We start from the raw sequence: 144179 nt of genomic DNA on the forward strand, positions 1-144179 counted from the left end.
GAAATCGCGCTGACTGAGTTGGACTCATCCAAGTGGAATTGGACAGAAATGTTCACTGCGCAGTCTTCTGTACAACCAATGACTTTGCCTATTAAGGCGCGCGTCACAAACATCGCCGGTGTGCGGGCCATCTTGGACTCACTGTCCAGTCAAGAGGACGTGAGGGCGACCAAGATCTACTTGATGCTGGTACCGTTCGCCAAGTACTTCGGGCTAGAAGAGCGGGCCAGAGTACATCGTCGTCTGCCCAGGGACAACATCAGAAACGAGCTCTGCGTTACGGCGGTGGAGACTATGTTCGGCGATGACTACCAGCGCTGGATGACGGCCGAGTTGGCAGGCTCGGACTCTGGCGCCGAACTGAGGCGTATGCTCTCCGGCGTGCTGACGGCGGCCGACAAGGTGCTAGAGATAACCAGAGGTGTCATTCTAGACTACGACAAGATGGTCGCGGCCACCTACCCGACGCGAAGTGAGTACTTTGCGTTTTTACAAACATTGCCATGCAGACATTCCTCGATGCTATTGCACCGGAGAACGCGTAGAAGAAAATATAATGTAGCAATTGTGGCAGGAATAGCGGAAAGTTGAGCGCGAGTGGAATATCCTGCGTTATAAGAATAAATACTTTTATCGCGATAGCAATGATATGAACACTCCAGGCACATTTGTGCCATCGGGGTCGGCGTCGCGGTAATGTCCCGTACAATGTCCATGGGCGATAACATCGTTGCCGCGCGCCGTATGCTGTATGTGCGAGTGTAAGCGTGCGAGGGTGAGCCGTTCGTGGTAGGATGGTGGCTCAATCTCGCGCGCGCAAGGGAGGAAAGCGGGGAGGAAGCGCGCCGTCTTCTGTCGCGCGCAAGGCAGCGGGGAAAGACGAGGAAGGGAGGGGGGAGGGTTGTACTCTGCTGGCGGCTGCGTTTGGCGCGGCCGAGCGAGCCCTTTCTTGAAAGCGATCTGCGATGAGGACAGAGTGCGTCGAATGCCCATAGCTTCGTGTGCGCCGTGTTCTCGTCGCTGAGTTCACATTGAAGCGAAAGACAGCATGCAGATCAATGCACTCGCTGCTGCTGCCGCGCATTCTCACTCGGGCGTTTTGACAGCTAGTGTGTGCGGTCATCGAGTGAGATGTTTAATATTTCCTTGTGCGCGCGCGACGCCATGCCAGTTAATTTAGTAAGCGAATGTTTACGAGTTTATACGGCCGATAAAACTACTACCCTTACTTCTTATAGCTCTCTGAAAATTTGTTATCGCATCAATGATTCACATTTCGCACAATACTGCGACTTCTTATAGACAAAAGCCTATTTCTTTCTTTCTTTGCCTCCTTTAGCGCTGTGTTTGTTACGCCTACATGCTTTGGTATTCTGATCAGCAAAACCTAAAATACTCCGTTGAAAGCATACAAAATTTCGGTGCAAATTTTATAATCCCTAATTATCGTCGCCTTTCCAGCGTCAGAGTGATGAAGGCAAATTTGCATCTGCTTTTACTAAGCCACCGAACGGGCTGCTTTTGTCTGAAGTTTGTTGCGATAACAATTGTACGGACAGTCCAAGCCGATTTCTGCCATCGGCGTCATCTTCGCCGTCCCCGTGAGGTTTCGTATAAAGTCTAAAGGTGATGAAATCGTCGCCGCGCACCGTATTCTGTATGTGCGAATGTGAAAGCGGGCGAGGCACGCGCGCTTTCACAGAGAGCGAGCGCACGGTGGAGAGCAAACGCGATCGTCGCGCGAAAGGCCGTGGGGGGATGGAAGGAAGGGAGGGTGGGGGGGCTAAGTTGTGCCGTGGCATAAACGGCGCAAGGGGAACTGGCAGGTCAGTTTCGCACGCGAAAGGAGGTAAGCGGGAAGGTAGCGCGGGAGGGAGGGGATGCGGCTTCTACTCTGCTCGCAACTGTGTATTTCTACTCTGCGCCGCTGATGGCGGTCGCCCGCACCGCAACTTCAAAACGATCTGCAGACGGCTCATAGCTTTGTATGCCCTTTGCTTTCGCCGCTCAGTTTCCGTTGAAGCGATAGCCCGCACGAACCTTCGCTCGCTGGTGTTGCTGCGCTTGCTCACGCTAGCGTTTTGCCAGCAGTTGTCTGCGGTCGTCGATTTGGATCTATTCATGTTTGTTAATTCAGTTAGTAAGTGAGTGGGCCCAAGGTAATAGAGCCTATAAAGATACTATCCTTACTTCGTATAGCTCTCTACTAATTTGCTATCGCAATTCATGGTTCGCTTTTCAGACGAAACTGCGACTTCTTGAACTAAGTGTAGAAATAAATGAGAGAATTGAAAGTGGACAACAAAACAACTTGCCACCGGTGGGAGTCACACAAACAACAAAAAAAAAAAATAATAAAAGTTCGCACGTCTTAAGTAAACACGGCATCTTGCACAAGATCTTGCTTTTGTATAACAAATACTGTTGGGCAGATCAGATGCTGATGTAACCAGTGCATGTGTGAACATAACAATGCAAGGCGAACAGGGGCGTAGCCAGAAATTTTTTTCGGGGGGGGGGGGGGTTCGCCAGCCCGACCGGTGGGGGGGGGGGGGCAAGCTTCTGCTTTCCTCTAGGTCACGTGATCGATAATAAATGTCGGTAGTTTAAGCAGACTCTATACATGTATATCAAAGACATGAGACCCCCCCCCTCCCCCCCCCCCCCTCGCGTGTGCGTGTGCTTGTGAAGAAATTAAGTAAAAAGTAAAGTAAGCTCAGTAAATACAGTAAGTACGACAGGTACAGTGGGCGTTTGGAGCAACGGTCTCTCATCGCGCCACTGAATGGACCAGTCTTCAAAAACGCATCATTGAGACGACCCGTGCGATCGGAGAAGACATCATTAATTGTTCATTTCCGTTAAGCGTAGATGGCGTCGTCCTCGTCGGGGCGAAGTGCGTTTCACAAGTCAAGGACGGATATACGCGTGAAAATGCACGTGTGACCAGGCTATACCTACTCTCATAGCAATAGCTTGTTCGCTGCGTCTTTGCGCTAGAAAACTTAAATACGCGCAAAAACGCGTAAGGCTTTTTTTTTTTCGAAGCTTTCGTCGCCCTGCTCCTTCATACGAGAGGGTTACATTTCCTACGGCAAGTGCATGGGCCGCTGTGTCTTCCGCTGTGTGCGAGCGTGCAGCCGTCATTTGCCTTTACGTCAACAGATTCAGAATTGTACAGAATATTTCACCGCACAGCATAGATATGGCATGTGTACGCATTTTAAGTAGTGCGTGCAACTCACTTCTGCTTCACTTACGCCGGTGCAAACAGGAAGCGGCTTTGTACCTCACAGAATTTCGACTGATTGGTGTACTAGTGATGCAGGAATGAACTCCGGTATTGTTCAGTACATAGTGCACATAATCAATTTCTCAGGGCGCGTGAACTCCGACGAGAACTGTCAGCGCCTGCAACAAGAGTTTACTTACGCTGTACTGCGCACAGCAGTAATTCACGCTTGTCGGCTGTCTGTTTCGTGCATTCTATTGCGAGTCGGTGGAATTTCACTGCTGTCATCAACCCCTACGTGTGTACATTGCTGGTTTGGGATTCCACAACAAAACAGCAACTACCAGCCTTCCGTAATTGCTGGTTTGGGATTAAACAACACAACAGTAATTACCAGCCTTACGTAGGGGCGCAATCGCAAACAAGAGACGTTTCTCGCGCAGACTAAGGGCCCATTCACACTTGCGACTAGGAGAGGTCGCGCGACCAAGTTGGTCGCAAAGCGACCAGTCGCAAGTATAGTCGCAAATGGTCGCCTTTCTCGAAATGCGACCGTTTCGGGCCAGTCGCTCACTGCTCGATTTTTCAGTCGCGCGACCGCAGTCGCAGAACAGCTGAACCAATCAGATGCGAAGGAACAGGACGTCCGTATACGCTGACGCTTATTTTACGCGGCGATGACATTTCAAGCAGACGTGAACGGCATATCGTGATACATCGGTTTAGCGACTCGTCGGTCGCATTTGTAAGTGTGAACATCGTTCGTCTTGAGTAGTTTTCTGGTCGCCAGTCGCAATTGGTCGCGCGACCTCGCCTAGTCGCAAGTGTGAATGGGCCTTAAGCCTACGTTCACACTTGGGAAGCGGCAAGCGGGCGGAAAGGCCAAAGCGGCCTGAAAATTTTTTCCGCGCCTGTACAAGTTCACATTTGTTTTGCTACCGCCGCGGCCGCCGCTGCCGTTTTCGTCCAGATCCATCTCGTCTGCGTACGTTTGTCGGCGTGGTGGCGCTCATTATCGCATTATTTCGAGCGGTATTGTCACGAGCTCTCATAACAGAGGGCAGAAACAGCGCGAATGACCACGGGGACTGTCGGTGAAGAAGGAAGACGACGTTCGGCTGGTTGCTTTTGTGCCGGGCTTGCAACACGCCAACCGTTCCTTTTCATCTGCCCTGCAGATTTAAATAAACGCTTCTCGGCGTAACATTTGGTGGAGGTGCTGGGTACCTCCCACGACCGACAACGGAATCGTCCGTACAAGACCTTCGGAGAAGCCGCCGCCTTGCCGGACTTTTGCCATCGGCCACCATCATGCCTAGAGAAGAAGATGCTCCCAGTACTCCATCGACAGGACCAGCTCCGATTCAACACTACCGAGAGCCACGCACGTTCTCCGCAAAAGCAGGAGAAGATGTCGATGAGTGGCTCACCCATTATGAAAGGGTAAGCCAGTGCAACCATTGGAACGCCGTATCCCAACTGAAGAACGTTGTTTTCTTTTTGAGTGGCACAGCGATGGTGTGGTATGACAACCACGCGGACGCGCTAACTACCTGGGCCTGTTTCGTTGACGAGATTAAGAAGTGTTTTGGCGATTCGGATGCCAAGAAGAAGCGAGCGGAATCAACGTTAGCTCAGAGGGCTCAGGTCCCTGGAGAGACTTGCACCACATTCATCGAGGAAATTCTAAAACTGTGTAAGACCGTAAACCCCCGAATGTCAGAAGAGGATAAGGTGGGACACCTTTTGAAGGGAATCGCGGAAGATGTGTACAACTTCCTCATTGGGAAAGATAACTTGGAAACCGTATCAGATGTGATACGGCACTGCCGTACCTTCGAAACACTGAAGACTCGTCGAATTGCCCCGAAATTTGGACGGCTAGCTAATGTGACGACTGTAGCCAGTGTGGACACGAATCCTCCAACAGACTTATCGTCCACCATTCGGCAGATTGTCCGTGAGGAACTCCTTCGACACGAAGAACAAGCACGGTATGTGGCCCCACATTACAGCTCCTGCGCTTTCCGAGACGCCATGTGTGCAACCCCCTCGACTCTTTGGCAGCACTCAGTAAACGCAGCGGACTTTGGCAGCTATAGAGATGGTCCACATCATGACCTGAACCAGCCGTCCTATAACGATTCTTTTGAACTTAGCCTTGATCAGCGCCCACGCAACGGTCGCTCACGACGACCAGCCACTGCCTATGACTCGCAACGACAGTATATTGGTTACTCTCAACGCACGGCCACGGCTGAACAGTGTCTTCAACATCCCGATGTTCGCCCTATGCCTGTGTGCTACAGCTGTGGCACACCAGGTCACATAGCTAGATACTGCACCCAACGTCGACCATCAAACTATGGGCAATCGATGCCATCTGCGTGGCACAGTGGTCGTATCATGGACAACCAGCGGCCAGGGAACTCCGCTCTAGGAAGCCACTCCCGAGAAGAAAGGCCACGTACCTACACCTTAGGAAGCTACTTTGGACAGGGAAGACCTCGTAACCGTTCGCCTGCTTCCGACCGCACCCTGACACCACCACCAGCTTTCCGAGCGTATCGATCACCATCTCCACGGCGGCGCATCCCGTCATCATCTCCGCGGCGCCGCTTCCCGTCACCCCCGCCGGAAAACTAGCCAGCGCGACCGATGGGGGTGAGGTCGCTGGAAAATCTGAGCTGCCGACTGAGATACCTCCAACTGTTTTCATGCTGAAGAATAGGGTTCATGTGTGTATTGACGGTGTGTCTACCATGGCTTTAGTCGACACGGGTGCAACTGTTTCCGTCATGAGCGTGCTGTTTAAAAATCTTCTGGGACGCAAAGTCATGTTTTGTTGGGACCAGCGCACAAGTTTTCGTGGAGTGGGTGGTGACTCATTATATCCGGTCGGAATTTGCAATGTGGATGTGTCATTAGGTGGTCGAGTTTTTAACACTGAGTTTATTGTCCTTCCTCGTTCCACCCACGACGTGATTCTAGGGATCGACTTTTTACAGTTGTGTGGTGCAAATGTTGACTGCCGCACGGGAGAACTCAGTGTGGGCGAAAGTGCTTTATCTGTGATCTTGGAAAACTCACCCAACCAAGAGAGTGTATTTTGCGTCTCCGAGGATACCGTTGTGCCCGCTTTATCCGCGATGGGTGTTTCAGTTGTTTGTTCTACTCGCAACCCGTTCGATGCTGCAGTGGACCCTGTTACATGTGAACTGCCTAAAGAAAAACGTGTTGGTTCCTCATTGCATGGTATCGGTGCTGAATGGACGCACACGACTATGGGCGATAAATTGTTCTACTGAAGCGGCGGTGCTGCCTCAAGGCTGAAAGCTTGCCACATTTCAAGAAGACTCGCCGATACCCATGGCAGTGCTTACAGAACTTCCGGACACAGCAGAAGCCAGTAACATGCGCCCTGTGGACTCAAAATTCGTCTCCATGGTCGCTAAATCGCTCAGTGACCATAAGCGCGATGCGTTGGTGGCGCTCCTTGTGAAACACTCCTCAGTATTCGACTTCACGCGCACGACGGCCCGACATCGATCCCTGTGTCTAGAACTCGCCACCGCATCAACACAGGATCTGCTCAACCGATTCGACAAAAACCCTATTGCGTGTCGCCCGCAGAGCGCAAGATAATCAGTGAGCAAGTCGAAGAAATGCTAACCAAAGGAGTCATTCAAGAGTCATCTAGCCCTTGGGCAGCACCAGTGATATTGGTGAAAAAGAAAGATGGTACGTGGCGATTCTGTGTTGATTACCGACGCCTAAACAACGTTACCAAAAAAGACGTGTACCCGCTTCCGCGAATAGACGACGCGATCGATTGCCTTTATGCGGCCTCGTACTTCTCCTCTGTTGATCTGCGGTCAGGTTACTGGCAGATTCCTATGCACAGTGAGGATAAGGAAAAAACTGCATTTGTAACGCCCGACGGATTGTTTGAATTTAACGTCATGCCTTTCGGGCTGTGCAACGCGCCCGCAACGTTCGAACGGTTCATGGACACTGTACTGCGTGGCTTGAAATGGGAAGTTTGCATGTGTTACCTGGACGACGTTGTGATCTTCGGCCGAACATTTAGTGAGCATAACAAGCGTCTGGAGTTGGTGCTGAACTGCTTGGAGAAGGCTGGCCTGGTCCTCAATTCAAAGAAGTGTCATTTTGGGGAGCGACAAGCTATTGTGCTGGGACATCAGGTCGATAAAGAAGGCATCCAACCAGATCCACAAAAGACTGTGGCTGTAGAGGCATTTAGGGAACCTCACAGTGTCAAGCAATTGCGAAGTTTTTTAGGCTTATGCTCCTACTTTCGCCGATTCATTCCCAGATTTGCTGACGTGGCCCATCCTCTCACGCGCCTTCTCCAGAAAGGCGTTCCTTTTGAGTGGACCACAGAGTGCGACTCATCGTTTCGTCAATTAAAATTTCTCTTGACGTCACAGCCTATTCTTCGCCACTTCGATCCCTCAGCACCAACAGAGGTTCACACCGATGCGAGTGGTGTTGGCATCGGCGCTGTGCTTGTTCAGCGCATCGGTGAAAGCGAGCACGTGATATCGTACGCTAGCCGCTCTTTGAGTCGCTCCGAGCGCAATTATACAGTTACCGAGCAAGAGTGCTTGGCGGTCATCTTCGCGGTGCAACGCTTTCGTTCATACCTCTACGGGCGCCCCTTCACAGTGGTCACGGATCATCATTCACTGTGCTGGCTTGTGAATCTGAGGGACCCTTCTGGCCGACTTGCGCGTTGGGCGCTCCGCCTACAGGAGTACGATATTGTTGTTTCCTACAAGAGCGGTCGACGGCACGCTGATGCTGACTGTCTCTCTCGGATGCCACTGCCGACGACTGAATGCGACGCTGACAACTTCGACCAATACATCGCTTTTGTATCTCCGGAATTTCCTGATATGGGTACCTTCATATCCGAACAGCAGAAGGACAAGAGCTTGCAGCCACTCTTCGCGGCCGCACACGAGCCTTTAGAAGATAGCCGTTTTCGCCTACGTGACGGCGTCCTGTACAAGAAAAGCTACTCAACCACTGGCGCGCGCTACCATTTAGTTGTGCCCAAGAGTCTCCGCATTCAAGTGCTATGTGCCATGCACGACGATCCCACTTCAGGTCATCTGGGATCCACACGAACACTCTACCGTGCTCAAGAACGTTTTTACTGGCCCAAGATGCGTCACGATACCGAGCGGTACGTCGCCAGTTGCACCGAATGCCAGCGTTACAAACGACCTACAAACACACAGCATGGTCGACTTCAGCCAGTTCCGCCTTCCAGCGCCCCTTTTGAACAAGTCGGCATAGATCTCCTGGGCCCCTTCCCACGATCCTCCAATGGCAATCGTTGGGTTATTGTGTGCGTAAACCACCTCACCCGTTATTGTGAGACGGCAGCGCTGACATCGGCAACAGCAACAGAAGTTTCTATTTTCTTGTTATATTCCGTTATTCTCCGACATGGGCCTCCTCGCATTATAATCAGTGATCGTGGGAGACAATTTACTGCAGACGTTGTCGAAGAGACCCTTCGTCTGTGCTCATCTAACTTCCGCCACTCGACGCCATACCATCCACAAACCAATGGTCTGGTAGAACGTACCAACCGAACGCTTGCCAACATGCTGTCGATGTATGTCGATTCCGCACATAAGAACTGGGACAGCATCCTACCTTTTGTCACCTATGCCTTCAACACAACAACGACACTCGGCCAAAACCAAAGTCACTCACGTTGCCCGCCTGAAGCCTTGCAATTCACGAACGACTGACTGACTTGCCCGGCGGGCTTCGTCAGCCAACGGGGAAATGTCACGAGCTCTCATAACAGAGGGCAGAAACAGCGCGAATGACCACGGGGACTGTCGGTGAAGAAGGAAGACGACGTTCGGCTGGTTGCTTTTGTGCCGGGCTTGCAACACGCCAACCGTTCCTTTTCATCTGCCCTGCAGATTTAAATAAACGCTTATCGGCGTAACATTATGTTCATTCTTTGACCCACGTACCGTCATCAAAAGTGATCATATTACGCAACTTCGCGTTTCATCTGCGACCTTCGATAAATTCCTCGTTGGCGTTCCGTAATTCTCCGCACACGGGCGCGGTAGCGCTGAGTCACAGGTTGGTGCCTAGGCGTGAGAATATTTCTTTAGTAGCTTTTATTTACAAGTTGTAATAACATTTCATCATTTCGTATTGTCGGCGCCTCCAGGACACCAAAGGGGCAACGGGAACACCACAGCTAAAACCCGGGCTGGCCCTCCCAATCTATCGTCGCGACGAGAAAAGCACCCCGCGACTTCTGCAACATACCGTACACGTGCGAGGAGAATTATGGAGCGCCAACGAGGAATCTGCCTAACTATTGTCTGCCGTGGAAGTGGAAGAAGAAATGGCTTTTATACTTCTACCTACTTGTTTTCTAGAAATGGACAATGAATAAACGGAAGACACCTCGGAAACGGCGGTGGTGGGTTCGCCTGGCTTTGCAAAAGCGCGAGAAGTTGGGTCAGGCCAAGTCTTCGTTGCGGCACCTCCGGTCGCGCGACGTTGAATACACTATCGCGAGTATTGCTGACAGCACGTTTTAGTGCCACTCTTGTCGTAGAGCAAGGGCTGGTTCTTGATCGCGTCGATCAGCATTACAGCCTACACTTCTGGTGCCATGTTCAATTTTACGACCGGTTGTTTACATGCTACTGTAGCTTCCAGTGAAGCAGAACGACTTTCCGCCGCGTTTCCGCTTTGCCATGGCGAAAAAATCGGCCCGAGGCCAATTTGGCTCGCAGCCTGTTTTTCAGCCTGTTTTGCCGCCTAGGCGGGCGGATTTTTGCAAGATTTTGCCGCTTCCTCCAGCTTCGAGACCAAGTGTGAACGTAGCATAAGATCCTGCGCGAGCGCGGCCTAACCGGCACCTGAAGGGAAGCGGCGAAAATGTATACCGGAGATTTCGACCACCTGGGGTCTTTAACGTGTACCTAAATCTAAGTAAACGGGCCTCGAGCGTTTTCGCCATCATCTAAAATGCGGCTGCCGCATTTGTTGCTTCAGAATGCGGCCGCCACATTCTCGCCCAAAACTTCACAGAGTGTCAAAGCCTTGACAAACACCGTGACAGTTTTTTCCATATGCAGACATGATTCGCTGTAAATTACCAACCAAACGGAAGCGCCCAGGAATGAAATTGTGATAGTAGCACCGGTCTCATGAATTATGTCAGCGCGAAGCGACGAAAACAAAGGGCGGGTAAGGGGGGGGGGGTTGCGGAAAGAATTTCGGGGGGGGGGGGGGTTTGAACCCCCCAACCCCCCCCCCCCCCCTGGCTACGCCCCTGAAGGCGAATGATTGAAGAGTATTTGGCAATGCACTGCAGAGAGTGTGGCTGCAGACCAAACTATGATGGCCCTGTAATCTATGCAGTAATGGCTATTGGACAAGGAAAAATTCAGGTAGCCAGATGGCGCAATGTGGCAATGTGTAAGTATGCCACCAACTGCTCTCACTGATAAAGAGATTTGAATATGATATGCGCTTTTATTATGACAGAGAATCGCTGGATCTATGTGACCTGACTAGGGGACAACTTTGCTTCTGTAAATTCAGTTAGAAGTCAGCATTGTCAGTGCTGCTTCTTGGTTCAATTTGCGCTGTATGTACATTTCTTTTTGACACCTGTTTGTACTAAAGAAGTTTTGCAACAGCCGTCCCACTGACCCGAGTTTATGATTGTAAATGTGCAGAAGGTCCAATATGGTTGTACACACAAAGAAACAGCGCTTTCAGCGTACATTTTTAATGCCTCAAGACACTTTCCGCCAACCGCCATTTTGGCATGACTAAGTGACATCAGGGAATAAGGGGCCAGCACTGTGTTGTCTGCTTTCACATAGTTCAAGACCAGATCAGAAGTCTTGCTTCACACGCTCCGGTCGCCAAAAGGTGCAGCAAGGGTGTCACCATTACATCGTGCCCGCATTTCCTTCACTTGCGCTATAAAGAGCAGCCAGACACATATGTAAAAGCAGAACGATGCATGCTGGCTATGACGCATTTTCAGCTCCTGGAATCAGTACTAGTGTTTGCAGCTGACAAAAGCATGACCATCAAGATCGGATTCGATTTCCACAGGGAGCCGTTTCCGGGGGTGCCAATTCATTTGTCAACACGTGATGGTGCCAGAATGCTGTCGGCTCAATAGCGACATAAAAAAAAAAAAAAGTAACCACTTTAGTACCGCATTTTTCGATGTATAAGAGGCAACGTTGTATAAGACGCACCCCCGCTTTTTGCAAGATTTGAAAAAAATTGTATATAAGACGCACCTGCGTATAAGACGCACCTATATTTGCTCACTTGCTGCAAATAAACTTCATTACGTTTAGTTACGTAATCTTGCCGTGTTTACCAATTAACGACTCGGATAACATAGTCTCTAAGAACAGTTGCAAAGCGCCAAATTCGCAGCGGAACATTTCGACGACCACGCATTATGAAACATCCCGCATAAACGCCGCAGAAACATTTTATTTATTCAAAACCTTCAAAGTCTTCGTCTTGCGACGCGTCGTCGAAAAGTTCGGCAAGTTCTGCCGGTAGCATCGCTGGGCCATCCCCTTCGGCATCCGAATCGCTGTTGTCGCTGCTTCCGTCGTGCTCGGGCGCTGAATAATCTAGTAGGCTGGCTTTTCGAAAACCTGCAGTGACTGTAGCCACCGAAACCGCACTCCAGGCATCACAGACCCACTTCGCAACTTCGCTGAACTTCATTTTACTCCGCGCCGCCCGAGCGACCGCGCGCGCCCGTCGGGCCACTATAGGCTCCGTAAGGCTCCTGGGGTAGGCCATAACCCGTAAACACACCCAAACCACAAACACAACCACATTTTCCAAACCATACCAATAGGTATGGTTTGGAAAATTTTGGAAAGGACACAGCATGCCTGTTAGAGAACCTCATCAATCAAGGCCAAACCCGCCATGGTTGCTCAGTGGCTATGGTGTTGGGCTGCTGAGCACGAGGTCGCGGGATCGAATCCCTGCCACGGCGGCCGCATTTCGTTGGGGGCGAAATGCGGAAACACCCGTGTACTTAGATTTAGGTGCACGTTAAAGAACCCCAGCTGGTCCAAATTTCCGGAGTCCCCCACTACGGCGTGCCTCATAATCAGATCGTGGTTTTGGCACGTAAAACCCCATAATTTTAATCAAGGCCAAGTTGTTACGCCATCTTCCACCCGCCGTGGTGGTGTAGTGGCAATGGCGTTCCACTTCTAATCCCGAGGCTGCGTGATGGGCTCCCGGCCACGGCGGCCGCATTTCGATGGAGGTGAAATGCAAACCACCCGTATACCGTGAATAGGGTTCTCCTTAAAGAACCCTACGTGGTCAACATTATTTCGGAGGCCTCTCACTAAGGTGTTCCTCATAATCAAATCGTGGTTTCGGTACGTAAAACCTCTAAATTTAATTTAACGACGTCTTTAGGAATCTAATATCTCTACAGCAATCTGCCGCGGCACATTCAAACCTTAGCATCGTGATATGTTCGTCATTTGCTAAAGTTCGTGCGCAAAAACTAAATTGATGAGGCCCTGAAATAGTTGAGCGTTTAAAATGCCTGTGGGTGACACCTAGGAGGGACTTACAGCCTGTCTCATTTCTCTCCTTATAGTGTATCCTCTCGACAACGACACGATACCAACTGTGAAGGCCAAATATGGGTCGGACTTCGTGGCCAACGCTGTCCGCTTCGCGGCCGGTGGGGGCAGTACCGCAAGACCTTTGCTGGACTTTGACGCGCTGTCGGCGGACTGGAGTGACCAAGAAGTGGCTCAACGCTTGCTGATACCCGACTTCTACTACGTGCACACGGCACAGGTCGTGCTCAACTACGGCACTGTCGGGTACTACTTGGCCAGACAAGCCTTTTCGGCAGGATCGCCGTTGCACTGTGCTGGGAACGACAGGTAACGCGAACCTGGAAAGGATCAGGTGGAAGGTTATTCATCCAGTACACGTTGTGAGTAGGGTGCACTATTTTCGGTTTTTAGTTTCCCGAAATTCGGCGTACTTTCTTGTCAGCTTTATTGCCGTCTCGAAAATTCCTCTTTTTTCGGTGAATGCATTTTCCGTATGAACTTTCACCGGCTTTTTTCGGTGGATACTTTTTGTTATCAACCTTACCGTGTGTGTGCGTGTGTGTTTTTCTGTGGATATCTCGATGACTAGTTTCGTAGACTGAAACGTGCTGCAAGAAAGTAGTTTCCACTCTTCAACGCCGCACTTCTAGTTAATGCATTGGATGAGAAGGTTTTTCGGGAAATAGTTGATGGTTATGATGATTTATTTGCATTCCCCTTGAAACGACGCGGTGACAAATAGTCGCCTAGCCTGCTCGAGTTGGTTAGGTATGCTATCAATTCTTTTCCTTCTGTTCATTATCTTCCTTGTACCCCTACCTATGTCTGTAATGGACCCTGTCGTATCAGTAGTTTCTTCCCTGCTTTTTTTCCACCAATACTGTGAACGTCTCTTGCTTATCTCGTCTGCCGACCGGTTGGTACTTCGTCTACTTTAAATCCAAGCGCTTTGGGAAGTTGTACGTTACGTACTGGTCTCGCTGGGTGAATCCTTTCATACTTCATTAGGATTTGCTGAATGGTCTCCGCATGTTTGCTGCAGCATACACATGCCTGATCTACTGGCGAATATTTGCTCCAGTATGCTTTTGTCCTTTGGCAACCAGCTCGAGCCTCAAATAGCAAGGCACTTTCTTTCGTTTTATCGTACAGATTTTCCCTTCGAAGTTTTTTTTTGCTCATTCTTGCAAATCACCATGGTCTATTTCGTTTTCATTCTTTGCATCCAATTCGCTGTCTGTTTTTCTCTCTCTCTTTCTGATTATTACAGGTTGCCTACACTTTCAATTACCTTGTACTTGTTTGCCAACCTTCTGGACCTCTTCCTCCATTATGTGTCCGCGCTTTTTAAGTACAGATATTTGTGCACTTTACCCGCCCATTTATTTTGATCGATCTTCCTGTGTCTTTATTAAAAACTAATTTTGCAGTCTAGCAAGGGCACAGCGCCATCTGACGGTGTGACTATGCAGAAATAAGAGAGCACTTCATATTCGCGCTCATATGTAATGAGACTATATTCCGAACATTATGCGGGTCATCATCATCATCAGCCTATATTTTATGTCCACTGCAGGACGAAGGCCTCTCCCTGCGATCTCCAATTACTCCTGTCTTGCGCTAGCGTATTCTAACTTGCGCCTGCAAATTTTCTAACTTCATCATCCCACCTGGTTTTCTGCCATCCTCGACTGCGCTTCCCTTCTCTTGGTATCCATTCTGTAACCCTAATGGTCGAACGGTTATCCATCCTACGCATTACATGGCCTGCCCAGCTCCATTTCTTGCGCTTAATGTCAACTAGAATATCGGCTATCCCCGTTTGTTCTCTGATCCACACAGCTCTCTTCCTGTCTCTTAACGTTAGGCCTCACATTTTTCGTTCCATCGCTCTTTGTGCGGTCCTTAACTTGTTCTCGAGTTTCTTTGTTAACCTTCAAGTTTCTGCCCCATATGTTAGCACCGGTAGAATGCAATGATTGTACACTTTTATTTTCAGCGACAGTGGTAAGCGCCCAGTCAGGATTTGGCAATGCCTGCCGTATGCACTCCAACCGGGTACATACCTTCAATTATGCGGGTACATACCTTCAAAGAATTTTTTAAAAATGACCAACTAGACACGTTCCCGCGTTACCATGGTGAACTTGGTCGCCCTACACAGTGGCCGCTGTGCAAAGGCTGGAAGTGTCCTGACCAGGCATTCCTCGAACCCTGCTCCTACAACCCCTCCACCATCTTTCCGGCCCTTTTTTACAGCTTCTATTCGATGTCACAGGGGTTGAGAAAACGCATGCAAATAAGAAGAAAATAACGATGGATTGGGTATCACAGTGACACCTGACGATGAGCTTGCGAGTGTTCTGACATCAAAACGTATGTGGGTTCGCAGCTTCGTGTCAGTCACCGTCCTGGCTGTCCGGTAAATTTAGTTTCATTTACATTTTTACTGTAAAAGAGAATTCCGAAAATAAGAAAAATGAAATCGTCGTACTGCCTTCATTTTTTTTTGAAAACGAGGTCTTCCATCTCGCTTCAGATCGATTTGGGCCCATGGGGTCTATGGGTTATGGGTTTCTGGCCACTATTGTCTCATGAATTAGAAGATTAATTGTAGGCCATGTAGGGCACGTACGACAACAAAAGATTTTCCAGGTGGCCTTTGCTATTGCCTAAGAGACGGAAGGAGAAAGCCTTTAAAAGCCATCTGTAATTACCTTAATCCTCCTTCATCCATCTTAATCGACCCTAATTCACCTTACTTCACCCTAATCCTCCTTAATTCACCTTAATATACGTTAATAGACCTTAATACATCCTAATCCTCCTTAATGTGCCCTATTCGACCCTAATCCACCTTAATCCTCCTTCATCAACCTTAATCCACCCCAATCTGCCTTAATTAATGTTAATTCACCTTAATCCAATCACTAATCAATCATTAATAAATTTTGCTAATCATTTATCACCTCTTATACATGGCCGGACATGCTTTGATTCGCTTGTGGCCTTGCTTGGGTCACGCGACTTTCTGTACCTCTCAACGCGACCTCAAAAGGCGTCGAAAAGAAGCTTGAAACGCAAACGACGCACCATGTTAGCGTAAAGCTATGTACGGTGAAGAAATAATGAACACGTAAAAACGTAATTAGCACAAGCAGGCTGAAAGTTAACTCAGATGGCCTAGATGGGCCGATGCTGAAAATTGCACAGTCTATAATGTGGGCCGATCCCGAAGGTATTCCAGCCTGAACAAACCACATGGTTCAGGAAGTCCAGCGTGAACAAACCACACAGTGCACTAATGCACCCCAGAAGACCTTGTCTTCGATATCAACCGTTGTCAAGTCGCCTTTCTTTTCTATTTCTTTTTGCTTTAAAGCAAAAGCTCGAAATCTTAGCAATAAAAGCCAGCCACTTTACCACTCACAGTTTGTGTTTGCAGGTAGTGTACTATTATTACATGAGAAGTTTTACGGCCCTTCAATCAGCGCTTAGTCGATAGTTCTTCACTGTCGGCTCTACGGTGCCATCGAAGGAACTGCCGCCCTCATATCCGCTCTGATTCAATCCGCAGTGCCCAGACCATACAAGCCTTCGGAAATGCTTCAGACATCAGGATCGCACGTCAGGGCTGCCCGTTTTCTCTTTGATTTATTTTTCCCTACACGCTGGCTATACGCTACCGCGCGCAAGTCTTTCGCTCAGAGTGTGTGGGTCGGCATCTCAAACCTCGGCTAAAGCCATTAACGAAATAGCGCTTACCTGGTTGACATACGCCAGTAGGGCATGGAATGCGGCATCGTGCCGCCAATAGCGATGTGATTGGTAAGAGAACTAAAAAGGAAACAAAAATAAAACAACATGTAGCCTCCACAGAAAAAGCTTCGCTTCTTAGGCCGATTTCATCATGACTACATATAGCTAGCTGGTACTTTATAAAAGGCGATCCCCAGGTATTTGCGCAGTATAAACGTGCGAGCGAATCAGCGTCGATCATTGGACCTCTCCTATCATCGTAAGTGTTCTCTAAATCGACGCGTTCCAGAGGTGTGCTACCATACAATTAGTCGTGGCAGTTAAGAAATAAATTAATATCTGCGGTTTTACGTGCCAAAACAAGGATCAGAGTATGAGGATTAATTTTGACCACCTGGGGTTCTTTAACGTGCGCCCTGTGCACGGGCGTTTTTACATTCCTCCCCCATCGAATGCGACTCGTGCTTAGCAGCGCAAGGCTAAAGCCATGTGCACTAAGCAACCACGGCGGTTGCTCTTTGCAGTTTAAGATTGTTTATTTTCAACAGAAAACATAACGCTATACGTGGCACGTCCTTAGGCGATGTGAGCATCAGCGCACAGTCCATCATCACGCCATCGTCGCCCAAGCAATATGACCCCAATCATCCTCTCCTTTCTTTCCCGTTGCCACGCTGGCGCTTGACGAATGCGTCTCTGCGCGTCTGCTTATGCGCTGTGATCTCATCGACGGCTATCGGAGGTGAAACGAGGCGGCTCTCAAGCGAGCGACACGTATGACAAGCGGAACCCCGTGCACGCCGCTTTCGCGACACGAAACCCGCCACCGCGGGCCGTCACACGAGAGCGGTAAATGTTTCAGCCGCACACGGGCGTAAGTTCTTCACATGCCGCGACGATTACCAGCGTCCGTGCTAGTCGGCTCCGTTTCCCGTTGTCATCGTTCCCCGTGCCCGCGAGTCATCTACGTGCGCTTGCGCAGCATTTCCTTCCCAACGTCCGCGCCCTCTCCAAATGCGCGACTTAAGTACACGAGAACTTCCTCTTGATGCGCTTGCAATACCGTTTCTTTAAAGCAAGCTGTCACATCTATATAGGCCCCTACCGCTTTTGCAGGTAGGTTACGTTGCCAGGGGGACATTTGCAGCAAAAAACATTTCATCAGTAACCTGGTTAAATAAATAAAATGTGCAAAATATTTGTGCCATTACTAACTTTAGGGCCCCTGTTGCAATTGCAAAACTGAAGCCGAGGAGTAGTGCAGTCATGTCTGGTTATTAGGAATTATATAAGTAGCACCACGTACGACATACCCGTCCCCAGAGTATGCTAAAAAATGCCTCAGCATTTCAGTTAAGATCGTCCCGATCTGTTCGAGGCAAGCTTTTAGAAAGCCGCTAACTGGAATGCCGAATTATTTCGTAACACATTTTAAGGTTCTTATTCTTATTTCTTTGGTTTTACGTGCGAAATTCAGTTCTGATTATGAGGCATGCCGTAGTGGAGGGCTTCGGATTAATTTTGACCACCTGCGGTTCTTTAACATGCACTACAACGCAAGCACACGGGCGTTTTTTTATTTCGCACATTTTAAGGTGGTCTATATCTGAAGTGATGCCATTCTTAGGATTTCTCATAAGCAGACATGACTTCACCGCTGTTCTATTTCGCAATTTCATTAGCCCTCAATTCAATAATAAAAAGTAAATGAGCAAATTTAACCTAATTAGCAAAATTATCGTTGAATTCTTCCTGGCTGCTAATTTACGCCTAGCCACGTAGCATACCAGCCAAAACGGCAACAGCCTAGATATGACAGGAAAAAAGTTATGTCTGCCTTCCACTCCGTGAAGATGGTCGAACAGGGAAACGGTTTTAGTTACACTGAGTGTTACATGTGCCTGTATTGCACGTGATGCAATTGCGTAAACACAAGTAAACACAGATCTACAACACGAACTTATATTGAAACGCTGCGAGGCGAGAAGAAGCACCGACTTCCGACGCTACTCGGCGACTGTCCAGTTCTCTGGGCGAAACCTGCCGAGCCGCCGCAAGAGGCATCGGCTACAATTACGGGCACCGCGCGCAAAGGAGAACTTGCAATCCTTCCTCAGTGATCTTGCGCAAAAACTTGAGATACCTAACGTTGCAGCAACTCAAGTCTCTGCTATCCACCGTCTTCCCAGTAGGGACAATACTACACCAGCTATTCTTGTCCAGATATGCTCCGTTGAAGTGAAGGAACAATGATTTCGATCACGCAAAAACCTGCCAGGATTAGTTCAGAATAATTTTGCACGGTTGCTTTTTAATGAGAACCTCACACAGGTTAATCGTCAACGGTTCTGGCTAGCTCGTACTAAAGCAAAGGAAATGTCCTTCAAGCGAGTCTGGACAAGAAATGTCAAGGTGTTTGCAAGGAAAGCAGACGGCGCTCCACTCGTTCGAATTAATAGAGAATCGGACATTGAAAGGCTTATCTAGTTATGGGTAGTAGTTCTTTTAAAGTTTGCAATGACCTTTTGAGAAGTTTCTTGTTTTTTTTTTCATCCGGGTAACGACGCTTTCCATGTTACCCACGTAAACATCAGAAGCATTCTTAAGCACTGGGACCATATAGTAGCTATTCTATCTTCTGTTCCATTGCTTTTTGATGTCGTCGTACCCACCGAGATAAATATTTCTCCGGGTTTATTTTCTGGTTTCGCGCTACCTGGCTATCAGTCATTCTCCTTTTTTTCGTCCAGTCAGGAAAGGTGGAGGTGTCGCTGCCTTCGTAAAAAAAACACTTGGTCAGTCTCCGAACCATATTTGCCTTTCGACCGTGCCGAAACTGTTGTTCTCCGCTTATCTTATCCTCGATTTTCATTTGCCTTGCTTTCTGTATATCGTCGCCCATGAGATAACAGGCGCCTTTTTTTTGGCTGAGCTCGACTCTGCGTTATCTCGTCTAGGAGCCGCGGAATGTATTTGCCTCACAGGTGACATTAATACGCGCCGTGGTTGCTCAGTGGCTATGGTGTGGGGCTGCTGAGCACGCGGTCGCGGGATCAAATCCCGGCCACGGCGGCTGCATTTCGATGAGGGCGAAATGCGAAAACACCCGTCTACTTAGATTTAGGTGCACGTTAAAGAACCCCAGGTGGTCAAAATTTCCGGAGTCCCCCACTACGGCGTGCCTCATAATCAGAACTGGTTTCGGCACGTAAAACCCCATAATTTAATTTTAAGGTGACATTAACATAAGTACGTTACGTCCAACCATAGGAATAGTCGCTGATCATCTAGATACACTATCTAAATGGGGAATTGAAACGACAATCCATGCAGCAACTCGCGAGGAATTCCTATCTCAATGCCTTGTTTCATCCTGCATTGATCATGTAAATGTTCGAGCCCATAATCTGGAAGTAAAATCTACCATTGCACAGGTTAAGCTTTCTGACCACTACTTCGTCTGGTGTTCACTGAAACAGACTTTGAAGCCCTTGTTATCAGAGGATATCAACTCTGTCAAACAAATTTGTATAAATGATCCAAGGCTTTTCGATAAACTAGTCCCAAAAATGATTGGGATAACTTTTTATGTACTGTGTCACCGGAAAACATGTACCGAGAATTTGTAGCTGCGTTTGATTCTTTTAGGCAGGCGGCAACAGGCGTTATCAAAATCAGGCAACGTAACCTGTGTCAGAAATGGATGACCAGCGAAATCCTATCTGCTATAAAGGAAAAAGACTTGTTGTGGACTAAGCCCAAGTAGTCGTCAAACTGCAATTACACGCGCTTAACATATAACTGTGCCAGAAACAAGGTGAATGCAATGATCAGACTTGCGAAGCGCGCTTATTTTTGAAAGAAATTTCAAAAAGCTCGATTTGACATAAAGAAAACGTGGTCCCTAATCAATAATCTTAGAGGCGGCAACATTTCAATATCTAAACAGTGGATTTCATCTTATTTTTCTGCAGATGACGAAACTGTGGCAAACTTAATTAATCAGTGTTTTTTTTTCAAGTGTCTCGGGATTGAGGACACGGTGACCATCTGTGTGTACTTGAACAGATAGCTTGCTAGATTCAGCATATATTCCATTACTATCGCTTGATGAATTGAGGTCCATAGTCTTTTTCCTTAAGACGAAGAAATCTCCTGGCTATGACAAAATCTCTGTCAGTGAACTCCAGAGAAATTTTAACGCAATTAAACATCTATTGCTATATCTTTTAAACTCTATTTTGGATGGTGGTGTGATTCCAGTTGAAATGAAAACCGCAATTCTAATTCCGCTTCATAAGCAAGTTGCACGCAATGGTATTGAACCTATTACAGACCTATTTCGATAATTCCCTGTATAGCTAAAATATTATAAATACACGTGGCTCTTACGGTAACACAGTTTCTAGATAAGCATAGTGCATTCTCATCAAATCAGTATGGATTTGTACAGGGGAAGGGTACACAAACACTGTTAGAAGTTTTCTCTAATCTTTGAACTTGACGCTAGACCTTAACCGGGTAGCATGTGCTCGCTTTATGGATGCCTCTGAGGCATTTGACAGTGTTTGTCATGACATTTTGTTACAGAAATTGTCTCTGCTAGGCCTTCGTGAATTATTCTTGAAATTTTTAACTAACTTTCTGCAGGATAGACGACAGTGTGTAAAGGTGGAAAATAGTTGTGTTTGTACCTGCATTCATTCTAGAGTCCCTCAGGGCTCAAAATTAAGCCCTCATCTTTTTAAAAACATTTGTGTGAATGATTTGTCCAATGTAGTAGGTAAATATATATATATATATATATATATATATATATATATATATATATATCAATATGCCGATGATACGGTTCTTCTATCCTGTGCAACTAATTACTCTGATGTAATCATCTCCTTACAGAATGAAGCAACTAAAGAGTAGACTGGTTTGGGGCTAATTTAATAAGCATCAACCATTCTAAAACGCGTTTTGTCTGTTTCCATAACCCCATGAAAAAAACCTGCCTACGACATCGTTATTCTTACACACATCTGACTGTTATGAATGCACATGTCAACCTGTTAAAAATGCATCTTCTGTTAAGTATCTTGGGTTACTTTTTGACTGTGATATTTTTTAAACTCGCAATTATCCCACCTCTGTAAAAGGCTGTGCGCGGTCTCCTGGTATCGCATACGGTATCGCGGTCTCCTGGTATCGCGGTATCGGATACAATATGCGATGTCTTATGCTAATCTCCGTGCGAAAAATTATTGTCCATGCTTTAGTCTACAGTGTGCTACGTTATGGCTTGACTATGTATGGCCATTGTACTCTTTGGTGGAGCTCGATAATTAATTCAATTTTACGTTAAATGCTGTCAATCATGGCATACAATTTGTATCCAAAGAAAGATGCAGACATCTTTGAGTTGTTCAATTTGCCAAACTTCACTTCCCTGATTGTCGAAAGTGTTGCAATTAAACACTTCTGGAATAATTATTTTAAAATAGGATATCCACCGGTACGGTCCTTATGACCGAAGGAAATCTACGTCATCCCCAAAACTGCGACAAAGTACGGAAGGAGAACGCGGTAATATTATGTTCCAGCCATATTTATTAAATTGCCAACGCCTGTGTTAGAAGCAAGCACAAGACGTGGGATTAAGAAACTACTTAAAATTTCGAAGTTTAAAGTAACATTTTGTATAACTATTGAACATTGTGCTCCTGCCCGCTAATAGCTAACTCCGCTATTAACCCTGTGCAATTTTCTGTGACCTGACTGTCAGGCACTGCCAGTCAAGCCCTCTGAGGCTTTGGTAGGCCTGCTATCTGTAATTTGTTTTCCTTTACGCACAATAAAGATTGTATTGTATTGTTCGGCGCGAACGCGGGGAAACGCGGATGGCCTCGGCAGCAGCTCTGCGCGTTGCGCGTAATCCGAAAGGGCGCGCCACACAGAAGCACGTTCTCTTATACCCATCGCCTCTCTCCCTCGCACCCAGCGCGGCCTCTCATTGGTCGCCTCCTCCCCCCAGCGCGCGCCCTCTCATTGGTCGCGTCCTCCTCCAGTGGGCCTCTCCTCCTCTGTTGGACACGTGACCTGCCCTCCCCCGGCACGGCTCTCATCTTTTCCTTGCCACCTGACCTGCGTGAGTCCGGCGGACGGACGGACGGCGCAGCCTCGACCCACAACAGCTCCCCTGTTAAATGTGCTCCGCATTGAACGAAATCCCTGGATACATGTTACTCAATGAATACGATAGTCGTGCGAACATCCGCATTGAAACAGGGTGGTGAGACATACCATGGAGCTCGTTATTCTAACATTTCCGCGGTATCGAAGTCTTTAAATCATTCTTTCCACAAATTTACTCCATTACACAAAATAGAATGTTCGCCTCATTGCACTGTTTCCCTTCCTTTAAGCTACCAATTTACCAGCAGTATATTTTGTACACTCTTCGCGTATGCAAAATCCCACATTGCAAAATATAACGAATATATTATCGGAACGCTATAGCCGCGTTTGTATGATTGCGATAATGGTGCATTGCATCGCATTTCTAGCGCATGACATCAGTGAAAACCGTGGTAAACAATAAGCATGGCGAATCGCATTAGTGCGGCAGGCTATAGGTAGGGCAAGGGTAGAGACAGGTAAATCGCCTCAGTGGTGCATGTAGACGCTCATATGTCACATAGAGGGAGAGAGGTAAAGTGAGATGGCTGCTGGCGTACGCTCTCCTTCCCCCAACGCGCAAACCAACTCGCCGGAAAAAGTTTCTAGGTTGTTTCGTACGACCGATAATGTGCGATATGTAAATGCTGTGGTGCACCAAGGTGTAACTTTTATTTTTAGATTGCACACTATCAATAAAGTTTTGGGGACAAGATAAGCCGCAAAAGGGGCAAACGTTTCTTCAAAAGGGGCAAACAACGACGAATACCACGGCGCAGTGCGGAAGAACTGCTTGGAACTGCTCGATCGGACATGGCGCCTCGTGCAAAATGTTCAGACAATTTGCGTTTGTCAATTCGGAAACCACAAGCTGCCTTCATGCGGCATCATGCCGCCAGTCTTTCGCTTCCGTAACAACATCCTTTCGACGCAGCCACGGCAACTGCTCAGCGGTATGGGACCTGACTGCACACACGCGCTGCCTGGCGACCTACGTGAAGCACACCTCCGGCATCGAAATGTCTGGGGACGAGCCGTGGTGGCGGGACGCAGTCCAGGCTCGTTGGGCCGTCGAGGTCTCGTTCAGGGCGGCCGCGTTCCGAGACGCCAAGATCGCACAGGAGAGGTCGCTCAAGCAGCTCTTCTTCCTCCGCTTTGGTCACACGTTCTGCGCAATGCCCCGCCGCAGCCAGCGGGACACGGCAGCGACGGCGTGTCGCGTGGCCACCATGACACTGCCCGCGTTTGCCGGAGCGTTCGGGTGCCCCGCCATGGTGGGCATCGGGTGTTGACCACACGGCGACTGTATGGTACAACGAGTAAAACGAGAGTTACTTGCAGAGAGCAGCAGTGCGGTGCAACTTCGCACTGCGCAACTTCGCACTGCGCGTCAGTTTCTTTTAAAATGTTCAACATGCCGGAAGTGTTTGTAATCGATTTTACTCACTACGCAGTGATTGCTGACAGACATGTGCAAGAAGATGGCACGCAAGAGCGCACTTGCCAATAAATGACACAGACCATTAAAGGGAAAAAAAAAAGGACGCCGTTTTCTTTTCTTACACGTTTACAACGACCCTCAGCATTCGATGCGTTGCAATAGCGTTACACGAAGGGGAGAGAGAGAGAGAGAGAAAGGGAGAGAATTTTTATTGCGATACCAATTACATGGACTCCGCCGTCGTCGTCCCCATCGTGATGATGTTCCATAAGAGTCAAAGTGCGATATGATTAAACAAGCGCGCCGTATGCGGAAGGTGCGAGTGAAAGCGTGCAAAGGGGTACCGCGAAGGATAGTGGTTTGATCTCGCGTGCGCATGGGAGAAAAGCGGGGAGGAAGCTCTTCCATCGCGCGCAAGGCAGCAGGAGGGGGGCGTTCTATCTCGGCAGCGGCTGCGTATGGCGCTACCGCGCAGGCCCCATCTTGAAAGTAACTAATTACGGTGGGTACAAACGCCGAGGGCTGATGGCTTCGTCTGCGTTGTGTTCTCGCCGCTTAGTTCGCACTGAAGCGAGAGGCAGCACAAAGAGCAATTAGCTAGCTGCTGCTGCCGCTTTTCCTCACGCCAGCGTTTTTACAGCGAGTGTCCGCGGTCTTCGAGTGAGTTGTGTCCATGCATGTATGTGCGCGCGTGACACCATGCTTGTTAATTTAGTTAATAAGCGAATGTTTACAAGTTTATACGGACCATAGAACTGCTATCCTTACTTCGTATATCTGTCAAACAATTTGCTATCGGAATAGATGCTTCAACTTTAAGGAGAAAAAGAGAGAGAGAAAGACGTTTACTAAAAAAATAAACTTGTATTAAAAGGCAACCCCAGTGGTTAGTCGGGTGAGGTGCCTAGATTAGGTTATTTGTTTCGCTCCTTAAAAGGTAGATCAGCAAGCTGCCATATATAGCTTTGCGGTGTTCAAAGGTCCCTCTTAGAAGAATCCAGTCGTTTAGTGTGACGACTGAGCTCTGTAGCCCAGCAAGGTAGATTCTTCGCAACTGCGACATTTTTTATTGCTTTGCAGTGATCCTTGCGGCTTTAACGCTGCAACCCTCACCGAGATGCGGCCGCCGCGGATGCGATTTGATCCTCTAGCAGCCATCGTCATCTTTCTCGGCCGCCTTTTATATATGGAGCGCTCCGGCAAGTGTGTGTCTTCCCTTGTGCGGCGAGGTTAGGAGAATAAAAGTGTTTCTTGGGCTCCTGCCATCGTTCCGAAGGGTTCTCAGCTCTTTCGTTCGCTGACTCACGCATTGTTGTAGTGGACTTACCTCGATCCCCATAGCGTGGTAACCCGGACGTGATCGTACGGCGAGCAGGGCGTCATGGACGACGCACGAGACACACGCGCCGGAGCGCACCATGTGTAAAAGACGGCCGAGGAAGATGATGATGGCTGCTAGAATCCTATCACCTCGGACAATAAGAGAGTCCCCACTGAGTTAGTGATTGCGACTTTTGCAGGCACTTCTTGCCCATCGGAAATTAAAGCGTGACCTTTAGTATTCAGAGTCGATGCGCTGGCGTCACGTCCTCTACAATGCCGGAATTGCTGGCGATATGGCCATAGTGCTGGCGGATGTAAATCTGGTCTACGATGCTGCACATGTGGTGAGGATCACTCTAACAGTGATTGTACGTCCCAAGATCAGAAGTGTTGCCTTTGTGATGGATCACACCCTGCTGACTATTCAGACTGTCCAGCTCGAGTGGAAGAAACGCAGGTGTTGGAAATAATTGATAAAAGGAGGTGTTCTAGGAGAGAAGCTATTGCCACTATTAAGGAGAGGACTCACAGGTATGCTGGTGTTACTGCTCGTCATCCTTCTTTCACAGACGCGACTCTTACGCAGGCAATTAACGCCGCAGTTGAAAAAGCAATGGCCAACGCAATGGAGCGATTAGTAGTCAACATCTCTGAATGCATATCTCAAGTAGTCAATACCCAGATCGCCAGTATTCTGCAGTTAACAACAGCAATGACTCCTGACACCTCTAAACTTCCACCTATTAGAGAAAAGAGAGATATAAATATCGTTGGCGCTCTTCCCTCTGAAACACCTATGAAAACTCTGCATCTTCCTCGAATCCTGACCAACATACTCTAGACTTGCACGTCTCCACAGACGTTGACCTGGATGCACGAGCTCAAAAACGCAGCCGCTCCCCGTTGAACCGAGCTTCTTCTATGTCCCCTCAGAACAAGTCCAAAAAGTCTCCGCCCAGTACAGTTCTCAAGGAGAACATTTTGGAGAAGGTTGTTCCTTCTGCAATACTATCTTCAAAATAGGATCCTTGAGAGTATTACAGTGGAACTGTCGTTCGATATTTGCTGCTTATACAGATTTAGATTGTCTTACCGTTCAGTTAAACCCTGATATTATCTTGTTGCAAGAAACTTGGCTTACACCAGATAGAAATTTTCATAAAAAATTATCGTTCATTCCGATTAGATCGATCTTCGAGAGGAGGTGGTTTACTGACACTGATATCTTCAAAAATTTGCCATAAGGCGAAGATAGCTCTAAAGCTCCTGTCCTCCGAGTATGAGATACTAGTGTTAGACATAAGCCTTCCATCCTGTCGGCCATTTTTTATAGCCAATGTATATTTTCCCTCAGGTGTTCAGGACACGCGCTCTTTGGATACTATCATTACTACTTGCGGAAAAGATGTTTTACTAGCTGGGGACTTTAACTCCCACCATATTACATGGGGACTAAAAACAGATCAGAGTGGCAATCGCTTATGGAACTGGTCCCAGGACAATAATCTTACGTGCGCAAATTCCGGAAGACCTACTTTTGTCAGAGGTCAGGCTGCTTCTGCCTTAGACTTGACTTTTGCAAGCTGAAGCATTTCCCTGGCCGCCTGGTCGACTGTTGATCAGGCCACAAATAGCGACCACATACCGATCATTTTTGATATTTTACGTCCAGTTACCTCCTGCCTTTCTAATACGCGTACTTTCATAAACTACAGTAAATTTCAAAATTCCTTGCGATCCGCATTGGCTTCTCTGACTGATGTTAATCTCAAATCGAAAGCACTGAGCATTTGTTCTGTTTTAAAAGGTTCGCGGGAAAAATCTCAATTTGTTATACAATCAGTTAAAACGAATTCTTCCCCTTGGTGGAATGATGACTGTTCGCGTGACTACAGGCGAAGGAAGGCAGCTTGGAAAAAACTGTTACATAATCAATGCCCTCAAAACTGGCTGGATTACAAATTCTATGCAGGTACTTTTAGACTGACAGTGTTGAAGGCTAAAGATGAGTACGACACCCAGCATTTTGCATTTCTTTCTAAATCAAACAATAAACTCGCGCTGTTCAGCTTTCTAGGCGCCAAGAAAATGATTCCACGACCAATAAATGCAGAATCCGCAGTTTTGTCTCCAGAAGAAATAAAGAATTCGTTGGAGGTAATCGCTAGAGGGCTAGAACGTTGCTTTTCTTCCCAACAACCATTAGCTTCATTGCTATCCCCATCTGAGGAATATTTCACGGAAATTTCGAAGACTGAATTATCAGATGTCTTACAAAGCTTTCCATCAGCGGCTCCGGGCCCCGATGGAATCACTTCGACCATGTTAAAAATTTTATAAAAAGAATCACAAGAATGTTTATTAGACATAATCAATTATTCCGTCAGAAGGGCATGGGTTCCATTGGAGTGGAAAATTGCCAAGGTCATTCCCTTGCTTAAAAATCCGGGTGACGGCTATATATTAGACAATATCAGGCCAATCGCGTTAACTTCAAATTTAGTAAAATTGATTGAAAGAGCTATCAATATTCGTGTCGTAAATTTTCTTAATGAGCGATCGATTCTGAGTCCGAAACATATTGGTTTCAGATCATAGTGTTCTATATGAAAGCCGTATTCAGTTGGCACGGCGCCAAAGACAGTATGCGGCATTAGTCACTCTAGATATCTCAAAAGCATATGACAGTGTTGAACATATGATATTGATCAATCAGCTTCAGAAAATTAACCTTCCAAAATACCTTCAAGTATGGATTTCAGAATTTTTAAGGAACAGAGAATTTTATTGCTTCCAAAGCGGCATTTCTTCGGCTAGGTACGCGCAGTCAAGAGGCGTTCCACAAGGGGCAGTACTTTCTCCAGTCTTATTTAATATTCTTATGAGTTCCATCCCATGTCATGATGATGTACATACTTATGTGTACGCTGATGACATAGCGTTTTTTTCATCGGCAAATGACATCCACAAACTCTATCAAGTATTACAGACATACTTGTCTGCTATAGAAAGATGGCTTGATGCGATGCATCTCTGTCTCAACGTTAACAAATGCTCAGTGCTAGCGTTTCCATTAAAGGACCCCATATATATTTCTCTCTCTTATCATCTAAATATTATCCCACAAGTAGAGGCAGTCAAGTATCTTGGCGTGATATATGACGGCTCACTGTCTTGGAAGGCACACATTGACTATATTGCAACAAAAGGTGTTCGTGCGGTTGGCTTGCTGCGTAGGCTGAGCAATAGTCGATCAGGAATGCGAAGAGCAACGCTTTTAACAATATACCGCATGTATGTTCGACCGGTATTGGAATTTGGATGCGTACTGTACTCTGGAGTTCCTGCATATAAACTTCGCCCCCTTGTTCTTCTGGAGAGGCAGGCCTTGCGACAATGTTTAGGGCTACCTAAATTTGTAGCAAATGAAATTTTACATCTGGAAGCTAGGATGCCATCTCTTGTTACGAGGTTTCGATTATTAGCTGTGCAGTCATATTTAAGACTATATGAATCCCCTATAAGGCGTTCACAAACAGTTGTTATCTCCCAGCCGGACTTGTTTTTCGGCTTGTACTGGCCGCGATTCCACACACCACAAATTATTTTTATTCAAACTCTCCTGGATCAATTAAACATACAAATTCGTGAGGTGAGTCCTGTTGTTTACAACACCAATTCCATTAAAATTCAGTATGATGATATTTTTCCTAAAAATGCAAAGGCATTATCGTATACCGCCTGCTAAGCTCAATATTAAATGATTACTTTTTGCACGTTCCGATCGAGACAGTTATTGCCACTGACGCTTCTCAAAATGAAGAAAAGTGTGGAATTGGAATATTTTCTCCTATTCTTGATTGTTCGTTCTCTCTTCGCCTCCCAGACTTCGTACCGATCTTTCTAGCGGAATTTTTAGCTGTCGTTCTAGCCCTCCGTAAACTCAATACATCAACACGTTCCACAGTGATCGTGACGGATTCTTTATCTCTGTGCTCCTCCCTCACAGCTTCCGATATTACCCCGGTGTTGCGAGCTTTCACATCGTTAGTGCCCCCTCACTTAGCGTTGATTAGATTGGTGTGGGTAGCAGGGCATAAGGGCCTATTTCTAAACGAAATGGCAGATTCGTTGGCGAAAGCGTCCCTGAATGGCCCGGTAATTCATATCCTACCGATTTCAGCTTTCATCATAGCGGCTAGATTTCGGAGAAAAATGATGCTGCGTGAATTTCACGCCCCTTCTTTAACAAACTCCTCAGATTTTCAACACTTGTCTCATTATTGGATTAGCAAAATCTGTCAAACGCGATCACTTGAAGTCGCAATCACTAGACTACGCTGCAGAATTCCATTTCTAAATTTTTGCCTACACAGAGCTGGTCTGGTTCCCTCACCTAACTGTCCCTATTGTGGACAACATGAAACATTAGATCATTTTCTCATTGTCTGTGAAAGATATTCTGAATTGCGAAAAAGAACCTTAGAAACACCGTTCCGCCTTCTTAGATTAGAATTAAATGTTCAAAATTTACTATCATTGGGGGCCTCTACCCTTGGGCACAGCGACAGGAAGGTTGTCGATGCCATCCAGAATTACATTACAGGGTCAGAAAGATTTATATGACAAAATCAGGGCTTAGGGTTCCGAAATATTTTTACAAATTTGATGACTACTTCACTACTTCAAATTTGATGACTACTTCTTTTTTTAGTCATCATTTATTCCTTTATTCTATTCAAGTCGTTTGATATTTTCTAATTATTCATTCTCAGATGCCTATATATTCCCACATTTATGTTTGTATTGTTTTATACATCTCCTTTCTGATTGTTATTTCAAACTACCCGGTTCTTGGCCAATCCCCCAGAGCGGGTATGTGCCAGTAACTCCAAGGCTCTACCTCTACCTCGGACTTAACAGCGCAACGCGAAAGCCACCAAGCAACCACAGCGGGCTTGCACCCATCATGGTGACTCAAGGAAAGGAGAAGGTTTAATGAGAGCAAAAGTACATATATTGGTCGAATAGGGACATTCATGATAAGGCCTGGCTGATGCAGGTAATCTCCAGATGCGTGTTTCCCAAGATGAACAGCCACGTCAAGCCTTGTGAAATGTCCCAACGATTCAGGTTCGTGGTATACGCACAAAAGTTTGATAATAAGACTATAAACTGCTAAAGCCTTGAAAAAACGTAATCTTGGCTAAGAAGTAACACTAGTCCTGTTTTTTGACCTCAGTTATCATGGAACGATCATCAGATTAAAGATCTCTGGAAATTTGGGTTCAGTTATTCCGCTTCACCACCACGTGATTTACCGTGCCCTTCACTATCGCCCTATACGATTCAAAAATAAATTCCTGTGATGAAACAAGTAGCGACATCGTGTGACGATGTCACTTTTTGTCGCAGCGAAATGAATATGTCTACAAGCGCTGTAGTAGAGTTAGCTCAAAGCTATGCATCTGCGAGCACAAAACCACTCGACGACCACGGGGGCAGGAATGTCGGCGTATAGCGCAGGAATATGTCTATGATGTAATTGTGGATTTTTGAGGGTTTTAGCGTCCGAACGCAACCCAGATGTTACGACAATGTGGATCGATGCCTCCGGATTAACGTCGACCACCTGAGTCATGTGCACCCAAAGCTTGGTACAAGAGCATGGCTGCATTCCGCCCACATTCGAATGCCGCCACCACGCTGGGAATTGAATCCAAGTACTCGTACTCAGCAGGAAAGTATCTTAGCCATTGAGCCATTTCGGCGCGTTGAAAACTGGGGTTGAAAAAAAAAGTTGCAGTGGCTTAGCTCGGCTATGCCAGGATATACGTAGAGTTAGCAAAGGTTCAGCTGATTATTTTTAGCTTTCCTACGCTCAACCGCTAATTGCCAGGCAACTACTTCGGGATCCGATGAGTCAAGCTTCTCCGTTCTTCTGCGCTGTTGAGCAGCATTTGCGCTCTCCTTCTCCATGGCTATACCACACTGGCAAACGCCAGTCAGAAGCGCAGCGGCTCCAGCGCAGTGTCAGACGGCGACTGCACAGCGAGCGCGCGCCGGCGCCAGTGCGTCTACCACGGCTACGACGTCACTCCTCTGGAATGCGCAGACCGGCGGCGGTGAGTCGCGCGCGGCGGCGGCGGAGTGCGCGAGAGGTGCCGGCTCCGGTGGCTCCAGTGCGCAAGCCGTGTGACATCACTGATCCTTGCGCATGCGCAGCACGGCTCTTGATGTGCCGCGCGAAACGGGCTTGGCTAGGCCAGTGTAGCTAACGCTACAAAAACGAAAATAAAAGATGCAGCTTCTTTCGACCAAGAAGTTTTTGACGTTATATGCATAGCAGCTTCTAAGGACTGCATCCTGAAGTACATTCCTCTGAAACTAATACTTTTCTACATAAACTATTATCGTTTCCATAGGCTTCCGATGTGAACATTTGGAAAGTGTTAGGACAAAAGAAATTCTTTCACCACGTCTGAAAATCGGACCATACTAACCTGTACTTGCATTCAACCTGTCGTGCACTACCTGCACTCCTAGCGAAATACAGTTCGAGACGGAGAGACGGCGGAACCTGGCGACAACGTACTCCCGGCAAAGAGGCGGTTTCGATTCCTGCAGGAATAGTTTTTTTTCGGACTTGCGATTGCTTCTCTTCCCTCCTATTAAGGTTCGCGTCTGGTTTGAGACTCACGAAGAGGAGTTCACCAACTAGGACTAGTGCAAGCAAAGTCTTACTGATTTGTTTGGCAAGCCTGTTGGCCGCCGGCGTGCCGCGCAGAAAGACCTTGCTTGCCGAGTTCAGACTTCCGCGGAGTCTTATATGACTTATATTCAGGACGTGCTTGCGCTTTGTCGCAAGGTTAACGAGAAGATGCCGGAAGCGGAAAAAGTCGGACACATCCTCAAAGGCATCGCTGACGACGCGTTTAGTCTCCTTGTTTTCAAGGATTCTTCGACAGTGCAGGACATCATTGCTGAATGCCGGCGCTTCGAAGAAGCCAAAAGCCGTCGTATTGCTCACAACTTTTCTAGCCTTCCTAATACGGCTGCAACATCTACCTGCGAGGACCTCCGTCTCCGACCCGTGCCGGCTGCATCCGTCAGTATTGTGCCCATCGTTCGCCGGGAGATTGAAGCTGCATCTCCAGTTCCTTCTCAGATTTGCACCCCAGACGATTCGCACGCAACAATATCTTTCATTGAGACCGTTGTACGGCAAGAGTTGGCCAATGTCGTACTCCACTCACTTAGCCCAGTCCACAGACCCGACTACCGTTGACCCGGCGTACCCGATCTACCACGAAGTTCGTACGCTCGTCCTCTTTATCGAAACCCGGAGGAATGGCGCATCTCTGATGACAGGCCTATCTGCATCTGCTGTGGACGCGTCGGACATATTTCTCGCCACTGTCGCAGTTCTTGGAACTCGCAGCCTTGGCCGAGCTATCGAAATACCCGGCGCCCGCCTGACAGTCCCCGCCCGCCGACGCACATTGAAGAAGACAACGTGTCAACAGCTCTGCCCGCACGACCAAACCGTTCCCCTTCGCCACGCCCACGTCTTTCTCACTCGCCTCTGCCTCGTCGCTCTCCGTCTCGTTCTTACTCCCACCGCTCCTCGGAAAACTAAGGGGCGCAGTTCCGAGAGGTGAGGCTGCCATGACGACCAGACCCGAAATTCCTCTGCTTACACTGCCTGGCCATCACAACCTCATCAACGTGGCTGTGGACGGTATACCTGTAACAACACTTATTGACACAGGCGCACACATATCGGTTATGAACTCGAATCTCCGTACGCACCTGAAGAAAGTCCTAACGCCTGCCTCGCTCGCCATCGTTCACGTAGCCGACGGTGGAACTCCAGCTGTCACTGGGATGTGTGCCTCCCGTGTCATTGTAGCCGGATACGATACGCCTGTTTTGTGTTATTTCTTGGAGCAGTGCCCACACGAAACCATCTTAGGCCTTGATTTTCTGTCGGCACATTCGGCCATTACTGACTGCTCTGCGGGTGTTGTCCAACTCGCCCTACCATATGCCGTTGACCCTCCTGATCCTACGCCCAGTCGACTATGTTCCACCGATTACGTTCGCCTTCCTCGCCGAGCCGTGACCTACATGCTGTTTCACCCGATCCACCTGTCGCCAAGGGCAATTACATCGTGTCGCCCAAAGCCACCGTCCTCCTGTCGCAGAACGTCGCATTGCCCCACACGGTTGTCCGCATAAAAGACATTGCCACCTGTCTTCCTGTAGTGAAATTTGACCTCTGTCCTCAAGTACTTCCTCAGGCCATATCTCTTGAAACCTTGGCCCCGGCTTCAGACTACCATATTTCTTGCTTATCTGGTGATACTGCGTCGTCTGCCTCTGCTAGTTCGGGCCCTACAACCCGAGATTTAGAACCTTTCGCAACAATGATCACTCCTGACCTACCCGCCATGGTTGCGCAGTGGCTATGATGTTGGGCTGCTCAGCACGAGGTCGCGGGATCAAATCCCGGCCACGGCGGCCGCATTTCGATGGGGGCAAAATGCGAAAACACCCGTGTACTTAGATTTAGGTGCAGGTTAACGAACCTTAGGTGGTCCAAATTTCCAGAGTCCCCCACTGCGGCGTGCCTCATAATGAGATCGTGGTTTTGGCACGTAAAACCCCATAATTTAATTTTTTTAATCACTCCTGACCTTCCGACACACCATGCGGACGCACTTCGATGCCTTCTCCGCCTCGTACCGGAATATTTTCGATCTCGATGACCGGCCACTGGGTCAAACGTCCGCTGTGAAACATCAGATACACACCGGCGACGCCAGCCCGATCCACCGATGGCCCTACCGCGTCTCCCCTACTGAGCGCCAAGTCATCCAGAAGGAAGTCGACAAGGTGCTTGCCCGAGATATCATTGAGCCTGCTTGTAGCCCTTGGGCTTCCCGGGTCCTGCTCGTGAGAAAGAAGGATGACAGCTGGCGCTTCTGTGTCGACTATCGCTATCTCAACAAAGTAACAAAAAAGGACGTGTATTTGACGGTTTTAGCGTCCCAACGTAACGCAGATGGTACGACAATGTGGATCGATGCCTCCGGATTAACGTCGACCACCTGAGTAATGTGCGCCCAAAGCTTGGTACAAGAGCATGGCTGCATTCCGCCCCCATTCGAATACCGCCACCGCGCTGGGAATTGAATACAAGTACTCGTGCTCAGCAGGAAAGCAACTTAGCCATTAAGCCACCGCGGCGGGTGAGGCATGCGTTGAATACTGGGGCTCAAAAAAACCCTGCGTATTTGGACGAAGGAGTTTTTGACGTAACATGCATAGCAGATTCTAAAAACTGCTTCCTGAAGTACATTCCTCTGAAACTAATACTTTTCTACATAAACTATTATCGTTTCCATAGGCTTCCGATGTGAACATTTGGAAAGTGTTAGGACAAAAGAAATTCTTTCACCACGTCTGAAAATCGGACCATACTAACCTGTACTTGCATTCAACCTGTCGTGCACTACCTGCACTCCTAGCGAAATACAGTTCGAGACGGAGAGACGGCGGAACCTGGCGACAACGTACTCCCGGCAAAGAGGCGGTTTCGATTCCTGCAGAAATAGGTTTTTTTTTCTGACTTGCGATCGCTACTCTTCCCTCCTATTAATGTTCCTTGTATTGCTTATTATAGTAATCTAGGTTTAACTTTATCAATATCAAGCATATCATCATTCGGAATGCATGCGCACCATTTGTGTGCCAGCCCCAGGTTCGTCATAGCATGCATCTCTCCTCAAGTTCATTGAAAGAATCCGGGAGCTTACGCTGCTAGTGGGCCGTTCGTGGCGCAATTATTATTTCTCTGGTGCCCTTGTAGGTAGTTTTCATCGCTTTCAGTGTTGCCTATTCTTGCCGCGGGTGTATGAGCTATGTTTTGACGCGGCAATAACAGCTCTTTCGGCAGCACTCGCGCTCGTGGAGAGCCACAAGTGTTGCGGCAGCGCTAGCGACATTGAACACGCCGCCGCTTACAAGTCACTCCTAAATTACCACTTTTAAACTTAGATACTTTCAATGGTTTATGCATCCCTTTAGAGCCTCTCGCGCTGAGTTTAGGAAATGTTGCTTGCAGCAACAGTATTTGCTTGCAGCAACTATTATAAAAATTTATTCACTACTGAAGGGAAAGTTCTATAGTCTCTGACGGCATTTTAGAAAATTTGTACGGCATAACACTCAATTACAATTAAATTGCTCTAGCACTTTATACTAATGCTTACTTTATTGCTGCAAAGTTTCCTTTTGATAAGTTTAGTAGTTCGCATACAGCAAACGTTTTGGTCGCCCGGCAAGCATCGAGAAGCACTCCAGTTATTGAAATCTTTTAATATTCTCCAGCACCTACAAAGTATACCTACGAGTTTGAAATTTCACTGGCGTGTTTCTGCGTATACACTTTATTCCTACCAAGTATTATTTTGACACGCTGGATAGTTCCGAACAGAGTACCGTCGAAATGCCCATGACGGTGAGATGCATAATTGGCGTAACTTTGGTGATCTTGCACATCGGCGTCATCGGCGAACTTAAAGCACACTTTGTTCGTACATTACCCATGAGAGACTCAACATCGCCTCCAAATTTAGTTGCCCAAGATAAGAAAATTGTTTGAATTACTGTCGCCGGGAGCTGGATCTATCACTTTGGAGCAGAAATTGTGTGTGTGTGTGTGTGTGTGTGTGTGTGCGTGTGCGTGTGCGTGTGTGTGTGTGTGTGTGTGAGGGGGGGCGGGGCTTGAAAAAAAACTGCACTCTTTCATACATTACCAAAGCTTGAAAATGGCTTTCTGTGGCAATGCAGGCAACGCTGCTGAAGCAAACCGCGCGCAAGTAATAGCGCTCTCGCAAAAGGTCCCACATTATCAGGCCGGTTAGTTTAAGCTGGAGAAGAGAAAACACTAGCACCTTATGTACAACAGCAAATAAAAGAATGTACGCCAGTGAGTGTAAAATGTGACGTATTTATCTCCTTTTCTCTTCCGCGTTTGGGCAAATGCGGAGCGTCCTACGTGGAATCTAGCATCATGCCCTCCCCCCCCCCCCCCCCCCCTGCCCCCAGTATGGGTTGCAAGAAGCAAACTGGCGCTGTGAAACTCGGCCGGACTACTTGCGCAGTAACACTCGTGCAGACACTCCACCCCTGTAGCTTTGCCTTCATTGTCACAGAGAGTTATCCGCGAGTATAGCGCATTTAGAAGAACTGAGGCAGACGTCAGCTGATATGGGGGTCCGTGAATTCGGTTTTCCGTAATGGGACGGTTCGCAAGTGTGCCGAGCGTGGTGTGCGTGCTTTTTTTGTTCACTGAAACAGGACAACCACATAAATGGTTTGTAATCGTCGCTTTGCATGCACAAACTTCACATTCGAAAAATCTGGTCATTCCGATGAAGAAAGACTACGCACTTGTGATTGTGAATGCTATACTCCAAGCCATAGACCACATACCAGAGATATGTCGTCGCGGTAAGCCGAGCCGAAATCGGAGCTTTAGATGAGGATCCAGGGAACTAAGACGCTGGTTTCTAAAGTCCGCCGAATTCAATTGGGCCAATGTAAGTTTCGGTGCAACACACGGAGGTTTTCCGCTGCATCCGCCCTTGAAATCGGGATAGCAACGCCATCGCCACTTTCATAGGAAGATCGAGCGGCTGCATCCGCTTGGTCATTTCCTATGAAACGGCAGTCACTTGACACCCATTGAAAGACGCTGTCGTGTCCTTTGTTCTATGGTAAACTTCTCTTATGTCGGCGACAAGTTGGTCCTTGGATCCATGGTGTAACGCAGAGTGTAAGCTCTGGAGGGGATGCCTTGGTATAGCAGAATGTAAGCACCAGGCTACACGAACTGAACCCTTCGCTTCAACGCCGACCTCATTCAGGCATCGCTTCTATACGGGCTTTGGTTGGGCATTGCTTCCACTAAGGCGTACTCTGCTTTAATTGGAATGACTGAAAGTGCTGCGTTTGACGTCTGCGGCAACGAACAGAACATCGAACACTTACTGTGTCACTGCGATCGATTTCAGTCGGAAAGACAAACATTATCTAACGCATTGCGACGACTGGACGATCGGCCGTTGTCCGTGCAGGTGCTACTTGAAGACCGTCCCCATCGCTCGTCGGCCCACAAAGCTGTGAAGGCACTTTTGTCTTTCTTGAGAGCGACTGGCCTATGCGAACGCCTTTGACTTGCTCAGGCCCTCCGCGTGCGTGCGCGAGCTCTCCGTGTCGTTCTTCCCCCCGCTTCTGTCTCTATGTCATCTTTCTATTCACTCTTTCCCGCCCCCGAGAGTAGGGTAGCAAACCGGACACATTTCTCGTTAACATCTCTGCCTTCTCTCTTTCTATCCTCCTCCTGACTGATTGATGAATTGAAGTCTCGCTCGTAGGCCTGAATTTCGTCGGCCATCGTCGATGCAAAATGTGATGTTCTGATATAGATCTCTATAAATTGAGCCGGGACGAACACGGAAGCTGCTAGACTAGAGCTCATGACCGATACATCCATGTGAGCATGCAAGCGGTCAATGTTGACTTAATGCAGTAATAAATATGCTGCCTGTTTCAAAGCTACTGACGACACTAGCGCCTTCTTCTTGATGCCTGGAATGGTAAGGCATACTCGCACAGGACGTAGGGACCACAATGGCGACGACGGTCGCGCTGCAGGATCGTAGTTTAATGGCAGCAGCAATCAGGATGTGGTGAAATCTCGTATGTGGCCTAGCTGTTGGTAAACAAGCATGTTGGTAAAGATGTATTGTTGGGATTTGTCGAATGCGATGTCTTAAAGCGTCTATCGCATTGTATGTACAATACATACACGTTGCTATCCGGCGGTCACACGCTATTGTGATAGTGGCTGCTGTGGATGAGCATTTAGTAAGGCAGAGGCACGTCCTTAGAACTCAGGCTTGTATACCGTGGAGTGTGGGGATGGTCATTTTACTATATTTACCTAGTACGGGCAGGCTGCCAGGAAAAATTGGAGGACGCTTGGCCTTTAAGAGTGGAACGCGACACCGTTATCGGGCCCCGTTCGGGTCGCATTTTTCTTTATGAGTAGGCTTCACTGCAACACAGAACGTGGGAAATCCAGCTTACTAAGACCAAGCTTACACCCATCCCCTTAAAGTCGGCTTCACTTCGAAACAGAAATGCATTGCTGAGAAGACGTTTTTTCAGGCGTAATATAAGTCGTCTTATTTTAAAATGTGAAAATGCTGGGTCCCTTTTTTATTATTTTATTAATTGCTTGCTATTGCCCCGACGCGCGCATGTGTCCACACCGCATTTCGCAGGCTAAGTCCCAATTTGACCTGCCGTGAATGCGAGCGCCTTCACCGACGCCGGATTTCCTGCGACATGGTGCCCTTAACGCTATCGCGTTGATATGTCTCCGAAACGGGGCACTGCTGCTGCTGCCGCTGCGTTCTGCTGGTTACCACGAAGTCGCGGGTTCGTTCCCAACCGCGGCAGTCGCATACTCATGAAGGCGGACAGAAAAAAAAAAAAACGCTTAACCTTGCACTCGGCTGCGCAACGCTCGAAACAGCGAAGCTGGGCGATCGTAGCCCAGCATTTTCCGGGAGTGCGCGCGAACTTATCATCTTATTACTCATGATGATGATAATTTCTGTTCGCGCATCTCGGACTTACGGTCGTCACTGTGCGTTGCATGGCGCAGCTTGCAACACCGACACCACGTTGCAATGCCGACAACGCGTTCCAGCAGACTCGCTCCGTGAATGCGTCTCGCTCACTCTCATAGCGCACAAAACCTCTTCACCTCGCAGATCACGACCGTACGAACGCTCCGTCTGTAGAAGACGACGACGACGCTCGAATGCAATCATACGGTTCGCAAAAATGCATGCTTTGCTAGCTTGGCGGTATAGCCTAGTGGTTACGAAGCTCGCTTTGGGACCAGGGGTTACGCGGGCTCGAAACCCGCCTCGGCAACGAAGTTTGTTTTTTGATACGAACCACAAATTACGGCTGGCTTAAACAGGTTCGCCGTTAAAAAACCCTCTCGTAGTGAGATATAGGTGCCCGATGAAAAACATCACTTATTTGTCGAAATTAACCCAAAGCTCTGCACTACGGTCGAGGTGCTGCGTTAGTCAGTTACTTTCTTTTTTTTTTTCCAAGGCCGTAAAGTTTGCCCCAAGAGCAGGGAGCGCGCGTACCTGCGCGCGCTCCCTGAGTCTACCTGCTAGCAGACTAACCGGAAGTCGTAGGTTCTTGCTGGAACAATCGACATCGTTGCCCCCGTTGACATCACCAGATGCACTCTGGTGACGTCACTACGACCGTTGGGGATACCTGAAAGCTTCGGAGAGGAGCACGGCATTGTTTTTAAGCGAAGCTTTATAGGCTCACAAGTTTCGGCGGTGGTGGTGGTGGCGGCGGCGGCGGTGTCACGCTGAAAAGTGGGCCGATCCTGGCGATCGTGCAGAAAGGGTCCAAGCTCATTGGCACATACCAGGGAGAAAAAGGAAAGAGAGAAAGAAAGAGAGGAAGAGAGAGAGAAACGAAGGAATATAGAGAGAAAGGGAGAGAAAGAAGGAAATAAAGAGAGAGAAAGACAGAGAAAGAAAGATAAAGGAGAGGGAGAAAGAAAGAAAATCACCACGAAGGTCAGAGAAAGATAGAGAGAGAAAGGAAGAAAGATAGATATAAAGGGAGAAAGAGAGGGATAGCGAGAGAGAAAGAAAGAGAAAGAAGAGAGCGAAAGAAAGAGAGAGAGAAAGAAAATCACCACGAAGGTCAGATACACACACGACCAGCTTCGCTTACCCCCAGTTTCTCGACAGGGGAAGGGCTAGTGTTTTTTTTTTTTTATTTCGCGGTGTGCCCGCGGAACGTAGCGCTGCCGCATTTGGCATCGTTGATCGTGACAGCATTCTGAACGCGATGCTCGTGTTTACTTGAAATTTTTAAAAAATAACGGAAGTGGTTTGGGGCCCTTTGACACGGATGCGTCGGCGGGTAAGATGACAGACCTACGCGCAACTCTTCTTCCGTAGGCAGCGTATACAGTAACTTTAGCTGCCACTGTGCGCTGTGACGCTGTACCCGCCTGTGCTCTTGTGAGGCAGAAATCCTCACTAGAGTTCAGGCAGGCAAAAAAAGCTCAGTTGCCACAGGATGAAGTAGCCAGAAAATGGGAAATCTACCGGGAGAAAAACTCTGTAGTTCAAGTACTGGTTCAAGCAAAGAAAAAAGGTGAAAATGAACTGTGGCTGTCACAATTATACGTGAGAAAAGAAGGCCGCCCCTAGAATACTTTGGCACCACATAAACCTATAAGGAGGAAGTCTGGAACAATACAACATATCTTAGACGAAGATGGAAACGAACTGGAAGGGGCCATGGCATTAAATTACATGTGAAAAATAACAGCCGAATCTTACCAAGGAAATGACGAGGTTGTGCTTGAGGGAAAAAAAGAGGATGAAAGAGAATCAGATGGAAAAATAGCTGTTGCTGACAAATTTCAACTGGAAGAAAGCCGAAGAGAAATTTTCTTTGCGCACAGCCGAAGGGCTATAGACGAGGTTCCGGTTAGGCTGAATAATCAATTAGGACCAATAAGCAACGAGGCGCTCTTGAAAGCATTAGAAAAAACGTTAAAAGAAAGACGAATACCAGACAGTTGGCGACAAAGTAGAATGAATTTATAAAGGTAAGAGGGAGAAAGATAGAATTCACTCATTGGTCACCTTCTACTTGGGAGCCGGAGAGTTGCGTACATGCGCCACTCTCGATGGAGGAGACACACGACTGGCAGCACAGCAAACGAGGATTTAATATGTACAGGGACGGTAAAGGCACAAGGCACAGAAAACTCAATCCATAACTCAACCAAAAATGCTCACTCAATAGGAAATGCAAAACTCTGACTAAATACAAAACTATCAAAAACACTGTCTCGGTCTCGGAGCCTAACTCCGCCTTAATGTCTCTAAGTCAGTCCTAGCCCTGACTCGTCAAAGTCTGACCACCCTGGCCCCGGCCTAACTGCGTCGCAAAGCAGAAACGTGGGCTCTTACGGACCGTCGACTTGAAATTCCTCTCGTCGGGTCCAAGTCGTATTCATTCGGGGTGTCGTTGATGCCTGGGGAGTCGTTGATCTCACAAGTACCTTGCAGCACTGCCAAAAGTTCAAGTCGTACACAGGCAATATCCTACCGCAGCGGTATGTTTTCCGGGCATTATTTGCTGCACTAGAGAATATGGTTTTTGCTCCCTACATGATACGGCACAGCGATACGTGACATGTTATGGGCATTCGGCATGCGCGTCGTATACCGAGAATTACTGTGGCAGTTACTTCATGTAACCGTAATAGGCACCCTAACCGTGATCACTTATAGAAACATGACAGCTCCCATACAGCGCCGACCACCTGCCTCAATCCGAATTCGCATGTTTCATTGGCTGTCCACCCTGTCTGCAAGAAACAAGGGGCAATATCCGTCATTGCTAAGTCTCATCTCAAGCCGAGGTGAACGGGTTGGGTATGTTTTGTCGTAATTATTGATATCGGCTGTTTGGTTTCACTTACTAGGGCTACAGATACAGCGCTGAGCCGTAAAACATTTGATTTCTAGTTAGCAGATGGCGCCATAATATTATCACTGGTAATAAATATTAGCAAAGGCGTAATTGTTCACTACATCATTAATTTACAGTGGAATGTCGTCGATGCGATCTTCCCGGGAACCGGAAAATAAAATGTATAATCGAAAAATCGTATAATCCAAAGCAATGTCCAAAGAGTAAGAAAACAGGCTTACTTGGTGAAAAATTCGCTTGAAAAGCTTCCTGTGGCGTAGAGTGATACTGCTCCGCATAAAATGTGCGCTATGTGGAGCAGCATCACTCCTCACTTAAGTGGAGCTCTCATTGGTCTCCTTCGCTCGTGGCTTGTTTACCGTAGTGGCGCACCGCAATTTAAATCGTTCCTGGACCGATCCCTCCTGCGGCACGAATTATCTGCTTCGCGGCAGCTTCTGTGTCGCGCATTTTTCCATTAGTGTGGCGGGCCCGTAACATGTTTTTCGTGGGTCGTTTGAATGTGATTTAATCTAGTACACTTAAATACGAAGCTACGAGTTTCAGAAATACCAGTCTACAGTCTTATTATCTGATTTCAGGTGAAAACGCGATCGTTTCAACCGTATGTAAATGCATTGCTGCTATGGGGGTGTTGGCCGGGAAAAGAAAAAAAATCATATCCCGAAAAACGTATTATGCAGAATCGTATAAACGAGATTCCACGTGCTACCCCGCTCTAGCACGGTATGTGATGATGGTAGCGAGCAAATGCCAAGTAGACGACGAGCAGACATTGCCGCATGTTAACATTTATGAGAGTGTTCGCTCTTACTACTTGCTAAGGAGGGTTCAGGGTAACTCCAGAGAAAGCGTACAGGTGAAGCAAAGTCCCACTGTCGCATTCATGTAAATGAAACTTAGGGTTATGGCATCAAAACATTTTTTGCGTCAATCCGCCGACCATGAAGAATTTACCGACAGGATGCCAAGCAGACGCTGAGCAGACAACACAGCATGTACGAGCACATCTCAAGGGTATTGGTCAAGAATTCATGTTTCCACAGTGCTGCAAGTAACTACTGAGATAGAGTATAGTACTTTCTGACATTTCGACCATTGCAGCAGGAGGCGAATAAGACATTTCATATTCAGCTCCCATCAGTAACATCGTGACCATATTTGTCTTGAAAGAGCCTGTGAATTTAGTATTGTGCTTTGTGGCTGGTGTGAGAGGTTCGTTATTAAATACACTTTTGTTCCCTACTTTCTCTGCCTACGTGTTTATCACTAGTAGATGAATGCTATATTCGCAACCTCACTGTATAGGATTTGCAGGATGTATAATAGCTTTTGTTAGTGGGGGCATCTTTGCGAATATTCTTTCATGTGTGTGACTTGTACTTCCAGTTTACTTTCTTTGGTCATGAAAAGATGTGACCTGTTCTGTTAATCCCGCATTTTTATTGCCTTTTGTGTGTATAAGTCTTCGTTAATAATCTTCATTTTTTATTTCTCTGAGCCATGTCATTGTATTCATGCATGGAAGCATTCTTTTACTGCAGTTGAATGACCTGCCTTCACTAAGAATTGACACTTTCTTTTCTGGAGGATTGTATATATCAATCACTATGCTTGATTAGTGCATTGCTACTGTTGTTTGCATGTTTTGTTTTTGTTTGCACTTATAATGATAAATTCTGTTGCAATCATTTCTTAATAAACTTAATCTTTTTTTAACTTTCATAGTCTTCTGAGCATTTTATTCGCTTTGATGCGCCAATTTAACATCAGTGATGGCACTTGTAAGATTTATGTCTTATTGCCATTGAGTGCCTTTGCTATGACTTATTCGTAACCAATTTAATATGTGAGCCAGTTCTTACGTCTCATTTTTTTTCGTTCCTACATTGGTTTATGTAAGACACTGGCAATTTTGTCACCACTGCTGTTCCATATTTCTCTGATAGAGTTCATATGAATGTTTGAATGACTTGAAAAGCATTTAGTCTGAAAACCACATTTTCAAGGCCTTACATGTCTTAGAATATTTATGGGTCCCTAAGATACTTTAATATTAATTTTATGTAAACATTTGCTGAATGAATATTCAGACTTGGAGAAACTCACCGAAAATATGTGAGGACCTTAAAAAACTATTGGCATATCTTTATTCCGAAAGTGGCGTTAAAATCCATGTTGCTTAACTATGCGTATCTATCCTAGCGCACAACGGAAGAATGTATTTCACCCGATGTGATGATGAAATTATTTCCAGTGCCTAGCACCAAATCCTGTTTTGACGGCTGTGTAGTGAGTCGCATGTCATGCTCACAGTTAACATATGATGGCTCTCAAACACTTGAGGAATGGTCTTCTAGCCACAGAGAAGAAATTTATAACAGCATACGGCACCTGAAAATCATCAGTGACCATCTTGCTATTTATTGTGATAAATGTGACCATCAAAGGAACTCTTTGGATACCAAATATAGTGTTTAAGCTTTTTTGTCAATGCAGATTCAAGTTGGAGTTGTTTAAAAAGAGTTCGGTCAGCCTGGACTAGTTCTTGTTTGACCTCTTGGAGAACAACACAATATATATCGAGTTTTTTATCTTTAGGTGCTAGCAGCTGGGTAAACCAGGAAGAAGTGTTGAAGGTTAAACTTGCGATTAGTGTTAAAGACTTAAAGTCTGTTGTTCGTAAATTTAAATATTTTTGCATTGTACGTGCATTAAAACTTAGTTTCAATCTTTAAGGTAAAAATTTATCTAAACACTGAGTAGAACATGGTGCTTAAAATTCATTTGAAATGGGTACATCTGTCTCCTCCAAGCAGCATGAACATCGATGGAATATTTATCTGAAGTTTAATTTTGACTGAAGCATACAAATGTGTCAACTGTTCAAAAGATAATTGTACGAGAAGCTGGAGTAATCTGTCTGTCCGGTTTTTCTGTTTCCAGAAAGGCTTTCGAATTGCACTTGTGCCAGTCTGTGATGGCAAGCTTCCTGTGCAGCAATATTGGTTGATATGCTTTGTTTTAAGTTTGTAAACTCTAAATACTAGCTGGGCGTGGCCCACGGTTATTGCACCATGGCAGTAATAAATTTGTTGATATGAAATTGAGCTTGTGAACACTTGAACACTGTTCGCTCAGTGATCCACTTCACTATTGGAAAGAGAACGAACAGCTCACGCTGTCATGAATTTCACCACTATGGAGACAAGATACAACTTGTGCATGGTAGAAAAACATAATAGGAATTATGTAAGACCAAGCAACACATGCATACTTAAACAAGAGCACTATGTAGTTTAACCCAGATATATCAAAATCGAAGGGGATCGCAAGATAGTTCGATATATCTATAATTGGAAATATCTATGTGCATATGTGAAGCTTATCGAAAGCTTCGCACATCAAAGAAAATTTCCCCAGATTGTGAAAAACTAGAATTTATGAATTTGCTTCTACAAGGCTGTGTCACGTGCACAAAAGTTTATTTTTGCATGCGAATGTTGCTCCCGCTGCAGGGTGGTCTATCATTGACAACGCGTCGCTCGAATAAGAGATCGTGGTGCACCTCGTGCACGTTGATGTCAACATAAGGTTTAATTGTACCCAGTACGGAAGCAAACCAGCCTCTATAGATAAGCACCGTACCGGCATAAGCGCACTTGTTCTATAAGTTGCGCGTGATGTGTCAGGTTGCATGTAACACCAGCGTCACAAGACCATTTTCGATCGCGATTTAGCCGCATCATGAGTTAATTTTAACAGTGAAGCTGTTCTAGCTAACCGTAAAAAGTGGCACCTGCTGTCACAAAACCTCGCCGAGCTGTGACGTCACTGCGTTGCCTAGCAACCACCTCGCGGAGCGGCGTGTGCCTCGCCTACTCTCCGTGCCGTGCACATGTTGCCTTGACATGGGACGTTAAGGAGAGGGACGGAGAGCAGGCACGCGCAATGCTTGGGAGAGGGAAAGAGAAAATGAAAGCGAGATAGAGAGACAAACAAATTGTACCAGCAACAACGAGGCAACACGCAGAGTTGCTGCCGACACCGCCCGCGTTGCCTAGCCGCGCATGCGCCAAAGCTGTATCGATGACGTCACCTCACGTTGCCAGTAACCGCCGGCGCAGGTGCGCTCTCGCTTCGCCCGACACAGACACGGCTCCTGCCTGCCTGCTTTTGTGGCATGCCAGGAACGCTGTCGCTCGTAGGCGCCGATGCGTCCAGCACTAGTCATGCGAAATGTCGCGAAAAGGAAGGTACCTCCGAAAATGCCGGCCTACATGCATAGTTAAGGTAAAGCAAGTTAAGGCCTAGAAGCAATCAAGTTAATAGCTAGCAGTAGCAGCCAGTAAGAATTGAGGATTGACACTTTCGCTGTGCCTAAGCTTTGCACGACCGAGTGCAAACTTGCCTGCTTTTTTTCGATAACAAATGTCTCCCTCCTGTAGATTGCTTAAAAGAGCCAATCATGACCAAGAAATTCAATCTCAATCGGGTTCGACGCGTCCCAAAGTAAGTATAGGGCCGTGCGACACCCTTAATAGCCATTTTAAACGACTGATCGTCATGTGCTGGCAGTGAATAATCCATGTGGGCTGTTATCTAGTTTCGGCGTCCTCGCTTCTCGTCCGTCCCAAGACCACCCGTTTTTTCTTGTGTGACGCTTGGCACTTTGACACCTCGCAGTTCCTTCTTTCTCAGCCCTTCCCCTCCGACCGCTGCATCAATGGGTGACTGCCGACTACACAGACTTTGCTAGATTCGAAAGTGGATTTCTGCTTACAGAATGTCATAATCTATTTCCACTGACATGTATATACGTATCTATAGCAAGAACGAAAAAAAGTGGTGGAGAAACCATCGACAATAATTGTCAGTGCAAGGGAATGTCATGAGTAGGGGACAATTCATGCCCGATAAAACTCGGGAGAATCGTATGCTCCGGTCGAAGCGCTTGCTAAGCAAGCTGAAGAGACCTGAGGAGCCGGGAATGCTCTGTTTTTTATCAGCAGAAAAGACCTTTGAACAAGACGAAAAAGTTAACCGCCGTAACGACGGGTGGCTTTGCGCAAGCGCTGATTAGGTGCCACCACTGATGCATACAAAATTTTCGCCGTCAGCAATGGGGGTGACGTCATGCCGCCTCACTTTTTTGTAGGACTCCGCGTTAATGCTGCCGCGTACGTAGAGGCGCTTGTCAGCGTTGTAAAGCCCTTAATAAAGATGTTTCGAAAGGAAGACCTTATGTCTTATTCAGCAAGATTCGGCTTCCGCCCACACCGCCTAGCTGCGTCAGCCAGGAGTGGCTGGCTGACAACTTCTACGACCACGTCACTCCCAACTTGTGGCCTCCTAGTTCTCCAAATTTAAATCCGCTCGACTACTATGTCTGGGGCGTCGTTGAGAAAGAGGCCAACAAACAGCCACATAATACAAAGGACTCGCTCAAAACCGCCATTGCTGACTCAATGGCCAACATCTCTAAGGACAACCTGATGCGTGCATGTAGCCATTTCCGAAGCCCAATTGAATCGATTATTGCTGCGGATGGTGGATTCATTGAGTAATTGTGGAAATAAACCGTAAGAAAAGTATTTCCCAAAGTTTTGTGAAAATATGTCTATTTCTTGCTGGAAATATTCTTCTCTGCCTGAAGCCAACATTGTCTTCTCAAATGCCTCGCGCACCCGGTATTGCACTTTTTAACCTTTGGTGCGAGCAGGTAAGCCAGGATGAAGTGTTCTATGTTAAACTTGCGATTACTATTAAGGACCTAAGGTGTGTTGTTGGCAAATTTGAACATTTTGCCTTGTATGTGCATTAAAACGTAATTTCCATGTTTAAAATAACAGTTTATCTAATTGCTGAGTAGAACGTGGCCCTTGAAAGTCATTTGAAATGGGTACATATGCCTCCTCCAAGCCAGCATAAACCCGGTGTAATATTGATATGAAGTTTAATTTTGACTGAGGCATGCAAATGTGTCAGCTGTTCGAAAGATAATTGTACGAGAAGCTGGAGTAATCTGTCCTGTTTTTCTGTTGCCAGAAAGACTCCCGAATTGCACTTGTGCCAGTCTCTGATAGCAAGCTTCCTATGCAGCACTATTGATTGATAGCATTGGTTTTATGTTCGTAAACTCTAAATACTAGCAGTGCATGGCTCACGGTTCTCGCACGATGGCAGTATTAAATTTGTTGGAGTGAAACTGAGCTTGTGGACACTTAAACACTATGCTCAGTGACCGATTTCGCTATTGGAGCTCAGTCACCGATTTCGCTATTGGAACAAACAGCTCATGCTGTCATGAATTTCAGCGCTTTGGAGACAAGACACTAAGTGTGCATGATAGAAAAACATTACAGAAAACATGTTAGGCCACGCAAAAAATGAATACTTAAACTAGTGGTTCTCAAATGGGGGTCTGCGAAGCCATTTTTGTGAGTCCGCGAAACTCACTCCTGCTAACAAACAGAAAAGGAAAAAAATACAGAGTCCTTTCACTACTATGAAGATGGAAGCCAGCGAAGATGTGACTGTGGTCGGTCTACTATAGTGAATTTGTATATTATCATTATTGACTCGTCTTTGGCATTTTCGTCAATAAGCAAGGACACCAGCATCTTGTTTTCGCCCGGCTCAATGGCCAAGTAGTGCGTTTGCTGCGCCAAGTCCGCCCCATCGTCATAGACTAGCGTGTGAGCCACAGCGTTCATAGCCGCGGCACACTGCACGGCATCATCAGGATCCTGATGTCAGGATCCTGGAAGATGTGGTTAAACGAGCGTCCGTCCCATAGCGAGTCCAAAGGGTAACTGCTGATAACAGTGCTAGTGCGATCTCTACAACACGAGACAAAGGGGCACAACGATTGGTGGTACGTGCCGCCGTCGAGTATCGCGACACTTGCGAAAGAGGCATCGGCGGTGCCGAGGGGTATAAATGGGCCATTCATCATCCATTTTGACACCTGTGCTATGACACAACTGGCGGGAAACCGCCACGCACATGGAGCCAAAACAAATGCTGATGATAGTTTTTTTACACTCGGACACGAACCTGGGGAACCTAGAGAGAGAGAGAAACAACTTTATTGAGGTAAAATAGGGTAAAGGGGGCCGGAGGGTGGGTCCTTAGTCCAGGACTCCAGTGGCCACCCCCACGCGCTGTGCCTGGTCGAGGAGGCTCAATTGAGTCCCCAGGTGAGTCCGGGCGAGGATGGCTGCCCAAGGCTTCCTGAAAGAATGTTGTGCTAATTGGATGAATTTGACTTTTGGGGTCGTGATTAGCACTCCCATGTCACATGGGGCAAGGATGGCCTCCGCCCACACCAGGAGCATTGATTGGCATATCTGGTTGGCCAGATGGCATGCCATCGCCCCAGATGTGGATAGGTGTTTGTCTGGATTTTTCTGTATAGCCGAACCTCCTCCACTGTTAATTGCGGGTTTGTAATTCTTGTAATTGCCTTTAAGGAAAGCGCGCGAAATACAAAAGCAAGCGCGTGATAGCGCCACTATTTTAGCACCCCCAGACGACTGACCAGTATATGACGTTGTTAGCATGCTTTTTTCGAGACTCATTCGCGTGCCCTGTCGGAATCGGGCGCACAGAGCGAGCGGCGGGGATGAAGGTGTATCGTGCTTCATGGTGACGTGGATAAACATATCATTCGCTCCACTTGTGGAATGAAACCCGAACACACAAGGCAAAAAGTAACTAAATAAAAATAAAAAAGTTTGGGCTTGAGTAAATGTTGAGGGCAGAACTCTTTAATCGGGAGGAAAATGCAATTGTCATGTTCTTCTATTCGTTCGCGATCCTATCTTACTAGCGAGAGTTTCTGGCGCTACCTTGAGGCCACCAGAAACGCCAAGCCCGTCCGGGAACTGTTGTACAGATATGCGGATTTAGTTTCTTGATCGGTCGTCTGGGAGCGCCGAAATAATGGTGCTATCACGCGCTTGTTTTATTGCGATAGCAATTATATGGACACTTCAACCGGATTTCTGCCGTCGGTGTCGCCGTCGCCGTGAGGTTCCGTGTAATGTCCAAAGGCGATAAAATCGTCACCGCGCGCCGTATGCGCGAGCGAAAGCGCGCGGGGTACGCGCGCTATCACGAAGAGCGAACGCACGGCGGAAAGCAAACGCGACCGTCGCGCGAAAGGCAGTGGAGGTATGGGAGGGAGGCAGGCTGGGCGACGCTGTGCTGAGGCACCAAATGCGTATCTTGCAACCGGGCGCAAGGGGAACTGGCCCCTCAATCTCCAACGCAAAAGCAAGAAAGCTGAGAGGCAGCGCGAGAAGGAGGGTGTCACAAAAGAGCGCTTAATCCAAGCGCGCGCCGAGTGTCACGCAAGCCAGCGAAAGAACACGCCGGCCCCGCGGCAACTTCAACAGAGGGGGAGAGCGCATACGCCTCAAGCAACAACGCTAACAACGGCGCCGAAACGTCTGGAAGAGACTCGACGAAGCGACGTTAACCGGAGAGAGAGAGCACACGCACGCGCCGAGACACCGTCTCACCCGGCGAGTCGACAGACATTACTACCGCGTGAGCATACACCAACAGGATGAGTCATCATCCCCCCCCCCCCTCGAGAATGCTCCGACAGCGGCGGCCGAAGGAACGAGAAAAGCTTCGAAAGTTCCCAAGCTTTGGCCATGCTACGAGATCACGACACCGATAAGAATGTTCGAGAACGCCTGTGGAAGCTATATAACCGCCGTGCGAGAATCGTTTAGTGGAATTCAGGACTTCAGGAGTTCAGTCCGCACCGGTGAAATGATGTAACGTGAAGACCAAGCGTCTGCGGAAGAAGGGGATTCCCCGGAAAGCTAGTCGACGGGTTCATCGAGCGTCTGCATTTCCGGAAGAAGTTCTTTCTTCGAGATTTGCACCGAGTTACGCCGAGATCGTCCGACTTCAAGATCAACACTGGTGAATACGATTGGAATCTTAGTGTTCTCTTTTTATTTTGTGCTTTACGTGTTGGACTCTTACTGCTTGTCGTTAATTATTTTCTTGTGTTTCTTAATACCCATCTGATTTGTATTGTGTTGTGTCTAGCCTTAGTGTGCAAGTGTGTGTGTAACTGCCTTGTGTGAAGAATATATTTTGTTGCGTTATGACAACTCTGGGCTCTGACTCGGTCTTTGGACAGCAACCGGCGTTCGCTGGCGCACCAGAGGGCCCATTCTTAATTGTCCTTGCTTTCGTGGGATTATTTTCGGAAGCTGATAATTCGGCTTTGGAATTTGGTCCGGCGTCTGCGCCTCGTTCACCGGGGTCTGTGGCAGAGGGAGGGGGGGCAGCTTCTTCTCTGCCAACAACTGGGCTTGTACTTTGCCCGCTTGTGGCGGTCGCCCGCACCGTCTCTTATCTCCACACGGCTCTGACCTTTTTATGCGCAGTTTCCGTTGAAGCGATAGACGGCTAGAACATTCGCCCGCTGCAGCGGCTGCGCTTGCTGCCAGTGTTTTTACATTCGTTGTCTGCGGTCATTGAGTGTGATCTATTAAAGTTTGCTTGTGCGCACTGACACCACGCTCGTTAATTCAGTTAGTAAGCGAATGTGTCCAAGTTTATGCAGCCGATAAAACTACTATCCCTACTCCGAACAGCTCTCTACTAATTTGCTATCGCAATTGATGCTTCGCCTTTTGGGCGAAACAGCTAGATTTCTTTTGTATTTCGCGGGCTTTCTTTAACCCTTTAAGGATAACAAGATGACGATATCGTCAGCTAGCGACTTCCAGTTCGAGGGTTAGCGCTTCTGTCGAAGTTCAGCCTTGTCAGCAGTTTCTACAGTGCGATTTCTCGCTGATCGCAAAGAAAACACGCTTCAGCAACGTGATTATGGTTGGCTGCTCGGCATTAGGGTGCGCAAACTCTTCCGTGAAAGGAAAAAAAAATGTTTCGTTTTCCATGGAATGAAGCGCACAAACGTAAATGGGCAGTTGCCGTCAAACGAGCGACCGTGAACGGCGAGCTGTGGGTACCGAACGTAGGAGCCAGAATATGTGAAGATCATTTCATCACAGGCAAGTGTTTTGGCGAATAACTTCGTCTACTAACGTTCTAGTACAAATACCCCCTTTTTAACAATCAGTTAAATACACACAGCAAGGATCCTCAGCACATTGATTATGTGCCGTCTTCATTCCGGCACAACGAAAAGGCAACTGAGGCTGCACGAAAGAGGGAGGAGAGGTAACCTCAAAATAATTCGTGCACTTTTCAGATACTTAAATCAGTGCTTTCTCTCTGCAGTTATACACGACATGCGTCTCTTGAGAAAAAAAAAACGGGAGACTGCGAAGGCACAGCAGCCGACGACATGGCGCGCGCTGGGCACCGCTGCAGACAAAACAGCGGACGAAGCGATCGACTGCACCGTTTGTTATGGGAAGCGTTACAAACAGCCACTTATTAGGTTTACTTACCACCTATTAAAAACTACTTCATAAGTTAACGAACGTTTACTTGCGCTTGATAAACGTTATATGACTATTTGACGAGACACAAACACGTTAGGCATGAAATGCCTGCCACCTAAAAATACACGAGTCTAAGGGCGCCAACATAAGTACGAAGGAGCGATAGCTGACACCCACAACTGCCCAGCGGTGCTTGCATCGTGGTTTTTCACCAAAGTTCCGCAGTATATAAAAGACCAAGCGCGTGAAGCATGGGCACGAAGTGACGGCGGCATAGACGGCATCGTGGTCTCGAACCGGAAGTTGTAGCAGAATACGCCGTACCCCACAATCCCTTGCGACAACCGAGATTTTGCTATCTATCTGCTGTGTACCATAGAGTTAATATATTGACTCTAGAGGACAAGCTGCCCATAGGGCCCATGCACTGAAATCGGTCACCGCAAGAGAGCCGCCATTATGATACGCTGATGTTGCCAGCTCCTGAAACGCTTGCTAGACTTGGCGCTAGTAAGCAGTTTTAATCTGGCAACCTATAACTTATTGTGTGTGTGCAGCCGTGGGTGTGGGATGTGTTGGCCGTGCAGCTGGCATTTACGCAACACAAGGATGACCCTGTTAAAATTTCCGGCGGTATGTGGTTTTCAACGGTCACGCACTAGCGAAAATACCATAGCTGTTAAAGCTTCCCTGTTTGCTGTCGCAAGTGTCACTTGACGAGCAATAGGTAAAAAAAATGCTGTACTGCGATGCTTTTCGAACGAGTGCGATGAATCACGAAAGCTGTCTACTCGGGTGATGTTCTGAACAAGTCGTTTACTTACGTTTACTTACGAAAGAACGTTTACTTACGTGTGAAGGGAAATGCCAGAGCCATTTGGAGCTTTAGTCTTGCACAAAAGGCACTAAGGTGCCATCGCGTCAACCGATGTCGTCGGGAGATCACATGGCAGAGCTAAACTATACCAAACGAAACCATAGAACACCCATAACGACACTACCACGCATCCGAAAACACAAATAAAAAATATCCGAAACCGAAACTCGCGTTATTGAATGAATGAGTAAATCGTGAATTGCATAAATTACGTTAGCAAGCGCTTCCTGTAAGCTTAATATCCACACATCACCTTCGTAAAGCCATCAGGTATTCGTTTTTTATGATACAACAAAAGGCGACCTATGGTTGTTTTCATCTCTCAAAAGTAATTGCGTTGGCCACATTGACGCGTTACAAGATGGCGCCGACAAGATGGCGGCACCCTAGCGGTCCCCCCCCCCCCCCCCTTTTTTTTTTGACCCAGCTTTGCCTCTAGAGTCAGTTATATTAACTTTATGCTGTGTACATTGCGTGTCTGCTCTTTTTTTTGTGTGTGTTTAAGACGCGGAATGATTTATTATGCTGTTTTTGGGGCATTTGTCAGCTTTAGGCTGACAACCACGGGCGTTTTGGGCGCCATCTGTCGCCTTTTGGCGAAGATATTCAACTCAAAACAAAGTTGGTTCTTTATTCTATGCAAGAAATGGCGGACGCCGTTGCATCAGAGAGCGGTGAGCCATTTTCTTCATTTTTCTATCTGTTTGTTTCGCGCTGTAGCACTCAAATAAAAATGAAACATATTTACGTGTTATATAAAGTACCATGCTGAGCTAACTTCATCCTTTTTGAGGTGATGACGGAATGCTGACGCTTGAGCGTGCACGTGGACAGGATTGTGTACAAAGCGCCGTGGTGGCTGCAGAAATGAAACACGCTGACAACGAGTCAATGGGTGGTGTCGACAAGCTTGATTTTCTACTTAGTTTGTACCGCACGAAAGTTCGTTCGAAGAAGTGGACTGTAAGAGTGCTTTTTCACTTGTGGACGTGGCTATCTCCAATTCTTGGCTCGAATACCTCCGCGACCATCAAATGCTGCCCAGAGCGAAGCTCCTAGATTTCATGAATTTTCGCATGCAAGTTGCTGAAGCACTAATTAACGCTGCAGTGCCCGAAAAAAAGCGTGGAAGGCTATCTCTTGCAGATCGCAACCCACAACAGGACACAAAAAAAAAAGCAAGAATGTCGCTTCCTTGTGCCGACACGCGCTATGACTGCTTTGACCATTGGCCTGAAGCTCGTGAACAGAAAGAACCGTCGAGGTGCAAGCTCGAGAAGTGCACAGGAAGGTCGCGAATATTCTGTATGAAATGTGCTGTACCACTCTAGAGTGCCTGACGAAAGAGCGTTATTGCTTCCTCACCTTCCACAAGTAATCTGTGCAACCACCGAGGCACTCTGTACACAATTGTGTACAATGTTGTAAAGAATAAAGTTTCATGATAATTTTCAAAATTTTGGTGGTTTTGGCTGTCTTAGGTCTGGAAAAGTACATTAATGCAAAATAATTTTTTTTCTATCCATAATTACAAGTGGCGCCTGAAAGGGTTAGAGGCAATTACAAGAACCTCCATCAATGGTACTTACTTGCAAACACTTCAGTCGGCCATTTTTAAATGTGATCTACAACTTTCGTATTGACACATTCTTGGTGAAGCCCATAATTAAAAAGTTAGGCAATTCATTGACTTTGCAAAACGAAAAAAAAAATACCACAGACTAGGACATGCGATCCTCAACACCACTGAGTTGGTTTGAGCCTCCTAGCACACTCCGTCATTTTTAAAACATTGGCTACATTTAGCTGGGACACCCTGTATGAAACAAGGCCGATGTATGAGTAACCCCAGCTTACTCCAAAACATCCAGTCTGTACCTGTTCACACTGTATATTTGTTGCCTTATGTTATATTTTTGCCATTCACGGCACGTAGGAGATCTCTCTATTAATTGATTATATTTATTATTTACATAATGCAGGATTTTATTCCTGAACAATTTTCTAAAGTGATTGAAATAACACCTTTACGTTTGTAGATTGCTTACCGTATTTTTGATTAGACAGTTGTTTAATTTATACTGCAAAAATTCTGGTTTTTATATCTTTAACTTTATCTGGATATCTGAAAAGCCTCTATCTTTATGTGGGACACCTTGTGTGTAAAAACTTGGGGAATAAAGTTTGTTTACCTGGCAAGCTTCAACTAAGCATGGAGAAGCTCGTTGCTAGCTGCACACCATCTCTGACGCAAAGTAAGCTACGGCCGTCTCTACTCTTTCTCTCGTTCCCCTTGCGCCCTCTTTCTGTGCTCTTTGCATAATAAAGTACTAGTCTAGGCTAAGAAACTGTCGAATGAAGACGTGGATATGGCTGTAAACCACTGGTGACTGTGACTGAAAAGCTCGTTGGGAGCGGAGCTGTCACTGCACGTAAGTATTGAAGTTAACGGCGCGAGTAATTTACATTTTTCTTTAGTCTTAATTTGTTTCGACAATGGTACCGTACCATTGAAGTTCAATAGCCTCCAAGTGTCTTGCATAGAAACTGAACGCAAAAAACTACAACGCGTAGCAGACGCCTTTGGGAAGCACGCAGAAACGTTCACCTATGACGTCACGTCCGCTTTAACCCAAGCTGTCGCATCCGTTTATTTGCATGGCATCTGTCTTTTGCGACCGTTCGGCTTCACTAGACAGCTTTAGCAGAACGTTTTTGACGGTCCGCTCCGTTCTCACGTTCCCGCTCAGAGTTAGCGGAGTGGAGGACGAAGAATCAGTTTTAGCAGAGCTAGAGTGTACTAGAATACGATTGAGTGGGACGAGCGGCTGGGGCGGTGCATGCTTTGCAGTGAGGCACCCGATGTGAAAAAATACTGTGGCGGCGCTGCGATCGAAGTGCATTGAGCCGCATCAAGGTCGCGCCGTTGGAAACTGCTGGCGATACAGCTCGGCTGGGTCATTCGTACTATTTCGCGCGCTGGTATTTGCGTTCAGACCGCTCAAATGGTGTTCATAATTGCTTATGACATGTACTTATGCTTATGCCCTAAGAATAAATTCCTTTCTTTCTCTTCTTTCGTTTCTTTTATTTTTTAATGCCGCTCGGTGATGCGCATGCATTGTGGCCGCAGTGATGGCTTTCATTCTCCTATGTTATTGTACGGTTCCCTTTGGAGAACAAATGTTTTTCTCGTTCTTCAAGCAGCATGTATCTCTCGTGTGTATTGTTGCGCATATAGTTTTCTGTCAGTAGGTCTTGCGAAACACAGACGAAGAAACATATGCAACCTTCCTGCTTGCCGCTTCAAACAAGTTAAGCATATCCATCCGGCGCCTTGTACTCAGATTTGAGAGAAACATCGTTATAGATTAAAAAAAGAGTAAACTGCAGTGCAACATTCCATTCAAGTTTCCGCCTTCCTCGTGTAACAGAATGCGGAGTAATTGGTATGGGGTCATTTATTGTGGTCGGACCTCGAGCACCGAAAACGGTTTTAGTTAGTCATTCTATATGCTAATCTTTGGCCGTAAGCCAGTACGTTGAATTTTTTTTCCAGTCGATACTTCAAAAAAAAAGAGAAAAGAAAGAAAGCCTGCGCGGTAGCCTAATAAGTAGCTATATAGCGGATACGGCGTTGCGCTGCTAAACTGAAGCTCGCAGGTTCAATCCAGGTTGCGGAATTCGATCGAGACGAAATGGAAAAAACACCCGTGTACTTCTGTATAGGTGCACGTTAAAGAACCCCAGGAGGTGAAAACTAAACCGGGTGCCTCGTAATCATATCGTTGTTTTGCCACGTAAAACCAAAAAATTTCTTTAAATAATAAAAAAAAGCAGGGGGGCTGCGTTCTTAGGCTTTTTTCTAAGAGTGTAAACAAAATAAATTAATCTCGAGTCTGATTTCCGAGAAAAACATTACGCATATTCTATATTTCATACATAAATGTAACGCCGTTCCCAAATGTATGTCTGCTCAACTGAGCAGCTGGTATATTACAAACGGTTGTTTTCAGTTATCCGGTGCAATATCATAACGACAATAACGAAAGTTATAGGAACGGCATACCTCACATATGTGTGGAGATATATGTGGATCTGCTACAGATCTACATTGAAGAAGATTAAGTGTGGTACCACATGGGGCACCCAGTTTTAATTGGTTGCAAACATGGTGAGACTGCCAAAAATTTTTTCCTTGCCTCAATCAAGTTAGCAGATTTACAGGCTGCCCTAAAACGTGGTGTTTCTATTGAATGACGGCTATCGTAGGAACTTGTTAAGTAGGACTAATTAAAACCCGTGCATTAATTCTCTCAGTAACGGCACCTATGCACAACAGCCACGCACAGTCATTTGGAACACAGTCATTCATAGGCAGCACAGTCATTTGGTATTTTGGGCCCAATAAAAGTTGATTCATCATCCTCACTTGCATGGTTCACTCACCTTTGAGACTTCAATAGTGCTGTCATGCGTGACATCGAATGGAAACGATTATTCGGCGTCGTACGGTATATCAAGAACACTTGCGTACAAATAAATAAAGAAAACACACACACATATATATATATATATATATTGTTACGTGTGAGAGGAGTCTGTCACCCTTATGGATGAAGGGGCCATTTATTGTAGGTTGCGAAGGGTGAGCGCAAGAGCGGCCAGGTGGTTGATGAACCCAGAGTCGTCCTCTTCCTCTTTTCCAACCCGGGACCACAAGCATGTTCACTGGTCATCGTTTTCCTAATGCGTCCGTGCAACAGTATATATATACAGGGTGTGCAGCAATATTTAAAAAGATGCGAATGCCACGTAGCTGGACGTAACCAAGGTAATGCTGTTTGCCGTCGCTTGGAGATACTCTGAGTGTTTTTCGCATTTTGCCTAATTACATGATTAGCCGTAAGTAATTACCCTCTCAATATTATAATTAGATGAAAAGTGTCAGTGAGAAAATTGTAGATCAACATGAGAAACTACCGATACTGCTTTCTGGTGCTCAATACGTGCTACATGAAAGTTTTTCCGAGCCTGAAAGAAGCCCGCGAATACATGCAGAACTTCCACGCGAATGTCCGCTCAAGACAGTTTGCGTATTCGCCAGGCATCTTTCACACTCGGAAAAAAACTTATGTAGCGCGTATTGAGCACCAGAAAGCTGTATCGGTAGTTTCTCATGTTGATCTACAATTTTCTCATTGACACATAATAATGAATTAATTATGACTAATTATCTCACTACACGGAATGCAAAAAATACTCTGAGTATCTTCTGTCCAGCTAGGTGACATCTGTATATTTTAAAATCTTGCTGTAGGATAGTTGGCCACCCTCTCTCTCTCTCTCTCTCTCTATATATATATATATATATATATATATATATATACAGGGTGTTTCAGCGAACACTTTCAAAAATTCTTAAAGGTTGCCTGTGGCAGATAGCACAATTCTAGTTGTCTACTCGAAGAGGCGGACATTACTTGCACAAAGAATTGAAATGCATAATCAAATAATTAACGGAAATTCACTAATTACGTTTTAAACTAATTGCCTGATGGCCCATATTGCGATTTACAAATTGTAGCCGTGGAGTTCGCAAGGCGGATCTACTTGGAACGAATTCTCGGGATGACACCAGTTTCGAGATATTAATTCCAGAACTTTGCGGAGAAGTGCATTGGCGTTCCAGTTAGGTTCTTAACAAAACGTCACTCCATGCATTGAAGCTCAAAATTAACTGCAACGCCAATGCATTTCTCCGCAAAGTTCGAGAATTAATATCTCGAAACTGGTGTCATCCTGAGAAATAATTCTAAGTGGATCTGCCTCGCGAACTCTATGGCTACAATTTGTTAATTGCAATATGGGCCATCAGGTAATTATTTAAAAACTTAATTAATGAATGTTTGTTAATTAATCTATTATGCATTTCAATTTTTTGTGCAAGTGATGTCCGCCTCTGCGAGTAGACCAACTCATTAACTAGAATTGGGCTATCTGCCACAGGCAACCTTAAATAAATTTTGAAAATGTTCGCTGAAACACCCCGTATATATATATATGTGAGGTGTTTTTACCTGCTATGAATACTACTTCTGCGAATGAGAGTTTCATGTTCAGTAAATTCACTAATAAGTGTGTTTTTACTGTAAACACGTGCGCTTATTCCGGTCGGGAGATCTCACTTTTTCAATTAGTGGATTTAGAATATTTTATATTTTTCCCTTACATATATATGTCTATGCACCCTTTGTTTTAGTTACCTAGAAATGCATTGGTCATTCTTCGTGCCACGCATTTACTAAACCTGGTTTATTTCACTCTAATATTGTTTTCTTTGATCATTGTCCCTGATCAATATTCCACCAACAAGAAGCGCACGTAAAATGACACGATATCAATAAAATTTTCTTACGTAGCTTCCTGTTGCAGATATGAGCCTTATTACTGGTTACTTTTAGAAGACAATGTTAAAAACAGCACTTCACCTGGCTAAGACTACATTTGGTACGGGCGGTCAAGAGTCATGGGTGCACCAAAGTACCTAAAACATTAAAAAAATGTACTGCACAGACGTTCTGCGAGAAAAACTGAGCATCCGCCAGCGTCCGCGCAACTACCGCGTGCTCGTTAGCAGACGACGCGCTTGACGACAGCAAAACTGAAGACGTCCTGTATAAGCCATGCCTCAGATATATATGTTTGGCAAAATGGTGTAAACATAGATTTGCAGTTGAAATAAAGCACTATTTTAACACCGTCCTATTCACAATCGGCCTCGGCGCCCACAGAGAAAGTACGTTGAATATGCCGCCGGGTGCGTATCCGCCCAAACCCACTTCACTCGCTGCACCCTCGCACAATTTTTCTGCACGCGGTGCCCCAGCGGGAGAGCATCGTCTGGCCCACTGTCTAGTACAACTGGGCCCAGCCTTCACCACTACTCACACCTGCTCGCACCACTACGGTGCTATGGTGCAACGCATGGCCTCCGCCGGCGAGTAAACCCACTGCCCCCTTCTAGGGCACTGTAGTTGTGCCCATCAAGATCTAGCCTATCTCTTGCATTGACAACAAATACCCGCAAGGGCTGCTGATTGCTGCTGGTTGGCTCAGTACAGAATCTGCTGGTATGTATATCCATTCGCTCAAGGCATGCTGTTGCTTCCAACTTGAGCTGCTGCAGTCAAGGATGATTCAATTAATGGTGGTTTAAGGATTTATGACACCCTATCACCGCATATAAAATTGTGTAGGCCAAAACACTTATACTAGCCGTCAAGATCGATTAAATTAATAGCGGTTTGAGGATTTATGACACCCTATCACTGCATATAAAATTGTGTAGGCCAAAACACTTATAATATTGTATTGCACTTCATGCCCGATGCCATTGTGAAAGATGGAGTAATAGAAAAATCCAGAAAACTTCATTTCCAGCTGTCCCGAGACATTAAGTTGTAGAGAAATAATTGTGTTGCGAACTACCAACGATTGTCCTCAGCTCTGAGCAATTTCCCTGTGGGACTATTGTTGCTTACCAACGTATTTTGCGTCAGGGGCACGATCACTTGCCGGTTGTGTCCTCAATGGCTCATTGTCATAAAACTGTGTCTATTTGTACGATGCAGTTGCTGCGCTATGAGCAATGCCTCTGAATGGTGGCTAAAGTGCTAGTTAAGGTTATGTCTCGTACACAGGGAATGGCAGTCAGCCTAAACAATAGCTTAAATTGTTTCAACATTATCAGAAATAACTCTGCGGGTTTGCTTGTGTTTGTGGAGTGTTTGAGATATGCTTGAGTGTTCAGTGTGTTTGTCAGTGTTTGTCGAGTTATTGGAAACTGTTGGTACATTGTTCGCATGGTGGTATATTATTGCAGCTTTGCCACTTTCCCTGGGCTTTATGTGTGGCAGTGTGGTGTACTCTGCATTTCATTCTGGCATGGACGTGTGGCTGCGATTACATCTTCTGAAGTGAATATCTTTCTTTGGCTTTTTCTACCATTTTCCTTGTTTGTTGGAGGTCGGACTCGACAAGGGAACATTCATTCACTCTCTTTTGTTCTTTCATTCACTTGTTCTTTTCTTTGTTCACCTGCTCGTTCATTTGTTTGGGCTATTTGCTTGCATTGACCATCGTCTATGGTGTCTGCACATTTTTTCTTCACACAAGTTCACACTAATTTTCTGAACAAGGCACCAGCAATCTTTCCACCAAAAGCTTAGGGCTTGCACTCTTGCTTGCTAACATTGTGGTAACTTCGGAGGTCAAAATGCATCGTTGATAAAGTTCTGTCTCACCTTTGTTATTACAGCAACCCATTTCTCATTCTGTCTTCATAACGTGGTGTTTTTATGAATCTTTCATTAAACTATCTCTTTTCTATCGCAGTTAAATGCCTGAAGTCCCCCATTACCTTTTGTAAACAGGCCTTATGACAAAGTGGGTCTGGCTGATATCAACACAGCATAGGTTAACATGATGTTCCCACGTCATATATGCTTGTCCCCTCTCCATTGACACCCACCATGTTCTGCGATATTTCTATATATTACTGTGTATTATCGCTGTTATATTTATTAAGCTAATTTTATCACAACAGTTCATCAGTTGCCTCCATGAAGGGGAAGTTTTCGTTCCTTCCCATTATCTTGCCGAACCATCTTTGTCTTAGCATTTTGTACGTGGGGTGCAGAGTTTGCAATCTTGAATTCTTGTAGTGCTAGCAATCCTGAATGTGTTCATTTCAGATTCTCTCTCCTATTAATTCTACACAATCACCTCAGCCTCCTCATTTAGTCGTTTACATCTTTTCGAATATTAGACTTGTTCACACTCATTCGCCTTGTATACATCACTCCTCACGTTCACCCCTTTGTGCTTTCCGTGTCTTCATTGTCTCTTGTCTTTGTGTGGTTGGTACTAACAAAAGCTTGAGCCCCTTGGTTCCCCCGATTGTTCCTGCTTACTCACTGCAAAGGTCTCAACTCGTGTACTACCTTGATGCCTCAAGACGAAAGTTTATTGGCCTATTGCCTGCTTGTATGATCACGGGCTACGTACAGTGTAGTCCACCTATAACGATACAATGTATAATGATATATTGATTATAACAATGACTCAGCTTGGAGTATCAGCTAATGCTTTTGGGCATATTTGAAAAATTTTGCAGATCCCACACGCTGTGGGAATCGATGTAAGCAAAGCTTTCTATGCTGTTTGCTGTGATTGACAAAAATTAACAGTGATGTTGACGGCAGAGACGGCATTCATCGTCATCATCATCAGCCTATTTTTATGTCCACTGCAGGACAAACCAGGCTAACTGGCATGTCTTCTTCATTAGATTTGCTTTAAAAAACTATATACAGCGATGTTTTATGACCGCATGTTAGATACAACCATCGAAGTTATGTCTTCTGGATGATGTTTTCAAAGCAGACTGAGTTTGACATTTGCATTGCTAAGTTCCTTTTAAACAAACGATGCTGAAACAGGGTGGAAAGCTTGCCTATGTGAGTTAGTGTCTTCCATCATTCCCGTGCAGTGCATCTCACTTATGCACAGATTACAAAAGCCACGGAGAGCATCGTGACTAGGTGCAGCACACCACAAGTGGTGCCAGCTGCATTGCATCCGCATCCCCTATGATGGCGCTTCATACACGTCCGGAGAGAGAGAGAGAGAGAAAAGAATAGACTAAAAGTGAAATGCAAAGCAGCGTGGTGGCACCCCCCTTTATACAATCTCTCTCAGTGAGTGCGGAAACTGTGTAGGAAATTCACCGCGGAAGCAGCGGACAGCCCAGTTTGTAAATAGTAGTGCCAACAAAGCACAAAACTGTTGCTTGAGACGGTGCTGCAAATTTTCAAGGCTCAAAAGAAGTATTACCTCATGCATTCGATGATCTTGATGATTATGAAAATTGGGAGTGCCGTGATCATGAAGGCTGGACCCAGTGGCTGGTGCCTATCTATGGAAAAAGTGTTAGGGACCCTTTGTCACCGTTAACAACCATTTCAAAAAGGCTGGCTTTGTGCACCAGAGTGAAACCCCCTTTGGTAATGATACCAACATGGCGGAAGCCGTTGACATTACCGAGGTCTGAGAGCACGTAACTGTTTCTAGCCTCTAATTGCTACAGACGATGAAACAGGTGGCGCTTCAATGCAGGAGTTTATGAGTGCAGATAGTACTGCACTGTTTAGCAAAGAGTTCTCCTACAACGCGATCATTGTTGCTACAAACGGCAGCATTGTGCGACGACTGCAGCAGCCACAGTGACAAAGATTGCCTATGGCTGGCCCGTCTTTGGCCTCGACCCTGATGTTCACGCAAAATTCACTGTCGTGAGTCAAGTCCCTCATTACTTTCGTGCACGCTTGAGATGCTACTAGAAGACACATTTTTTTTAATATTCACCCTAGAGCAATGAAGCATGGGCTGTTTATAGAGGTTTTTATGCTGGCAAGCGACATACTTCTTGTTTTGCACCATGAGAAGGTGTAAAACAGGCCTCTTGCCTCCCCCCTCTGCTTTTTCCATCATTAAACTTCCATATGTATGGACCACTGGTGGTTCATATTTCTCCAATTTAGCTGTAGAAACTGGAGAAGTAGGAAGTGCATATAAAAAAATCAGGCAAGTTTGCACTTGGTCGTGCAAAGCTCAGGCACAGCGAAGCTTACTGGCTGCTACTGCTAGGTATGAACTTGGCTGCTCCTAGGTCTTAACTTGGTTTAACTTAACTACGCATGCAGGAAGGTATTCTCGAGCGATCATTTTCGGAGGTACCTTCCCTTTCACGACATTTTGAGTGACTAGTGCTGGACGCGTGGGTGCCTATGAGCGACAGCGCTCCTGGCATGCCACAAACGCAGGCAGGCTAACCAAGTTTGGTACGGTGCCAAGAACACTGTCGCTTGCCGACGCCAAACATGTTGGCGACATTTCGCGTGACTAGCGCTGGACGCGTTGGTGCCTACGAGCCACAGCAGTCCTGGCGTTCCACAAACGCAGGCAGGCTAACCAAGGTTGGCACAGTGCCAATAACGCTGCTGCTTGCCGACGCCGAATGCGTTGGAGGCTAGCAACTCGATATCAATCGGTCAGCTTCGCTGTGTTTTGAGCTTTGCGTGGCCTAGTTCAAGCTTTCGCCTTTTTTTTTCTCCTGGCTCAGCGCGCTGTGGAGAGAAGAAAGGCACGGGTCGGGAAGGCAGAAAGCTGGCGAGGAGAAGACAGCGCCGAATTCAAATTTGAAAAACTAATTCTAAAGTTGAAAATAAATGTCGCAGTGCTGGAAAAATGCGGTAAACACATGCTTTTTTCTTATTCTTTCTTGCACCACAACAGCCCGGGCAACCATGGTTATTGGGAGAATGAGGCTTGGTCGACCTCCTCGTGTGATCCGCAAAGCTGAGCGGCCATGTGTTGGCTGCAAGATGCTAGAAGATGGCACACTTTTGGGCTTTTAGCGGCCACTTTGTGCTCTTTAAGCCCAATTTTAACCCATTTCCAGTTGAGTCTCCGCTTTGATTTTTATTTTCAAAGCAGCAGAGATACTAAACTTATCAAAACGAAGGAAAACAAAAAATCTATAATTTTTGAAGCATCTCGCCTTAAGGATTGCCACCAATGTTCACCCAGCAGCTGTATGTGATGCACACTGCAGTTGTAAACATGAAACTACCGCAAGAGCAAGTGCAGATTTCTGACTATTTCAGCGTGCCTAATGCTCGACGCGTTTTTTAGAGCCATAAATCAACATGTTATTTTTCAGAGCCTACGGTCTACAATAGCTCTCTTTAGCACAAGTGGCAAGTTTTTGTTTGGAGGTACAACTGCATGTTTAGCAGTTTTTCTTTTTTTCTTAGCACTCCATATATAGCGATGACCATGTGTAAAATTGATCTTTTTGATACTGTTATAAATGGACTGCATTGAAATCCCTATCGCTGAAACGAACCTTCACATCGGCCTTAATGCCTCCTAGGGGTCCTAGCAAGCACTCCCAGGTCATGGTTCAGTACACGTGCACAGTGACCCAAGTTCACATCAAAGTCATTCAGTGAAGAGCAGCACGTACCCAGTGCGGCTGCGAAGCACCTGACCAAGGCAGCGGTCAGACCTGCTAAGTGGCCGAAGGTGCGAAGGTTCTCCTGATCTTGAGAGGCTGTCACTGAAAATTGAACCTGGTAGCATTTAACAAGTGAATCCTCTCCAGTGAAGCTAGCTTAGTGAGGTTCTATGAGATATTATCAGCCATTGCTGAGATATAATTGGCCCTAGGGAGCTTTGAAAAACAGAAAGCTTATACAGAGCTAACGACCACGTGCTCTGCTACAGAGGTCTTTCAGATAAAAGGGAAAATGAGTTAGGATTTCTAATGCACAAGGAGTTAGCAGGCAACATTGAATTCTACACTATTGACAAGCATATAAATAGTTTGTCTTCGATGAACGTTTTCCAAGGGTGAATCTCTGTTACAGTGTTGTCACTCATCTTAAGACACACCTTTCTGTATCGGAAGTTTCTCTAATGTTATCACAAGTTCTGTCTTTTGTCAGTGAACCTCGTGTAATCAGATCGTATGCGCAATAGGAATTGTGTAGTACTTTCTGGAAGGCATGAAGGCACCAGCGATTACGCTGGAATCTTCGAGAAGTCATGTATGAAAGCTGATGCGCTTGACCGGCAGAGCATATTTCGATGATCGATGAGTGTGCTTGCCGTTATCATTGCATTGAGTGCTGCTTGTTTATGGGGCTCAACTTTGCCCAATGCATTTTGCCACTTTGGTTGTTCGCTGTTGCTACAGCATGGCAGTATTAATAAAAGGGTAGCAGTCATGTTAATAATGGTTAATAGATTACAGGTAGTACAAGCCTACTCTCTAACCTCCAGTGATGATGGAGAAATGTAAGTTTTGTGAGGATGTCACATTAGCAATGAGAAAGGTGCAAACTCGGTGTACTGTAGTCATGGGTGACTTTAATGCAAAAGTGGGGGGAAATTGGGTGGGAGAATGCGCGACTCATAATGGCATCATCTCTAGAAATAGCAGACGAGAGATGTTGGTAGAGTTCACGAAAAGCAATCGCCTCCAAATTGTGAATACCTTCTTCCTGAAGCTGAATAACAGGAAGTGGACCTGGAAAAGCCCTAATGGGGAAACAAGAAATGAAGTGCTCTTTGCCGACCCTAGCATTGTGCATGATGTTGATGTGTTAGGTAGGGTAAATGGCAGTGGTCATAGGTTAGAGAGGTCTAAGATTGTTCTCAATTTGGAGAGAGAAAGACCAAATTAGTTAAAAGGAAACAGGCCAGCCAAGCCAGACACAGCGTAAAAGTAGATGACATGACATGGGCAGTTGGAGGTCACTGGGAGAGGCTATACAGGGTCATTGAAGAATGGCACATACCGAGTGCCACTTACCCATTTACCCAACTTGGCGTCAAAGAAGTTTGTTGAAGAGCTTACATGCTCACTGACCCAAGTTGGAGCATCGGTTCCTTTTGAACCTAGTTCCCTCTACACAGCAGCTAGATGCTCTACCCATTTGACCATAGACTACCCAGTGACCCATGTTTGCAGGAAAAAGGTTAGGTGCAGAGTTTTTAAAGAATTCTATTGCTATAAAAGTGAACTTTGGCAAGCAATGTAATGTGTAGAGCAGGTAACCGACAATCTGTTAAGTTTACTGAATGGGTACCAATGGAACTGACGTGCAATTGTGGATGGAAGACACCAGATAGTGTGATGAAATAGAAAATTTGCAAGCACAGGATGGTGTCAGCTGGCACAAGACATTGAGCGATTGGACAGTGGACATCAAATAGGCTGATGGTGATGACCCTAGGATCTTGCGATCACTGTTCATTGGTTGGACTACACCAATAGCTTCAAAATATAGAGATTAAAAAGTGTCTGAAATATGTTCTGCTGTCGTAAGCCTTCCTCAAAAAATTAATTGCCCTGTGATGTTATTGGGTGCAGGATCACTCCAGAAAGAGATAGAAGCAGCACGCAGAAGCACAAACACACATCAGACTTGTATTGGACACACGTAATACATTGAAACAGCACATACGCAACAGTTCCCCAAAATACGTTCTATAAGATATGCAGCTAATATAAGTTAGTCAAATGTAGTCGGCCTATAGTTCATGTAGAAGCAGGTGTCGCCATGTCGGAGACATCGAGGAACTGGTGTCGGACAGCAGTGTCGGACAGCAATGTCGGACAACAGGGTCGGACGGCTGGGTTGGACAGAAGGGTCGAACTACAGGGTTGGATCGCCTTGTGGAGCGCAGGTGGCCCTGCGCCACAGTTGATGTACCGGAACCTCCGTGTGCCCGGTTACCCGATGGCGGGGGTTGCGCCCCAGAGAACTCTGCGGCAGCCCACCGGGTCACGTTCACAGCTGGCGAGGTAGCCCTGTGGCCGGTCACCCGAACGCTCGATCAGCCAGGCTCAGGAGCGCCAGCCCTCCTGGACCAGTTGCCCAGCGGAAGAACTGGACGAGGTGGCCTCTCAGCTGGTGATAGCTTTGATTGGGGTGCAGACGTAGTGACGCAGGCGGCGATAGCTCCTATGGGCTGGACGCCCAGCGAGGAAGCTCCACCATCGAACGCCGAACCTCGCGCACTGCTCACGCCACGGGCCACGCTCTCTCGAGCCACGCTCTTCGAGGCACCACTGTCGACGCGCACCAATCGGTGTCGATGAGGATGATAACGACCTTAAAGTACATACCCACTAATGGGTATCGGCCAAGAGTCGGTGTCCTCTTTGCCACCGCACGGCGCACTGTCTTCATAAGTTTAAGTTTGCCACTCCCGCGTGCAATATATTATCACAATACCCCCCTTTTCGAGAAAGTTGTTCGACAACTATTCTAACACAAGGACGCGGGATGAAAACAAAAAAAGGATAATATCCTGTACGTTTGCCCAATTACTCATATGAGCACAAGGCACAAATTGTTCACAGGTCATTGTGCACAGTTAAAGTACGAATTAAAACACAAAGTGCAGTTCTGTTACCAAAGGGTCTCACAGGGGAGTACGATTGGCTTGCACAGCTCACTATCAATGGGACGCTGGCTCTGTCGCTGCAGCAGCTCGGCGAGAAATGGTCAGGCACTGGAACGATGTTGCTTCGGTGTCAGTTAAAGAAGGTAGACACGGGGCTTGAGGTCACGCGAAGCCTTACGCTCCGACACGTGGCTCTCACCGGGTAGGTTAACACTCTGGCCTACACCCGACCATGTTGCTGACTCCCACGATCCTGCCTGGTTCCCTTGGAGGACGACGCTGAGGTTGGAGACAGCGGGAAGCCTTGCAACTCGACCTGTGGCTCTCCTCAGGCAGGCGAACACTCGGTTGTGTAGGCTGCCGCTCTTCGTACTTTTTAGCATATTTATATGAAAGATTTTATTCTTTCCAGAGACTTCAATAATGTAATCAACGTCATTTTTGCGTTCACTGACTTGGAATGGCCCTTTCCATTGCATTAGAAGTTTTTTTGTGTCAGTTGGCAACAAAATGAGCACTTTGTCACCTGCACATACCGTATTTACACGATTGTAAGTCAACTCGAATGTAGGTCGACCCCCCCAAAATTGCATGTCTCAAAAAAAAAAAAATGTGTGTGTGTGTGTGGGGGGGGGGAGAGAAAAACCACGCGAGTGCATTTCACACAAGGGAAATTTATTGATGGGGTTGCTAAGACTACTCTTCGTCACTAGAGTTGACCTCACTGGTACTGCTGCCGTCATAGCTGCTGCGGTCCCACAGTATGTCGTCATCAAAAGTGAGTCCACACTTCGCGAACGACCGCACCACGACATCACGCGGTACAGCCCCCCACGCAGAGAGGACCCACCTGCACACAGTAGCCAGAGAGGCCAAATTTTCTCGTGCTGAAGCCGCCACTGCCGCACCACACGTTCACTGACTCCAGACTTGCGTCCCGATGCGCAGTTGTTAGTTTACTCAACATGGAGGATAGCAGCCCGTTTGAACGCTGCTGAGAACGAGCGCTGAAAGTTCTTGGCACTCATGACAGGCGCGACGATTCAGCACAACAGCAGAAGTGACAGATGCGCGCGGCCGTCGAAAACAATCGTATCTCAAAGAAAAGCTCTTCCGCCAACTACTAATACCCCCCAAACGACGGCTCTTCCGCCAACTACCAATACCCCCCTAACGGCGGCTCGTCCGCCAGCTTCCAATACCCCCCAAATGGCGGCTCTTCCGCCATCTACCAATACCCCCTAAACGGCGGCTCTTCCATGATCGATGCTCCCACAAGAGCCGTGCGCTTGTGGTGCGCGCAATCAAAATGTATGCAATACAGTAAATTATTACGCTACGCTTCTACCGTAACCATAAAAACGTAGGTGCAAAGTTGTAACCACGCCGTAGCACCCTTGATTTCTCATTTCTCTTGCCGTTACTAGCGGTACACGGTTCGCTTTCGATTTTAAGTCGACCCCCCAACATTGGATTGCCAAATTTGAAAAAATGGTTCGACCTACAATCGTGTAAATACGGTAGTTTACTAGGGCGACTTTTCCTGTCATAGTTGGTTTTTTGTTTGCCACGAGCTTTCTCCAGCTGGGCGTGTGCGATCTTGCTTGTTTCCTCCAGGCGATTGCGCAAATCAGAGACATAAGTGTATGTCGTTCGCGTTTCTCCATCTAGATCCTCGTTCGTTTGTAGTTCCCTTAATACCGTCAACGGTCCTCGGACGTGTCGGCCGTAAATGAGCTGAAAGGGAGAGAACCCGAGGCTTGCCTGTGGAACTTCTCTATATGCAAAAAGCAAAGGGGCAAGGTATCTGTCCTAAGATCGCGGTCTCTCTTGGCACATTCTCTTTAACATCATCTTCAGGGTGCCGTTAAACTTCTCGACGAGACCATTTGCCATCGAATGGTAGGGTGTCGTCTTGAGTAGCTTAACTGAGAGCAGTCTACTAACCTCTTTCATCAATTCTGACGTACAGTTTGCTCCTTGGTCAATGACTATTTCTTTTGGCAAACCGACGCGAGAAAAAATCTCGATCAGTGCTTCTGCTACATGAACTGCATCGTTTGCAGGGGGTGCCACAGCATCTGGATAACGAGTGGCAAAGTCGATTAACGTGAGAACATATCGGTTCCCATGGTCTGACTTTAGTGAAAAGGGCCCGATTAAATCAACAGCCACCCTTTCAAAAGGTGTGCGTAACAAAGGCATGTTACCCAGTGGGGCGACTCCTACTTTCCCCTTAGGGGTTGTCCTTTGGCACTTGTCGCACGACTTCACGAAGCATTTTACGTCTCCGTGTACATCTGGCCAATAAAATTATTGTAGGACACGATCGGTTGTTCTCCTGATACCTTGATGTCCTGCCATGATACTTGCATGTGCCACTTCTAATATGTCATGTCTGAGTGCTTTTGGGACGATCACCTCATTAAATGCTCTTCCAGTCGCCAGGCGGTAAAAGTGATACAGTAATCCTTTTTCTTCTATAAATTCATAGCTGTGATCCTTTCCAGAGTTGAACGACTTGCCCACTTTGTCAAAGATATGTTTCAGCATCGGGTCTTTCTGCTGTTCTTCAATGAGTTGTCCTTTAGTCACGTCCCAGAAGACAATTCTTGGAACGCACAAGGGGACGATTCTTGACTTTTTCTTCCTCTTCAGTTTTGGCTTTAGCCATGCTCGATACATGCTGAGGCTTCATAGGCGCCTTAGTCAGCTTCATTCTTATCGACGCCGACTCCTCGTTGGGAACAACGGGTTGCTTCCAGTCAGAATCCGGATCGTATGGTCCTCTGACACCTGGAAGATTTCCCAGAACAAGGTCGTAGAGCGGCTCGTCCATACAAGCCACTGTTAACTTGCCTGTATAGTACAGCGTGTTCACTTGTATGACAGCCTCTGGCAGGTAGCTTGTTGAGCCATCTAGAAGAACAACATTGTTTGTTTTTCCCGTCATATACACCTCTGGAACAAGTTCTCATCTGGCAATTGCGGTATTACAACCGGTATCTCGTAGTACGCGAACATTTCTTACTAGCAGTCAGCCTTCAACCACTGGCATCCCGTCGATGAGGAAAGGTACAGCATTCCCAGGGTCCTCGTCGTCGCTGTCACTTGATCGGCGATTCTTCTTTCCTGGACGCTTTGATGCTTTCACTGGAAGAGTCCGAACTGGTTGAGGTGCGGTAAGGTGCACAGGAAGAACTCTGGTTTGTTTTCCCCGTACTGATTTCGGCAATTGTCAGCTGTATGTCCCGTTCTGTCACACAACTTACACTTTTCCGTATGCTTAGGTGGGTTAGGGCAGTCAAGAGCCAAATGTCCAAACCTTTGGCAGAGTATGCACTTGAGTTGCTGTTTCCTGGGAGCTTCAATGGTTTTCCCACCGAAATCCTCTGTGCTATCGAGATCTTTTCCTAGGTTTGACAAATTCTGCGGTTCGAGAAAACAATCTGTTAAGCTAGCAAGTTCGTCAAGGGATTTACACTCGCTCCTTCAAGAAAATCACAAGCTTTGGTTGACAACAAGGCAGAAACTGTTCAGAGATCATGTTATCTCGTAGACCTTCATACGTTTTAGGCACGTTAGCCATCTCAATCCAGTGATCAAAATAGGCCGAAATTCTTGCTGCTAACTGTCTTCCAGTTTCGCCATCTACTGCTCGTGCTTTCCGAAACTTCTCTTGGTAGCCTTGAGCCGTGAACTGGAACCTCTGTAGTAAAGCTTTCTTTACCTTCAGGTAGTCTAACAAATCGGCGGCAGTCATCCGGCCGATCACAGTTAAAGCTTCGCCAGTTAAACACATGCTCACAGCCAGAGCCCATTTTTCTTGTGGCTAGTCCTGCCCTCTTGCTACGCGCTCAAATCGCTGTAGGTACGCATGCAAGCCATCGCATTTCTCGTCAAACAAAGGAAGTAGCTTCTGTGGATTGCGGGATGACGAGGAAGTGCTGGGCGCAGGCAAAATTTCAGAAGCCGCTGCCGGCACATTCCGAGCTCCTTCCTGAAGCTGCAGCTTTAGCTGGAGGATCTCACATTGTCTCTCGTCAGCTAAGCGCACTAATTCAGCAGCCTCCTTGATGGCCTCTCGCTCCGCAGCTCTCTCGTCCCTTTGTTTTGCCTGTTCGGCCTCAATCCATCTCTGAAGTTCTGCGCCTGACAATCCTAGTTGGAGTCCTATAGCGGCGAGTTTCTCTAAATCCATGGTGCCGTTTACTAATGCGTGTCTGCGCTCAAGCGAAACTGCCCTCTTTCACTGATTTTACGAGTGAATCCTGGCAGGCTCGCCAGTTTGTGATGTTATTGGGTGCAGGATTACTCCAGGAAGAGATAGGAGCAGCATGCACAAGCACAAACACACATCAGACTTGTATCGGACATGCGTAATACTTTGAAACAGCACATACGCAACAGTTCCCCAAAATACGTTCTATAATATATGAAGCTAATATAAGTTAGTCAAATGTAGTCGGCCTACAGTTCATGTAGAAGCAGGTGTCGCCATGTCGGAGACATCGAGGAACCGGTGTCAGACAGCAGTGTCAGACAGCAATGTCAGACAACAGGGTCGGACGGCTGGGTTGGACAGCAGGGTCGAACTACAGGGTCGGATCACTTTGTGGAGCTCGGGTGGCCCTGCGCCACAGTCGATGTACCGGAGCCTCCGCATGCCCGGTTACACGATGGCGGGGATTGCGCCCCAGAGAACACTGCAGCAGCCCACCGGGTCACGTTCACAGCTGGCGAAGTAGCCCTGTGGCCGCTCACCTGAACGCTCGATCAGCCAGGCTCAGGACCACCAGCCGTCCTGGACCAGTTGCCCAGAGGAAGAACTGGACGAGGTGGCCTCTCAGCTGGTGCTAGCTTTGATTGGGGTGCAGACGTGACGCGGGCAGCGATAGCTCCTATGGGACGGACGCCCAGCGAGGAAGCTCCGCCATCGAACGCCGAACCTCGTGCACTGCTCACGCCACGGGCCACGTTCTCTCGAGCCATGCTCTTCGAGGCACCACTGTTGACGCGCACCAATCGGTGTCGATGATGATGATAACGACCTTAAAGTACATACCCACTCATGGGTATCGGCCAAGAGTCGGTGTCCTCTTCGCCACCGCACGGCACACTGCCTTCATAAGTTTAAGTTTGCCACTCCCGCGTGCAATATATTATCACATGCCCTGCTTTCGGGTATTCAGTGTGGATTGTCCCTTGTAGCCCTTTAGGAATGCTGAACCAAAAGGATTATTTTGTGTTCCGTGGCTGTGCATTGCAAAGTGCCCCTGCATTTATTATATTCTTGTATTTACCTCTTCTTCTCAATGCTGTTACAGCACTGCGATCACTTCACTTATTTTCTGCAGGCCTTACAAATGCTATGAGCCTAGCTGAAAGTATCACTGCCAAAACGACATGCCACACCCCTTCCAATGTCGGTCAAGTCGAGATTGGCACGCAGTGCAGCTTGCCTATGGCTGACAAGTCTGTCGGGTGCTCCTTCAAAGTGTGGAGCGGGTCGAGGAGCATGCAGACTACTGAGACTGTTGATCAATTAAGTGCTACCTCCGGTGGGCAGTGACCGGCACTTCTGTTAAATTCTCTTGCTTGTGCGAGTGTGGTAAATGGCCAAGTCTGCTTAGCTTGGTACGACTTGCTCGAGTGTGTATGGCATTCTGCTGCTGAGGAAGAATTAGCAGGTTTGTGATTCCTGTCTGCATGCTTATTGGGCAAAATGCAAAAATAATGTTCTATAGTGAGCACATCGAAGCACCTTAGATGGCGGAGCTTAATCCAAAGCACTCTTGTCCTGGTGTTGTAGTTCTTACATTGTGCTACGATAATGTTGCACCCAGTGGGTCTCTTAGTTATGCCTAGATCAGTGTATTAGTGTTAGAACGTGAATATAGATCAATGCGGAATGAGGTCGACCCCTGTGTTAGAGGTAAATAAAATTGAAACAGAATTCTGTAAAGGAGTTAACTACAAAACATACTTTGTTTTATCAATATGCTTATTCATTGAGGGAGGCGAAAACGCAAACATCGCCATCAATTTGTTTTCCTGCAGCATCAAACCAATGTTGCATACATTTCACATGCTAGTTCAGAGTTTCCACTTTCAGGACAGCCTCGATAGCAGGTACCGCTTGCTGCACTCTCCCGCGACCCTTTGTGTTGTCATTGCTGTCGGCACTCGTCAGTCGCATATGGTCAGTGGTATTGTTGGTATCGCCTCTCGTGCACATTGTGGGTTGCTTCAGCTGCATACCACGATGCTAGGCTTTGCTGTTTCAACAGCCAGTGATACGATCTTCAGTGGTTTCATCACCAGCTGCTACCGATTTCGCCAGCACTGCCTTCGTCGTCTGAATCCAACTCGACAATAGCTTCGAAGCGAAGAAATTATAGCAGATTGGGACGATGGAAAAGGCCACCATTACCAGGCAAGTGCAATGTGGCCTGTCGGAAGCGGACATCGCGAAAGTGGAATGTCATTGAAATGATTCTGCATGATATGTTTTACGGGATAATAATTTTCTTTTTCTTTTCCCATTAATACGATCTGGTTGGATAATACATTGGATAATACGATTTTCGGATGATATGCTTTATTTACTGGTTCCAGTGAAGATCATATCAACAATATTTGTATTTTGATGTGGCTGAAAGCCATGATCGCCATGCAAATGCCGGTGTCTGGTGATGTTCTAACTCATTCCGTACTGTGCCCATTGGGCATCGTTAGCCTGCTATCGATGGTTTGAAACACTGCTTTCAAGTCCTTCCACACTGCTTGCAGATACACTGCGCTATCGGACGTGAAGGAGGACAACTATATTTTAGTTTTCTAAGCAGTTCGCTTTTTTTCCTCTAGGCAGTGATTTTTGAACGTGCTCCACAGTTTCGCGATCTTCAAAAGTAGAAAGCAAATATGGTCGCCTCCAAGAGCAGCGCACGCTTCGAAAAATTGCAGATCTTGTGATTTCACTGTGTCTGCGACTGATTTTATCGATGGATCTAACAGCAGCGAGTCTGATGATGCTGCCTGTATGTCGGCAAATTTTCCATAAAACAATATACTCTATGACAGAGCATACTAGCACTACAAAGCACCCATCTTTTGTTAGGTATACATTACCCCCAGCTCTCTAAAGGTGGTCGCAAGAGAAATGCTGGCTTTAATGAGAAAATAAAGATAATGAAGGAAGCTGTTAAAATGTATTGGGAAATTATGCAATATGTGGCGTTACTCAATTCATATAACGTCCAAAGGTGTCATAAGGCCTCGATAGCTGTGGATGAGGAAACAGTTGTACCCTATTCGGAGCATCAGAAATAAACAAATTAAGATAGCCTCGATAGCTGTGGATGAGGAAACAGTTGTACCCTATTCGGAGCATCAGAAATAAACAAATTAAGATAGAAACCTGTGTAACAACTCGTAATGCAAATAAAGAATCTTGCTACACCTCTAAAAATGAGGCAGTGAAATGAAATTAGTGTCACAATTCCATTTGTTTTTTTTACTTCATTTGGGTTCAATACACTTATTGTAATAACACAAAAAAGCAGAGGGGATGGGTCATGATAGAGAAATGCTAGTCTGTTTTTATATTCTGCCTTCTCTACATTCAAAGTGTAGTAAAGCTATTTTGGAAAGCTACGGTGAAGCCATTGGTTGAGACTGTATGGTGCGTAGCAGTGGCAATCGCCAACCTAACTGCTTGGGTTTTCAGCGCCTTATTTGTAGCACATACCCATTTAAGTGCTAAGCTATTAGAACATTGATTAAGGTGGCCAACATACTGAACAAGTTGTTTATTGAGTAAATTACATGGAGAAGGGTGGAAAGCTAGAGCATAGGGGGGGAGGGCAATCTGTAAGTGTCCGCCTAGTCGACACGTTCACTTCATCTGCTGCTGAAGTTCTGATTGGCTGGGCTTAGGTATGCGTGAGGAGACATGTGCCCCCAGCCAATCAACACTTCAGCAGCAGATGAAATGGACATGTCTACTTAGGAATACCCCCCCTCCTTTCCCAGCTCTGTCCAACAGAGTACTACGACCAACACGCCTGCTATGCCACCCTTGCTTTCAATGTCCGTCTTTGTGAGAAAAAGTGTGAAAGAACCAGGTTTGTGCGTGAAAAGTTTCCCAAGGGTGTCTGCCTTGAAGCCCATGGTGGTAATCACAGGAATAGGTGGTGGATCAAGAGTAGCACCAAAGGAAAAGCCTTCATCAAAACAAACTTTGAGGGGGGTGACTGCATGCTCAAATTTGTCAGTTCACAAGTTTGCCTAGACCGAGTTGTGTCAAAAGTTGAAGATTCCCACATGGTGTGAGGGTGAGGCTGGGGCGAGATGCTTGAGGCTGGGCATGAAGGCACTAACGTCGACGCAGGTCGACGTCTTTATTAAAGTTGGTAAGGCATAATACAAGGGCTAGCGCACGCCAGCGCGACTCAACACAACAGTCCTACATGGCAGTGGGGCAGACACTCACTCAGCTCTCTCCAAGCTAAAGGCAGGAAAACAGGGGAGAATGCCAGACAGGTGCTGCCACATGTCGGGTGGCTGACGAAGTGGATGTGGGAGTCTCGGAGGTACCTCACAATGGTTGATGAATAACCGCATAGGCTAAAATTATTTGGGTACTGGTTATGAGTACTACATATTTGCTGGAAATCTCTGAAAATAATTATGTATGCCCAGAAGAATACCCTTCGCATATGGTGAAATCCTTGAAAGAATGAAAATGTACGAGTTGTACCTGCGAGGTGAATGAAGTAACTCTCAGCAATGGAAACAAAATGCAAAGAGTAGTACTCCAAACATATTGCGTCTTCTTTAGGAGTAGATGAATGCAAAAAATAATAATAAGCAGTTGTGTATTGTACACCAACCACAAAAATAAAAAATGTGGCATGTTTCGGCTCCAACATGAGAGCCTTGTTCATAGTGATTGTGAATGAAGCTCCTGTTGAACCATCTCTTACTTCTCATTTTTGTAGTTGGCATCCAATTTGAGCTTCTTACCATGCCTCTTTTGACCAGAAACAAGATTTCTAAGAATGAATAGCTGCGGTATGAGTTGCTGTAAAAAGTACTAAATGCATGTTTGCCAAAAAAATTAGAAGTGAAAACGGAACACAAAAGCTGCTGAAGGACTTGTTTGCTGTTAAGACATGTAAAAGAATATGTTGCAAGAAAAAAATCACTGGTTGTAAAAAATATGCATGGCTAGACGACTAGTAATATTAAATGATAGACTATAAGCAAAAATCTGGGGTTGTCATGTAGCCTTCCACCATGAAACCAAAAACAAAGCTTTCATTACCCATTTTGTTTCTGCATTGCTTTGAAAACTTGTTGTTTCACTTCTGATAACTTGTGACACAGTCAAACCCCGTTAGCACGTACCCGCTTAATGTGTAATTGCAGTTTAAACGTAGTCGCGAAGATTCCCCCACTCAGCCCCCATTGAACCCCATGTATTGGCTGACCGCTTAAGCCGTAGTCGCTCACTGCCCACCAAACGGTTAGTGTGTACTATTTTGTTTCTTATCTACACTGCATGTATTGGCTGACCGCTTAAGCCGTAGTCGCTCACTGCCCACCAAACGGTTAGTGTGTACTATTTTGTTTCTTATCTACACTGCCAGTGATTGTGAACCTAAAACATGTCCACCATGATGTATTTCCTGCTCATACAGTTGTTGTCGATTGCCGTGTACAAAAGCATAGCCTTCGAGATCAGCTCCCAGTAACGCGAAGAAGCCGCCGGTAGGAGGTGCGAATTCGTTCTAGCCATTGAATTCAAGTAGTAACTGCGCAGATGCACATTTTATTGCTAAGCACATTTCTACCGTCACCTTGGACGTCGCTTTGAGGTTCCGTATAAAGTCCAAACACGGCAACATCGTCGCCGCACGCCGTATGCTATTAGTGCGAGTAAGAGCTTGCGAGGGTCAGCCGACTCAATCTCACGCGCGCGAGGAAAAAAGGCAGGGCGGAAGTGCACTTCTTTTGTTGTGCGCGAGGCATGGGCGGGGGAGGCCAGAAAGGGAGGGGTTTATTTCAGCGGCAGCCGTGCGGGCTCTGTATCTAGAAAGCGATCTGCAGCGTGGGAAAAGTGCGTGCCCCGCGGGCCTCATCGTCAAAGCTATCTGCAGACAAAATGCAACCAGTGCCGGTAGCTTTGTATGCGCTGTGCTTTCGACGTCTAATTCTCGTTGAAGCAATAGGCAGTACGCTTGCTGCTGCTGCCGCGCCTCCTCACTCACATGTTTTGAAAGCGAATTTCCGCAGTCATCGAGCGAGACATGGTAATGTTTACCTATGCACGCTTTACACCGTGCTTTTTAATATAGTTAGTAAGCGGGGCCTTATGGACAAACTGGCTCGCAGCCTTATCGGCTTCGAAGATGCTGCCATCATGGCAAGACCGCCTCGGCGTCAAGTGAATATTACCGCTTCTTTGCTGCCTACCCGCAAATGAAGCCTGTCTGAGTGCGTGTGTTTTAGAGCATCGGGACATAGTTCTTTTCCGGCTGGTAAGTAGGCGCTAAACTGGCATTGGTAGTTAATTCGTACATCGTTTAGTGCGTGCCTAAACGTCATTCCCGGCCGACTATGTATTAACGAGGTGTGACTGTACTTTGTTAGCAGACGGAGAACACTAACAACTTTAACACTCGGGTATTGCGAAATATTTGGCTAGTTTTACATAATCAAAAGTGCCACTGGAACTAGTGAGTCGCACCAGTAAGGTGCTTCTTTTGACCGGGGTAATGTCAGTCTGTAATGTGGAAAGAAGAGGACATGGTTGGTGGCCTGGGAGACGACGAAGAAAATTTTCGTTTTCGCCTCTCTACGCAGCCATCAATACCCATCTGTAAATACGTGCATGCTTCTTCCTTCCCGTAACAATACGAATAGTTAGCATGTAATATTTGATTCATATTCTAAACTTCGAATATTCGTCCACCGCTACAAACAATACTTCCTTTACCAGTGTTCATGCCAAAGCCTCCCCCTCCGCCCTTTCTTATATGTACTCGGCATCCGCCTCTACAATTCTGAGGCATATTGACGTTATGCCGTGTGACAAACCAAGCAAATAAAAAACATCCTGAGGTGTGATTAGATTTGTGGTAAGTGCCAGTTTGCAATAGTTTAGATCTGCCTCCTGTGCTTAGTAATTATACATCATATACCTGTAACAGTCAGCTAGAGCTTCTCAAGAACTGTGTCTGAACTGCACACGCTAAAACATATGCTGGGATATTAAAAAAGACAAGTACGTGTTTTGGAACTATGGAAGAAGAACATCACAAATAAAAACAAATATTTGTGCGCTACAGTACATGACCAGCAATACTGTATGGAACCAAAAAAATTTTAATAAAGTTATCTAGAAGTCGGGATAGAGAGGTGACTGAATTGAGGATGCTAAGGTGGATGAGGTGGAGGCAGAATGTGAAGATACGTCTTTAAAAAATGACATCCAGCACACGCATAAGGTGGCAAAGATTGGACTCAATGATCGAGAAAAAATTGACTAAGATAATTTATTGGTATACATACATGAGAGAGCAGCAGCAATACAGCAGAGACGACTGTCATGCTAGAGGAAAGGATGTGAGTCTAAAAATTAACAGTTGATCAGAAGAATGATTAAGCATGGGCTCAGGCCTGTAGAATTCCGTATGGTATGCATTATCTCAGAGGTGCATCTCATTAAGAACTGTGGCGTTACATGCCTTGAATATGAAATTATGTGGGCCAAGAGTGTATCAATGATGGCATCAAGAGGAGTCCTTCTCCAAAAATAGAGCAGGAGTTGGGGGCAGAGATTTTTCACATACCAGATACAGAGTCGTGTGTGAGACTTAGTGCCGACATGTCTCGGGGGAAGACAAACTTCCAGGGCCCTCGACCTGAATGTGCCACTGGTATAGGCAAAATGATATACAGTATATATATATATATATATATATATATATATATATATATATATATTTCATTGTGATAGGCATAAAGTACATCTTTTTTATTCTGTGTTTCCCTTTAAACTTAGGCCAACATTGTTTTAATATAGCAGTTGCCAGCTGGCAGATGAAACATAAATCTGCACAATAAGTCTACAGCTGGAATATGGTAATACAACTGTTTGCTGCTTATGATTAACAACCAAGTCTTTCTTTTTGCATACATATAGCGTACCTGATATTTCCAAAAAACCATCATGCAGTAACTTAATTGTGCTAGGTAAATAGGGCACAAAAATGCTTGATTGAAACCTGCATACTGCAATTGTTTATATGAATTATTAGTAGTCAAACTTGTCGATGAAGACCTAATTTATATTTACTGTTGCAGCAAGATACTGGCAATATTACGTGACTGAAATGTTGCGATCTCATTCAGTATATGTACATGGCCCCTTCGTGCATGAATTACGGAGCACTGGCAACCACCACTTGCACGAACAGCGGCATGTCATTGGCGTCGTATTCAAACGCGGCGCTTGGTCGCCTGCAGGCGAAAAAGCCTCGGATGTGTTTAACCACTGAAGAGGACCTCTGTATATTGTCAAGGGGATTCACAAGTAGACTGGAGAGACAATATATACAGGCTGCTGCTACCAGATAATGGCTGACAGCATCTCACGAGGCTTGTCCCGTCTTCTTACTCTTCGCCTAGCACAGCGGTCCTTTAATGGCAGGCTCATACACGATGCCTCGTAACATCACTACAGCGCTAATCTTGGCAGGGTCAGGTCGGACACCTGTAGCACTTACAAAATGACCAAGCACAGTGATTTGTTGTCTGCCAAAACTACACTTTTTGGAGTTTAGCTGGAGTCCTGCTCGACGAAAGACAGCTAGAATGGTCGCCAAACGGGTAAGGTGACTTTCAAACGGGGAAAACACAATGACATCGTCTAGGTAGCAGAGGCAGATAGACCATTTGTAGCCACGAAGGAGAGAGTCCATCATGCATTCAAACGTTGCGGGGGCATTGCACAGTCCAAAGGGCATAACTTTGAACTGATAGAGGCTATCCGGTGTGATAACGGCAGTTTTTTCTCGATCCAAGTCATCAACAGAAATCTGCCAGTAACCTGAGTGCAGGTCGATGGATGAGAAGTACTTTGCACCGTGAAGACAGTCCAGGGCGTCATCAATCCGTGGCAGCGGATATACGTCTTTGCGCGTGATTTTGTTTAAGGCATGATAGTCGACGCAAAATCTCGAACTGCCATCCTTCTTTTTGACCAAGACGACAGGTGACGCCCATGGACTTGAGGAAGCCTCTATGATGTCTTTGGAGAGCATTTTGTCGACTTCTCGTTTTATGACCTGGCATTCGGAATGGGACACATGATAGGGTCGCCTTCTGATAGGAATAGCATCTCCGGTATGTATTCGATGACTTAATAGACGTTTGACCGAGAGGGCGGTCATCGAAGTCGAAGATATCCCTATAGGTCGCTAGGAGGTGGTGGAGTTCCGCGGCTTGACAAGTCGGAAGATCAGGAGCAATCATCGTGGTAATTTCGGCGGGGAGTGGACTTGCTGGACCGCTTGCGAGAAAGGACGAACAAGCGTCGGCGTCTAGTGCCGCGACGTCGCATTCATCAAGCACATACACGTTGGCCACTGAGATGCCTTGCGGGAGAGCTTGGGTAGAGTTGCTGAAGTTGAGAAGCGGGAGCTGGACGTGGTTGTTGACCATAGTCACGAGGGTGTGCAGCACAGCAATATTTCTGGTCAACAGTACTTCAACTAGTGGAGACACTATGTAGTCGCCGTCTGGAACTGGTGATGCCGTCGTCAAGGCAACACACGTGGCGGCTTGCGGTGACAACTGAACATAATCGACAGAGCATAAGCGGTGCGACGGTAAATCTGGAACATCTGCCAACTGAGGAAGCTCAAGTTTAAGAATGCCGGTTGCACAGTCAATGAGAGCTGCATGGGCCGACAAGAAATCGAGTCTGAGAATGACGTCGTTGGGGCACTGCTCGAGAACAGTAAACAAAACAGATATATGGTGACCGGCGATGGTGATACGAGCTGTACACATTCCCATGACTGCGGGACTTCTTCCATCAGCGAAGCGAATAATACCAGTAGCGGTGGGGGTAAGTACTTTCTTGAGGCGGCGACGAAGGTGATTACTCATCACGGGTATTTGTGCCCCAGTTTCGACGAGTGCGGGAACAGTTAAGCCATCAATGTCAACGCCGATCAAGTTTCGTCGCGTCAGCAATACGAGGAGAGGATTTGAGGTGGAAGTCGAAGATGCAGCATCACCTCTAAGAGCTGCATCCCTTAGTTTCCCTGTTAAAGGTTGAGCGGCAATGTCGGACCTCATCGTAGAGGCGAAGGAGACGAAGGCCGACGCGCTGGTGGCGAACGGGACTGGTGACCTCGGGGCGATGGGGAACGGCGGTGCAGCGTAGGGGTGGCATCGACGTTGTACGGCTCAAGAGGCTGGAAGCAGCGGTAGCTGTCAGTGTTGTATGACTGAGCGGGCTGAAAATGGCGGTAGTTGTCGGTGCGGCTAGCAGTGTCATCCCGGGTTAACGGCGACACCCAACGGTTGTTGCAATGGCGCACGACGTGAACGATACGGCGGCAGTGGAAGCAAATCGGCCGATCATCTGCCGTCCGCCATTCAGCCGGATTATGAGAGCGTGTATAAAACCGTTGTTCCTGGGGTGGTGATCTCGGGCGAGGCGGCGACCTAGGGCGAAAGTCACTTGTCCGAGACTGAGCAACGGTGCAGACGGCGAAACCCAAGTTGCCAAGTTCCTCCCGCACAATGGACTGGACCAGGGAAATGGCCGGCACATGAAAATCGCCATGGCCGTTGGGGAGAGCAGGAGCAATTGCTTCGATTTCTCGACGAGCAATTCGTGTAATTTATGATGGTGGCGACGACTGCCGACGAGAGGCCTGTCCATCTTCGCATGATGACGTCGGGGCGGTGTTCGGTAGCCGAGCGAATGACTTCGCAATACGCTGACTTTTGGCCTGCTCAAAACACCGGCATTCTTCAATAATTGCGTCGACGGTCACTCAATTTCGGCACAGTAATAGGTTGAACGCATCGTCTGCGATTCCCTTTAGTACGTGACCAACATTGTCCGACTCCGTCATGTTCATGTCCACTTTACGGCAAAGAGCCAAGACGTCCTGAATGTAGGATATGTATGGTTCGGTGGACGTCTGAGCGCGGATGGATAGCTCTTGCGTAGCGGCCGCCTTTCGACCCATGGGCTTCCCAAACAAGGCACTAAGTTTTGTTTTGAAGGTGTCCCAACTTCCTATCTCTGCCTCATGGTTATCGAACCACACCTTTGCCGTTCCTTTGAGGTAAAACAGCACGTTCGTCAGCATCATCGTCGGGTCCCAACGATTGACCTCACTGATGTGTTTATAATTGGCAATCGAATTGTCGACATCAACTTCATCCGTACCGCAGAACGTTCCCGGGTCTTTAGGGTGCGTAACGACAATCATTGACGTTGTGATCGGCGCTGGTGCAGGCATCACACTGGCCAGCGCAGGCGGCGAGGTCATGGTCTCGTCTGTCATAATGATTATCCCGACTCGACGACCACTGCGGAGCTCCGTTGTACAGTGCTTCTTCTGGTACCCCGCACCTCCACCATATTGTCACGTGGATTCACAAGTACACTGGAGAGACAATATATACAGGCTGCTGCTACCAGATAATGGCTGACAGCATCTCATGAGGCTTGTCCCGTCTTCTTCCTCTTCGCCTAGCACAGTGGTCCTTTAATGGCAGGCTCATACACGATGCCTCATAACAATATTGTGAGAGGTTTCAGCAATGAGGCCCTTTGGAGATGTTTTGAAGTGGATGATCGGGATAGAGAACCTGAAGTGAGCAATTCGCCACAAGCTGACGCTAACTCCAACCTTGTTTGACAGTTGGCGCAGCAAAGCGCTACTTTACTCAGTTCAACTGAGTGAGAGACTAAAACTCTTCCTTTTGTGCGGCGCTTCGCTGCTGTCTCTGCTCGCCTGCTCATTCCGTTGGCCCAGCTAAGCTATTACTCTCTATTGTTTCCTCAGCTCTTGCTCCATTTTATTTACTAATGATTAGTGGGGAATAATAGTAAAGTTTCTGCCACTGAGTATCATAAATAGATGCAGCAGAGTGAAACGTCTGTCAAAGCTTCACGCAGCTGTGGTAGGGTCTCCAGACTTCGATGCGACTAGAGCCAGCTCAACTTGCGCGGGGCCCCTCATTCAAGTGAAGTTTAAGATGAAGGCGGCTGTGGCGCCAGTAAATTTTCAATAAAGAAAGCCTTAGCGGGAAGTCCACGATGTACCCACTCCAACCACGTTCCGGTGACCCACGCTATGCTCTGTTTGGACGTGCTGCGATGCTATGCTTTCCAGAGAGCTACCAGTCGTCGTTTGCTTCAGAAACACACTGATGAAGTAGCAATACCTCACTTTTCCACGAAACTGCAAAAGACGCGTCAATCCCGCGCAAACCAGTACCTAAAAATGCAGCGTGAACGTGTTGAACCCTCCCTGGTGAGTGCAAGTGCTGTCAAGTTCTGAGGCAATGCACGTGATTCGCGCTTTAATATTGCGGATTCAGAATCATTTGTACAGTAGACTGCTGCATGAGTTCTACAGGGCCTATTGAATGAGTTTTATCTTACGTGTTGTGACTTGGAAGAAGTTCGGTGACCTGACCAATTCGGCTTACATGGTGTAGGTACCCAGAAAAGTTGCAGTTTCGCTCAGAAGGCAAAGCATCGATTATGATAGCAAATTAGTAGATGGCCATACAAAGTAAGGATAGTAATTTTATCGGCCGTATAAACTTGTAAACATTCGCTTATGAACTAAATTAACAAGCATGGTGTCAGCGCGCATAGGCAAAGGTGAACACATCACAATCGATGACTGTGCGGTCATTCGCTGTCAAAATGCTGGCGTGAGAAATCGCAGCAGCAGCAGCGAACAAAGTGGCCTTCGTGCTGTAAATCACTTTCAAGTACAATGCCTCCCCCCCTGCCTCCGTTGATGCCGTCCTCCGGTGACATGCACGCAATGGAAGACGGCGTGCTTCGTCCCTCCTTTCCTCCCTCGCATTCACGAGATTGAGCCGTGATTGTCGGCTCATCCTCACACATGCACCATCCGGCGCGCAGTGACTGTGTTATCGCCCTTTGACTTTATACCGAACATCATGGTCCTCTGGTTCAATGCCCTGTGGGACTTTGTTCATGGAAATGCTTATTGCGAAATTCATTCTGAATGATACCCATAATATTTCTTCTATTGAATATTTACCCATGGAATTTTATTGTCTTGTCATTTAGGATCATTCTAGGTGTTCATTCTTTGCCTTGCTTTTTGCGGAAGGTGAACTTTCTTTTCTGTGTCACTTTTTCTGCAGGTTTTGTAATGATTCTCCTGTTCGTCAACGCCAGGGTACTTATTCTCCTGTCGTATGTATTTAAATGAATTCAGATACTCTCAAGCTGAAGAACAGCGGATTCATAGATTCATACCTTCGTGGTATCTAATGCTCCCTTTCTTTGTCGCTGTGGATTGTGTGATGACATTTTAGTAGCATGATGGAACAGCTCCGCTTTTACAGCGGAGCTGTTCTACAGTAGCTTCCAGCAGATCACTGTGTGCGGAGACCAAAAACTATCATCATCAGCAATGGCGTGAGCGTCGTCTTTTACCACAGCTGGCTGGTTGGCGCCCTTTGGTGCAACCACGTGAACGCGCTAATTCCACGTTTGTCATCTTCCACAGTTGGCTCCGTTGTACAAAAACACTGAAAATAGCCACTGGGTGTATTTCTTCGGCTAGTGACGTCATGCACTGCATGGGCACGTTATCTCATTTGCGCTCCAGCCGTATGATGGGTAGGCCATGTGACGTCGCAACAGTCTACATTTTTTCCAGGACGTCCAAGGGAGACCAGAAGAACTTTATGACTGACACCTTTGGTTGGATCACCCCTACCGACTCAACTCCCATTATAATTGTGGGTTATTTTACCATAGACCTGTCTCGGCCAGATGGAAAGTGGTTCTTGGCGTTTCTGTTGAAAAGGTTCGGCATTCAGTGCTATACAAACATCGCTGGGGCTACCACAAGTCGTCGGTCCTGCAAACCTGCAGACTTGACATTCGTGAAGAACCATTCCAGTGTCATTGCAGAACCCATGGCCGTCTACCATAGCAACCACAAAGCTATGTCACCTTAGTGACAAAATAAGAACGGTAGAAAATGACAGTTCATGCGGTATGTGTCTTTATTTAAATCAATATAGTTTATCACCATATATACAGTACCGCTGGTCATCCGCCTTCACAGCGTGGAATGGCACTGAACTTTTGATGACGTATATTATTTACTTATTCTCACTATGTAGCTTTTGAGGACTTTGTGAGAGATTTTGTTAGTGGCGGCACCTTTGTGGATTTTTCGTGGAGCATTTTGTCCTTCTGAAAGCATGATAGGATACCTTTTCTTTTCATTTCACATTTTTATTGCCTTCTGGATCTCATCCATAAAGCATATAGACTCGAACCTCGTTATAATAAAACGGGAGATAACGAAATGGAAATAACGAAGTGAATGAAGTTCCCCTTGAAGTCACCATAGAGTTCCATGTATTTAAAACATTGTTTTAATGAAGTTGAATTGTTCTGCCAATGGATATAACAAATTAAATTCATCTCCGAAACCAAAAACTACCCGACCGTTGCGCGCCGAGTACATTGCGTTCTGCAGGGTTCGGCACTCATGTTGGAGACAGAGACTGACGTCCGTTGGTTGCGGTTTATTGAACCAACTGCGCAAGGTGGCGCTAGCGCGATCCCTCGCCTCCCACGTTCTCGACTTCGTCCTCTTCAGTTTTCATCACACTCCCGCGGCCGCGTTGCATGTGTGTGCCTCCAGGAGGTAAAGCTGCTGTATAGGACGTCTGACTTGCTGGCCGTTCGAAAGTAGTATCAGGAATGACCGCCCAATACCGTCTCTTCCTTGAAACGCCCTAACGACATGGCCCATCTTCCATGCCATAGACGGAGTGTTTATGTCCGCTACGACGACAAGATCGCTGGGCTTTAAGTTCGATAACGGCACAGGCTTGCTGTGGTGAGCAGCGCGCAGGAACAGAAGGTATTCCTTCTTCCGCTGCTTCCAAAGCCTCCAAAGCAGCTGCTCCCGATACCGAGCTCGTCGTCGCAGGTCAGGCACATCAGCACTTAGAGCAGGGTTTTCTTGTTCTGATGGCAAAGTGACGAGACGCTTGCCGACTAAGAATTGTGAAGGCATTGGAACTTCTGTGGATGTGACATCGTCCTTTAAGTAGGTGAACGGACGGCAGCACGGCGAGTAGCTCGTAGCTCAAACTGCTCCGTCCCAGGTAACGCTTTAGTGCATCGTCACTTGTGCGGATTACACGTTCCCAGAAGCCTCCGCACCGCGGCACACATTCAACAATAAAGTGTCATTAGATTCAGTGATAGGTGGCATAATCCTGAGCATGGTCTTCGAAAAGGGAGCCCAAATGGTTGGCGCTGCAGCTGAATGTTTTCGCGTTGTCAGAGTGCAAAATAGCAGGAATTCCACGTCGTGCTGCAAAGTGTCTGAAGGCTAGCAAAAGTGCTTGCGCTGTCAAATTTGTGGTCAGCTCCAGCTGTACTGCGCTCTTTACAGCACGAGAAAAAACGACGATGTACACTTTTACAATGGATGGTAATTCAGCACGACAATAGAGTGGCCCACAGAAGTCAATTCCCACAACTTCAAACAGTGTTGCTTCACTAATTCTTTCCCTTGGCAAGGGTGCTACAGGGGCAGCTTCGGGAAGTAGACGCCGTCGGCGGCATGCTAAGCATGCTTTCAGAACGCGCTTCGCTGTACGACACCCCTTGAGGATCCAAAAGCATTCCCGAAGGTCCAGGAGGGTGAGTTGAACTCCTCCATTGAGAAGTCTTACATGCGTTGCATCAACCAAGAGGTCAGTGAACTGGTGATCTGCAGGAAGCAAGATCGGATGCTTCAATTCCTCTCGGTTGTTAAGCTGCTGCACTCGACCTCCTTCACGAAGTAGGCATTCACAGTTGAGAAACGGTTGTAGCGTCAGCACACTGGAGCTGTTGGGAACTCGTCCTTCCTCACCGTGGGATGAGCCATTATCGAAAGACGTCGAGAAACAGTGGGAAGGCTGGACATCCGAACTACCGACGTTCTCGCTGCGAATTCCACGCTGTGTCATCTGTTACACTCCGCGACAGATTCCATCGTTTGAACTTCACCTGTTCTGCGATGCAAGCCCACTGGCATACGGTGTAGCATCTACATGCGCTACGAAATCATAGGAGGAACATTTAAGGTTCAGCTGCTCATGTGGGAACGCTGGACATCTGAACTACCGATGCTCTCCTCGCTGCGAATTCCACGCTGCGTCATCTGTTACACTCCGCGACAGATTCCACCGTGTGAACTTTACCTCTTCTGTGATGCAAACCCACTGGCATACGGTGTAGCCATCTACATGCGCTACGAGATCATAGGAGGAACATTTAAGGTTCAGCTGCTCATGTGGGAAGGCTGGACATCTGAACTACCGATGCTCTCCTCGCTGCGAATTCCATGCTGTGTCATCTGTTACACTCCGCGAAAGATTCCACCGTTTGAACTTCACCTGTTCTGCGACGCAAACCCACTGTCATATGGTGTCGCCGTCTAAATGCGCTACGAGATCGTTTACATGCTCTACAAGAACATTTAAGGTTCTGCTGCTCATGAGCAGCTGAACCTTAAATGTCCCTCTGATCTCCATCCACATCCTCTAACCTTAATAAGTTTAAGTTTAATACTTTTATTGGTGAATGTATTCAGATTTCACTAACCAGATCAACGGTTCATATATGTAAATACTGAGAAAATCCGATAGGATGACTACCTGTGCTTTGTTTCATGTTTTTCTGAGATCCCGGATTGTCAAGGCACTGGACTAGCAACTTGCTCATTATTAGCTCTATCATCTGTGTGTTCTGATTTTGGAATTTTATAATGGCAGTTTGGTTTTCATCATGTGCAGGATCAAGGCGTCCATCCTCTCCAACAACTACTTAAGTCACTGCAGAGATGCCTCCACTGCTGTGACTTCAGTGAATTTGAAACTGGAAAACTGCTTTCTGAATATGCACATAAGCCACACAGGCTACAAGCCATTTCAGTGCCCCTCAAGCCCTCAGACTTTTGTGAAAAGCCACAACCTCAAGAGATACACACAGGCGAGCGACCATATCACTGCACCATCTGCTCCGAGTCCTTTGTATAGGCCGATAACTTGAGGACACATACGAAAAGCATGATCATGCACAGTTGGCAGCACTGATGTTGGTGTACTTTTTGGGATGAATGTCTGAATGTGGAATCTCTGCAGTACATGCGCAGTGTGCTGTGTGGTGTGCCTCAGGAAGGGGCCACAAGTTTTGCTGTTTTGTCATATGTTGAACTGCTAAGTAAATTTTATTTCACTGTAGTTTAATAATAAGTTGCAAAGAAATTTGTTGAAGTGACACTGCTTGCATTACTGTAACCATATTTATGCGATGTGGCTGCATGGCAAAGCTCAGCAAATTTAAAAGCAATCATCCATCAACTATGCTATGAGAACAGTTGTGTTTGCAGTAAAAATAGCCATGATACGTTCTGAATGTAAGGCCGGCTATTGGGACATCTTGGTCTCCTCCAAATTTCATCATCATCTTCATCACCATCATCAGCCTATTATATCCACTGCAGGACGAAGGCCTCTCCATGCGATCGCCAATTACCCCTGTCTTGCGCTAGCTGATTCAACTTGTGCCTGCAAATTTCCTAACTTCATCACCCCTAGTTTTCTGCCGTCCTCGACTGTGTTTTTCCTTCTCTTGGTATCCATTCTGTATAACTCTAATGGTCCACCGGTTATCCATCCTACGCATTACATGGCCTACCCAGCTCCATTTTTTCGTCTTAATATCAACTAGAATATTGGCTATCACTGTTTGCTCTCTCATTCACACCACTCTCTGCACGTTAAAGAACCCTAGGAGGTCAAAATCGTTCTGGAGTCTCCCAATATGGCGTGCCTCATAATCAGATCTTGGTTTTGGCATGTAAAACCCCATAATTCTTCACACCACTCTCTTCCTGTCTCTTAAGGTTAGGCCTAACATTTTTTCATTGCATCGCTCTTTGTGCAGTCCTTAACTTGTTCTCGGGATTCTTTGTTAACCTCCAAGTTTCTGCGCCATATGTTAGCACTGGTAGATCGCAATAATTGTACACTTTTATTTTCAACGACAGTGCTAAGCTCCCTGTCAGAATTTGGTAATGCCTGCCATATGCACTCCAACCCAATTTTATTCTTCTGTAACTTTCTTTCTCATGATCAGGGTCCTCTGCGAGTGACCTAGATAAACATACTCCTTTACAGACTCTAGACGCTGACTGGCGATCCTGAATTATTGTTCCCTTGCCAGGGATATTGAACGTTATCTTTGTCTTCTGCATAATATTCTTCAACCCCACTCTTACACTTTCTGGGTTGAGGTCCTCAACCATTTGTTGTAATTTGTCCCCCTTGTTGCTGAATAGGACAAAGTCATCTGCAAACTGAAGGTTACTGAGATATTCGCCGTTGATCCTCACTCCCAAGCCTTCCCAGTCTTAGAGCTTGAATACTTCTAAGCATGCAGTGATTAGCATGGCAGAGATTGTCTCTATAGCCTGATTCTTGATAGGTAACTTTCTGCTACCTCCCTCATGACTCTTTCAATAACCTCAAAGTTTACTGCTACGTAACTCAACATTCATGTGAGTTTAAAAGCCCCTCGCCAGGTTTGTCCACATCATCGTCCATTAATTTGTGTGACTGGCAAAGCACCGAATGCAGCTGGCTTCTAAGATACCTAAGATGAGATCCCACGTCTTCAGCATTGGTGAAGGCAGGGAAGGAATGTCATTTGCGGACACTAGTCGAAGTAAATGGGGTTTCTGCTCTGGCAGCGAAGCTTGCCTCCTGGCAACACAGTAACTTGACATTTCAATTCCTTCTAGCTCCCCTAATAATGATCCAATTTGAAAAATTCTTGCAGTAAAAGATTGCCCTGGTGGCACTTTACAGCATTGTGTGTATAACTGAAATATCAGAATGAGCCTGGAGAACGGCCATTTAAAAGATGATTGCATGCATTATAGAAAAGCTAACTGCATACCATTAATTGTTAATGCCCTCAATAACAGGAAAGACCTGTATGCTGAGGTATGACCGGTATGTGGTTGCCTCATTTTGGAGATTGTTTTTTCAAGTTTCAAGTTGCTGCACTCATAAAAATACCTATTTCACGATCTTGTTTTTTTTTTCATTCTTTATTCACAAAATACTTTACAATATACAAAAGCATTACTGGACCCATAGCCATTGGCTAGTTCCGGGTCCACAGACAACTTAGGGTATGAAATGCAGCACGCGAGCAAACAAAAACAGAACACGTAATACATAATAGTAATATTACCATACATAACTCATACGTAAATATAAATATAACATCAGTGTTCTATTATCCTTCTTGCACGCGAGCGAACAAAGCAAATACATAACAATGAGATTGACATGCACAACTTAAGCAATTGACACACACAATTTATGCAAGAATGTAAATAAAGAAGTGTACTTTCATCAACAGTATTTTTCAAAAAAGTATTTTCTGACAGCAGACCTGAAGTTACGGGCTTCTTTTATATGTATTGGCAGAGAATTCCAAATAAGTGCGCCGTTAAATTCCACGAGCCTTTTCCCGTACAAATTATGACATGGAGGCAGATTAAAACACTGATTAGTTGCAGCTCTTGTATTTCGTAGCGGGATTTTAAACAATGTAATTGGAAGTGGATCATTGGTATCGATAATACTATGAATGACCTCAGCAATTTTCAATTCATATAATGCATAGACTGGCAACACACGCTGTACAAGTACGTACTGGATTGAGTACACCTAGAAGAAGTGATAATTCTTAATGCCCGTTTTTGCAGACGGAATACAGGATCAAGGTAAGTTGTAAAGGTGTTACCCCATGAATCAATACAATAAGATATGTGACTTTGTATAAAGGAAAAGTACAGAATGCGTAGGACAGGATATTCGAAACATTCACGAGCCTTAAGAAGAATATAACATCCGTAAGCAAGCTTGGAACAAAGGTGTTTAATGTGAGTTTTCCAGTGCATGTCTGAGTCTAAGAAAATGCCTAAATATTTATAGGAGAAAACTTGTAGTTTTATACCTTGTAATGATATATCCAATGTTTCAGTATTGAGTTTTTTCTTCCTGGAATGAAAAACTATACTTAGTCTTACTAAGATTAAGGGTCAGCTCATTGGACGTGAACCACTTAAAAACATTATCTAACTCAGCATTTATTTTATCCTGTATATCAAGCAGACTGTCACCAGTAAATAGAAGAGTGGTGTCGTCAGCATACATCAAAGCCTGTGAATGCCTAAGCATTGCAGGGAAATCATTTATGTAGAGTGAGAAAAGCATGGGTCCAAGAACGGAACCCTGTGGCACACCAGTTAGTACGGTTTGTGAAGTAGACGTATAATTTTAAGTATTACTTGCTGCTTGCGGTTACTGAGGTAGCTTCGGAGCAAGTTGTGGATTTTGCCCCTCAACCCTAGATTGTTAATCTTGTTCAGTAATATATGATGGTCAACTGTATCGAAGGCCTTTCTAATGTCGAGATAGACAACGACCGCAATTTTATTCTGCTGGAGAGCCGTATTCAGTAGGTGCGTAAGGGTGAAAACAGCGGAAGAAGTAGATTTCTGAGGTCTGAACCCGTGTTGGTGGGGGCTCAGTATATTGTATTTGGATTTGAATTTGTTTATGTGCACCGATAGTATTTTTTCAAAAACTGTGTTGATACGCTAGTAATCGAAATCGGCCTATAACTTGATGGATTAGAACCATCTCCGTCCTTATGAATCGGAATTACTTTTGCTATTTTAAGTTCTGAAGGATATATTTTGGAATCAAGGGAGTGATTAAATAGGTGAAGGAGGGGACCAGCTAAGATGTCAATGTTGTCCTTGATTAGCTTCACAGGTATTTGGTCAAGCCCAGCTGCCTTAGGTCTTAGCCCATTAACAACTGCTATTATTTCATCTACTGTGATATCTTCAATTACCATAGTATTCACCACAGATTGGATAGACTGCGTACATTCGGTGACTTGAGGAAGTTGGTTTGCTAGTTGCGGTCCAATATTTACAAAATACTCATTAAATTCTTCAGCTGTATCCTGGTTAAGTACATCAGACAATATACGCTGCTCTAAACGAAGCCCTACTGCACCTGTTACAATATTCCAAATTTCACCAGTGTTGCCCTGAGCATTAATGATAAGAGAAGAGTAGTATTCTTGCTTTCTTTTACGCAGTAGAGATACCGACAGGTTCCTGAAACGTTTAAACTGGGTTAGATAATAATTATTGGTTTTAGCACGTTTCCACTTCTCATGCCATTTTTCCTTCTCCTTCAGTATGCGTAGGATGTCGTGATTCATCCATGGGCATATAGGGGCAACATATCAACCCGAGGACTTGTGTGTGGTGCTCTGCAATACGGCACTCTGGAGTACTGTAAAGAAGTTTGTATAGTCTTTGTTGATGTCGGTATCATAGGTATCAAAGAAGTTTACATGCTGCAAGTTCTCACGAGCTAATCGATAGTCAATCTTTTTCTGCGGTTCATAACCAGATATGTTCGCGGTTATCTTTCCTTGGATTTTAACCGCAACAAATATGGGTATGTGATCGGCTATTAGATCTAGGTAAGTTCCGGCCCATCTGTTACATGTAATGTTTGTTAGTGCATGGTCTATTAAAGTGCTAGAACTGCCTGTGATACGCGTTGGCTCTGTTATAAGATTGTATATGTTATATGATTGCAAAAGTAAGGTGTAATTGTTAGTTTCTCCAGAAACATATATATTAAAGTCGTCTCTTACAATTACAACATGGTTACTTTTTTTAGAGGTTAAAATTTCTATAACTGATTCAAGTTTCTCAATAAAAGTCGAAATAGCAGAACTGGGAGGCCGGTACACCACACCGACTGTTATACCACATTCAATTTTTATAAAAAGTGCCTCAATTGTATGATCACTGATAGTAAGGGCAGGAAGAACTTCAAAAGCAATACTTTTATGAAGAAGGCAACACCACCTCCTCGTGCCCTTGAAACCCTTGGCAGAGAGGAAAGTTTGTAGCCTGGTATAAATGGCGTTTCTTTATCGTTGAGCCAGGTTTCCGTAATAGCGATCAAGTCGAAAAGAAAAGTATGCTGGGATAAGTAAGCACTCAGTAAGTTAAGATTTTTATTTATACTGCGCACATTGCAGTGAAAAACTGAGAACACATCTTGGTGGTTTGTTAATTGATCTATTTGATCCAAACTAAAAGGCATGGCGATTTAGAAAAACAACAAGAAGATATAAACATGAACAAAGAAAAACTATACAATTTGTGCCAGGTCACTCTCACTCTCAATTCTCAACACAGTTGAGGTTTCTGTCTTCCTCATGAGGATCTTTCCTTGCGAAATCCAGGCGAACTTCCATTTTTTCTCTAAGCGCAGTTGACACGCTTTGCTCAACAGTACTTTGATCTCGATACAGAGATGCTCATTAACATAAACCGGATTGCTTTCCTCGAAGCCAAGAGCTCTTGTTGTAAGCTTGGCCTTTCTAGCTGCAGAAAAGAACTTATCCCGCACAGCACGAGTGCAAAACTGCAACACATTAGGTCTATCCTTGTCCTTAGAACGGACGCGGTGCACAACTTCAATGTCGTCTTCGGAGATATTGACACCCACAAATGTTGCCATCTTTACCACTGACTTACGCAGATTCTCGTCAGGCACCACAAGTATGCCTTTTATTTCTACATTCTGGCTCCTGCTGTATTGCTTTAGCTCGATAATTTCTTGCTTGGCTTCCACAAGTGCCTTCTGCATCTGCTTAATATCATACTGGCATTGAGAATTCTGTGTTTTCACTTCGGTCACCTCACGACGGAGCTCTACGACATCCTTCTTGAACTGCTCAAATGTTTCATTCATGAATCCCATAGCCCCTCGTATTCCCTCTAGTTCAGAATGGATCTCAGTGTTTGATGTTCGTATTGACTGCAATCTCATTCTTTACGTCAGTTGCGAACTTGTCAAGCTTCACTAGTACGTCGGTTAACACTTTCACGATCTCTTTTATGCTATTCGGTTGTTTTTCGCCAAAAGCCGTGAGAACATCCCCGAGAGTACCAGTGCTTGCCATAATTCAAAGAACAGAGAGCGTCAGCGAACCGCGGATGTCCCCGCGAACACAAATTAGGCAACAAGCAGACAATAGGCAATTCACTCGTTGCAGCAACAGCGACGGCGCGACGTAAGATTTCCACAAATAGGAACAGAATTACCACCAACCTGCGTAAGGTAGATCAGTTGGTTATGACGCGTCTGTACGCCGCTGCCGCTGCTGCTGCCAAAGTGAATGATGCACACGGGAATGCCGCTCCCTCGATGAAACCGATAAGCCCAGGGGTAGTCTCCGGTCAGCGAAAACAGATGACAGCAGGCGTGAGTCCTGTTGCACATCCGATAAGCCCAGGGGTAGTCTCCGGTCAGCGAAAACAGATGACAGCAGGCGTGAGTCCTGTTGCACTTGAAGTTCTGGGTTTTCTTTTCTTCAAGGTTGGTAATCCTCGATGGCAGATATGTTCCGGGACCCTTGGAATATGCTGGCAGCTTACGCTGACAGTGCTTTTGTCCTGCTCCTGCGTAAGGTAGATCGGTTGGTTATGACGCATCTGTACGCCGCCGCTGCTGCTGCCAAAGTGAATGCTGCACACAGGAATGCCGCCCCCTCGATGAAGCCGATAAGCCCAGGGGTAGTCTCCGGTCAGCGAAAACAGAAGCCAGCAGGCGTGAGTCCTGTTGCACTTGAAGTTCTGGGTTTTCTTTTCTTCAAGGTTGGTAATCCTCGATGGCAGATATGTTCCGGGACCCTTGGAATATGCTGGCAGCTTACGCTGACAGTGCTTTTGTCCTGCTCCTGCGTAAGGTGGACCAGTTGGTTATGACGCGTCTGTACGCCACGCCGCTGCTGCTGCCAAAGTGAATCCTTTCAGACACCAGTTGGTTGTGTTGATTGAAAGCCTACTTTCACTGCATTTCTTACATCTTCAGAATCTTAAAGAGCTTACAGCTGCAGAATAGATTAAGAGTTTTCTGTTTTTTAGTGAGTTTTGTCAAGTTTATGGAATGTGGACTCTATGCGAAAACTCACTGCAGGAACATAAGATATGCGAACATCAATTATTTCATGTCTAACAGGCTTGAAAAGCACATCTCCAGCCACTCGAAAATGATGACTGGTGCAACACATTGTAAAAATCAATGAAAGAAGTAAACCTGCTATCTACAATGACATACTTGCACCAAGCAAAATACCCAACCATCTACTTTCATACTCGTTTACTAAAGTAATTTGCCTGTGTAATTCAAACTTGCAGCATTATTTAAGTCAGAAGGGTTTCAAGCAGTGCGTCGGAATGGAGCGAAAACAAAAATGAAACAAAGATTTTTTTAGCCGTAACGAAAATGTAACCGAAACGTTCTTTAATGTTTTTGTTTCGGAGTTAAACCGAAATATTTTTGATCGGTTTTCGGTTAAGGGGAATGTCAGCAATCCGAAACAACCAACGTCGGGGAACGTCAGAATTAGCGCGAATCTCAAGGGTCCGTATAAACACCTATCTCAGGCAGGCATAGTGCAATCAATAGCCGGTCGAGCGCTCCCCTAATTTAAGCATGCTGCTTGGTGCACTAGCAGATCGGCATCGTAGCAAAACCCAAGACTTGCGCGCTATAAGCTGCTTATCGTTTCATTTTCTACTGGTGCAATGCTTTCTTACCAAAGTTTTATCCTTCACTTGTGTTCGTTTACGTTTTATCGGCAATGTGGTCTCGAAATACGGCGAGTACGTTCGATGACGTGCTGCTTCTGAGATCACGCTCAGTGGATTGACTCAAGGCGCTAAGCATGATCTCAGAATTCACTTATTGAGAAAAATTTTCTCATTACATTGCTTCTAAAATTATTGCATGCTAACCAAAACTGTTATGAACCATTATGCTTGATCATTTTTTGTTCCAGAGCAGAAGCAGTCTGTAACTTTTTTTTTTCAGTGGAACGAAACTAAAACCACTACGAAAAGCATTTGTTCCGATACCCTGGTTTCAAGATGTATGGAACACTTTTTAAATATCCTTACTTAAATCGATGCTCTTGCTGTTGATGCACTACCTTAGGATACACTATTGTGTACGTAGCGTCTGAAAGGGTTAAACAGCATATTTTTCTCTGCGGCAGCCACTCCTTTGTTGCACACAATAATTTGAATGTTGGAAGTAATCGGCATTCTTGTCTCACATTTCTCAATAGCATTTCCTCTAAATGACACCTTCAAACACTGATTTATCACTTCAGCTTCACAACATACTTGTTCTGTTTTTCCCTCTTGAATTACAAACTATAATCCGTCTGATTCTGTCACGCCATAAGATTTAGCCTAGTGAAGCGGAATTTATAAGAAAAGATCAATTAGAATCATGGTCCTCTGGTTCAATACTGTGTGGAACTTTGTTCATGGTAATGCTTATTCCAGAATTTATTCTGGATAGTAAAAACCTGTCAAAAAAACGAAGGACAGAGAAGAGACGTGGCACACACGACGACTGGACTAACAACTGTGCTTTATTGAAAAACCCCGTCTCTCAGGAAAACCCGGAGAGCATGCGCAGCTCAAAAGCCGACACCCACACACAAACAAAGGTGACTGCAAAACGCCACGTAGCTAATGCCAGTGCGATAGGAAACTAAGTTCCTTCTGCATCAGTGAGAGAGAGGTAGAACTGATGCAATTATCCCCTCACTGATGCAGAAGGAACCTCTCTCTCACTGATGCAGAAGGAACTTAGTTTCCTATCGCACTGGCGTTAGCTACATGGCGTTTTGCAATCACCTTTGTTTGTGTGTGGGTGTCGGCTTTTGAGCTGCGCATGCTCGCCGGGTTTTCCTGAGAGACGGGGTTTTTCAATAAAGCACAGTTGTTAGTCCAGTCGTCGTGTGTGCCACGTCTCTTCTCTGTCCTTCATTTTTTGACTGGTTTTTACTATTCAGTATGTACCAACTGACCCAGACTGTTATTCTGGATAATACCCGGAATGTTTCTTCTATTGAATATTTACCCATGGAATTTTATTGTCTTGTCATTTAGGATCATTCTAGGTGTTCATTCTTTGCCTTGCTTTTTGCGGAAGGTGAACTTCTCTTCTGTGTCACTTTCTCTGCAGGTTTTGTAATGATTCTCCTGTTCTTCAATGCCAGGGTACTGTTATCCTGTTGTATGTAATTAAGTGAATTCAGATACCCTTAAGCTGAAGAACAGCGGATTCATAGATTCATACCATCGTGGTCTCTGATCCTGCCTTTCTTTCTCGCTGTGGATTCTGTTGTGACATTGTATTAGCATGATGGAACTTTATTGAGTCATATTAATCATATTGTGCACAGTTTCATAAGATATTGTATGTACTGCTTTGTTAAAAGAAATGAAGTTATTAGGAGCACAAGTGCTGCTTTGTATTTGAGGAATTCTCGGTGCAGGAATGCTGTGATGAGTACTCTTTGATACTTTGACAAACACAGCAGCAAGCTGACTAGGAATTTCATATTCAACTGTCATCAGTAACATAGTGGCTTTTACTTTTGAAAAAGGCTGTACGCTTAATCTTGTGTTATGTGGCCGGCAGGAGATGTGGTTTCTAGTTGCATATTTAAGTTTTATTTGCAAATAGTACGGGAAGCAGTAATACAGAAGCGGCAAGAGCTAGTAGTGCCACAGAAAAAGGGACATTGTGCATTACAAGGCCGTTTTGTACCTTAATACGGGAGCACTGTGCATCCCGCTGCTAGCAGATAGAAAATGTTGATCCCCCAACATCTGTAGCGCTCCTGTCGGCAAAGAAAGGAAGCCCGAACAGAATTGTAGTCAGCTCGCTCTGCACGCAGACGGCGACGTTGAGACACTTGCCTATATTTTAACCGTAGCTTGAGCCATATTGTTTCTTGCATGTAAGCATTCTTTACAGTAATTGAATTATGTGTATTCAATAAGAATTGACTGTCTGTTTTTGAACAATATATAAATGGTTGAGCTTTGTGATTATAACTATTGTTTATATAGTTGCTGCGCATTTGCGCTTATATGTATATAACCTTCATTGCAATTCTTTGTAAAAACTCAATGCTTCTCTCTCCTGATATCACTATATTTTGCATTTTATTGTTTTGGATGCTCCAGAAAAGTTGAGTGATAGTGCTTGGAAGCTCATTTATTTTTCCCAACTAAATGGAATTTTTTGAGGTTTTAATGAGGGCTCATCATTAGCACTTACATCTGTGCGTTATGATTTTGACATTATGTGCAATTTGGTTTTTATTGTGCAGGGTCAAAGCATTCATCCTGTCCATTAACTACCAAGGATGACAAGTCACAGAAAGGACACTTCCACCACTGTGATCGCTGTGACTATAAGACTAGAAAACCGTCTGATCTAAAAGCACACATTAGGGTCCACACAGGTGAGCATCCATTTCAATGCCCTTTCTGCTCTTACAGCTTTTTATGCAGATCCCGCCTTATTATTCATTTGCGCATTCATGCAGGTGAAAAGCCATTTCAGTGCCCTACATGCTCTAAGAGCTTCGCAAAAAAGGACACTCTTAACACACACCTGCGTGTCCACACTGGTGAGCAGCCATTTGAGTGCCATTTGTGCCCTCAGAAGTTCTCACACAGAAGCTCTCTAAAGCATCATTTGCGTGGCCACTTAGACGTGCGGCCCTATCAGTGCCCCTCATGCCCTCGGACTTTTCGGTCTGGGACCCAACTGAATGCTCACCTACGCATCCACACGGGTGAGCGGCCATATCAGTGCCCCTCGTGCCCCCGCACTTTCACGCACAAGAGTCATCTGACTGTTCACCTACGCATCCACTCAGGCGAGCGACCATACCGCTGCACCATCTGCTTGAAGTCCTTTGTGCGGTCTAGTACCTTGAACAAACATATGAAAACACAGCACTGTGACAACCCTAAGGCACCAGCCCTGTAGGTGTGCATAATGTATTAGGCAGAGTCTAAAATTGTGAATCTACATACCTGCGCAATATGCTGCATGGCATTGTGGTTGCAACTGCTGTTGCAATCATTTCTTAATAAACATAATCTTTTTGTTTTTTACTTTTATAGTCTCCTCAGCATTTTTTTCTCTTTGATGCTTCAATAGAATATCAGTGATGGCACTTGTAAGTTTTATTTCTTATTGCAATTGAGTGCCTTTGCTATGACTTAATCGTAATCAATTTAATATGTGAGCCAGTTCTTATGTTCCTTGTGTATTGTTTTTTTGTTTTGTTTTTTTCATTCCTACATTGATTCATCTAAACCGGCAATTTCGTCACCACTGCTGTTCCAGCTTTCACTGATACAGAGCTCATACGAATGTTTGAATAACTTGAAAAGCCTTTAGTCTGAAAACCACATTTTCAAGGCCTTACATGTCTTAAAATATTTATAGGCCCCTAAAATTCTTGAATATTATGATATATAAACAGTTGCTGAAGAGTTGCTTTTACTATTCAGACTTGGAGAGACTCACCAAAAATATATGAGGACTATAAAAAACTCTTAGTATCTTTGTTCTGAAACTGGCTTTAAAGTCTTTTTGTTGCTTTACTATGTGTATCTATCCTAGTGCACAACGGAAGAATGTATTTCACCCAATGTCATGATGAAATTGTTTCCAGTGTCTAGCACCAAATCCTGTTTTGATGGCTGTGTAGTGAGTCTTACGTCCTGCTCACGGTTAACACGTGAGGAGATAACACTTGGGGAATGGTCTTCTTGTAGCCAGAGTGACTGAAATGCATAATAGCATACTGTACTTGGAAATCGTCAGTGACTGTCTTGCTATCATCATCATCAGCCTATATTATATGTCCACTGCAGGACGAAGGCCTCTCCCTGCGATCTCCAATTACCCCTGTCTTGCGCTAGCGTATTCCAACTTGCGCCTGCAAATTTCCTAACTTCATCATCCCATCTGGTTTTCTGCCGACCTCGACTGCGCTTCGCTTCTCTTGGTATCCATTCTGTAACCCTAATGGTCCACCGGTTATCCGTCCTACGCATTACATGGCCTGCCCAGCTCCATTTATTCCGCTTAATGTCAACTAGAATATCGGCTATCCCCGTTTGTTCTCTGATCCACACCGCTCTCTTCCTGTCTCTTAACGTTAGTCCTAAGATTTTTCGTTCCATCGCTCTTTGTGCGGTCCTTAACTTGTTCTCGAGCTTCTTTGTTAACCTCCAAGTTTCTGCCCCATATGTTAGCACCGGTAGAATGCAATGATTGTACACTTTTATTTTCAACGACAGTGGTAAGCTCCCAGTCAGGATTTGGTAATGCCTGCCGTATGCACTCCAACCCAATTTTATTCTTCTGTAAATTTCTTTCTCGTGATCAGGGTCCCCTGTGAGTAATTGACCTAGGTTAACGTACTCTTTTACAGACTCTAGAGGCTGACTGGCGATCCTGAATTCTTGTTCCCTTGCCAGGCTATTGGACATTATCTTTGTCTTCTGCATATTCATCTTCAACCCAATTCTTACACTTTCTCGATTAAGGTCCTCAATCATTTGTTGTAGTTCGTCTCCATTGTTGCTGAATAGGACAATGTCATCGGCAAACCGAAGGTTGCTGAGATATTCGCCGTTGATCCTCACTCCTAAGCCTTCCCAGTCTAAGAGTTTGAATACTTCTAAGCATGCAGTGAATAGCATTGGAGAGATTGTGATAAATGTGACCATCAAAGGAACTCTTCATATACCAAATAGTGTTTTAGGTTTTTTTTGTTAATGCAAATTCGAGCTGGAGTTGTTTAAAAAAGAGTTCAGTAAGCCTGCACTAGTTCTTGTTTGACCTCTTAGAGAACAACACAATATATATCGAGCTATTTATCCTTAGTTGCGAGCAGGTAAGCCAGGAAGAAGTGTTCAATATTAAACTTGCGATTACTGTGAAGGGCCTAAAGTCTGTTGTTGGCGAATTTGAATATTTTGCCTTGTATCTGCATTAAAACGTAATTGCCATGTTTAAAATAACAATTTATATAATTGCTGATTGTAGCATGGTCCTTGAAAGTCATTTGAAATGGGTACGTATGTCTCCACCGAGCCAGCGTGAATCCTGGTGTAATATCGATATGAAGTTCAACTTTGACGGAGGCATGCGAGTGTGTCAACAGTTCTAAAGATAATTGTATGAGAAGCTGGAGTAATCTGTCTGTCCTGTTTTTTGGTTGCCAGAAGGGATCCCGAACGGCACTTCTGCTAGTCTGCAATAGCAAACTTCTTGAGCAGCAATATTGATTGATATTGTAGCGAAGCGTTGGAACTCTGAAGTGGGTCGTCCGCTCCAGCGCCTTCTAGTGGGTCGTCTTCTTCGGCTCTCGAGCGCCACTCGTGCTGAGAGTCCGTGCTGCGCTTTTTTGGACTGTTGCTCTTGCGCTGCTTTAATTGCCGCCTAATATACACCCTTATAAATTGGTGGAGAGTGCTGTACCCTCACAACTGCTCCGAAACCCCTTCGATGCCCCTGGAGCTTCGATCCCGTGCACTACCATCTACCATGCCGCAAGACGCCTCCCAGCAAACGCCTGCTCCCGCACCCCCCGCCTGTCCCGGTGTCCCTCGTCAACGCGACCCACCTATCTTCACTGGCCTGGATGGCACCGACGTGGAGGACTGGCTCGCTATCTACGAGCGGGTGAGTGTACCCAACAAATGGGACGAGGCAGCCAAATTGAGCAACTTGGTCTTTTACCTGGCGGGCGTAGCAAGTCTGTGGTACCACAACCACGAATCCGATTTCCCGACCTGGTCCGCTTTCAAGACTGCCATTATCGACGTGTTTGGCCGCCCTGCTGTTCGTAAGCTGCAAGCAGAACAGCGTTTGCGCGAACGCGCTCAGCAGGCCGGGGAATCTTTCACCAGTTACATAGAGCAGGGTTCGCACAGCCCCTTGAAATCCTTGAATATCCTTGATATTGACAGTATAAGTTCAAGGGCCCTTGAAACTACTTGAATACCCGTGAGCTCCTTGTAATCCTTGAAAATCCCGTGGGATTTGTTCCGCTAGAGGAAATTAACGATGTACCTCCGCAAGTCATGCTGATATTTAGGGCCCTTTCGCTTACGAATGCCCATGAAAACAAGCTGTGTTGACTAAAGGGCAACATCAGGAAGTTTCGGTTTTAAATCTCGCAGCCCCTACGTCGTCTGGCAACTAATATGCATTGGAAATCCAATCCAATGCGAGGCATATCGCTCGCTCCGCTTGCGTATAGTGCCTAGAATATACTCTAGTGTGCCGTCCACCGAGCGTCTCCACACGGGACGGTGGCGCGGGCAGTGATGCCTGTCGCCGCGGGCCACCAGACGGCGATGCCTGTCGGCACCATGCTAAATCCTGCGGTGTTCCGACTCGCGTTCGTTTGCGATGCGTTGATTGCTACGCGTCAATTGCAATGCGTAGTTCATTTCTCGCCTTGCTGCCGCTTTCGTTGCAGTCTTTTCTTCTTGTGAGTGAGTTTTTTGCATCTATGTGTGCACTCGTCTGTCTAAAGAAACTTTGAACAGGTCGCGAAACCGCGATTTCCCAGAGACGCGGAAAGAAACGGCTCATCTCACTACCCAGCGCGTCCGCAGACCCCGAACGTATTGCGGATTGGGACAAGAACATAAGAGGCAGATCGCCGGGCAAATGGGGAGACTCGCGTCGTGTCTTGCCTGAAGTCCGCCCATGTCTCAGCATGGTCCAGCACAGTCTCGAAGTGCAGCGCACCAAGCGGCCGGCGGCGGCAGGCATCACATTCGGTGCTACCGTGACACCCGCTCTCGGCACACTAGTAAGTGTCTTTTAGGTACTATAGTCGGGCCGTTTGTCGGCCTCGTGCGCACCATTTCAGTGAAGTTCGCGTTTGCTTTTTGTGTTTACTTTGACAAGATGCCAGGCAGGAAGTGCAAGTTTCAGCCTGAGTGGCTGCAACATACGGACTATGGTCACTGGGTGAGACTGGAACCAAGCGATCCTTATCGAGCAATGTGCACATTATGTCAGAAGACGGTCGACATTGCAACGATGGGGGAATCTGCCTTGAAGAGCCACCAGAAAGGCGCGAAGCACCGATCTAAAGCTGCAGCAGGTGAGGGCTGCTCATCCGTCGCAAGTTTCATGCAAGTGGCAAATCTGTCATCCGAGGCTGCTTGTCAGTGTGAAAGCACGGCAACTTCCTCTCGGGCTGCGACACTTGACGAAGACTGCAGAAAGCATGATTCCGTGATCGAAGCCGAGATTTTCTGGATGATGAAAGTTGGCGATGAAAGCGCTCGTCCTTGTGTCTCCTTTTCTTCGTCCCTGTTTGTTTGCGCGCAAAAATTTAAGAAGCTGAGAATATCTTAAAAAGCGGAAAAGCGAGTACCAAGTGTGTTTTTGAATTTAGGAGCGACTATCGTAAGTTCATTGTGAACATGATCCTGAAAATCATGGAGAGAAGTCCTCTTAGGTACCCTCTGGTTCGAGGGTTGTCATGTTTCGACCCCAGAGAGATGGCGAAGACAGAAATGTGCCTTGGGAAGCTGAAAGTTGTTCATAACTGTTTAATTGACAGTAAGCTTCTTTCTGAGCACAAGAGAGATATTGTGTGTGCACAGTACATTCAGTTCTGCCAAGAAAAGCGGCATGAACTGCAAAACTATGAAAGAGACCATGAACGCCTTGACGTTCTCTTCGTGCGCCTTTTGAAGCATGACCCGGCGTTCTCGATGTTATGGGAAGTACTGAAGGTCCTTCTCTTGCTTAGCCATGGGCAGGCTTCAGTAGAAAGAGGTTTCAGTGTAAACAAGCAGATCGCGGTCGAAAATATGGCAGAGCTCTCATATATCTCACGAGTCATCTGCGAGGCCGTGAAAACCCACGGTGGGCTGCTTAACGTTCCACTGTCGAAAGCACTGAAGTCATCAGTGCGCCAAGCCAGGCATAGGTATGCGCTATACATGGACGAACAGAAGAAGCAAGCTGTAGCTCAACAGGTAACCTTGAAGAGAAAAGCATTTGAGCTAGAGCTACAGAGCATGCAAGAGAAGAAGACAAAGCTCCAAAAAACTGTGAAGTGCTTGCAGGAGTCAGTGGATCGCTTTTCGGAAGACGCTGACGCAAAAAATGACCTGACTTGTCAAGGCAAACAGTTTCCGTCGAACAGCCAAAGAAAAAGAAGCGGAGATAACAGCTCTTGAAAGAGAAATTAATGCGAAAATAGGGCTCCTTTCCTAAGTCATGTGAGGAAATAAAACTACGCTAACACTCCTTGAATTCTGCCTTTTTGCATCCTTGAAATCCTTGAAATGTCCTTGAATTTCCAGCCAAATATTGTGTAGGAACCCTGATAGAGGACATTCTGGACTTGTGCAAGAAAACAAACGCGACCATGTCCGATTTGGATAAGATCAAACATGTCATGAAGGGCATCGACGACGATGCCTTCACCATGCTCCTCGCCAAAAATCCTGGCACGGTGGCAGAGCTAGTAACTTTGTGCCAGAGTTATGAGTAGCTACGTCGGCAGCGGTCGTTGACCCGTCGGCCGCCAGCACGGGACGCAGATCTTGCTGGCTTGTCAACCGTTTCTGACCACACCTCCTTGCTGGCAGAAATGAAGACATTTGTGCGCGAAGAAATCGCATGCCAGCTCTCTCTGCTGCCCTTTGCTCACCCGTTGCATGTGGAACAGCCATCAACCACACTCCCGCCTCCCCTCCGCCGAGTGATTGAGCAGGAAATCGCCGAAGTCATGCCCGAATATCACCAGCGCCCTCCGGCACCAGCGCCACTTAGCTACGCTCAAGTTGTCGCCAGGCCAGCCCAACCAATCACTGCGGCTGCTCCGTTTCGTTACGCCGAAGCTGTCCCTGGGCCTCAGTCGTTTGAAGCGGTTGTGCCGCCTACGTACGCCGATGTCACTAGGCTCCGTCTGCAGCCCACCATGCAGCCATATCAGCAGCCGCTACGTCCATCGCGTCCTGAACCATGGGTGGGACCCTCTCCGGCAAACCGTTGGCGCACTTCCGACAACCGTCCCATATGCTTTGCGTGTGGTTACGCCGGCCATGTTGCACGTTTTTGCCATTGCGTGCAGTCGCCTCGAGTCGTATCACCCGTCATGAGCCAGTCCAGCCACCCTAATTACGAACCACTGCCGCCTGTGTCACCGACGTTCCGCCCAGCTCATTCTACCCGCCGTTCGCCGTCTCCACGACGTCGCTCATTGTCGCCGATGCGGCCACGTCAGGTCGCACGGGATCGGGAAAACTAGTTGTTATAATGAAACAATGGCGTTTATTGATTCGGTACAGAACGCCAACATGGCGGCTTCTTCCTACCACTTCCCAACGCCGAATGCCGGCTTCTGGCTCTGTGCGCCCCCTGGGGATCCAACTGGTCTTTCAGTGGTGGCGCTAGCTTTCGTCACAACACTCCTTCCGTCCCAAGCTTGAGTTACGGTGAATACCGTTGCATGGGTCGGCGCGTTCTGACAGACTGCCGAAGCACCGGTGTCTGGGAAACAGCTGGCGTGCCAGCAGAACTGGCACTTGCGTGGTCACTCGTTTCTGCTTGCCAAGGTAGCACGCTTGTCCGTGAGTCGCCTCCTAGAGTGGCAGAACGCCCTGTCATACCACGCACCGGTGTCTGGAAAACAGCTTCAGCGTCAGCAGGACTGGTCATTGCGTGGTCACTCGGTTCCGCCGGCCTAGGTAGCATGCTTGTTTGTGCCTCACCCCCCAGAGTGGCAGCACGCGCTGGCGTTGTTGCTTCTCTTTCGTCTAAAAATGGCTGCAAAATTGGCACTTGTATTTGCTGCCCATTGTCGCTGCCTCTTCCCGATGTGGGCGACTCCTCTGTGCCTTCGAGGTGGCGCCGCAGGTGGTCTGCATGTCGGTTCCACACTGTGCCATCTGCCAGCTGCACCTCAGTTGATGATGAGCTGGTGGCTCCTCCGACAACTGCTGGCACCCATCTGGGTCCTGGCCTGAAGTTTCTTGCCCAGACAGTGTCGCCAACCAGGAGAACTGGTTCTCTTCTGGCTGCAGAATCGCTGCGCACCTTCTGCTGTAACTGTCGGAATTGTACCTTGCTGCGCAAGTCTGGCTTCAGCAAATCTAACGCTGTCTTGAGCCGTCGACCCATCAATAGTTCTGCCGGGGAACGACCGGTGAGGGCATGGGGTGTGCTTCTGTACGCTAACAAAATTCTAGCAACTCGACACTCAAAATTCCCAGGCTGCGTCTTCTTGAGCTTGTCTTTTACAGTTTGTACCACCCTCTCAGCGGCCCCATTGGATGCGGGATGGTATGATGGGATCAAAATAGGACGCACCCCATTACGAGCCAAGAACGACTTGTAGGTTGCACTTTTGAAGGCAGGTCCATTGTCGCTCATTATGACGTCTGGTAATGCATGGCAAGCAAAGATGTTGCGGAGGCATGCAATTGTCGACTCCGGCAACGGTGACGCCACTCGGACCACTTCCACCCATTTGGAGAATGCATCCACGAGTACTAAGAAGTACACACCTTGAAACGGCCCACCAAAATCGACGTGTAAACGAGACCATGCTCGCTCAGGGAACGGTCATGGTGCCTGCTGTATTGGCTTGGGAGCATTCCGATACACCTGGCAGACCTTGCACCTGCCCACCTTCATAGCAATGTCCTCATCAATGCCCGGCCACCACACGTGACTACGGGCCACTAGCTTCATTTTCTCAACTCCTGGATGGCTCTCATGCAAAAGGTCCAACACTGCCGCCCTTAGTGATACTGGAACAACCACCCGGCTCCCTCTTAGCAGACAGCCCTCCATCACCGAGAATTCCTCCATTTGGTTTGCAAAAGGCCGCCACTCTTGCCCTGGTGGCAAGTTTTCTCCCGACCACAACGCCACACACAAGGGAGCTAACACTGGGTCCTGATCGGTTGCAGACTCCACTACAGCTGCTGAGAGGACACCTGGGTATGCCCCTTCCAACATGAACACATCCTGAATTCTGTAATCCTCCAGTGGAGCCCTAGCAAGCGGCAGTCGACTCAAAGCGTCTGCATTGCCCAATCTCGCTCCTGGCCTGTAGCATAATCTGTAGTTGTAGCCGCTCAATGTCAGAGCCCACCTCAGCACTCTTGGCGAACTTTGACGTGGTATGCGGCTCTCATGGCCGAACAGTCCCAGTAACGGTTTGTGATCCGTGAAAATGTCAAAGGGTCTTCCCCACACAAATTGGTGGAACTTTAGCACACCGAACACCACTGCCAGCGCTTCCTTATCCAATTGGCTGTAGTTCTTTTCAGCTGCCGTTAATCGCTTTGATGCAAACGCCACAGGCTTCTCCTCTCCAGACGCCATCCGATGTGCCAGTACCGCTCCAATGCCATAAGGTGATGCGTCACAACATAGTAATAGAGGTAACTTGGTGTCATAATAAACTAACACCTCTGCAGATGTCAATAACTGCTTGCTTTGCATAAATGCTGCTTCCTGTCTGGCCCCCCAGTGCCATGACATGTCTTTTTTGAGCAACACGTGCAATGGGTGCAGCACCGTTGATAAGTTCGGCAGAAATCTTCGGTAAAAATTGAGGAGACCGAGGTAGCTCTGCAATTCTTGTGTGTCAGATGGGGCCGGTGCTCGTACGATGGCCTCGATCTTCTCAGGTGCTGGGTGCAGGCCGTGCTTATCGATGACATATCCCAGGTACTCCACGCTTGTTGTCTCGAACACACATTTTTGAAGCTTCAACCTTAACCCTGCGCCACTCAGTCGCCTCAGCACTTCTTCCAAGTTGTTACGGTGGTCCTCTTCGGAGACCCCAGACACAAGTATGTCGTCGAAATACACGACAGTCCGGCGACAACTGCGAAGCAGACACTCCATTTCCTGCTGGAAAATTGCCGGTGCCGATGCCACTCCGAATGGCAGTCGGTTGTACTGAAAAAGTCCCTGTAGTGTGTTTATAGTCACCAATTTCTTCGACTCCTCATCCAACTCCACTTGCTGGTATGCATCCCGCAGATCCAACTTGCAGAACATCACACCTCCCGCCAGCTGTGCCCAGATTTCTTCGACCCGTGGCACCGGGTACGTCTCGATATCTGCTGCCCTGTTTACCGTGACCTTGAAGTCCCCGCACAATCGAATTTTTCCGTCCTTCTTCAAAACTGGAACCAACGGCGCTGCCCATTCCGCGGTCCGCACTGGCCTGAGGATACCTTCTCGCTGCAACCGCTGTAGTTCCTGCGCCACCATGTCCTGCAGAGCAAATGGTACTGGTCTCAGCCTGAAGAAACGTGGTTTCACATCCTCTGGCACTCTTATCTTGGCCTTCACTCCTGCAAAGTTACCGAGACCTTCTGAAAACACATCAGGAAATCGGCTTATCAGGTCCTTCACGTCATCGACCGAGTGCACGTTCAGCAGACTGTCGAGCGGCATACCAAAAGCTTTCGCCCAGTTCCTTCCTAGCAGGGCTCGCGTACTGCTCTTGACGACGAACAATGGTAGTAGAGCGTGTTTTTCTCCGAATTTGGCCAGCACTGTCGCTTTCCCCATGACCGCGGATTGATGGCCGAAGTAGCCTCTCAGCTTGAGATCTGAATTTTCTAGTACCATCCCTGGAAACAGCCTCGTGAACTCCGCTTCACCAATCACCGAGTAGACGGCCCCCGTATCAACTTCCATACGTAGCGACTGACCTTCCACGAGTACCGTGGCACAAATAGGGGGCACCTTCGGCTCCAGAATATTCACAGCGTCAGCCTGTGGGACAACGGTATTCGACGAACCGCCCTCTAGCGACCACAAATTGCCAACGTCTGACTCTTCAATTTCTTCATCGGATGCCGCGTCTACCGGTTCCACGACCTTCACCGCACGCCTTGGTTGATATCTGGCCGGTCCGACTCCTTGCCGTCCAACTTTATGTTACGTGCCCTGCAGATTTGCTCCAGCTTCTCGTCCACTTGTGCATTTCTTTGCTGCATGGCCTCTCCTTTGACAACAAAAACACGGCAGATTCCGGAACCTGCACGACCGCTCGTGGTGCCAGCCGCCGCATCGATAACAATCACCGCCAACCTCGCCAGTTCTTGACACTCGGTTAATGGCCACTCCGTCCACCTGGCCTGTCATTATTTTGGCGCCCGCAACGGCTGCTTCCATGCTGGTAATAATCTTGACAGCGCGTTCCAGTGTGAGCTCAGACTCTTCTAGCAGGCGGCGTCTCATTGCATCATCCCGGATACCATGTACGATTCGGTCTCTCAGGTTGTTTTCCAATTCCCCGCCGAACGCACAAGGGTCTGCCAACTTACGCAGCTCCGCAACGAAGTCCTTGACCGCTTCGCCCTCCCTTTGTGTCCGGCAATGAAAATGCTACCGTTGTACTATCACAGACGGTTTCGGTGCGTGATGATTGGTAAGCAGCTGAAGACTTTCCGTGAGCGGAACATCACTTGGTCGTCGAGGTGCCAGTAATTGTCGCAGCAACGAGTACGTCGGTCTTCCACATGAACTCAGAAACACCGCACGCTGCTTGTCATCCGAGACGCTGTTGGCGATGAAGTGTTGCTCCAGCACTTCCACGTACTCTTCCCATTCGTGTCCTTCCCCTCTAATTGGCTCCAACTTCGCTATCACGACTGGTCGCCTCTCACCGTCCGGGTCCAAACTAGGTTATTCCTCGTCGCCAGTTGTTATAATGAAACAATGGCGTTTATTGATTCGGTACAGAACGCCAACATGGCGGCTTCTTCCTACCACGTCCTAATGCCGAATGCCGGCTTCTGGCTCTGTGCACCCCCTGGGGATCCAACTGGTCTTTCAGTGGTGGCGCTAGCTTCCGTCACAACACTAGTCGTCGCAGCCCCCGAGGCAAGGGCTGCGACGCTATCGAACTGTGAAAGCCCTCAAGAGCGACCATCGAACATAATAGACGTGTTTGTACGCGCATCTGCCCTTATAGACACTGGAGCCGCCGTATCCGTTATGGACGCCACACTTAGCCGTTTCCTACGAAAAGTGACGACGCAACTTTCGGGGCTATCCCTTCGTACGGCTAGCGCCCACAGTATTCACCCGACAGCAGTATGCACAGCTCGCGTCGTCATTCGGGACGCCATGTATGTCGTCGAATTCATCATCATTCCTGCATGCTCGCACGACATCATCCTGGGATGGGATTTTCTCTCCCGCCACAACGCCGTCATTCATTGTACACCCGCCGAAATAGAACTCTCACCGTTCTCAGAGATGACGCCGGCAGACAGACCGTCGCTTTCGCACAAGATACTCGTCACAGATGATACCCAAGTGCCGCCGAACGCGTCAGCAGCTGTGTCAGTGTACTGCGACGGTCTCTGCGACACAATTGCACTCCTTTCGCCATCTGACCGCATTCACACTAAGAAAGGATTGTTGGTGCCCTTTGCGACAGTGCAAATCACTCACGGTGACAGCGCTTTTTTTGTCAGCAATCCATCTCCATATACTGTCACATTGCTGCGCGGGGAATGTCTCGGCAGAGTGGAACCCCTCGAAGACGCACAAGTAGTCGACGTACCGGATGACACGCACTGGCCCAGCTCCTGTACGCTCAGTGCAGTTTCGAAGTCGGATTCATCACCCGAAGATGTATTTGGCTCCTCCATCGATGAAAACCTTACGCCAGTCCAGCGTTCACAGCTTCTGTGCCTGTTGGAAGAATTTCGCCCATCTTTCGATGTCGCGCAGACTTCCCTGGGCCGCACGTCCACTGTCACGCATGGCATCGACACTGGCTCCCAACCGCTACTGCGGCAACGTCCATATCGAGTCTCTCCTGCAGAGCGTCGAGTAATTAACGAGCAAGTCGATGACATGCTTCGACGGGATGTTATTCGACCATCAAACAGTCCCTGGGCATCTCCGGTCATTCTTGTTGCGAAGGACGGTTCCGTACGGTTCTGTGTGGACTATCGATGGCTCAACAAGATAACCCGCAAGGACGTCTATCCGCTGCCACGAATAGACGACGCGATTGACAGCCTCCAAGGAGCTGAATTCTTTTCATCGCTCGATTTGCGCTCAGGGTACTGGCAAGTCCCTCTCGCTGAGGATGCTCGACCGAAGACAGCCTTCGTCACGCCCGACGGCTTGTACGAATTCAACGTCATGCCGTTCGGACTGTGTAATGGGCCCGCGACCTTCGAGCGCATGATGGATACCGTCTTGCGCAACCTGAAATGGCACACGTGCTTGTGTTACCTCGACGAGGTCGTCGTTTTCGCTCCGGACTTCTCCACGCATCTTCAACGCCTCCGGCAAGTTTTGACGCGTTTGAGCAATGCTGGCTTACAATTGAACCTAAAGAAGTGCTGATTTGCAGCACGGCAGCTGACAATACTGGGCTACGTCGTGTCCAAAGATGGCATTCTCCCAGATCCAGCCAAGCTTCGGGCCGTAGCCGAGTTCCCCAGACCTACGTCCGTCAAAGAACTGCGCAGTTTCGTAGGTCTATGTTCCTACTTTCGACATTTCATTCGAAACTTCGCCACTATTAAGGGGCGAAGTTGAGGGGCCCCTTACTGCCACTGACGAAGCTCCTTGGCAGTAAGGGGCCCCTCAACTCGTGCGTCGTCAGCGTGCGAGGACGCGTTCGCAAAGCTCCTTCGTTTGTTGACGTCTCCTCCCATACTACGCCACTACGACCCTACGGCCCCTACAGAGGTACACACGGACGCCAGCGGTGTTGGCCTTGGCGCTGTCCTTGCGCAGCGCAAGCCAGGGTTCCCTGAATATGTCGTGGCGTATGCAAGTCGTACGCTTACTAAAGCCGAGGCCAACTACACCGTCTCCGAGAAAGAATGCCTGGCGATCATCTGGGCCCTTACGAAGTTTCGCCCTTATTTGTATGGCCGCCTGTTCGATGTCGTTACTGACCACCATGCACTCTGCTGGCTGTCGTCATCCCTCAGGCCGTCCCTCAGGCCGTCTCGCCCGTTGGGCACTTCGTCTGCAGGACTACGACATCCGCGTGCTCTACCGCAACGGACGCCAACATGCCGACGCCCTCTCGCGCTCCCCATTCTCAAAGAGTGTCACGTCGTTCACCGCAAAACTACTGCTTACCACCCACAGACAAATGGTCTCACAGAGCCATTTAACTGCACGCTCGGCGACATGCTCTCAATGTACATCGCCGCCGACCACACAAATTGGGATGCCATTCTGCCCTTCGTCACCTACGCCTACAATACCGCCCCTCAGAGTACTACTGGCTTCTCACTGTTCTTCTTATTGTACAGCCGCCACCCGTCGCACACGATCGACACGATCCTTCCCTACAGGCCAGACACGTATGAGTATACGCCTATATCTGCCACAGCCAGACATGCTGAAGAGTGTCGCGACCTAGCCCGGACCTTTACTGCAAATGAACAACAGCGGCAGAAGAGCATCCGCGGTGACAGCACCACTTCTGCTCCCACGTTTTCCCCTGGGACGCTCGTCTGGCTTTCAGTCCCTACCACTGCAACTGGACTCTCTTTGAAACTACTGCCCAAATACGAAGGCCCCTACCGTGTCGTCGAACACACGTCTCCAGTCAATTACCTTATCGAACCCGTTGAACCATCTTCGGACATGCGCCATCGAGGGCGGACATCGTCAATGTGGAGCGCCTCAAGATATACCATGACCCACTCATGGTGACAACCTGTTAAGTCGCCGGGCGGCTCCCTTTTCACACCCGGGGTAATTGTAGCGAAGCGTTGGAACTCTGAAGTGGGTCGTCCGCTCCAGCGCCTTGAAGTGGGTCGTCCGCTCCAGCGCCTTCTAGTGGGTTGTCTTCCAGGGTTCGCACAGCCCCTTGAAATCCTTGAATATCCTTGATATTGACAGTATAAGTTCAAGGGCCCTTGAAACTACTTGAATACCCGTGAGCTCCTTGTAATCCTTGAAAATCCCGTGGGATTTGTTCCGCTAGAGGAAATTAACGATGTACCTCCGCCAGTCATGCTGATATTTAAGGCCCTTTCGCTTACGAATGCCCAGGAAAACAAGCTGTGTTGACTAAAGGGCAACATCAGGAAGTTTCGTTTTTAAATCTCGCAGCCCCTACGTCGTCTGGCAACTAATATGCATTGGAAATCCAATCCAATGCGAGGCATATCGCTCGCTCGGCTTGCGTATAGTGCCTAGAATATACTCTAGTGTGCCGTCCACCGAGCGTCTCCAACACGGGACGGTGGCGCGGGCAGTGATGCCTGCCGCCGCGGGCCACCAGACGGCGATGCCTGTCGGCACCATGCTAAATCCTGCGGTGTTCCGACTCGCGTTCGTTTGCGATGCGTTGATTGCTACGCGTCGATTGCAATGCGTAGTTCATTTCTCGCCTTGCTGCCGCTTTCGTTGCAGTCTTTTCTTCTTGTGAGTGGGTTTTTTGCATCTATGTGTGCACTCGTCTAAAGAAACTTTGAACAGGTCGCGAAACCGCGATTTCCCAGAGACGCGGAAAGAAACGGCTCATCTCACTACCCAGCGCGTCCGCAGACCCCGAACGTTGTGCGGATTGGGACAAGAACATAAGAGGCAGATCACCGGGCAAATGGGGAGACTCGCGTCGTGTCTTGCCTGAAGTCCGCCCATGTCTCAGCATGGTCCGGCACAGTCTCGAAGTGCAGCGCACCAAGCGGCCGGCGGCGGCAGGCATCACACTCGGTGCTACCGCGACACCCGCTCTCGGCACACTAGTAAGTGTCTTTTAGGTACTATAGTCGGGCCGTTCGTCGGCCTCGTGCGCGCCATTTCAGTGAAGTTCGCGTTTGCGTTGTGTGTTTACTTTGACAAGATGCCAGGCGGGAAGTGCAAGTTTCAGCCTGCGTGGCTGCAACATACGGACTATCGTCGCTGGGTGAGACCGGAACCAAGCGATCCTTATCGAGCAATGTGCGCATTATGTCAGAAGACGGTCGACATTGCAACGATGGGGGAATCTGCCTTGAAGAGCCACCAGAAAGGCGCGAAGCACCGATCCAAAGCTGCAGCAGGTGAGGGCTGCTCATCTGTCGCAAGTTTCATGCAAGCGGCAAATCTGTAGTCCGAGGCTGCTTGTCAGCGTGAAAGCACGGCAACTTCCTCTCGAGCTGCGACACTTGACGAAGACTGCAGAAAGCATGATTCCGTGATCGAAGCCGAGATTTTGTGGACGATGAAAGTTGTGTCCTCACACTACTCCTACAGCTCCAGTGGATCCATTTCCCAGCTATTCCAAAAGATGTTTCCGGATAGCGATGTCGCGAGGAGCTTCACTTGCTCTGAGAAAAAGTGCGCGTACGTTGCGTGCCACGGTCTGCGCCCATTTTTCACTTCGCAAGTACAACAAATGATGGAGAAGTCTGACAATTTTGTTGTGATTTTGACGAAACCTTGAATGAATACCTGCAAAGAAAACAACTTGATGTTCACGTCAGTTTGTGGAATAACTGTGAGGTGACAACCAGATATCTGACTTCGACATTCATGGGTCACAGCACAGCGGACGACCTTATGCAGAAGTTGACGGAAACACTCGCGTCCTTTCCCCTGAGCAAGATTGTGCAGCTCTTGATGGACGGCCCGAATGTCAACTGGAGTCTTTTCAACAAGTTGCAGCAGCACATGAAGAATGACTTTCAAGTTCAGTGCTTGGATATTGGTTCATGTGGCTTGCACACAGTGCATAATGCTTACAAAGCAGGAATGCATGCGACAAGCTGGCCAGTTGACACCTTTCTGTCGAGCTTATTCTCACTCTTCCATGATGCACCGGCCCGCCGTGAAGATTTTGTTGAAGAAACAGGGAGCAAGCTGTTTCCACTTCCTTTCGTACCCCACCGTTGGGTCGAGAACGTGCCCGTACTGGAGAGAGCCCTGACTATGTGGGAGCATTTGAGGCACTACACCGAAGCAGTGAGCGACCATAGGCTACCCTTGCCGAAATGTAGAGCGTATGAGAACGTCAGTGCTTTTCTAAAGGACCAGCTTGCACTTGCGAAACTGAACTTTTCTCTAAACGTTGCAATGGTTGTGCAGCCTTTTTTGACTGTTTTTCAGAGTGATTCTCCAAAGACATTTTTTTAGCAAAAGAGCTTGAAACTGTCTTGAGCAGCCTCCTTGCAAGGTTCGTGAAGCGCTCGGTATTGACAGAAGCCACGAGCATCACGAAACTGCTGCGAATTGATGTTCATGATACTGCCAATTACATGTCACTTGAGAAGGTGGATGTTGTACGTGTGGCTGAGAAGATCTTAAAAAGCGGAAAAGCGAGTACCAAGTGTGTTTTTGAATTTAGGGGCGAGTGTCGTAAGTTCATTGTGAACATGATCCTGAAAATCATGGAGAGAAGTCCTCTTAGGTACCCTCTGGTTCGAGGGTTGTCATGTTTCGACCCCAGAGAGATGGCGAAGACAGAAATGTGCCTTGAGAAGCTGAAAGTTGTTCTTAACTGTTTAATTGACAGTAAGCTTCTTTCTGAGCACAAGAGAGATATTGTGTGTGCACAGTACATTCAGTTCTGCCAAGAAAAGCGGCATGAACTGCAAAATTATGAAAGAGACCATGAACGCCTTGACGTTCTCTTCGTGCGCCTTTTGAAGCATGACCCGGCGTTCTCGATGTTATGGGAAGTACTGAGGGTCCTTCTCTTGCTAAGCCATGGGCAGGCTTCAGTAGAAAGAGGTTTCAGTGTAAACAAGCAGATCGCGGTCGAAAATATGGCAGAGCTCTCGTATATCTCACGAGTCATCTGCGAGGCCGTGAAAACCCATGGTGGGCTGCTTAACGTTCCACTGTCGAAAGAACTGAAGTCATCAGTGCGCCAAGCCAGGCATAGGTATGCGCTATACATGGACGAACAGAAGAAGCAAGCTGTAGCTCAACAGGTAACCTTGAAGAGAAAAGCACTCGAGCTAGAGCTACAGAGCATGCAAGAGAAGAAGACAAAGCTCCAAAAAACTCTGAAGTATTTGCAGGAGTCAGCGGATCGCTTTTCGGAAGACGCCGAAGCAAAAAACGACCTGACTTATCTTGTCAAGGCAGTTTCCGTCGAACAGCCAAAGAAAAAGAAGTGGAGATAACAGCTCTTGAAAGAGAAATTAATGCGAAAATAGGGCTCCTTTCCTAAGTCATGTGAGGAAATAAAATTACGCTAACACTCCTTGAATTCTGCCTTTTTCCATCCTTGAAATCCTTGAAATGTCCTTGAATTTCCAGCCAAATATTGTGTACGAACCCTGGTCTTCTTCGGCTCTCGAGCGCCGCTCGTGCTGAGAGTCCGTGCTGCGCTTTTTTGGACTGTCGCTCTTGCGCTGCTTTAATTGCCGCGTAATAAACACCCTTATAGATATCATTTGTTTGATGTTCGAAAACTCTAAATACTAGCTGTGCATGGCTCACGGTTCTTGCACCATGGCAGTAATAAATTTGTTGGTATAAACCTAAGCTTGTGAACACTTAAAACACTATGCTCAGTGACCTATTTTGCTATTGAAAATGGAACTAACAGTTCACGCTGTTATGAATTGCAGCGCTCTGGAGACAAGACATTAACTGTGCATGATAGAAAAACATAACAGGAAAAATTTAAGGCCAAGCAACCCATGAATACTTAAACCAGTGATCCTAAAATGGGGGTCCGCGAAGCCATTTTTGTGGGCTCGCACAACTCACTCCTGGAAACAAACAGAAAAAGCAAGAACAGTGTGTGCGAATATTCGAAAATCTTGCAATATTCGATCGGATACGAATATTCGAATAAAATCCAAGATATTGATGACTGTGCGGTATCAAACATGGTTTTTAGGGTTTGTTTCTAATCTAAGAATATTGGGGCGAGATTGTGCTGAATTTTTTTGATAACTTCGTGCTGCTGGCGAAATTTTGCCTGTAAAGCACACATAGCCACTAAATGCCTTAGCTCAGCGGGTAAGCCTGCCTCTTAGTAAGGGGCACGGGTTTGAAAATAGTGAGTCCTTTATTATTTTTTTTTGTTCTGTTTTTGCAGCGCCACCCCCAATTCTGAACTTATTGCTTGACAGCAACTGCAATGAGTGACGACTGAAACAAGGCCAAATGCTTCCAAGTTTACGAGCATTTGATGCGGTATAATAATGTCCAGGTTGGCATAGACAGTTAGTGGGAATTACTCAATTTTCCAAGTTCACATGAGCCGAATGCACAGTGTTTTTGTATAATGGCTTACTAGTCTAGTTTTGTAACATTGACAATGTAATTGCATGTTCCGACATATCAAATTAACCCAACCAGCTAATAAATGCATGAGAATATTGTCACGTACGAGTTTGTGCCGCTGTGGACAAAATGACGTTGGGAGGTGAAGAGGAGGTTGAAGTGTCTCGAAGATGGGTCGATGGTGTTACCTTGGCCACTGAGCTACAACCCTGTAACTGTATATATTCTAAATACATACACTTTCTCCCCGTAACATTTTGGTAGAGGTGCTGGGTACCAGTGGGTACTACCGCAGTGGAGGGAGATGTGACCAGCCTGGAGCAAGCAAAGCAAATTGGCCTGTCATCCGGTGTTTGCCATTATTCTATATCTGGTTCAATATTCGAAGCTTCAGTATTCATATTTGATTCATATTCGAAAATGTTGATATTCGCACATCCCTAAAACAAAAGGGGAAAAAATTGCGCGTTTTATTTCAGGACAGTTTAGTCTTGACTCATTCCCAGTTTCAGGACCTGCTCCCGGAAATGCCACAGCAATCTGCACAAGATAATTCATCAAAAAATAACTTATAAGACATCACAATGTTCGTTGCCAATTTTGTTCGTCAAAAAGAAAATACATAAACCTTTGACCCCCCCTTCTCGTCAGTGCAAGGGGTCCCCCAAACCAGTCATCCTCGCTTCTCGTCCATCCCAAGACTGTCCGTTTCCTCAACAACTCATCGCGATGAGGCTCAGTGAAGCAAAATTGGCAAGACCATGTATGCGCACGTCGCTTTTGTGTATGTCGCTGAGAGATGGCCAGTTCTAGCTTAGTGCACTGAAACTAATGCAAACGTGCGAACACAATCTGTTGAACAATTGTACAGCAGAATTTTTAATTATTCAGTGATTAATGAGAAACACCTCTCTATGCAAGCAAGCAGTCCGCTAGTCTAATTTTTTATCAATTAACTTTCACCAGCAAACAAGAGCTGCAGAATCCAGCAATACATGTTGTATCAGACCAGCAACAATCTGCATAAGGTAAATAGGACCTATTAGTCTAATAGAGAAACTAGTAGACACGTAACACTGCTTGTATAAGACTAATAAATATAATACACAGGGCCTATTGGTCTTACAGGTAAATCAGTACGACTAATAGAAATTTCTATTGGTCTAATAAAAAACTGTATTAGACTAATTAATACAAACTTCTATGAGAATTTTTGCTAGGGTTGCTCAAACTGCCAAACTTAATTGCTCAGTATAAGTAGGAATAGCTGCTGCTGTCTTAGCAAGCACTGCATGTTACTTGCTTTCAGTTAAACTGGTCAATGTTTAAGTTGGTTCCAGTTGCTACTGATACAACTGGTAAACGTTCCACTTGGATTCCAGTTGATTCCAGTATAACTGGTCAAAGTTCCAGTTGGATCCCAACTGGGTCCAGTCACTCCCAGTATAACCGGAAATTGTTCCAATTGAATCCCAACTGGAACCAGTTGCTACCCAGTTGCTTTCCAACTGGGACCAGTTGGTGTGTAACTGGGACCAGTTGGTTTCCAGCTGGAACCAGTTCATCCCAGCTGATCCCAGTTGGATCCCAGTTGGAAATTTTCACCTGGGCTAGTTAGGGGTGTCCATCCACAGGAGTCCCGGCCGGGTGCGTTACCGTGCTCCCGTTCAAGACAGTTCGAGTGGGAAGGCGTCTTGCTGTGTGACAGTGGTTTCTTCCTTCCGTGCCCTTCCTCAAGTTCCGTGTGGCTCATGTAATTGTTCTTGACATGGGCTATGAAGTTAGCGAGTTGGAATTTGATATATCATTGATTTGGGCTGTGTGTGTGTCCATGACATGGCTGAGTGTCGTGAACTTGTTGCCGATTTGGGTATTGACTGGCTGCAATTTCGCCTGTATGATTGCTTCGAGCTTGGACTCAACTATCGATGTAAGCTTTGATCAATTATAGCCTCGAGTTTCGTTTCGATGACGGGGACAGTCGGGGAGATCATTCATATATAGGCAAAACAATTTCAAAGTGTGCCAAACCCCTTAATGCGCTGGAACATAAGAGGATGTTCTCCTGCTGCGTACAATGTACATATTGAGAATGGCTTGAAAGAAACGCTGCTGTCCGGGTGACCATAGAGGAATCAATGGCCACTGCTTTTGCAATGGCCATTGCCATTGCGTCAAAGCGGCGGGTGTCTGCCACGCGCTTGATTGCCATAATTTAGGTCCTATAAAATACTACGGCACTGCAAGATAATACTGCAGTGACTCATCGCACAGAGAACGCGTTCATGTGCTATAAATACAGGGATTTTGTATATTTGCTTCTATGCTTGCACGTTTGTCACCGCAATGGTTCGCACTTACGCGGCTGTTTCGGGCACAGATTCAGCGCGTACTTCATCGTGAGCGGAGGTATTTTAATTTAGTTAAGTGTGACATGACGAACGTAAACGCCCTGCAAAATGAATAAGCACGAGATGCTAACGCTTTGCGTCCTTCGTTTACTTTCTTTTATTTCATGCGTTCGACGAGCCGGCACATTCCCAGAACATGTGGGGCAGCGTAGCTCTGTGTCCACACGTTTTACGCGCATCAGTTGGATATAATATCGGGTAACAGTGGCGTAAGACGGCGGGTCTAGGGTAACTGTGTGTTTGTAATAAGCGTAAGTTTACGGCCTCTTTTCTGTTTAATTAAAGAGGCGGTGGCGGGAATTAGCGTCTTTCGAGTCTGTAGTGCTGGGTGAGGTCTCTGAACGTGGTCAGGCGATCGCCCCACGACCATTGTGATTCTTGTTGCTGCTGCCTGTCTGTCGTAGTGTCTCGATCCAGTAGATCCGACGCCCCGCACTCAAGGGGCGGAGGAGGCGGCCACGTAATCGGCCACGGCTCGGCGAGTGAGACTCGAGGCGTGGCGTGGGCCGCCTCGTTGCCCACGAGCGGGACGTTGGTGTGTGCCGGTGTCCAGAAGAGGAAGACCGTAGAATTTTGGGGTTGCGAGGGCGACGTTGAGTCCCCGTCGTTGCAAATTTGGAGTATGCGGGCCGCTTCTCGCGAAACGCGGCCGCGCGCGACGCCGCTGACTGCCGCGTGCGAGTCGCTGATCCCGATCGCGGCTTCTTCGGCCGCCTCCGTGTGTCCCGGGGTCACCGTTACGCTCGCGAGGCATTTTCGCGTGTGCGCTTCTCCCTTCGCCATATCGCGCGGGTCATATCGCACGGCGTCTTCGTATACCTCCTCGTTACTGTTACCAAACTTCTTTTGAAGGTCGCTAGCTCGTTTAATTGTTGCGTCGCCCGATGTGGTGCGTCGGGTGCATGTTCTTGGGAACTTCTTGCATTTCACAGCTACAAAAAAGACAAAAAAAAAAACGAGGAAATGGAGATATGTTCGTACAAATGGTGACGTATAGCGCGCATCAACTGTCTACTTATCCTCAAATCGTTGGACTGAAATATCCATGGACATTTTTAAACCAGTGGAATATTGTCAGAGAAAGCGGTAATAATCAACATGCGCAACAGTATTATTGAATGATAGCCATGCGCTCTTTTTTAAGTAAATAGAAACCCTCTGCGCATTTCGTGCAAAAACGTGGCCTTGCAGAGCAATATATAAGGTCAGTTTACTGCAGTGTTTGTGTCCCCAAACATTTAAAATTTCAAAAATAAAATGGGGAAGCCCGCACCACCAGAGAGGTGCAGCAGGCGTAAGTATCAATAGTAAAATCAGGGTGCGTACAGGTCCTTGAAATCCTTGAAAACCCTTGAAATTTAAAAGTGCGTTTTCAAGGCCCTTGAAAGTCCTGGAATTTCCTTCCTTGAAAATCCTTGAATTTCGTGAGCAATGCACTCTGATATCGACATTGCGACCTCCTTTATGTGGTATATCGGCGTCGATCTGACAAACTCTCCATTTTAGAAACAATACGCCGGCGCGAGCACACATGGTTCCGTTTTGCAGAACTGCACGGAAAAAATAAAAGGCTTAACCGCGTCAAACCGCGAACGCCTTTCGAACGCCGGAGCGAGAGACCCGTGCCGCGCTTCGGTGCCGGCTCGGCTGGCAGTGTTTACGCTGCTTTCCTCACCCTGTCGTTCGTTTCACTCCTCGCCCGTCGGTCTGCCTTGTCCCACTTTCACTCTTGCGCGCGAGGTGAAGCTAGTGAAGCTTAAGAGAGCTATAGTGGAGCAACTTTACCACTGATGCTCAGTGCCTTTGGGTGGAAGCTTGTTATAATAGTATTTATGATACTATAAGTGCAATAACATTATTGTATTTCCGGTCTATAATTCGGACCCTTCTATAAGACGCAAAAAAAACTTATATAAGTCGCACCGGTGCGACTTATATAAGACGCACCTTTTTCGGTAAGTGATTTTAAAAAGTTGCAGTGATGTTTCGCTCCGTGAACGCGGGTCACACACAGGCGTATGGGTGCCATATATATTTACTCCAGGCGCATTTCTGCCGTCGTGGTTGCTGCGATGTTCCGTATAAAGTCCAAGGGCGATAACATCGTCCCCGCGCGCCGTATGCTGTATGTGCGAGTGAAAGTGCGCGACGGTGAGCCGAATCGCGCACAACGGAAGAAAGTGGGAAAGCAGCCTGGGAGGGAGGGGGGGGGGGGGGCTGCCTGTACTCTCGTAGCAACTGCGTAGTCTGCGCAGCGGCGCGCGCCGTATCTTACCTGCAGATGTGACGACTTCGGGGTAGATCGACTCGCGGTCAGCCTACCGCCGTTTGCATTGCTGCTCCATCGTTCTCGCGCGGCGCTCGGGAACTTTATCACGAGAACCTGGCACCTCGATAGTGCGCACAGAACCCGTAGCAATTAAGTCAATCAGCGCGCTTCGCGTGGCCATAACACTGGATCCGATTTTGACAGCAGTTTTTCAGGGAAAAAATATAGATAGGTCGGACCGTTCTATAAAACGCACCGACGAAAAATTCTGAAAAAAAGCGTCTTATAGACCGGCAAATACGGTATGCTGAATGTTTTGGAAATATTTGATGAACCAGCCCAGCTAATACTACAGAAGCCTGAGCAACTGTTGTGAGTGTTCGTTGTGCTAACTTTTAATATTGCAGACTTGATAAATGATCAAGACATGTTTTACAAAGTTGCAATATACATCTATTTGTTATAATATAATGTATGTGTAGCAAGACTACACTGAATGGCTTGGAAATGTTCGGTAAACTTGCCCAGTTATTAATGGAGAAGTCAGAGTAGCTGTTGGGAGCATTCATTGTGTTTTGTGAACTTTTTTTATGTTGTTGTGAACTTGCAAAGCCATCGAGGCTAGACATTATTGACATCATTGGGATATACATTTATTTCTTTTTATTTTAGTGCAGTAACCCTATGCTGAATGTTTTGAATATTTTTGGTGAACTTTACCCAGCCTATACTGGGGAAATCTCAGCCGCTGTTGTAAGCGTTCATTTTGTGTTGGGATCTTGAGAAGTTATCAAGGCTAGACATTTTTATTATAATTGTGATATATATTTATTTATTCTAAGTGCAATAAAACTAGTCATTTTTGGACATTTTAGAGTAAAGAAAACCTACTTTGGATGCCGCTATGAGTCCTTGAAAAACCTGTGACTGGTCCTGGAAAGTCCTGGAATATCCTTGAATTTTTGCTTTGGAAACCTGTACGAACCCTGTAAAATAAATGAAAAAAGGGGATGCCACAGCATCCCAAAGGAATTTAAAAGAAAAGGCAATTATTAAAAGAAAAAGTGGAGGCAAGCCTGAAATATATGACAAAACACAAATATGCAGACACGTTTGACGCTGTTTTAAAAGCCGGAACAAAGTCGAGGAGCTGCCTCCTGAATGAGGGGTTAAAAAAATTACTCCATCTCCCGCTAAAGGGAACCATATGTGGATGCGAAGCAGCGGGGAGATGGTTAGCTTGAGCGGGAGATGGTTTCGCGGCAGCGGCCCGAGCGCTCATCGCGGCGCTGCACAGGAGAGAGAATGAGGCGCCTGCGCTCCGATGGATGGATGGATGAGACTGAACCCTTCAAATCCGGCGGTGGCATACGCCACCTGGCCATGACTATTAACATATTTTGTACTTTGTGGTGAGTGAAATTTCACCCCTGCCTTGATTTTAGCCACCAATCAGAGACCCTCCGTTTGGTTATTTCTACGCGGTTAGTCTATTTTGCCTTCACTGTCCCTAAACCCCAATGCTTTGAAAAAATCAGCCCCGTTGGTTTGCACTGTAGGGTTAAGCCCTTTACAGAAAAGTATGACGTGTTCAGCCGTTTCCTTTTCCTCTCCACATGCACCGCACAACGTGTCTATACCTTGGTACTTGACTCGCTACATCTTAGTCCGCAATACTCTCGTCCTGGCTTCAAACAACAAAGAGCTTCCCCTAGAATTATCATAGATATTTTCTTTCGCAATTTCTTGCTTGAAAGTTCTGTTATGTTCCCAGTGCTGATTTCGTCTGCATCCCTGTTTTCCACAGACCCCTCTCTGTTTCTTTAACCTTTTTCTTAACTGCAGTTTCCTGGTTTGCACCCCTCCTGCAGTCCAAATATTTGATTGACAATTTTCTGGTCAGCTTCCTCCATTTTGTGTCAACATTCCTCATGTACAAATAACTGAAAACTCTCCGTCATTTTCATACCGCGGAACTACCGTGGCGCCCCCAGCGGAGTATGCAGCTATCGCACCACCTGTTGTGCACGCCGCTCCGGATTCCTAGAGGAGAGAAAGGGTGGAGCGTATGAGAAAGAGGGGGAGGGGACGCGCATGCGCTGTGGGGGTGTGGCACGCAGGCGCCGCTCCGTACAGGATTCCTAGAGGAGAGAAAGGGCGAGCTTAGGAGACGAGAGAGAAGGGGAGGGGACGCGCATGCGCTGTGGGGGTGTGGGACGCGGGACGGACGGACAGAGCCGCCGGCAAGAAATGCTTCGCATTTAAAAGGCGTAGGCAGCGGCGAAGCTAGAGCAGTGAACCTAACAGCCCCCCAGGGCCACCCACACACCGCCCCGGCAGCACCCGCGGCATGCGCATAGTTTTATTGAGAACTTGACGGCTGGTGTAATCCGTGCGCTCTTCGGCACGCTGTGATTGGACAGGATGCAGGTATAGGCATGTGCCGCCGGCGCCGCCAATCAGGATGGCCACCCGGGGCTCCAACAGGAAATGGCCAGGCAGGTGTTTCCAAGGCCGCGAGCTGCAAATGTGTCTATACATGAAATGTATAAGTAGCGGCTTGTGGGCAAGAAGACACAGAAGGATGGCCAGGAAGAGAAGATGATACAAATAGAATCCAAAGGGAAAGGAAGAAAAAATGAGAGAGAAGTTGAAGCATGCTGCTAGTGCGATATAACACGGGGAAACCCCTCCATAGTTGTCTAAAACAGTGCAGTTGGCAAAAACAAACATGCAAAAGTAACATGAGGCGGTAAAAAATGAAAGAGAGAACAATTAGTATGCATCCGGCAAAATGGAAGGGGTAGGAGAAGGAGAAACAGAAAGAACAGCCACATGCGCGCAGGAGCAGAGCGCGCGAGTGCTTGGAATTGATCAGAGCACAGAAGCAGGCGGGCGTCAAAGACCCAACGCGTGCATCAGCACACAATTGACGCAGTATGTGCGCCGTGTGCGGGCATGAGGTGAAGTAGTGCGACATATCGTCGCACACTGCTCCGCACGTGCACAAGTTTGAAGTACGAAGGTTGAATCGGTATAAATAGGAAACAAAGTGCCCGTGTCCCGTAAATAGATGCTCCAGCAATCTATATTCGGCGGGAACCAACCGGGAATGATATGTATGCTAGGAACCCATCGGTAAAGGCTGGTGTTTCTGCCCTTCCTTTGCCAGTAATAGTGCCACTGATTCCTCGCAATACCATGAAGTCGCGCAAGCAGTTTTTATAGAGGATGTGGTTTCGCGAATCTGCCACCTCGGCGCTATATGCACTTGTCGCATTTACCACCTGGAATCTGCGTACTGCAGCCAAGCGTCCACGAGGGTCAAATACGACAAAAGCCCCTCCCGCCGAGGTACTCGTGAATGCGCCGTCCGTGTAGATGTGGTATGCGGAAAGGGCAGCGATTCGAGCACCCTGGTCAGGAGTAAGTCGCTTGAAAGGGAAGCTACATATTTATCGTGGATGACGGGACCATGGGTCGAACGGGCAGTCGATACCGCTTGGATAGAACGTGTCAGAGCCATAGTGTGTTTCTTGTAGCGTAAAGAGTGAAAACTCGGCGCTCACGCGGTCCAATTCCACTGTGAGCGGCGGACAGTTGGACAAAATATGCAGCGCCGACGTTCTAGTTGTGTGATACGCTCCGGTTAAAGCCACCAGGAGGAAACGTTGCACCGACAGCACTCCGGTGTGAAGGCGCGTCGTCGGGAAAGTGGGCGACCATAACGACGACGCGTATGCAACCGCAAGCAGCAGAACCTATCTATATAAACGAGGTGAAAGTACTGGACGCAGCGTAAAATGCATGCGGATAAAATTTAGCAATCGGGAGACCAATATCTCGGCTTTAGTCTTCAGATAGTCAACGTGGGCGTGAAAGTTCAGTTTGTCATCAAAGACCACGCCGAGTAGTTTAATGTGGTCCTGATGTTTTAGAAAGGCGCCGTTTAGTCGGATTGACGGATGGCGCTTAGAAGTACCAATGTACCCGTTGTTGAAAAACACAAAAAAAAAAGATTTTGAAAGACTGGTTTTGACTTTGTTTTGCCTGGCCCAATCACAAATCAAGGTTAAAACCGATTCCGCTAAAGCCTGCAATTGCAATCGCGACGAACCGGAAAGCAGGACGATGGTGTCATCCGCATATGCCTGGATGTGAACACCCTCGGGCAATCTAAGGCTAAGCAGGGAATGAATTATTAAATTCCATAGCAGGGGCTAATAGGCGATCCCTGCGGACTGCCAATTGAACGGCGGGCCGAGACTTCACCTGTCTTTGTGCGAAGAACCACCGTGCGGTCAGTTAAGAAAGACTGAAGAAGGCAATAGAGGTTTGCAGGGCAACGGTGTTTGCGTAGAAGAAATAGCACCGCATCATGCCAGACGCTATCAAATGCCCCAGTAAAGTTCAAAGAAATTAAAACCGCCGGCACCTTCGCAGCCTTATACACACAGAGTCGCTGTTTTAGGACGTACAAGGCCAGAGGGGCACTCCGTGCATGTGTAAAACCAAATTGATTTTCATGAATTAGATTATGAGAATGGCGAAAATAATAGAGGCTGGAATTTAGAAGGTGTTCTAGAATTTTATGGAAAACGCAATTCATAACAAGCGGTCTATACGCGGAAGGAAGATGAGAGGAACGGCCAGGTTCCGGTATAAAAATAATGCGGCCTATCTTCCAGGCAGAAGGAAAGTGGCCCAAGCGAAGGGCTGCGTTGAAGATACGCAAAAAGAATTGAGGGTGGTGACGTAAACATTTTGCACAAACATGCCGGTGAGCCCATCCAACCCTGGTGCCGCGCGTAAGTTCCCCAGAAGCATCGCATGTTCAATCTCAGGTAATGTAAACGAGTGGTCATCTGGGGTCGCCGGATAGGGACAGCCCGCGAGCGCACGAATTCGACTATGAAAGTCGCTATCCGCGGCGGGATCGTCCACGGCAACGTGTGAGTGGAGCAAGAGCTCTGCTGAAGCCTGAACAGAAGTGGTGAGCGTGCCATCTGGGGTCTCGAGCGGGGGAAGGCACGTTGGAGAGCGCTGCTTTGCGAACGCAATTTGAAAAGGCCGGCCGTAGAGGTTCCTGGATGTTATATCAACGCACAACGCGCGATCAGCAACATCCTTCGCGTGGCGAATGCCGCGCTTATATGCCACGAATGATCGAGCGTAGTGTGCCCGGAAAACCTCGCGCAGGTCCGGATCGCGTGCGCGCTGATATCGTCTGCGCATCGCGCGCACCCTCGAACGCTCCTAACTCAATTGAGGCGTCCACGAAGACTTAGCGCCCTCACCAAGAGGTCTCACCCTACGCATATACTTCTTGCACAAAGTGCCATATGCAGCATAAAAGCAATCCAACGCGGCGTCCAGCATTCACGCCGAGGAGAACCTGCAGCGACAGATGCAGTCGAACCAACGATCGCGACGGAAGACCTCCAGTATCTGAGCAAGTGCGTAGTTCGTAAGTCGCTTCTCAGGCGCACTCGCGGCATCCCTCAGCGAGGAATATATGTACCTGTGGTCTGACAAAGTGTATTCCTCAGAAACCAACCACTGATAACCATTCCCAACGAGTGAGATGGACGCAAGAGTAACGTCAATCCACGACCGCGCGTTATAGGGTGTCTCAAACGTTGGAATGGAGTCGGGATGGTTGAGAATGTGTAGGTTGTTGCCACATGCAAATTGCACGAGCTGCACGCCGCGTTCATCACAGACAACGCGCCCTCATAACGCGTGCTTGGCGTTAAAGTCTCTGCCCAAGACAAAACTGAACGAAGCAAAACGCGTGAACACCTGGTTTAACTCATCGAGTAATGGCTCTTTAGAGGACGGTGAGGCGGAGCGTATACAGCAATGACAACAAATGATAAGCCAGCACCTTCGCAGTTTACAGCCACTACTGAATGAGACACGTATAACGAGAATAGGTCGAAGCCCGGAGCCCGCGCTAGCAGAACCACACGCGGGTGCTCATTTGCATGGAACGAATGCAACGCATTGGGTACATTGGGAATCTTGTGGTCGCGTGTAAGGGTCGGATATGAGCGCGAACGAGAAATCGTGCGCGAGCATATTGTGTACAAGAACCTTGGTGGCATCACGACAGCTGGCGAGGTTTGCCTTTAGAAATTTAAGAGTCAGCGCGTATCGTTACCAGAAAATCAGGCCATATCGTTAACTGCGGAACGCGCCGTGTACATTTCAATGCGCGCCGTCGACCGCCTATGCTTGTTAAGGTGGCTACGGTGCCGCCTCCTTTTTTTGACCTCGCGGCGAATATTTCATGCATTCCATAATTCGTCAACTTTGTCCATTTTAGATGTGTTATTAGCTGCTGTTAAGGCCTAACGAAGGGATAGGAAGAGAGCGGTGTGGATCAGAAAGGAAACGAGGATAGCCGATATTCTTATTGACATTAAGAGAAATAAATGGAGCTGGGCAGGCCATGCAATGCGTAGGATGTATAACCGGTGGACCATTAGCGTTATAGAATGCGTACCAAGAGAAGGGAACCCGCCGGGGTGGCTGAGTCAGCTAAGGCGTGGCGCTGCTGAGCACGAGGTAGCGGGATCGAATCCCGGCCGCGGCGGCCGCATTTCGATGGAGGGGCTCGAAATGCAAAAACGCCTGTGTGCTTGCGTTGGAGTATACGTTAAAAAAAACCCAGGTGGTAAAAATTAATCCGATTAATCCGGAGCCCTCCACTATGGCGTGCCTCATAATCAGAACTGGTTTTGGCGCGTAAAACCCCAGGAAGAAGAAAAGAAGGGAAGCGCAGTCGAGGACGGCAGAAAATTAGGTGGGGTGATGAAGTTAGAAAATTTGCAGGCGCAAGTTGGAATCAGCTAGCGCAAGACAAGGGTAATTGGAGATCGCAGGGAGAGGCCTTCGTCCTGCAGTGGACATAAGTATAGGATGATGATTACGTGCTGTTACAGTAGCGCATTTTATTGCTCAGTTAGAGTTGTACACTTAGTACTTAAGTTTCCCGATATTTTGCAATTTCAGCAATTTTTGTAACGATGTTGAAGGCCTAAGTAAAACAATATCCTGCCTACAGTGAATAGACTTTACCGTTTTACTTCAAACGCAACAAACCTCATAATAATTTCTGCAGTTGCTGACGAAAAAAAAAATATTTTCTCGATTCGCCTGTATTTAGTAGAAGCTCCTGAGCTAAGGCCTTGTCAGTCCTTAAAAAAGACTGACAACCAAGATTTATCGTACCCATTTTTTTAATGACACCGAAACCGTCCGGTCAGAGAATCGAATCACGAAATGGTAACGCTGAAAGCGCCGAGCAACAATTTTTCGATCTGCATTGAAGATGTATTCGTTCACTGGAAGCATGCTGGAAAGAGTGGTAGCGATTATACGCTGGCATTGGTGGGAGGCAGACAAGTGCGGTCGTAGCTGTGAGGAAGTATTGTACATTTTATCAAGCCGATGTTCCAGCCATTCATGTTTTCCGATGTGCTGAATTATGTCTGCAATAATAGCGATTTGCTTTCGGGGTTTCCTGTCCAACAGCTTTGGTCATTAACAAGTCAAGGGTGTTTTTTAGCCAAGCCAAGTTTTCAAAGCAAGACGACGCATTTACGCGCGATACGCAGTTCAGTGTAGTTGCCGCAGCCACGAGTGCGCTTTCGATTTCCGAAGCATGCCGTCTCCCGAAGACATTAACGAGATGCAACGAAGGATTTTTGGCTCGTTTCCGTGCTCAGAATTTCACGCGATTACAACAGCAATCATGTGCGCTGCCATGCATTGAGGGGTGCGAGCGGCGCTTGCTAGTCCGGACTTTCTTTTACGAGGTAATACGCATAGAATAACGCGCAAGAGCCTCATAATATACGAATTGCAATTTTAAGGGAAAAAAAATATATGCTCAACCCACAGTAAACTAGTATACTACATCCGAAGTACCCAGCCTTAACCACCTGTTGGCGCCACTTGCTGGTTTGTGAGACTATCTTTGCCAATATAAAGTTATCAATCCTACTTAAATAGTGAGCTGCGTGCTCAATTTTATCACCATAAATCATGCACATTTCATTTGCATCAACGTCTCACAACACGTTCTGGCCGGTGACACGCATATCCCGTCTCCTATAGCTAATAACTTCTCAGCGCACTAGAAACGTTACCACACCCATGCAAAGACTGAAAACGCACACATCAGGTACAGTGTCAGCTATTTATATATCATCGAAATTTGAAATGCCCACAGTGACTTCGAAATGCGATATTTTGCCAACACTGAAGTATTCACAAACGTAACTCAGCTATGCTGAAGTTTCCGGCCATGAACTATCTAAGGAACATTGGGAAGGTTATTAACAAGTTGCGCAGCATCCGCCTGCTCTTTATATATGTTCATTGCAAATTCGAAGCACCAGATATGTTAAAAACTTCATTGCGCTATGACGTCAACTGATTACCCTAAACAATCATCAAAGGGCCCGCATTCGGCGTCCATTCAATAAGCAAACATTTGAGGATGACGCGCGCTGCATCACATGCTCACAGAAAACATAGAAACCAAGTTGCGTGCAGAATGGGGTTTTTCCTAAATGCTGTAGAGAGAGATAGAGAGAGGCATTATTTTCTGCTGCCTTTCATGGAGCACATCGCATTGCCTGAAACGCTGCTGCATGCAAGTGCGATATGCAGTGTATATTGGCTAGAGTGGAGGGGGCAAGATCACGGGTATTTTCCGTCATCTGTATCCGTGGTCTGTGACGCGTTGAGGCGATTGCGTGTCATAAGAACGATATCAGTAGTAGTACGAACAATTAGCAAACGTGAGTCATTTGGGCGCAATTTCTCATTAAGCAGTTAGTTTGGTGTGTTCCCATGCACCTTTGCAAGTCTTTGCTAGGCACATAACTACCGCCTAAAAAACGGCAATATTTTATTCTGATAGCTATTCTGTTCACCTACTGAGTGGCACTAAGCGCTTTTCAAATGTCATTTGCTAACTCGCGCAACAACCTTAATATTGCGCAAGTGAACTACTGTTAATGCGCTTGACTCTTTCGAGTGCCTGTGCGTGCTGAGTCGTTACAGAAAACGCTGTTGTGCCCATGTTTCCACTCGCGACAAGTGCGAAATAAAAGTGATCGCTTGCATACGCATGCATCTACTAAATAAATATACTGGCCCTCAGAACATCAGGAATGCCATTAGTGTGCTTCATGTCTGAATGAGAGTAACAGGACTCAGCCTTCGTTCCGCACATTTTCAGCTACAGTCGCTAGTCTACTGCACTGAATTAGGCGTATAGCTCAACCTTTATGTTGCAGCATGTCTTCTGACGTTCAAAACACACTGGGAGTTGGTATCACGTCCTTGTCACCACTTTGTTCGACGTAGTATAAGCGAGATGTATCGCAAACGCCCGCCATTTTGTTTGCATCGCGCAAAAGGTGTTGCGCGTCGCATACAGTATCTGGAAATCGCAATGGAGTCTACACGTTACTCGTTCCTAGCCACTCAATGTGCCGCTCTTTAAAATACAGCAAGAGCGCCACGATCAACCTGTTCAAGAGAACGCGCATGCAATGTAAAAAAACCGTCGACAGAGCTACGACACGGCCACTGACGTTAATTTTTTTTTTTTTGACGAAGGTGCAGTAGCGCCGCCTGGCCTAGGTCGTCGAGTTTATGCGCGCGAGAGGCCTGTACGCGATCTATTTCATAAATCCGTTAGTTTCGGCTTCTCTCAAATCTATATTCTTTAGCAACGCTTTCCGCTCACAGCCTCCGTTATGGCCATCTAAAGCGCAGGAGCGCAGTTCTCCAAAGCTTCTGTGTGCGTTTATGCCTTAATCCGTAGTCACGGAAATTAATGTGCGCGGGACGCCTTGACTGCACAGCGTTTCGATCACCACGCCCCTCGCAAGTTCGCCACCGGGCCCGCATCCGATAAGAAAACAAAGAAACACGGGGGAAATTTATTTTACGTTTGCTGCACTTAACTCAAGCCCTGTGTCGTAAGGTATTCGCGTGTATTCTAGCTGTTTGGTAGAATTACTTGTGGTCGCTGTTGGTTGAGCCATCCATGCCGCTACTGACTTGCCTTAACTGCATCACGCTACAGGTCCATGCTCCTTGGAAGTAAAGTTTTTGTATATTCTTTAGCTGGAGGATGCAAAGGGTTTAAGCTTCATGATCGCAATATCACTGCCGTTTGACTAATTAGCGCTGTTATTATGTGCAATATCCTATATGGCGAGCAGGACGCCGAGGTCATGAAAACACTAAGTTCCACATTGTGTCATGTGCAAGCGGGAGAAAGCACATGCAGAAACGGAAGGTCGTACGCCGTATTACCACCAAATTCATCATCTTTATCACGACCACCATTATGATGATCGTCACCTCTATGGCCTCTGCAGGATGGAAGACGCCTAGTGATCATATATTCCTTTGTTCTCCGTCAACCAACTCCATGCAACAGCGACTGCGAATCTCTCAATCTCGTCACACCACCTCGTACTCTCGCGCCTTTCAGTGCTTTTCATCAGGGTAATTTCCAGCTAAAAGACGAGACAACTAATCAGAAAAGACAAGACAGACCATTGTCAATTTCATGGCCTTTTCATATGTACTGCAAAATAATATATACCTGCATTTCAAACTGCTTGGAATTCCGGCAGCTATCACGTTTCTTTACTAGACATCCCGTTATCTTCACTACGAACAGTGTATCTATCTTACATAGTTATTATTAAATCTATCTTACATAGTTAATAGTTATTCAAGTTTCTAACTTCTCCTTTCTTATGAATAATTATTACGTTGGCATTTCTAAACATCTCTTGTGGAACTGGACTGTAAAGGATGTTGACAAACGCGGGAGGCCCTCAAACGTAATTTCGCCCCAGAAACGTGGAAGGTCGCCGTTTCGGGCCTCGCAGAATGCAAGGCCAGCGGGGGGCTTTGTTAGTGGGTCAGGAGGCGCTCTTCGACCGCAGAGAACCCGCGTCCCCAGCCCAGTGCATCGTAAAATGGTGCACACGCGGTCTGAAGACGCGGGGGATGGGGTGGCGTTGGGAGCTGTTTGGCCCCGAGGCCCAAACGGAAGCGCGAACGGGTGCCCTCTCGCGCGCTGCCTACGCCGGACCACCTGCAAGACGTCATTAGGGTGTCAATGGGCATGCCTCGGGTGTAAGGAAGCCACTTCCGGTGGGGTCGTGTAACCCGACGCGCGGCTCGTGAGCGACGGGCTGGCATCAGAGGCGCGGTTCGTCTTTGAGATGACCGTTTTACGATCCCGCCGGAGACGGACCGCGCGCGGGACGGCATTGTGCATCCATGGGCGCGCTTCGGCGCGGTGCCCTTTACGGCATGCCGTGGGTAACTCCCAATTAAGGAACGAGAACGGAGCGCTTCTTTCACCGACAGTGTTCTGGGGGAAGCGCCGAGATGTTTTAACATGCCGCAGAGTGGGAGTGTTTGTGCCTTGTTTGTTTATTTCTTGTTTGTTGTTTTCTTTCTCTCCCTCTCTCTCTGAATGTTCCGAAAAACACAGGGAGAGAGTGAGAAAAGTGGTGACAACTGAGTGACAGCCCAGTTGACCCAATCAGGTCACTGTGGTGTCGTGATTTGCCGTGAGGGGATTTGGGAGGAGCAACCGAAGGGGTAAAACCGGGCTCCCGACCCCTCACGAGAGAGCCGGACGCAGGAAAGGTGCTCTGCACTATCGGCTCTGCCGAGTTAAGGCGCCGGTTCCAGTGTAAACTAAGCGTCTGGACGTACGAGCGGTGTTATGCACTATCGGCTATGTCGAGTGTTACGTCAGACTCCCTGTAAATAGCCGTCAATGTATATATTTGCACATAAAGTCTTATCTCCAAGTAAAAACGTCTATGGCGTCCCATCTCTGATGGAAGAGGAGAATCGACTACGGCGGCAGCAGAAGAGAAGTTTCCCATCCAAGTAAGCTGGTCACGCCAGCTTGGAGCACTCTGTGCTAAAAACAAAACTAAGGAGTGGAGAAGGAAACTTTAGTGGCGCAGTCGACAGGATTGCGAGTAGCTGCTCGCAGCGAGCTCATTCCCGTGTTCCTCGACTGTAAGGATAGGCATATTGATGCAGTTCTGGACACGGGAGCGGAGATAACAGTGCTTCGTGAGAGTGTTGTTCCACCGGAGATTGTGCAGGCGCACGGAACGATCAGCTTAACTTCTGCTTTCGGAGAAAGGGTGAAGGCGAAACTCGCGGTGGTTCCGCTGACCATGTCCCCCGAATTTGGCGTCGTTTCTGACGTAAAGGAGGCGGTGCCGGTGCTGTGTGCGGTAACGGACAAGCTGACAGCACGAACCGATTGCCTTCTGTCAGAGAAAGCATGGAAATTGCTTAAGGACAAGGCAATTTTCGACAGGGTCGTAAAGATCAGTGGGCGAGAAGCTGCGGTGCGGCACCTAGAATTCGCAAGCGGTCCGCCATATGCTGGGAAGGTAGGCGCGGCTGAGTTGGCGACAAAGGGTGAGGAGGTTAATCCCGAAGTGTCGATAACTGGCCCACCCGATGACCAGAAATCCGGTCAGGAGATTATGGCGGGAAAGCCAGGGGAATCGAGTGTCTCCGAATTCGAGGCTGATGAGCGTGTTGGCAGAAAGTATAGTGGCGCTGCGGTTGCGATGGAAGTGTGCAATGGAGCTGCAGAAAAGCAGCAGCCGGCAGCTACAGTGTCAACGGGCTCACTGGTGGTCGAGCGGGTTCTGGCAATGGCTGACGTCATTCTGACGGAAGCGCCAGATGTCCCGAAAGACAGGGAGGCCACGAGTGACGTAGCTTTCCCTGGTGACGGTGTTGTGGATCGTTGCTGTGAGGCGCGTGGTGACCATGTACACGGCGAGATCACAGCGAGCGTTTGGGCAGTAGAGCTGAATGAAGTCCCGTTCAAAGGTCGTCAGTTTATAACTGAAGCAGGCAAGGGATGTGTTCCGAGTTGCGAGAAACACATGACGGCCGTGCTGCACTGGAGCTCAGACGTCGGTGTTCCCTTGGCAACTGCGGCGTTGCGAAAGGCAGACGAGGACGACAAGCGCGTACCTATGGAAGTCCTGGCTCAAGGCTCGATGACTCCGACGGGGCGAACGTGCAGGGCTGGTCTTGCTGTTCTTATCGTGGCGGTGACTCAATGCGCGCTTGGGTCGAAAGGGAGCACGAAAATTTGGAAGCGCTCGTCGCGCGAAGAAAACGTCGTTCCCGAGCAGACGATTTGTCTCCGCGCGCGCCATCCGGGCTGCGGGTTCCATCCATTCGACCCCGGCGGCTAAGTATCAGCTGGAGTGGTTTCCGCTCCACCTATGTTTCACTTTGGTTTAAGGTGTAGGATGCGCATGGCCTAGTTGTAAGCATGTGGAACACAGGCAGCGGTGCTACCGAGGCAGATAAGACACGGGAGGACTATAGGCACGCTGTGCACTCTCGTGCGGTAGGGAGTGACGTGCAGAACTGTCGAACTGTTGAACAAAACTGTGTGGTCGAAGTGTGTGTACTTCAGTGAAACAACCGTTTTTGTTCTCGTGTTCTTGCATGCGTTTCGCGGATTGCTTGATGTTCTGTAGTGTTTCATTGTGGGCATTTATGTGACACTGTGACGCCCGATGTAGTACATGGGCAGTGTTCAAAGTGTTATTGCTTTGTTGTTTATTTTCAGTCGTTCGTGCGTGTACATTCTGTGTGCACGTACGGCATCTTGTTCGGGTAGTGTTATTTTATAACAATTGTGCGTTTTCGTTCAGGGTTCGCGTTGAGCGGGTTTTGCTACTATAAAGTGCGATGCTTGATAAGACCGCCTTGGGCAAGGACAAAGAGGTCCTAGTGGCGAAGCCGTGACATTTGCTTTTACTTTCTCTGTCTCATCCTTTTTTTTTGTTAGTATTCAAGTACCCGCATTTGAGCACGTACGTGAATCTTAGGGAAGGCGTGTAAAGGATGTTGACAAACGCGGGAGGCCCTCAAACGTAATTTCGCCCCAGAAACGTGGAAGGTCGCCGTTTCGGGCCTCGCAGAATGCAAGGCCAGCGGGGGGCTTTGTTAGTGGGTCAGGAGGCGCTCTTCGACCGCAGAGAACCCGCGTCCCCAGCCCAGTGCATCGTAAAATGGTGCACACGCGGTCTGAAGACGCGGGGGATGGGGTGGCGTTGGGAGCTGTTTGGCCCCGAGGCCCAAACGGAAGCGCGAACGGGTGCCCTCTCGCGCGCTGCCTACGCCGGACCACCTGCAAGACGTCATTAGGGTGTCAATGGGCATGCCTCGGGTGTAAGGAAGCCACTTCCGGTGGGGTCGTGTAACCCGACGCGCGGCTCGTGAGCGACGGGCTGGCATCAGAGGCACGGTTCGTCTTTGAGATGACCGTTTTACGATCCCGCCGGAGACGGACCGCGCGCGGGACGGCATTGTGCATCCATGGGCGCGCTTCGGCGCGGTGCCCTTTACGGCATGCCGTGGGTAACTCCCAATTAAGGAACGAGAACGGAGCGCTTCTTTCACCGACAGTGTTCTGGGGGAAGCGCCGAGATGTTTTAACATGCCGCAGAGTGGGAGTGTTTGTGCCTTGTTTGTTTATTTCTTGTTTGTTGTTTTCATTCTCTCCCTCTCTCTGAATGTTCCGAAAAACACAGGGAGAGAGTGAGAAAAGTGGTGACAACTGAGTGACAGCCCAGTTGACCCAATCAGGTCACTGTGGTGTCGTGATTTGCCGTGAGGGGATTTGGGAGGAGCAACCGAAGGGGTAAAACCGGGCTCCCGACCCCTCACGAGGGAGCCGGACGCAGGAAAGGTGCTCTGCACTATCGGCTCTGCCGAGTTAAGGCGCCGGTTCCAGTGTAAACTAAGCGTCTGGACGTACGAGCGGTGTTATGTACTATCGGCTATGTCGAGTGTTACGTCAGACTCCCTGTAAATAGCCGTCAATGTATATATTTGCACATAAAGTCTTATCTCCAAGTAAAAACGTCTATGGCGTCCCATCTCTGATGGAAGAGGAGAATCGACTACGGCGGCAGCAGAAGAGAAGTTTCCCATCCAAGTAAGCTGGTCACGCCAGCTTGGAGCACTCTGTGCTAAAAACAAAACTAAGGAGTGGAGAAGGAAACTTTAGTTGGAGCCTTGATGTATGGCCTATAAATAATCGCGTGCTCTTCCACAGGGATTCTCCCGACGCTTTTGCCCTTGATAACTTTTCAAATGCACTTCAGACTTCTATTGTTACACCTCAAAATTGTCTGTCTTCTCAGCCCTTTATTTTGCTATCGCGGTGCAGCCTTTGAAGACATTGAAGACTGGCTTGACAAGTACGAGCGCGTCGCACAGATCAACCAGTGTACCGAACAGCAAAAGTTCTCCAATGTCTATTTCGCCTTTGACGACAGTTGCCGTACTTGGTACGAGAAGCGCGAAGCTAGCCTAACGACATGGAATTACTTTCGGCAGAAAATCACCGATACTTTTGCAAGTGCCGACCGACGCGACCGCGCCCAGCAGTTGATGGAGCTACGGGTGCCATAACCCAATGAGTCGGTCAGAATGTTCGCCGAAGACATGGCCCGTCTCTACCCGAACATGACCGAGGATAGGAAGTTGCGTTACCTCATGCGAGGTGTAAAAGCGCAGTTGTTCGCCGGGCTTGTGCGGAATCCACCAATCACTGTCGCTGATTTTATCAAAGAGGCTACGGCTATTGAGCGGGCCCTTCATCAACGATGCAGGCAGTACGATCGACTGTCCACCAGCAGCGCAATCAACGCCGCCGCATTGACTCTAGAGTATCAGAGCCCCTTGCGTGAATTGATCAGAGAGCTCGTCAGAGAAGAAATTCAGAGGATTCTGACACCGACACTGGATAGCCCCGTCGCGTCGATCGCCGAAGTGGTACGTGACGAAATCAGGCAATTGTTACCGGCAGCCGATCGTCTAGACCACCAGCGTCCCATGAGTTACGCCGCCGCTGTCTGATGTCCCCCACCTGTTACAACCACACCCCCGTAGCACCAGCCTCCGACAGCCGCTCCTTGGTCGCCGCCGCAAGAGGAGGCTTTGAGGCACGCACCCGTGATGCTGCCGATGCAGTCATACCGTCAGCCATCATTCGCCGCGCCTTGGTCCACGCCGCACAACGACCCTACGAGATGGTCCCAATTTCGGAAATCCGACGCGTGGCGCACCGCCGATAACCACCCTCTCTGTTTTAATTGCGGGGTTGCCGGCCATATTTCGCGCCATTGCTGGCATCGTGACACATCATTTCGACCTCTGGGTCCGTGGTCTGATGGTCAACGTGCAAATGGCGACTCCATGCTACGCCGCAATGACGCTTCTTTTCAGGAACCTCCCATATCGCACCCGCATGACGAATCCGTGCCCAATGATTGGACCGATTTCGGCCGACGGTCGTGCTCTCCTACCCCTACACGCCAGATGCCTGCAGGACGTACTTTTGCTGACCTTCAAGGACGAAAGTCGCCCAGCCCCAGCCGGGGAAACTGAAGGCGGCGACCTCTGGGGGAAAGGTTGCAGGCCCGCCGCAAGACGATAAAAAGCCCCCAACTCGCCCGCTGCAGAACGCCGAGAAGCCGATAACCGACCCCGAACAAATTGTGAGCGCCGACCTTGATGTTTTCGTGGATGGGCAGCCAGGGACAGCGTTAGTCGACACTGGTGCTGACTTTTCTATGATTAGTCAGGAACTCGCCCTCCGCCTGAAGAAAGTAAAGACGCCATGGACGGGACCTCACATAAGGACGGCAGGCGGCCAATTACTGATGCCTACTGGAAGTTGTACTGCAAGAATTAACATTGGGAATTCTTCTTTCGTGGCTGCTTTCATCGTTCTTCCTGCGTGCTGTAAAGATTTGATAATTGGAATGGATTTCCTAAGGGAATATGGCGCCGTAATTAACATCCCAGACCGCATGGTAACGTTTTATAAGAGCCCTGGTTTAGTCCATTGCTTATCGCTGCAACACAACTCCTTTCGTCTAACAGAAGACGACGTCGTAATCCCACCTCGGTCATGTATCCTTGCTTCGGTAGCCTGTGACGTACCGTTTCATTGCGAAGGAGTTGCCGACCAAATAACCATTTTGTTGCTTACTCACGGTATCTCGGTCACACGAGGAATTGTAAATGTCACCGACGGGCGCACGAACCTATTGCTAACAAATTTTAGCACAGAGAGACGGCACCTTCCAAAAGGCTCGGCTGTGGCTTATTTTGACGGTGTTGCGGAAGTTCGCGGCTGCTGTTTACTACTCGAAGAAGCGCCGACACAAGAGCCAGCTCCTGTACTTGACGTCAGCACTGTTTGGCCGCAGCATGACCGAGAACGGCTTCTTACGCTATTGTCCAAGTTCAACGACTGCTTTTCGTCAACGTCAAGAGTCGGTCGGACGCCTCTAACAAGGCACCAAATAATTACAGAGGATACGGCGAGACCGATTCATCCAAAATCTTAACGTGTGGCTCCCAGAGAACGTGAAGTCATAGAACAACAGGTGACAAAAATGCTTGAAGACGACGTGATCCAACCATCAACGAGTGCCTGGGCATCCCCTGTAGTTCTAGTCAAGAAAAAAGACGGCAGCTTGCGTTTCTGTGTGGACTACTGAAAACTAAATAAGTTGACGAAGAAAGACGTGTACCCGCTTCCCCGTATCGACGGTTCCCTCGACAGGCTTCGACACGCACATTACTTCTCTTCAGTGGACTTAAAAAGCGGATATTGGCAAATCGAGGTAGACCCCAGAGACCGTGAAAAAACTGCTTTTGTGACTCCAGATGGCCTATACGAATTTAAGGTTTTGCCTTTCGGCTTGTGCTCTGTCCCTGCTACGTTCCAGTGCCTCATGGATACTTAATTTGCTTTCGGGTATTAAGTGGAAAACCTGCTTAGTCTACCTCGACGACGTCATCGTGTTCTCGGCAACGTTTGCAGAACACCTCGAACGGCTTGAAGCGGTTCTGCAGTCCATACGATCCGCCGGCCTCACCCTGAAGCCGGAGAAGTGCCACTTTGGCTTTGCGGAATTACAGTTTCTTGGTCACGTCGTCAGCCACGCCAGTGTTCGCCCGGATCCTGAAAAAATTACCGCCGTCGCACAGTTTCCCGTACCACTCAATAAAAACGCTGTCCGGCGGTTCCTCGGCTTCTGCGCCTATTACCGGTGGTTTATTGCAGACTTTGCTCGCATTGCGTCGCCGTTAACTCGCCTCACAACAGACGACGCTGCTTTTGTATGGGGCGACGAAGAGCAAGGTGCATTTAACGTCTTGCTGCAACGTCTCCAGACACCTCCAGTGCTTGCCCACTTTGATGAGACCGCTCCTACATTGCCCCATACGGATGCCAGCAATGTTGGATTGGCAGCTGTTCTTGTGCAATAGCAGGAGAACACGGAAAGAGTGATTGCCTATGCAAGCAGAATGCTCTCACGCACCGACGCAAATTATTCCACAACTGAGAAAGAATGCCTTGCCGTAGTATGGGCGGTTATGAAATTTCACCCATATTTGTATGGCCGCCCTTTCAAAGTTCTCAGCGACCACCATTCACTGTGTTGGCTGACTAACCTTAAAGATCCGTCTGGACGATTGCCGCGTTGGAGCCTAAGGCTGCAACAGTTTGACATGACGGTCACGTACAAGTCAGGGAAGCGACATACGGGTGCTGACTGCCTGTCTCGGTCGCCGATAGAGTCGGCTTCTCCACTCGAAGAAGAAGATATAGCATTTCTTTGTGTTCTGGACACATTAGCCATCGCTCAACATCAACAGGACAACCCTGAGTTGCTTGCACTCATCAATTACTTAGAAGGAAGGTCTACGAAAGCACCTAGAGTTTTCGCAAGAGGATTGTCTTCGTTTTGTTTACGGGTCAAAGTCCTTTACAAAAGAAACTTTTCTCCGACCCGGCCCCCTACCTGATCGTCATTCCTGCAGCTCTTCGTACGAAAGTACTTCAAGCCTGTCACAAGGAGGTGACTTCTGGTCCCTTAGGCTACACGCTAACATTGGGCAGAGTGCGGCAACGCTACTACTGGCCGAGACTTCCCACCGCCGTGAAACATCACGTTCGCACTTGTCTTGACTGCCAGAGGCGCAAGTCGCCTCTGACGAAACCAGCCGGCCTCTTACAAACTGTACAGGTTCCTCGAACACCATTCGATCAATTTGGTATGAATATTTTGGGTCCACTTCCTACTTCTACTGCAGGGAATCGCTTTGTTCTCGTCGCAACCGACTACCTGACGCGGTACGCATGAAGCCGTATGTAAGCGAATGACTCTGCGCGAGACCCTGACTTCCGCAAGTGACATTTCTTGTCTAGCATCGGGACGATGCTCTTCTAGGGAGGGACAAATGACGCGTGTGATTTAGGCAGACGACAACGACGAATCCGTCTAGTGGGTCGGTGGGATTTCGCCGACAATGAAGAAGACGTGTCATCTGTTTTGCTTGAACTGCTGTCAACTTTCCGCTGCAGAGTTCCCCGCCTAAATTTTTATCTTCATAGATCCGGTTTATCGATCACTGACCTCTGCTCGTTTTGTAATCAACCGGAGACTATTGACCATTTCTTTCTTTCTTGCCACCGCTTCTCCTCCCTCCGTAGAATGTTTCTGTTATTTCCAAGCAGTAATCTGTGTTTGGCACTTAAAACGCCAAACATTTTGTCTTTTGGGGCCTGTCAATTAGGCACAAGTCAGGGTTCTATGATCACTGCTGTTCACAAATTTATTGAAGCATCCGGAAGGTTACGCTGCTAGGGCACCGACCGTGGGACATGTTATTTTATATTTATTTTTGTAGTTAGTTTTCTCTTAATTTTTATTTAGTTAATTTATGTATAGGACATCTTAAAATCTGTGTTAAGGAGTTACCAAAATCTTAATTTTGATTATTCACCTTTACCATTTTGTTCGTTGTTAGGTGCATGTTTTATTTTATCCAGTGTGGCCAATCCCCCTCGTGGGTACGAGCCATGTTTTGAGGCAACAACAACAACTGGTTGTCTCGTTGTTCCTGAAGAACGTCTCCGAGTCTTCTCTTGGCGTTGCACCGCGACAATATATCATCAATGTTGCTGATGACCTTGCCCGGTTAATCTTCGACAGCAAGCATCTTGTTCTTGGCAATGCCAAGTCTGCTTCTTGCTGATATCATGTTGCTTCTACAATCATTCTAATCTTCGAATGTCACTTATTTTACGTCTGTTGAACGATTTCGAGATTTGGGCCTGTTGAACTATTGATTAAAATTTAATTCTCGTGTTTTACGTGCCAAAACCACGATCTCAATAGGACGCAAGCCATAGCTGCGC

The 144179-nt window shown here is 47.2% G+C and overlaps 2 protein-coding genes across 2 annotated transcripts; one reads left to right on the plus strand and one right to left on the minus strand.

Annotated features, from left to right (window-relative positions):
* The first annotated feature begins 54153 nt into the window (after positions 1–54153).
* On the plus strand, positions 54154–100982 carry LOC125942241 (gastrula zinc finger protein XlCGF49.1-like). The gene is made up of 3 exons (XM_049660410.1): positions 54154–54210; positions 100227–100361; positions 100446–100982. Exons 1-3 carry the CDS (start codon positions 54174–54176, stop codon positions 100892–100894), a joined length of 621 nt encoding a protein of 206 aa, XP_049516367.1. The 5' UTR covers positions 54154–54173; the 3' UTR covers positions 100895–100982.
* A 7547-nt stretch (positions 100983–108529) lies between these two features.
* Positions 108530–110629, minus strand: LOC119442239 (uncharacterized protein K02A2.6-like). Its single transcript, XM_037707042.1, has one exon. It carries the CDS (start codon positions 110627–110629, stop codon positions 108530–108532), a length of 2100 nt encoding a protein of 699 aa, XP_037562970.1.
* Positions 110630–144179: the final 33550 nt, after the last annotated feature.

The sequence above is a fragment of the Dermacentor silvarum genome, chromosome 1 (genome assembly GCF_013339745.2).
Source record: "Dermacentor silvarum isolate Dsil-2018 chromosome 1, BIME_Dsil_1.4, whole genome shotgun sequence".
Classification (NCBI taxonomy): domain Eukaryota; kingdom Metazoa; phylum Arthropoda; class Arachnida; order Ixodida; family Ixodidae; genus Dermacentor; species Dermacentor silvarum.

Bases quoted from the DNA above. Each gene is read 5' to 3' on its own strand.
- LOC125942241 (XM_049660410.1), top strand. From the start codon at position 54,174: ATGCAAGAAATGGCGGACGCCGTTGCATCAGAGAGCG. The intron at 54,211-100,226 runs GTGAGCCATTTT...TTTATTGTGCAG, and splicing joins CGCCGTTGCATCAGAGAGCG to GGTCAAAGCATTCATCCTGT. The intron at 100,362-100,445 runs GTGAGCATCCAT...GCATTCATGCAG, and splicing joins ACACATTAGGGTCCACACAG to GTGAAAAGCCATTTCAGTGC.
- LOC119442239 (XM_037707042.1), bottom strand. From the start codon at position 110,629: ATGGAAGTTGATACGGGGGCCGTCTACTCGGTGATTGGTGAAGCGGAG.